This window comes from Beta vulgaris, chromosome 8 (assembly GCF_026745355.1).
Source record: "Beta vulgaris subsp. vulgaris cultivar EL10 chromosome 8, EL10.2, whole genome shotgun sequence".
Lineage (NCBI taxonomy): Eukaryota > Viridiplantae > Streptophyta > Magnoliopsida > Caryophyllales > Amaranthaceae > Beta > Beta vulgaris.
The window spans coordinates 5,211,991-5,331,049 of NC_079209.1; the positions used below are offsets into that span (position 1 = coordinate 5,211,991).

General features: G+C 34.7%; 4 protein-coding genes across 4 annotated transcripts; 2 read left to right on the forward strand and 2 right to left on the reverse strand.

Moving 5' to 3' along the window:
- The first annotated feature begins 9,577 nt into the window (after positions 1–9,577).
- Positions 9,578–11,119, forward strand: LOC104900768 (NAC transcription factor 25). Its single transcript, XM_010688273.4, has 3 exons — positions 9,578–9,822; positions 9,944–10,257; positions 10,446–11,119. Exons 1-3 carry the CDS (start codon positions 9,639–9,641, stop codon positions 10,971–10,973), a joined length of 1,026 nt encoding a protein of 341 aa, XP_010686575.1. The 5' UTR covers positions 9,578–9,638; the 3' UTR covers positions 10,974–11,119.
- Positions 11,120–26,677: 15,558 nt separating this feature from the next.
- On the forward strand, positions 26,678–45,719 carry LOC104900852 (S-linalool synthase). The gene is made up of 12 exons (XM_057391395.1): positions 26,678–27,068; positions 29,351–29,549; positions 30,726–30,946; positions 32,202–32,331; positions 33,101–33,213; positions 34,122–34,354; positions 35,060–35,178; positions 35,269–35,367; positions 35,926–36,144; positions 43,968–44,097; positions 44,306–44,551; positions 45,228–45,719. Exons 1-12 carry the CDS (start codon positions 26,747–26,749, stop codon positions 45,717–45,719), a joined length of 2,523 nt encoding a protein of 840 aa, XP_057247378.1. The 5' UTR covers positions 26,678–26,746.
- A 3,785-nt stretch (positions 45,720–49,504) lies between these two features.
- LOC104900853 (S-linalool synthase-like) lies at positions 49,505–78,835 on the reverse strand. Its single transcript, XM_010688381.3, has 10 exons — positions 78,641–78,835; positions 67,126–67,249; positions 66,875–66,987; positions 66,541–66,773; positions 60,686–60,804; positions 60,501–60,599; positions 60,062–60,280; positions 59,635–59,764; positions 58,888–59,133; positions 49,505–50,101 (listed from the first exon to the last, which is right to left on the reverse strand). The coding sequence occupies exons 1-10, from the start codon at positions 78,690–78,692 to the stop codon at positions 49,604–49,606; spliced, it is 1,833 nt and encodes a 610-aa protein (XP_010686683.3). The 5' UTR covers positions 78,693–78,835; the 3' UTR covers positions 49,505–49,603.
- A 7,950-nt stretch (positions 78,836–86,785) lies between these two features.
- Positions 86,786–90,890, reverse strand: LOC130589808 (S-linalool synthase-like). Its single transcript, XM_057391396.1, has 2 exons — positions 90,495–90,890; positions 86,786–86,988 (listed from the first exon to the last, which is right to left on the reverse strand). The coding sequence occupies exons 1-2, from the start codon at positions 90,835–90,837 to the stop codon at positions 86,786–86,788; spliced, it is 546 nt and encodes a 181-aa protein (XP_057247379.1). The 5' UTR covers positions 90,838–90,890.
- Between the last annotated feature and the right edge of the window lie 28,169 nt (positions 90,891–119,059).

Genomic DNA, 119,059 nt, shown 5'->3' on the forward strand with positions numbered 1-119,059 from the left:
TTGCTTTCCGGCAAAACATTAAGGAATTGAACTAAAATATCCCATGTGTGCGGTGACTATTTCCTTCCCGTCAACTTTAAACAAATGTATATAAAAAAAATCCTACAACTGTGGGAGAAAGAGCTTTTTGAAGCAGCACTTGGAGTAAGAAATACGTTACACTACTAACTCCAACATGAAATAGTTTGGTCCAACGTACAATCTACTTGTGAACTTGTCATATTATGTTTTGGAGAATTGAGGTAAAGAAAAAATATTGGTGAATGAAGTTAATGCTAATATAATAGTGACGAAGGACATGAAAGACAATTAATGTGTCCTTATGCTCGAGCTATCTTATAATTTCAAGTTTTATTTGAGTTAACGTATTCTATTTTTCAGGGAAAAAGACATAAAGTAAAGAGAACAGGCATGTCTTTTAAATTTGTTTCTTGGAAAAAAAAAAATAGTGGCACTTTTCCTATTCTCCCTTCTCGATAATTTTGGTTGAATTTTTTGACCGCATAAAAACATTTTATATTGTCTCCATATATAGTTTGAAAATACGCATTAGATGGAAAATCAACATTGATGTTCTTCAAGCAGCTTTTCAAAGAGTTCTTCGAGGAGAGAGAAAATGGATAGCCAATTCTACTCAATATTGGTGCTCTCCAGCTGCTCTACATTCGCTCTTTATGGAGAGAATTTGGAGAAATACTCTCTCTCAATAGCATTGAGAGAACATGCTTTTGGCATAATATGATGACACATGTTATTACTAGCAATTTACGCACGCGATGCGTGCCTCAGTTTTTTAAAAAACAAATTCTACCTTTTTCGGAATTAGCAAGGGTAAAATTTGATCCATGATCACAAAATTGTAACTGAAAAGTATAAACTAATTTCAGTTTTTTTCCTTGTCTAACTTCTAAGTTCTGTTTTCACACATTGATATTTAAAATTTTCATCATTTTAAATCTTGTCCTTTTCTAAATTTTAACACTTTGAGCTTCAATTATATTTAAATGAAATTTTAAATTTTTCATACACAATTTGATATTGTAATGTTTTTTAGAAAAACAAAAATCGTTACTTTTCGCAAATTAATGTAGTTTTTTTTTTCTAGAAAATGGATTTTTGCAAAAGTTGTTCGCAAAAAGTTTGATATTGTTTTTTTTTTCAAAATTTATTTCTGAACATGGATTTTTTGCAAAAGTATTGGGCAAAAATTTTAATGTAGGCATTTTTTAAGAAAAAAATAAATTTATTTTATATGAAAATGAGTTAAATTTAAGTCTGATTGTATAAAAAGCCCTTTTGAACTCATTGCTATCATCTCCATTTTTTTATCTACATAACAGTCGACTAAGTTGCTATTGTTTATTTCACAAATGTGAAATAATTTTGAAGGTTAAAAGAATTATGTACCTTTTTGGAAGTTCGCAAATTGCCGATGGATGAATGTGTGAAATTACCGTCAAAATCTTATGTTTTTCTCAGATTTTTGTTTATAGGTAACTTTTGTGAGTATGTAATTGTGAATGGTTCTTGAGAATAGTGATTTGTAAGCAAATTTTTGTAAATTTTTTTGTATGTATTGACGTTATAGGTTAGTAGTTTTAGTTTATATGTTAATTATAAGTTTTAATAAAGTTTCCTGATTATTTGAGTGATTTGCGCGATTTTTATAACGTGATTTTCTCAATTGTATGAGTGATTTGTAAAGTTTTTTTTTAAGTGATTTATGAGTGAATGTTGTAAATTAATTTTTGTTAGTTTTCTTTGAGTGTCGATTTTGATTTTGACATTCCTTTTGTAATTTAGTAAGGGGGGGGGGGCAAAATAGGCATTTCAAAAGAGGACACCATTGCTCCTCCCTTCCCTTATATAATAGAGATTGAAAATATTTAAAAAAACAGGAACTAAAAACAATAATAAATTGGAGAGCAGATTAGAGAGTAATCTCATTATTAGCAATTTTTGAAAAGGTGATCTTAAAAAGAGAGAAAATTTAAAATAAGTTGCAGAATTATCTTAAAGAGCTATATTAATGTTGGTGCTCTTACAATATCATATATTCATACGAGTTCAGAAATTATAACCCAAGAGAATGTGGGTCTAACAGTCTAATTTGTAAAAATACATATGTTTGGTGCATGTGCATAGCTGAGATTAGACTTAGGTTGATAGTCAATACTAAAAACAACGATTATATAGGTTTATGTTCAAATAATTTATGCACATGCTAGTTTGAACCACTAAATTTTGTAGCCATTTTGGATAGCACACGGATTAATAAGATTTAAGTTTCTAAAACATACACCCTTTTTTTCATTTTGATCTACACACTTACACTTTTCACGCATGTCAATGTAAAACTTTAAAGACATATATCCTTAGTTTTGTATTTGTAAAAATTATAAAAAGTACATATTAATAAAATACATACTAAGACGAATCTAACAAGATCCCACATGACTATGTTTTTATTCACGTGTAAATCACAAACGAGAGTCAAAGTATAATTTGTGAATAGTGTAAAATGTTAAAGTGTGCAGATTATTATGAAACGGAGGGAGTAGAAGAGAGATAGGATTGGAAAGGGAAATACATTGAGAATATAACATATTAGGGAGTGGAATTGGTCTTTGTATTATCAGTTTTGGGCTTTGTTTTAATTTATTGTAGGTTCTTGTTAGAGTATGTAATACTAGAATTTTTTGCACGCGATGCGTGCTTGAATTTTTTTCGAAATAGAAATTCGATTTTTTTCGGCATAAAAGTCAAAATTTGAACATTAGACATATGAAATATAATTGTTTTTAGTTGCAAAATTTGATTGGTTTAGTTTCTGTCACTTAAGTCTCTTACCATTATTTTTGTCTTTTTTTTTTACTTTTCAAAGTTAAATTCTATGAACAAAATAAATTTTTTATTGAATTCATTTATGATTTCTAATATTATAATTTTTTAGTTGATTTTTGAATTAAATACAATACTAAATTCTAAATTCTAAACACTATAAAAAAGTAAATAATTTTTTTCCTTGTCTAATTTCTAAATTCTAATTTCACTACAAATACACTTTTATTTTTATCATAACCCACCATTAATTGTGAATGGTTCTTGAGAATCGTGATTTATAAGTAAATTTTTGTATGTATTGACATTCTAGGTTATTAGTTTTAGTTTGTATGTTAATTTTAAGTTTTAATAAAGTTTCCCGATCATTTGAGTGATTTACGTGATTTTTATAACGTGATTTTCTCAATTGTATGAGTGATTTGTAAAGTTTCTTCTTTTGAGTGATTTGTGAGGGAGTGTTGTAAATTAATTTTCAGTAGTTTTCTTTGAATGCTGATTTTGATTTTGACATTCCTTTTGTAATTTAGAAAGGGAAGGGGGACAAAATAGGCATTTCAAAAAAGGACATCATTGCTCCCCCTTCCCTTATATAATAGAGATTTGTGTAGATATTAGCATCTCAGTATATTAGTCAAGTGTATATTATTTTTCCTAATTATAGCCTATTTGATTGGTTAGTTATTGTTGTATATAAACCCTTGAATTAAAGAAAACTAGCCTTCTTTGCACGCGACTCGTGCATGGATTATTTTGGCGATTATTATTAAATTTCATCTAAATGTAATTTTGAAGAATGTAATTTATAATCATCATTAGTTCTAATTAAATATCATGTGGTGTAAATACAAAATATAAAAATTACTTGATGAAGAAGTTGTTTTCTTGGTATTTTTATTACTTGTTAATGGATGTTGGTATTGTTATTGCGTTTCAAAGTTTAGGTAAAATTAAAATTTATGTCTTTGGTTTTGTAATTGATTTGAAAACTGCTTTTGTAATGTTAATTTGTTTTTCAATCATAGACCTTTTTCTTTCACTACATATATTTTTATGAAAGTTTAATTTAACTATTTTGAACTTGTTTTGATATATATTTTTTAAATTAGGAATGACTATGATTGACGAAAATTTCAAAATCTAATTTAATAGGTAAGTATTTTATTGAGTGAATGGTTAAAAAGTATTTTCAAAGGAGAACACCATAGCTTATCTCTTGGCTTATATAATAGATATAATCGATTATCTTCTTTTATGGTATCATCAGCCAAACCCAAAGAGCCTCTCTCTCTCCTTCTCCTTCTCATCTCTTCCGCCTCATACCTCTGTGCCCAGTCCTTCTTTGCCGTTAGCCCTCCGACCATGGTTGGCACTAAGAGCTCTTCTTTCCACCCCGCTCACGCCATCTCCATTCTCAAAAATAACATCCCTATCATCCTTGAAATGGAGAACGTACAATACAGGATTTGGGCCGAAATTTTTAAGTTCATGCACGTTCGATCTCATCGCATCCTTCATCACGTCATCCCTCCCATTGATGATTTGGTGAAGCCACCCTCCACAACCGATAAGAAAGAATTATGGGCTACGCTCGACGCCACAATTCTACAGTAGATATATTCCACGATATCCATCGATCTCTTGCACACAATCGTTGAGCCTGATGCTACTGCCATGTCTACGTGGAATCATCTCAGGGATATGTTTCAAGACAACAAAAATTCCCGCTCGGTGGCGCTTGAACAAGAATTCTCCCATCTCTACATTGGCGACTTCTCTAATGCTTCCGCCTACTGCTAGCGCCTAAAAGAGTTGTCGGATCAACTCAAGAACGTCGGAACACTGGTCTCCAACTTGTGCTTAAACTTGTTTCGGGTCTCACTCCTGCATATAATACGGTTGGTACTTTCATCCGTCAAACTACTCCTCTTCCTCCATTTTATCATGCTAGATTGATGCTTACACATGATCGAGGAGGTCGGCCTTGCCAAGTAAGCCGCCTCGGCCATGGAGGCCACATCTCTTAATGACTCTGATTATTCTCTTCTGGAGTCATCATCTCATCCTTCGACTCATGGAGGGAAAAAGAATTATCGCAATAACAATCGTAAAGGCGGTAAACGTGGTGCTATAAAGAGCGGTGGTCGTGGGGGAGGTGGACACCGCGGTGGCGAACAACAGCAGCAAACCAGCCAGCAACAGAAGAGCTAAACTGGCAGCGGGTTTCCTTGGCCTTGGCAGTGTCCTTGGACCCATCCCCCATGTCCATATCCAGCAGTCCCTAGCTACTGGGCTTGGCCCAATTATGCTCCTCGCACTCATGTAACAGCCCTCTCTAGTTAGCAGCTTATTTAAGACTAACTCTAATTAATTAAAAGATTAAGCTACTTATTAGAGATGCTGTTAATACAAATTCCTAACCACCCTGCCCTTGGAAGGTTAAGAATCTGCATATATCTGAGCTTAGTTTATGAAATCCACTTAAGATACTTAATTATTACATCGTAGTCTAAGTATTTAAAGGTTTGAGTTTTAAAATATAAGTTACATCACATCATTAATTTATACAATAACATAACGCAACAGCAGAACATATATATCACGAACTCTCCAGTTTAAGCTAATCTTTGACCTTCAGTTCACTCCTGCAAAATAGCTGAATCTGCCCCCACCAGGACAGGTTCAAAAGAACAAAACAGTCAGCTTACGCTGGTACACAAGTCCCACCAGTTTACAAATATTAAGGTGACGGAAAATAGATTTTCATTTTTAAATAGTATCATAATCAATGAATCTCAACATTTCTTTTCTATAAAATATCATAATACTCCTCCTTCGTAATTAAAGTAGTATAATGGCATCCACACAACATAACAAATAACTTTTCATGAACAACACTTATACTTTTCCAATACTCTCTTAAATACTTTAATACAAAATTCAAAATACTTTTACTTTGGGAAGGAACAGGAATGGAGGGAAAAGCCCAAATCTCCAAACTTTTTGAGGGACGTCTCCCTACTTTTCTTAACTTCTACTTGCAAGACTTCCTAGGTCATGACCCTATATAACAGAGCAATACCCGCTCTAAGGACTCAAAGAGCAAACGCGCTCTACAAATGTTGTTCATCACTGCTAATGCAGCTACTTCCCCTTTTAAAAATAGTCTTTAACTTATACTTAATTATATCCAAAACTTTATTTTCCAATACTTGATCAACCAACTTAATTATCAAAACAAGTTTTGAAAATACACTTGCTATGTCAAGTTCCACTATGTTTGGAAAGGTGACTTAACAACAATGTTTCGAAAGGGTGTGATAAGTAATAAAGGTGATTAAAGGATGGTTTAACAAGATATGGCAGTAGGTAAAAGGTTCATAAAGTGAACTTAACATATGGAAGATTACTTCACACAAAGAGAGCATAGGTCAATTTAGATGATTCTCGGTTTGGTGTTAATAACAATGGTTCTATGCAATGAATTACTAGGACTTCTTGAATTTAGCCAAAGTTTAGGGTTCAAACTTCATATATATATATATAAAATACAGTAGGTATTCATCAAGAGAAAAACATTAAAAGGATCAAAGGCACAAAGGTTTACAAGTTCAAAAGTGATTAAGCGAAAAGTCGAGTTTTTAGGTGTTGTTTGCTTCTCGATAAAGGTTATATTCAATCTAAGAGGAAGATGTGATACAAGGTTGATGAACAACAATATAAATAATTTTACAGTAGGTTATCATAGGAGGGCAGCAACAATGAAGGCACTCAATACCAAAACACAACCGAAATAGAAGCATGGTTTAATCGGTTTTAGAGTAACTTGACATGCAACGATTTTTGATTCGAAAATCATCAACCACGAATTATAATTAACACATTGAAATCACATACTTATAACTTATTATCAAAACAGTAAGTTTCCCACACAAAACATATTCGTAGCTCCATAATTTCCATAACAAGTGTTATGACAAAAATTGAGAAAGTAAAGCTTCAAAAGTGGTTCTTGTGTACCTTAACTTGGTGTTTAGGAAATCAAATCTTGCTTAGTAACTTTTACCACTTCTCCAGCAACCTCCTAAGACATTTAATAGAAACATTCATCACCTTAAAGTTAATAATGAACCCAAATAAATCAAGTTTAAACTAATATACCTCATGCATGCTGAAATTCAGCCATAACTCACCTTCCTTAGTTTTTCTTAGGTTTACAGGGATGGAACCTCAAAACTAACGCTTGCGCAGTATGGAGGACACCTTGATGAACCTAGGGAAGTGTTTGCATGCAAGAATCAGAGCAAGGAACAAAGAGAAGCAAGCTGCCAAACTCCCTCCTGCAACTCGCCAGTTCTGGCGTGAGAAAGAGGATGATGATGAATGTGTGTTTCTTGTGTTTGTTTGTGAAATAATTCTGATGATACTGAATGAGGACCTTCCTCTCACAAATATGATGAATGGGTAAGGACAAAATCGTAATTTTTGGTTTAGTATTGGGGGTATAATCGTCATTTCCTCTGTTTATGTACTAACCAGAATTTTCTAAGGCTTCAACTTGGATTTTCTTCTCAATTTCTTCCTAATCCTTAATTATTCTTAACTAAATCTCTCCAAAGTATACCATATAACTTAATGAAGGTATCTTAACCTAATCAATCCCTTAATCTCACTTCCTCGAATAACAAATCGATATCAAATACTAATACAATTCTCATAACTCTGAGACGATACTCAATGTTCTTAGCATAAATCATGAATTACTCAATTATCTCATAGCTCATGTTATTAGTTAGCTAATAACACATAATATCCACATTAGCAACAATTTCACTTAACATACATTTACACTTTAAGATTTCGGAGGATATTGATCACAATTTAAATTAATCGTCATTAGCTTAATTGATTGTGGATTATAAATTCTAATCTTAGCTTAATAAGTCAGGCTATTACAACTCAGCACTCAAGTCAGCAACCCTCTAGGCCTGGTGTGTTGGGCCCATGTCCACAAGCCTATGTAGTTTCTAGTCCAGCTCCAACTCTAACCAACATTGAGGCAACAATGTATATACTTTGGGTACTACTCCTCCGGATCCTAATTGGTACATGGACACCGGTGCGACTTCACATATGACTTCAAGGCAAGGTAATATTTCGTCGTCTTATATTAATTTGAGTAATAATCGTGGCATTCTAGTCGGTAATGGTCATTCTATTCCTATTTGTGGTTATGGTCACACAACATTGCCCCCTTCCAACCCACCTTTCATGTTAGAAAATATCCTCGATGATCCCAAATTGATTAAAAACTTAGTGTATGTTCGCAAATTTACTATTGTAATATAAGATACTTGTAAAGAAGCTTTATCTTAATAATAAGTACAGAAGACCTCAATTGCAGTTGTCTTATTAGTATTATGGATCTTATGGACACCTCTCGTCTACTATCTTAGATAAGTTGAAAAAATAGCACTAGATTCAATTACTCAAAATTAAGTTCCGGACAATTTTATAGACGTTTTTTGAATAAAATTATGTAATAATGATATTTATAACACACAATCTCAAAACAAATATTAACATGATTCCAACATATAAATAATCTTAAATTCAAAACATAAAATCCCACCAATTATTGCACCAATCATCCATTAGTAGCCACTGGCCACCTCGATTAATAATGGACTATGATCTCTATATCATATGTCATACAATATATGTCAAAAAAATTACCAATAAAATAAATTAGCCCAAAACAATCGAATTTTTTCCTTGGATAATGCAAAATTGGGTTTTAATTCCCAAAATATGCCCAAAAAAACTAAAATTCCCTGCGTACCGTCCACGTAGGACGGCACGCGAGAATTTTTTTTTTTAGTAAAACCGCTACTTGCAGTAGCGGTTTACAAGTGCCGAGAATTTTTTTTTTTTCAACTTAGGTAAAACCGCTACTCGGAGTAGCGGTTTATAAAAATAAAAATAAAAAAAAAAAAAAATTTTTTTTTTTTTTTTTTTTTTGTAAACCGCTACTCCGAGTAGCGGTTTATTATGAAAACTGCTATCTGCTTACATATTTTGCCCAGGGTAAACCGCTACTCGGAGTAGCGGTTTATATTTATAAACCGCTACTCCGAGTAGCGGTTCATATTTATAAACCGCTACTCCGAGTAGCGGTTTATATTTATAAACCGCTACTCAGAGTAGCGGTTTATTTTAAAATTAAACCGCTACTTTGAGTAGCGGTTTTCGTGGGTTAAAACAAAAAAAAATAATTTTCTCGCGTGCCGTCCTACGTGGACGGTACGCAGGGAATTGTAATTTTTTTGGGCATATTTTGGGAATCAAAACTCACTTTTGCATTATCTAAGGAAAAAATTCCAAAACAATCACAAAAAAAATAGTTTCTTAGCTAAGAGGTTGAGGCGGCGCCAATAGTGGGCCATGTCTTCAGCATAAGAAAAGTGTGACATTAACATTCATCAAAGCAGTTTTATTTTATACTTCTACTTGAGAAAACTCCCCTCCCATATTTCCCACACCTTTGTTTTGTCCCTAGTTTGTTACATTACATATGTAGGTCCCACACAACACGTGTAACCTTCTGAATGGTATAGTTTGGTACTTCAGTGGCAACCCCACCATCCAATCCCCTTTCACTTTTTCCTACCCCACATAGGTATTATATTTGCCAAACAAGGCACTAAAAAACCAACTTTATTTATAAATGGCATGACCAAATTATCATAATAAAGTTTTAACACACAATCAAACTCATAAAAAATATTACAAAAGCTATGGAAAGCACAGACTCATCTTCCACCCAACCTTACCCTCAGCTTCCTCCTGGATTTCGCTTCCATCCTACTGATGAAGAACTTATTGTTCATTACCTTAAAAGGAAGGCCTCTTCTTCCCCTCTTCCTGTTTCGATTATCGCCGAGGTCGATTTGTACAAGTTTGATCCATGGGAGCTTCCAAGTAATTTAATTAATTTCATACTCTAATTCTAATTCATAACTCTTTTTTTTTATATAATTATATGATTAGATCATGATTAATATTTATTTAATTTGTACGACTTCTTTTTTTTATAATATAGGTAAGGCAATCTTTGGAGAACAGGAGTGGTACTTTTTTAGTCCTAGAGACCGAAAGTACCCAAATGGGGCCCGGCCTAATAGAGCTGCAACTTCAGGTTATTGGAAAGCTACTGGAACTGATAAGCCAATATTGACATCTAATGGAAATCAAAAAGTTGGTGTTAAGAAAGCTCTTGTTTTCTATGGTGGTAAACCTCCTAGAGGAATCAAAACTGATTGGATTATGCACGAATATCGCATTATTGACGCCAATTCTACCTCCAAATTGCCTCATCCTCTCGTCGATCATCCTTCAAAGAAAGCATCTCTTCGGGTATGTATATATATATCGAACTGAACTTATTAGAACTTATTTATAGCGAGATTATTATTGAAACTGTTTTTTATTTGATAAAGAGAATAGGGCCTTAGTTACAATTTAACATATGTCAAAATAAATCAATTGGTACGTTTATTATGTGTACTAAAGCGTAACTTCGCTTGGATATGATCAATCACTAGCTCGATGATTGGGTTTTATGCCGGATTTACAAGAAGAACAACACTCAGAGAACGATGGACCACGAAAGAGATGATCTAATTGAGGAGATGATAAAGCATCAAAAGTTGATGAGAACAATTTGTCCAAAAAATACAACTTCTATGATGGATCATAACAATAATGATCAAAATTTATTTGATCTTTCACAATTAGGCACTTCAACTTCAAGGCATGATTTGTATGACATGCAAGGAAATGATCACAAGCGCGAATTACCAGTTTCTCTGTATTGGGATGATCAAATGGGTTCCATTGGATCATCATCTGGAAGGCGATTTCATCATCCACAATCGGATCAGACAACTGGGAGTACTGGTACTGATGGAAATAGTTCATCATTTGTTTCCATGTTAAGTCAACTTCCTCAGGGGATCAATAATACTACTACTGTCCCTTTTAGCATGGGGAGTCCCTTGTTAGTTGGGAACATTGGGGATGGAGTTTTAAGGCCACCCTTTCAGCTTTCTGGTGGGACATGGAATTCATAGTTTCTTCGATCATCAAATTCATCATCATGATATATATATATATATACTTTAATTTTATGTATACATATTGAAGCAAATACAGTGAAAAGAAACTATATACATTTGTTAAGTGAATACCAAGTGAACTTTATAGTATATTGTGAGCATTTTTCATGGAAAGCTAGACTATTTTGTGGTAAGTTCAGTTCTCATCCCCTTAAGTACTCTTATAATCATGGTATATTGAGATTGTTATCATACACAAAAAAGACTTTCTATTGCTTTTGGATGTCAAAAATGATAATTATGCATGTTTGGCAATCTAAATTTCTTGAATTTGTAATTACAGAAAACATTGTCAATGCAAAGAATGGAAACCCGTGATTTTTAGATATGAATGAAAGAATTATCCACCATTTTTGTTACAATCTTATAATTGCTTAATTAACTTCTAACAAAATTAAAGTAATAGTACTATTGACCTTTAATTTATAACATTTGAATGCATAATATGAATAAATATGACTCATTCCCTCTTTTTTTTACTAATATTTTTTGACTTTCACTCAAAATTAGCGATACAATAAGAGTTTGATTAACTGTTCTAAGTTTTAACAATCGTCGGACGTAGACATACAACAGCACAAGATGTCTTCCGAAGCACTCACTAGTGAATAATGGAAACAATCTTTAAAATTTTAAGACACTATAAACAAATTGAATAATTGAAAGTTATACGAATATTATATGATGGTCCAAAGAACGAAATCAAATAGACTTGTTTTAATTAGTTTGTTTTTCTTAAAATTTTCTTAATAGTGCACCCTTACCTCAACCTTTTTCTTTGGATTGATCTTTATAAGTTGGAAGCACTGTAATTCATGATCTTAACTATCTCTTGGAGTATCTTTAATTTACATTCCTAATCAACCAAAAGTTAGGTGCATGCCATGAAGTTTTAAAAAAATCAACTTATGTGGGTAGTTAGGATATCTATCTATAAATTTGAGTAAAACAAAAGAAGAGAATACGATTAGTAGAGGTATAAAAGCAACCTTGATTCCAAAAAATAGAGAATTAAACAAGAGGATATCTGAAGCCAATGAGATAGTCTATTTGAACTTGGTTAAGTTGTTATCCATGCACAACACTCAGAAATTACATCACCGTACTTGTAAAGGCAATTTTGAGTAATGTTCCTTTGTGAGCAACTTGCTATTAAGTGTGTTTCTAATATCTACCATCCTTAGAAGTTTTGGATGGTTATGATGGTTTAGGTCCGTGAACTTTACAATCCTTAGATGTGCACTTACACTTTTTGTCACTTGGAATTGAGAAGAGGAGGAGATACATTACATCTAGGCTATGAAAGAGTCTTCTATAGTTCTACCTAGCACAATTTAGCATGTTTAGTACATAGAAGTATAACTTAATTTAGCAAGTAGTTGTTTGATTCATTGTTTATGTTTTACTAATCAGTAATTTATAGATATTTTGTCGTGAATTAATTACTATTATTATTGTTGTTGTTGTTGTTTCCGTCACCATCGACGTTATAGGGAGAGATTATTAAATTAAAATTAGCATTTAGCTTCCATATTAAACTTATTAATGACAAACCTAAACATACCCAACTCAACATGAACCAAATTGAAGCAAATGATTCATATTGAGCAAGTACAACGGGAAGTCCCAAAACCAAATCCGTGTTTGCCACCTGCCCACCTTTACCCCTCATCTACTGACTACTAATACTTGAACATCTAATTTCTAATATTCTAAAGTGTTTTGACAACTAGAGGAATATACATATCGGGAAGCCTCAAGTGCATATGTTGGACCATGGCTTACTTTATTAAGGGGAATCAAATATTTAATCTCCTCCAATCCTGCTTCCATATACTATTTCCATTCTTGTGAAAGTGTACAAAACGCCTTTTCAGATTTGATGTCATTAAGATCATATTTAGTGTATGGATGGATATTAACATTAGCTAATGAAAATAATTTTTTTTTACCCCTCTCCAAAACTCATAGTAAGACGAAAATTCTTTGGGTTGTTCTCGTATAGAGTCACTCACTCAAAAATCGAACAAGTCTCTGATATTGAATTTTTTTTGGTTCCACCAAGATTTAAATATTGGTCACCCAAATAAAAAATAAGAAGTCATACCATTAAACCCAATGTGTTGGTTACTAATGAAAAGAACATGAATCCATGAGCTTCACTTCTTGGTGGACAACCGACGTGGCATACCAGCTTCCCCAATCACATCTTGCCACATAAGGAAGAGAAATCAAAACAAGATATCTATATTGATATTTTATCTTTGCAACTTGTAGTAGAAGTGATATATGTCACTTCCAAATTATGTTCCCATCAATAAGAGATTCCAGGTTTTAGATTAGATTATTATGATATTATCTTTAATTAATCATCTTGTAATATATTCTAGAATGTTTGAGTGCATCCTCATAACATTTATGCGAATATAGAAAGAAAGATGCATGTACGGATCAGTGAGGCTACTCAGATGTATTGACTTATGGGTGGTGTTATCTCATTCATTGCTTGTTATTTTCAAATTATTTTTACTTATAATATTTTGATTAATTTTAAATGGTTAGATAAATTAGAAAAAGATCAGATAAATTCAGAAGAAGTCCAAGAAAGTTTTTTAAAAAAGAAGTTATTTTATTTTTATTCTTTTTGTAAGTTGGGTGTGTAATAATATAAGTTTGGAAGATTTGTCGTGCAAAGTCGCATAGTTGAATGTTGGTTGTAGATTTTAAGAAAACCAACTTGAAAATTTATTGATTTGGAGGCCAACCATCAAATTTTATCACCTTAGCGACTATACATATATTAATGGAGCTTCATCAAAAACGATGAACAAATATACTTCCTCCTTTTTTTTACTTTCAGCATTAAAAAATGACACAAGAATTTAGAAGAGGAAAGAGGTAGAGAGAAATTAGAGAAAATGGATCATTTCTCAAAATACAACTTCTATATACCATCTTTTTGCGAGAAACAACCTTTACAATTTTTCTCATAACTTTAGACCTTAAAATTAAATTATTTTTGTAAGACAAACCTTTACTCTATCTTCAAATATTAATCCACCGACTTCGGGCTTTGACCTATCGATTTTCGGGTTTTTGTATACCACTTTACTAATGAAGACATATGTGTGTCGAGTTTTTCCTTTTTTCACCATCTCCCCTTCGTTTTCTCCTTAAAAGAGTGTAAAAGTCAGACGCACTTGTAGAGCACATTAGTGATTGAAGTGCGTCAACACCAGAAAGAGTCTGGTCGACGCCGAAAAATACGATACAGTTGTTTCTCCAAAAAAAAAAAAAGGTGTTAAGTTGTCAGAAAATCATAAACAGCTATTTCTCGCAAAAGCGATATAAAATATAGGTTTGTTCAGACAAATTTTAAATAAAAATTATATTTTCTATTAGAGAGAAAGAGAGAATGTATTGCCAACAATGTCAATATTACAAGCAATATATGTACAACTTTCTAAAATAGAAAATATTACAGGTACAAAGGCTCTGTTTGGGGAGGCATTTTAGGTGCTTAGAATGATAAGTTGCTAAAAGTTTTAGGTGCTAAAATGCATTAGGTGTGTTTGGAAATTATCTAATATAAAAAAAAATTCAGTTCCTAAAATGACTAATATTGGCAAGGTAAAAAATATAATGTTTGAAAATCAAGTACCTAAAATCAGGTACCTAAACGTTGACTAAACTTTACAAAATAAACAGAAGAGAGGGAAGGGAGGTATAATTCATACCTTCTGCTCAGGTTCATCACGCAGGACAGAGGAGAAGGACGGTTGGGCACGGGCAGTAGGCAAGGCCATGGCGGAGATCCGGTTAGACTCGGCGACACGTCGCAACACCGGCGACCATACTGCAGAGGAGGACGTGCAATGAGAGAGAGGGGCACGAGGGACAGAAGAATAGAGAGAGAAGATGAATTGTTGCTCGCTCTATTCTTCCAATTTGCTCCTCCAATTTCTTTTCTTCGTTATTTGCTTCTTTTTCTATTTTTCCTTTTCTTCTTTTCTTAGCTTTTAACTTTTTTTTTTTTTTTTTGAAAGGGTTGGTTTTTAACTTTTTCAGTTTAGGCTGAAATTTCTTGGTTGTATAAATTCATAAGGGGTGGAATATATATGTATTTTAGTTTATTTAGGGTGTTAGTATGAAAAAATAGGACGGTATCTAGCAATCAAGAATATATTTAGAGAAATTCATTTCACAATTGCTAATCGAAATGTAGCAAAATATTTTTGTTCAAGTGAGTTATAATTTCAAATATTTATATTGTTATTTTACTATTTAAATACATTGAAATAAATTAGTGTTGCAATATATAAAATAAAAATTACAAAATTTAAATAATTTATCAACTTATGTAACTAGTTTTGCCAAACAGTTAAATTAATCACGCACCTTATCAGTTTCAGTCATATATACCTTATCAGTTTCAGCTACATTTCAGGTAGTATTGCCAAATAGAGCCAAGAACGAAGGAAAGCCTAAACTCAATTTCACATGAGAAGCAATGCCATTAGTTAGGGTTGTTTAGTACTTGTTTTGCTATTTTAGATTCTTTAAATCAAGGATGATTGCAAAAGTCGAATGACTTCCATTTATTGACATGAATCACCCCTCCATATCTTTTTCAAAAGATGATATTGCTAAAAGGTCGGATGTATAAACAGGTTGAAAAAGATTAAGAAAAACTCATAAAAATTAGGATTAATTTCGAAAATTCAGTATATAAAATTGAGAAAAGTTCATCAATAATCCAAATAGTTCAAAAAAAAGTACAAGGAGAAATAAGTTAAATAGGATTGACTCCAAGTGTACATTCTCTAAGAGCCAAGAGATACTTGTCTCACCTTACAAGAAAAAGTAAACAAATCCACTCTCAATAGTAGCAACTATTGCTGGAAAATGCTACATAATATGTACTCATCTATTATATATATCACTAACTATCGACATATTTTGACATATTTGTACTAAATAGTACACGAGTAGCCTAAAATAATATTGATTATTGCTACTTTATTGAGGCGCCCTTTTTAAAAGTGGGAGAGCTTAACTTGTCCAAATCCATTTCCAATAAAATAAATATGTTTTGAAAATAATAGTAATTGTATATTAGTTCTGATAACCATATTAAGTGGTTCTCATACACTTCGATTATTACAATTAATGAAAAGGTGGTACATCAATCTGAAAATTTTGCTATATATATAGAGTTACAAGTTATGTAATACGAAAGTTGCAATATTGAGAACAAAATTAAAACCTAATATAAGATGCCTAAAATGATCACTGTAAATTGTTCAACAAAGTATTTTACCATCAATATGTGACAAGATAGTTAAAGAAAGCCCTTTGAGTAAATGAGTTGGCGCACTAGTGATTTTTCTAAGCAAAATCGACCCAAAGTTTGGGTTATGTAATGGTAAGATTTGACAGTCAAGTATCTCGGGAATGATATTATTGAAGCTATAGTGAATTTTTTTTTGTTAGATGAAACCTCAGGAAATTTTTCCGGTGTTGACCACTTATTTTCGATGATGACTTCTTATTTCTTCTAATTGCACTCTATTTTATTGCTAACTAGTAACCACACTCTTCTACCCATTTTTCCTCTCTTTTTTACCAGAAGATGTATCATTTTCCTCCATTTCCTCCCTTATATAAACCCTAGTCACCTTCAAAGTAGATATAATTTCCTCCAAAAAAAATCCCTCATAGCAAAAAAATTTCCAATTAGGTAAATTAGGGTTCTTCTTCTTCTTCTTTTGAATTAGTCTTGTGCCATATCAGTTGCTTCACTTCCTTATGTTTTTTTTTCAATCTCTTAGCCTGATTTTTTTTGTTTCAGATTATGGTGAAATGTGGCTGTGGATTTGTAGTAGCAACAAGGATATCTTGGACCCACGAAAACCTAGGGAGGAAGTTAAGAGCTTGCAAGTTTTTCAATCATGAAACTAGGAAAATGGGGTGCAAAACCTTTGAGTGGTGGATGAGGGATCTACTGATTGGCAAAGAGATGTGATTAATGTTCTTGTTGCAGAAAAGCATAGGCTTGCCACTGATAACCACATCATAAAGTCAACATTGGTTTGTATAGAGCATGAAAAGAATAGGTTGAGTGTTGGAGAAGCAGAGGAAGAAGCCAATAATGAAGAATAAAGAAGCGTTTGTTAGGAGTGAAAGTGTAGGATGCAAAATGATCTTGATTTGTGTCTTTTTGTCTAGAATCGTCAGTTTCATATCTGTGAAATTATGGGCATAAATATGATGCAAAATTAGTTTGTTTGGGAATTGGGTGTAGTATGTAGTATCTAAAATTATGGGCATGAATATGATGCAAAATTAGTTTGTTTGGGAATTGAATTGGGTGTAGTATGTAGTATCCACCAATATGTAAAATTGTCATCAACATTTTGGATCTGCAGAAGAGGAGAAGCAGGACAACAGCGAGGATGATGGCGGCAAAAGGGTGGTGCGTCGGGTTTTTGGGCTAACGAAAATAGATGAGAGAGAGAGAAGATGAGGGTTTTTGAGAGGGGGGGTTCTTTTGACGAATAAGATCAACAAGAATTTAGAGGAAGAATGTGATCAACGAAAACAGTGAAAGATTGAGAAGGAGTAGCGAAGGAGTTATGGAGGAAGAGGAAGGGTGAACGAAGGAGTGGAGAGAAAGATCGTGTGAACTGATGAGCGAAAAAAACGGCGCCTAAGACCCAATTAAAAAAGATTCGGAAAACCCTAATAAACCTATTGCTGTTTTTTCTCTTGGAAACCGCAGCAATAGATTAAAATAACACGCGTTTTGTCCTTTCACACGTAGTCTGTTACTACAGGTAAAAAAATCTAATTTTCTACTGGTAGATATTGTTGCGATTTCCGACAAGAACCACATTAATATATTAAAATATTATTTTTTAAAATATATTGATGCAGTTCTTGCTAAAAATCAGAGCAATATGTTGATTTTATATTTTACCTTTTCTTTTAACGTCATATATTGCGACGTATGAATAAAACTGCAACAATACCACCGCAGCAATAAGCAATTATTCTACTAGTGTAAGATATTAAAATACTTTTGATGTATTCTTCAATGATATATAGATGAATAGAAGTTAGAATTTTGGAACTGCCCTTTTGGATGCAATGGAGGATCATTTAATATGTCTCTTTTTTATACTCCATCCGATTTTATTAGTTTGCCTCTATTCGTTTTTGGGATGTCCCTTATTAATTAGTTTATCCATTTCTTTTGTTTTTATTTTTGGAATGGGACCACTAACTTTCCATCACACACACATTTAACTTTGATATAAATTCATCTTTTCTCTTTCTTTCTATGTCCCATAACATCATTTCTCCTAAAACTCTGTGCAAAAGAAATGGGTAAACTAACAAAGACCGGAGGGAGTATAATAAATGAATGTGAATTACACTGAGTTTGATCATATGAATCACGCAGTCAATTGGAATTGAGTCTTGTTCCTTGCACTTCTTGCATCGTTAATAAGGTGAGCACAATTTGAGGTTGGGTACCCTTCCATACGCCTCACGAGCCGAAAACAACTTGCTTGCTACTTTATATTACAATAGTATATAAAATTCATATGTCAACTGCCATGGTTCTTTCAGGGGCGGATTTACAGGGGGTACAGTGGGTAGTACAGCTGTATCCCCATTTTCAAATTTTTTTTGAAGGAAATAAAAGCAAAAAAAAAAAAAAAAAAACGCTGCCCAAAGTCCAAGACTGACAAAAAAGGACGCTTCTTTCTCTTAATCACACGTCCCTACTCCGCTTCTTTCACTCTCCTCTGGTCAGTAACGTTTCTTTTTTCTTTTCTCTCTCTTTCTTTCTTTTTCGCCTCTCCCGGTCTGCCGCTGCCGGAGTTCTTGTTTTCTTGCGCCGCTTTGCAGCTGGAGCCCACAACTCTTAATTTGTTGTCGGACTTCAGGACTTGTCGCCATTTTGCAGCCGGAGCCCGCACTTATCGCCACTTTACCCATTTGCCGGAGTTCTTCTTGTCACCACGAGACGCCACCGCCGCCCGCCCACCGTCCACACTCGCCATCGCCAGAACTCAGATTCGGCAGTAAGAACCAGTTCAGAATGGCCGTAAGAAGCAGAACTTTGTAAGGTCGCCACTTTTTTTTAAAAAAAATTTCTGCTAATTTGTAAATTATAGATTTCTCATTTTGATGTGAATTGATATTTTAAATGGAAATAGGAAATTATGAAAATGAAATTTAATTGTTGTGCAATTGTGAATTATGGAATTGAGATTACTTGAATTGAACTTAGATATTTCAATCTTGAATTGAAAGTGAGATTACTTGAATTAAAATTAGAGATTACTTGAATTGAAATTGAAATTACTTGAATTGACATTAGAGATTACTTGAATTGAAAATAGAGATTACTTGAAAGATCTTGGTGAGCTTTCTATGATGCTTGTTGAAATCGAGAAGCATACTACATATAAGCTAGTCTACTTGCTATTAAGACTAGTATTGATTCTTCGTGTGGCAACTGCAAGTGTGGAAAGAGTATTTTCTTCGATGAATACCGTGAAAAGCAAATTGCGAAATAGTATGGGGGATCCTTTTAATGATTGTTTAGTCACTTATATTGAGAGAGATCTTTTTTTTGCAAGTTAGTGATGATGATGTAATTAAGCGCTTCCAATCTATGAAAGGTCGTCGGATGCACTTGTAATTTTTATTTATTTGAAACTTATGTATTTTTGTCGTTTTAAATTAGCTGTAATTTGAATCATTAATTGATATTGGCAATGTATTTTAATTTAAATTTTTAGTAGTAACTTAACTCAAGTATTGTATTTTGTTTTATTTGATTTTTTCTCATCCGTACCCCATCCCGTAATTCATGGATACGCCACTATGTGATGTAAGCAATCTATTCATGCAAGTGTGATGTTACAATTTGGTTCTTAAATCAAAATAAATGTAGATTTGCAGCGCTATGTTATAAGATATTAGGGCATAAAACTTCCATTTATGTGAATTGATCATATACTTTCTAATTTTTTTAAATATAGAAATACTAGCTTGTCTTTAGATATTAGGGCTCAAACCCATCATCTCTTATTTGAAATAAAAATGTGCTAACTAATTAATCTACAATCTTATATTGCTATTAGTGGAAAAAAGAGATTTTTTTTTTTACTGTCAAAAAATATCTTTTTTTCACTAATAGCAATATAAGATTGTAGATTAATTAGTTAGTACATTTTTATTTCAAATAAGAGATGATGGGTTTGAGCCATAACAAACACATATTTATGGGTCAACAAGGATATCATGAAATATCTCAACACTAAGCTCCTACATTTTTGTGTTTGGCCCGTATCGTGTTGTTAGTTGTTTCATCTCAATTTTGATATACTCTACATTTTCTATATCAATCCGACTTGCGTGGACCCGGTTCACACTAAAAATAGTGTGGACCAGGCCCAGGCACGTGACCCTATATCACTTTAACATACACTATATCATTGTAACATACACTATATCATTTTAACACACACTAAATAACTTTAACATACACTATATCACTTTAACATACACTATATCATTGTAACATACACTATATCACTTTAACATACACTATATCATTTTAACATACACTATATCATTATAACATACACTATATCACTTTAACATACACTATATCACTGTAACATACACTATATCATTTTAATATACACTATATCATTTTAACATACACTATATCATTTTAACATATACACTATATCATTTTAACATACACTATATCATTTTAACATACACTATATCATATCAATATACACTATCATAAACTCACGTGATATGGATCGGGTGCACACTAATTAGTGTGCACCGGGTTCATATTAATTTTTTTATTTCTTTTTTATGATAGTGAAAGTTGTTTTGATCCATATGAAGAATAACTACTGTAAATACTAGTTAGTTTTACTTCCTAGAGTTAGTTTTCTACTGTAGTAAAGAATAACAAATTCAGTTAGTTGTTGTAACTAACTTTTCTTTGCTGTAAGCTACTATAAGTAGCATCCTTCTCTTCTTTTCCTGATTATTCTCATGGTATCAGAGCGGAATACTTAAAATTCTCGCTGAAAATTTCAAAATCTTCTTGATTCTTTGATCAGTATTCTTGAGATATACTGGTAATTTGTAAAAATGGTGGAAATTAGTACAAGTGGAGGAGATAAGGAAGATCAGAATGATCAGAATGCTGAAAACTCGAATTCATTTTCTGGAAGCATCTTTAATAATGTAAGTGCATCCTATAATGATCCTTTCTTCATCTCAAATTCTGATCAAACTATGAGTAAACTAGTTGTTGTTAATCTGAATGGCAACAATTACATTAGTTGGAAGCGTAATATTCGTAGAGCTTTAATAGCTAAGAATAAAATAGGTTTTGTTGAAGGAAGTGTTGCAAAACCTGAGGAAAATGGCAAGAATTATAATCAATGGATGCGTTGTGATTACTTGATAATATGCTGGTTGATGAATTCTATGAATGAAGATATAGGAGAGAATTTAACATTTGTAGAAAGTTCTGCACAATTATGGAATGAAATTGCAGAATGTTATGGTCAGTCTAATGGACCGCAAATTTATCAGTTGAAACGTGAATTGGATAATTTGCGTCAAGAAAATCAGACTATAATGGTCTATTATGGCAAATTGAAGAAATGTTGGGATGAATTACAAAATCTAAGAAGTATGCCATCATGTACTTGTGGAATATTTTCTAGATGCAGTTGTAATTTCTTGAAAAGACTATCTGAGTTTGAATCTGAAGAAAAATTGATGCAATTCTTATTAGGCCTTAACAGTGGGTTTGATAATGCTATTAGCAATATCTTAGCTATGGATCCACTACCACCTATTAGCAGAGCTTATTACTTAGCTCAGCAAGTTGAGAAGCAAAAAGAAGTTAGTGGTCTAAACCATAGAAATGAAGTTAGTGCTCTTCTTGCACATAAACAACCTTTTCATGCTAAACCTTCTTACAAGAAAGACTGGAGGAAAGAGAAGAATGACAGAATATGTGAGTATTGCAAGAAACAAGGACATACTAAAGATACTTGTTTCAAATTGAATGGTTTTCTTGATTGGTTCAATAAAAAACATGGAAACAATAGTTCCTATGGAGGCAATTCTTATGGAGGTTCTTCAAAGCTTGTTGCTAATGCTGCTATTGAAGATTATAGTCTGGAAAATGATCCTCTGGAGTTTAATATGGCTGGCCCGGCTAACTGTGCTAATGATAATGTTGCTGGTGATAAGAATGGGAATATAGATCCTATAATGTTTCAGAACATTATGCAAGAAGTTATGAAAGCTATGAAAGGGAAACAAGGTTCTGGTGATTCTACTCATACTGGACATTCCTTTGCTAACTATGCAGGTAAAAATTCTTCTGTTTTACATTGTAATACATGGATTATTGATTCTGGTGCCACGGATCACATGATCTTTGATGATCAAATGTTGATTAACAAGAGAAAATTGGTTAAATTGATTGAAGTTGGTTTGCCTGATGGAAGTAAAAATCATGTTTCTGTAATTGGAGATGTCATGATTACTGCTGATTTGATGCTTAGAGATGTATTATTTGTGCCTTGCTTTCAGCATAATTTGATTTCCATTGGTAAATTGGCTTTGGAGTCTTGTATTGAAGTAGTTTTCAAACACAATATTTGCACTTTCTGTTCTAAAAATCAAACCAAGATTCTAGCTATAGGGAAATTATTCAAAGGTTTATACCTTCTTAATCACACAGATGTTTTTAATCCTGATTTAGCTGCTGTCTCTTACTCTTCTTCTCAAATCACTACTACAAATGTAGTTGTTAATCATTCTAATTCTAATAAACACTTCTCTGCTAAACACTCCTCTGCTGAACCATCATTTCCTATTCTTCATGCCAAATTGGGACATCCATCTTTATTTACTATGAAACATCTTCCTCAATGTAATTGTAGTCCTGATAATGACTTCTTTTGTGAGGTTTGTGTGTTAGCTAAGCATCATAAACTCCCCTTTCCAAGAAGTGTCAGTAGAGTTGCACACTTATTTGATCTCATACATCTTGATCTCTGGGTACCATATACAACCAAGTCTCTCACAGGAGCATCTTATTTCCTAACCATCTTAGATGATTATAGTAGATGTACATGGACTTTCATGTTACACAATAAACTACAAGTTTACAGAACTATATCTTCTTTTCTTCTTCAAATTGAAACACAATTCCAAACAAAAATTAAGATTGTTAGGTCTGACAATGGAACTGAATTTATTCAAGAGCAATGCTTAGCCATGTTCATGAATAAAGGGTTTATTCATCAAACTAGTGTTGTTGGGAGGCCTCAACAAAATGGGCGTGTAGAGAGAAAACATAGGCATCTCTTAGAGGTTGCTAGATCTCTCAAATTTCATGCCAATCTTCCTTCCAAATTCTGGGGTGAATGTCTTCTTACAGCCACCTTTCTTATTAACCTCATGCCTTCTTCTGTCATGAATTGGAAAACTCCCTATGAACTTTTTTATCAAAAATCTCCTGACTATTCTTTACTTAAAGTGTTTGGTTGCCTTTGCTATGCCTATAATAATGATAGGAACAAAGACAAATTCACCTCAAGGGCTAAAAAATGTCTTTTCTTAGGATATCCTTTTGCTCAAAAAGGTTACAAGGTTTATGATTTGGAAACTCACAAAACTTTTGTATCCAGAGATGTTGTGTTTAAAGAGAGTATGTTTCCATTTCAAGCTTCTTCTGTTACATCATCTTCTAATATACCTTCTACTACCCATTCTAATACACCTTCTAATACATCTTCTGTTCCTATAATTACTTTTGATAATCCCTTGTATTCACAATCTACTTCTTCTTTGCCTAACTCTCTCACTTCTTCTCATATTAATGTTCATCATGATACACAATCTTCTCCTACCTCTTCTCATAATTCTACTAATGATTCTGTTATCTCACCATCTGTTACTCATGCTGATACTACTGCTGATTATGATATACCTGTTAATCATGTTCCTTTTACATCTTCTTCTTCTCAATCTCCTTCTATATCTTCACCTAACCATCATGTTGTCACTAATTCTCATATTTCTTCTCCTAAACATCTTAGACTTCCATCTACTAGAAATACTAAGCCTCCAGTTAAGTTCAAAGACTTCCTATGTCCTACTCTACCTCTTTCTTCTACTTCTCATTCCTTTGTTGTTCAATCTCATAATAGCAATGTTGTTTATGATCCTACATCATACAAAAAAGCAAGCCAATTTTCTGAATGGAGGTCTGCTATGCAGAAAGAGTTACAAGCTCTTGAAACAAATAATACTTGGGTTCTCACTCAATTACCTGCTGGGAAGAAGGCTATTGGATCTAAATGGGTGTTTAAGACTAAATTTAATCCTGATGGCACAGTTGAACGATTTAAAGCCAGATTAGTGGCTACTGGGTATCATCAGGTTGAAGGGGAAGATTTCACTCATACATTTTCCCCAGTTGCTAAGCTTGCAACTGTTAGAGTGATAATCTCTTTAGCTACTGCCAAACAGTGGCCCTTATGTCAATTAGACATAAACAATGCATTTTTGCATGGTTTCTTAGAAGAAGAGGTATACATGAAACCTCCTCTTGGATATGATAAAGCTAAGACAGGGGAAGTTTGTCATCTCAAGAGGTCCTTGTATGGTTTGAAACAAGCCTCTAGGCAATGGAATAAAGAACTCAGTAAATTCCTTGCTTCTCTTGGTTTTGTTCAATCTAAACAAGACTACTATTCTCTATTTACCAGAGATCTTGATGGGGAATTTATTGTGATTCTTGTATATGTGGATGATATGGTGCTCACTGGTACTTCACAAGCTCAGATTGATGTTATTAAACAAGCTTTGGATGCAGCCTTTACAATCAAAGATTTAGGTGCTCTTAAGTATTTTCTGGGGATTGAAGTGCTTAGAAATTCTCCAGGGACTTTCATGAATCAAAGAAAATACATTCTTGATATTATTCAAGACTTCAAGCTTGATAACACTAGACCTGTTTCCACTCCTCTCCCTAAAGGCTTGAGTTTATCTACTGATGAAGGGGAAATACTGACTTCACCTGACCAATACAGGAAGCTTATTGGTAGATTGTTATATCTCAACATCACCAGACCAGATTTGTCATATGCTACTCAGCACTTAAGTCAGTTTGTTAGTTGTCATAGAAAGCCTCACTTCCAAGTTGCTATTCACATTGTTAAATATTTAACAAACACTCTCAACTTGGGATTGTTTTATTCAGTTACTAGTGATATGCAGCTTTGTGCCTACAGTGATGCAGACTGGAGCACTTGTGCTTTCACAAGTAGATCTCTTAGTGCTTACTGTATCTTTATGGGTCCTCATCTGGTGTCTTGGAAGACTAAAAAGCAGAAGACAGTCAGCAAATCTTCTGCTGAGGCTGAATACAGAAGCATGTCCAGTACAGCTTCTGAAATTGTTTGGATAGAGGGTTTATTGCAAGATTTACATGTTTCCGTTTCATTACCTATTACTTTGCTTTGTGATAATCAAGCTGCTGCACATATTGCTCAGAATTCAGTATTTCACGAGCGCACTAAACACTTGAAGAGGGATTGCCATTATGTCAGAGAGCAGATTGAAGCAGGGTTCCTACAAACAGCTCATGTTTCTACTCATCATCAGTTGGCTGACCTACTCACTAAGGCTCTTTCTGGACCACAGCATCAATATCTTGCTTCCAAGCTTGGACTTGTGGATTTGTCACATGTCCAGCTTGAAGGGGGGATATGAAGAATAACTACTGTAAATACTAGTTAGTTTTACTTCCTAGAGTTAGTTTTCTACTGTAGTAAAGAATAACAAATTCAGTTAGTTGTTGTAACTAACTTTTCTTTGCTGTAAGCTACTATAAGTAGCATCCTTCTCTTCTTTTCCTGATTAAGTCAATACAAACTAAAATAGAGATTTCTTCTCTCTACGTTACTTCTCTTTCCTTACTTCATATCTGTAATAATTCTCAATCCATAAAAGTCATACAACACTAATAATAATGAAAATCAATCGTAAAACAATATAGATATAAAAAAACTAATTTTATTGAACAAATTCATGATGTAAACAACTTGAAAGCAACATGTACGTTGTCTTTCCAAAACATTAACTTCGACAGGGAACATTTCCGATAAAATTTACAACCATAAATCACAATCCAACTGACGGGAAAAATGAATCTCAATGTTGGGTCATAATCACAAAACGGCCGAAGAAATAATTGAAGACATAAAACATGTAAAAGATGTTCCGGAGATTTCCTAGCAATTCATGAATGCACCAATTTTCTACGATCTCAGCAAATATTCAGTGTGGACATAACTCATATCAAAGCTGCGAAGTTAACGTAATGAATATTGTCCAATTTAGAAATTATTGGCATCAAAACGTCACTTTCGAGAAATTAAGGTTTATGCGTTCAGTCTCATATATTGACATTCGCCGAAATGAAGTGAATTAGTTTAGGAGTTAAACTAGTTTTTGTCACCTCCAGGAGAGATCTATAAATAGTAACTATTCTAGGGTTCTAAGTTGCTCACCCGAGAAAGAATTAATTAATAATCCAAAATTGTTCTTGAGAAGAATATTGATCTTTCCACATTAAGTTCTGAAAAATGCACATCTCCTCTGATGATGCTCTAGTGAAGAAGATAATAGAAATGATGCTCGTACGAGCTATCGATAATCCTTGCTCCATTATCTCTCCTTCTGCTTATGATACTGCATGGGTAGCCATGATAGGCTATCCAAAAGATAAATATGAGCAACCAATGTTTAGGCGTTGTTTACAGTGGATTCTGAACAACCAAAACTCTGAAGGGTTTTGGGGAGAGAGAGATTGCAATGGAAATCCTACCATTGATTCTCTTCCTGCAACCTTGGCTTGCATGGTTGCATTAAAGACGTGGAGTTTGGGCCATGAGCACATTGAGAAAGGTTACTTTCACTAACTTGTTTTTTTAAACTCCTTTTTTAATATTAACGGTTAGATATCTAGTAGGTAACACACGACAAAACTACTAGGAGAAGAAATTGTAGCATATAGGCAAAGAGAAAATGAAAACGTCTGTTTTAATGAAATTATAAAATATTAGATGAATTGTCCTATTCACAGTACTTGACTATTAATATCTCCAATAAGCAATAGTAAATTTTATTTAAAAATTTATATTTGGAAAATACATATTTGAGAGTCACCCAACATCTTAGCTGATAAAAAATCATCTTAGCTGATAGTATTTTTATTCTATAATAGTGAAAAAGCAAACTGTTATGAGTATTAAGAATGAAGGAAGTGTCTTACAATTTGTTGGTTAAGATAGTAATCGTCTTTATTAGTTTTCGGTTATGTGGAGGCATATAGGTTTGTAGATTAACACCAAACCACAGGGTATTGACCACCAAAAGTATTGTCATTATTGCTTAAATAGTTAGCATCGAGCTAAAACTTAATTATAGTCACTAGGGTTATCATTTCTTTAATTTGGAAGTAGAACTTTTATTTTTACTTGAAAGACAAAGTAATTAAGTATTCCTTAACTAGCAACACTCCCTTCATTTCGTTTGAAACTAGAAACGTTATACATGGACATTATTCACATATTTCACTTTGACCATTATCTGTGGTCTATACATAAAAAAAGGTCATGTCGAATTTCATTAGATTGTCTCTAAATTCATAACAATTATTAGAAGTGTGAGGGGCGTTTTAATCTCACGTGTCACCTCATATTTATATTGTTGAGATGGCGCCACATAAGTTATGATGTGATTTTCATCTTTCTAATGTCTCAAAAAGTTGTGTAAGAGGTTTTGATCTCCTGAAACTTCTACTCTTAATGTACATGCTCAAACCTAAGAAAGGACAATCTATTGATGAGATGGAGAGTATTTTTTATTACTACTAGCCTTATATGCACATCATGTGTACGAAAGCATATAAAGTTCTGAATAAAAATACAATAGGTAACATTTATTGAAAAGGAGAAGAGAAATGATGAATAATTTCTTGTTTAGGGTGTTTTGTATTTTTAAAAACTAAAAATAAAACTGTAAAGGTGTGTGTAAGTGGGTAACAGACTAATAGATACTTCCTCCGTTTTTTTATAGATGCTACATTTCCCTTAAATGGAAATGTCATAATAGATGCTACATACCATAAATGGATTCCTTTCACCATAAAAATCTTTAAATACTATTAAAAAGTTGGTGGTCCCCCACTTTCTCTTTTAAAATACTCATACTTTTTCCTTAATAAATGTTTTTTTATTCAAAAAGTGGTGGTCCCCTACTTTCTCTCTCTACCTTTCTTAAAAACCCCCCACTTTCTCTATGTAGCAAGAATAAAAACACGGAGGAAGTAGAAAAAAATAAAAGTTGAATTTTGGAAGTTAATGTTTCAGTAAAGTAGCAAGTTTTTATTTTATTATATTATAATTATTTTAAATAAAGTTTAAATATTTTTTTTTTTTGCGGGGGATTGTGTCAATTCCCTCAGTTTTGGTAGCTATTGTATGTTGGTCTTCCAACAATCGCGACAACTATAGTTGTCAGGTAATAATACTGATAATATTCCGTGCAAATAAGTAATATTTGTTAAGTGTAAAGGGCTAAAAAATTACAATTTGAAGATATAATGATATGAAAAAGCTACTGAAATAGTTTTAGTATACAACAAATCAACAATTAATAACTAAACTAGTTTTTCTGATGCAATCAAGCGAACTAATTAATATGATTCTTAATATGAACTGAACTATCTATGCATCTATATTAAAAGGCGTACATAAACAAGAAACTGTGCCATGTGACGCTTTTTCTAGGGAGTTTTAGTTCATGTAATTCATGTACAATAAAAAAATTTAGAAATTGCATAGTATAGAGGTTTGATCCCGAGACCTCAACTACATATACTAAAGTTTTAACCACTAAACTAAGTTGCATTTAATGTTCTAAAAATTTTATATTCATAAATGAAATTTTTTCTTACCCGAGGTATAATCCGAGTCTAATAACTAGTTTTGTTTCAAAAGTAGTTTTCAATAAGTAACCTAAACGAAGCCAAACTGAACATAGTATAACTGCATAAGAGAGTATAATCATCTTCTTTATATCTCTGATTCAGCTTAGAATTCTTTTTCTTAAATTTTTACATGTATGTAATATTTTTGTGTGCACGTGGAGTGTACTTAAGAGCATCATTTTATTTATCTTTGCAGGAATGACATTTATAACTGCAAATTCAATGAAGCTTCTTGAGCGCAAAGACGCACAAAAGAAGTACCCTCGTTGGTTTGCTATAGTTTTTCCAGGAATGGTTGAACTTGCACGACGTACAGGCCTGGATGTCACGTTTGACGACAATGTAGAAGAAGCTGTTGCCCATGTCATTCACCAACGCCAGGATATACTGAAAACGTAAATGATCTTTCTTTCTTTCGAGAATAAAATATGCATAATGTTGTTAATTATGGAGTTCATCTTTTATGCATCGCCTATCGTATATAGTAAGCTTATTAGTTAAGCCTATATATAAATATATATATATATATATATATATATATATATATATATATATGAAAGTCAACTTCCTTTGGAGGTGATTGTTTCTATAATTGGTGGTGCTTGACTCCTGTTATATGAGATGAATTCGTTGTTTGAAAGCCCTATTACCATATACTCCCTCCGTCCTCTATTAGTTTACCCCTTTCTTTGGAGCACATTTGCCGAAATACTAATTTGAGCCTTAGTATCTCTAATTTTCGATAAACAAAATTTACAAAAAGTTGATATTTGGATAATACACATTGAGACGAATCCAACAAGATCTCACATGACTATATTTTTCCTTAAATACAAATCACAAGAGATAGTCAAAGTCATGTATGTGAATAGTGTCAAAAGTCAAAAGGAGTAAACTAATAAAAGACGGAGGGAGTACAAGGTAATAAGAATTACATTTTAAAATTAATTTGGTAATGGGTAGAGAGCGAAGGCTAAAATAAATCACTAATCTATTTTTTTTTTCAAAAGAAAAATAAAACACCAATCTACCTGTATATTAGTTATTTTGACATTTTATAATCTATTTTTTCAATTTGGGACAACTGATTCCAACTCACATGTGAATTATATTATAATTTTTTTTTAAACCTCATTTCAAAATAAATTGTGTCTATAATTAAGTTATGAACATTTCATTTCGAGTTTGGACAAAGTTGTTACAATGCAATACAAAAATCAAGCAAAAATCAATTGCATCATGTCAACTTAGTTACTTTTTTTCCGCCTCGTGCATAATCAAGCCCAGATATTTTATGAATTTCTATAAGGTCTTGGTCGGTTATGGACAAATTTATGTGCGTGAAGTGACATATATATATGTATGTAATGTGGCCTATACCGGTCTTCACCATTTTGATTTTAGAATCTGTACTATCATTATTAACGTTTCTTTGAACGTTAATATCTCTTATTGGGTGTATAATACATCTCATTTATAGCTCCTAACTAATACATCTGTATTACATGAGAAATTGAACGAGCAATTTACTATTGATATATAATGATAGATGATATTTTTCATTTAATCAGGGAAGAATTGGTGGAGAAGTATCGTTATCCTCCATTGCTATCATGTTTGGAAGCACTGCCTCCCAATCTAATGGTTAATAATGAAGCTACACTCAGTAATTTGAGTGGTAATGGTTCCTTGTTCCGGTCACCCTCAGCCACTGCTGCCGCATTTATGGCCACCCGAAACAATAAAATGTTGGCCTACCTGTGTTCTCTCGTGCGGAGTGGTAATGGCGGAGGTACATAAATTACACTAATACAACAAAAAAGACAGGCTGGTGTACTTGGATTATAGTTTTATAGTAGTTCTCATATCATTTCATAGTACTATTCTTTTTTTTTTTGTTGGGAAAGATAATTAGTTTGAATATCAATCCCTATTATGATACTACTTCTTCTGTCTTTTTTTATTTGCTACAAGCACTTTTTTACAAAGACCAAGGAGGGAGTGGGGACCATTGACATAAATGGAATTAACAAAAAAATAAATAGGTAAATTGTGGAACCTATGTATTATATATGGAAACATTTACAAAATCAAGAAGGGAGTGATGACAAATTTGTAAATAAAGTGTGGGACCTATGTACTATATATGGAAATATTTGCAAATGTAGCAAATAAATTGAAACACTCCTAAATGGCAAAATGTAGCAAATAAAAAAAGACGAAGGGAGTAGTATGCAAGGCACATTAATTCAGAAGCTAGTTACAAGGCGAAATAGCCCAGAAGTAAATGTCTAACATATTATTGAGATAATAAGGATTCGAACCCTGGACAATGCCCTCTAATTTAGAGTGGTACTCCACTGAGCTATCACCTCTCCCTTCATTTCATAGTAGTATAACAAAGGTGATTTAATATTTCAAACAAGACCGAATACCCTTTGGTCATCATCTATCCTTATACTTTCTCTTTCTCTTTTTTACTTGCTACGATTTACATTTTAGTTTGGCACAAGATTTTAGAAAACGCATGTACGGATATTGGAGTTCACAATTATTATAGCAGATACGGAAAAAAGAAAAGGCAAAGTAAGTAAGAATAGATAGGTAAATGACAAACGAAGGGTAAAATAGGTAGAAATAATAAAGGGATCACATGCAAAAAAAAAGCATATAACATGTAATTTGAGACATTATTTAAGTAAAATATAGCAAATGAAAAAGTTTGAGGAGGTAATACAAAGAGTTGTTACTATTGGTCGTAAAATTAATTTTTTGATCACATACACATCTAGTATTGAGAAAAAGAATCAGTGTCAAGTGCATTATTCTTAATTTGATATCAATGTGTAATCTTATAATATCAATATTTCAAATATCGTCTTCTATATATTTTTCTTGGTATTTGACAATTTGGTGCTACAATAAATATACAGAATATTAAGAAATAAATGGAATGTATTTAATGTGTATCTATATTATTATGCCATCTCTAGAATTGTGAACAGAAGTCACCCTAATAATTATGACATATAAATTGTTTTGCTCAGCCGTTCCTCCAATGTATCCCATCGATCAGAACTACATGAACATGCATATGGTCAATCAACTGCAAAGACTGGGGATGTCAAAGCATCTCCCTAATCAGGTTATTAGTGAAATATTAGAACACATCCACAGGTAATTCATACTTTTATTTAGTTAGTCCTTATTGATTCCTTATTACTCCCTCCGTTTCATATTAATCTACACACTTTGACATTTTACACTATTCACAAATTGCACTTTAACTCTCGTTTGTGATTTATACGTGAATACAAACATAGTCATGTGGGATCTTGTTAGATTTATATTAGTATGTATTTTATTAATATGTACTTTTTATAATTTTTACAAATACAAAACTAAAGATATATGTCCTCAAAGTTTTACATTGGCATGTGTGAAAAGTGTAAGTGTGTAGATTAAAATGAAACGGAGGGAGTATATGAGAACAACTTTTGATGTTGAAGAATGAATTAGATTATCGGGAATACTGGTTGACAAATACTCCCTCTATTTTTTTATCATTCACACTTTTTTTTACGCGTCTCCCAATGTACCTCTTTCAACTTAAATATTTTTCATCATATATTAATAAAAATTATAACGATTGAATATTAATAATGTATTAATTAAGACGAATCAAACAAGACCCCACATGACTATATATTTACTTATAAATTGAAAAAAATTGAGAAGATTCTCTCTAAGTATGAATAATGTCAAAATTCTAAGTGAAAAAAAAAAAAAAAAACAGAGGGAGTACTTTTTAAATGACAAAGTCTTATGGTTAGTATCATAATCAAAAATCTGGAATCAAACTACGTCTACCTCACTTTTCTTTGTTGCTCATTATACAAAAATTAATGTTACATTATCTCAACTAAGACTTACCATTATCTGTCAGGGAATATAATGTAGAAGATCCATCACAAACATGCAACTTAATACCAGAAATTATTTACAAGAGCTCCTTAGCTTTTCAACTTCTTCGGCTACAAGGATATAAAGTTTCTCCAAGTAAGCTTCCTCTTTTTTGAGTAAATCTTGCATACACGTTTAGCCTAACATAGTCACATTTTAAGTCAAAATGGATCATTTTTACTCAAAGGCTAACTTTTTAGCTCAATAAAGTTAATTTTTGTGAGCCATTATGACAAAAAGATATCACTGCACTGTTGTCTTACATAATTTATTGTGCGTCTATCTAATTCTAGGATTTGTACTTTTTTTTCAGTTCCAATGGTTAATGTATGAATTTTTTCCTTGGATAATGTAAAAGTGGATCTTAATTCCAAAATATGCCTAAAAAAATAAAAATTCCTTACGTACCGTCCACGTAGGACGGCACGTGATAATTTTTTTTTTTTTCTAACTTATGTAAAACCGCTACTTGAAGTAGCGGTTTACAAGTGCCGAGAATTTTTTTTTTTTTTCAACTTAAGTAAAACCGCTACTTGAAGTAGCGGTTCAAAAAAAAAAAAAAAAAAATTAATTTTTTATTTTTTATAATGTTGTGTAAACCGCTACTTCAAGTAGCGGTTCATTAATCAAGTTGAGTTTGATATGTGCTTATTTTGCCCAAGTAAACCGCTACTCAGAGTAGCGGTTTATATTTATAAACCGCTACTTTGAGTAGCGGTTAATACACATAAACCGCTACTCAGAGTAGCGGTTTATAAATAAAAAAAACCACTACTCTGAGTAGCGGGTTACCTGGGATAAAATATAAAAAAAACAGTTTCTCGCGTGCCGTCCTACGTGGACGGTACGCAAGGAATTTTTATTTTTTTAGGCATATTTTGGGAATTAAAACCCACTTTTACATTATTCAAGGAAAAAATTCGTTAATGTATGGATTAATTTTTTTTTTTGAGGAAAAATGTATGGATTTTACATGCTAACAATTTGAGGAACGAAATGTACAGGGAGCTTTTGTTGGTTTCTTAGTGATGAATATGCTCTTAAACATATTGAAGAAAACTATGAGAAGTTTGCAAGCACGCTTTACAATCTTTATGGAGCGACAAATCTTATGTTCAAATCAGAGGTAGAGCTGCAAAAATTGCGATCATTTACAAGAACATTGCTTGCAAAATCAACTCTGAGTCAAGATATAGATGAAGATTGTATAATGTTGTCGCCACATCTTCAAGAGAAGGTAATCTAATTTGCTTTTGATTATATACCAAAGCAGCAACGTCCTGTTAATTCCATGAATACCAATACGCTTAAAGCTATGTTTGACAACACTGACTAAAATGGAGTTGAAACTAATAATGTGGCTGAAACTGATTAGGTAGCAACTGAAACTGTTAAGGTGTTGAAACTGATAAGCTAGCTAATTGCATAACCTGTTTCGTAAAATTATTTATGACTGTAGCTGAAATATCATTTTAAACTTTAAAAAATAAAAAGAACTTTTTTTTAGGCTTAAAAAGATAAAAAGAAAATAAAAAAATTTCAACACCTGATCTCAAACGCTATATTTTACTCGAACTCAATTTCAGTCAAATTTTGGACTTAAATATTATTTAAGTTCCTCTGCTAAACACCACTAATTATATAAGGTGACTTAAAATTATAGCACCTTATCATTTAAGTCACCTGAACTGCTTCCCCAAACAGAGTCTAATTGGTAATTGTTTTAGGTGATACCATGGAAGTTCAAAATAACTTGGAATCGAATTTCATTTATATTATTGCTTTTTGTGGCTGCTTATGCTTATGAATCGAAAAAAAAACTTCGAGTTGAATCGAATTTTGTACTCAAATGATCACTAGTTGAGAAGTTTCATGTTAAATAAGACTGTATTAGGATGTGTCTTTATTGATTTGCTACCTTTCATTTTTCTTTTTTGTGTAGATTAAGTATGAACTTGCTATTCCTTGGCTGGCCAGAATGGATCATTTGGAGCACCGAAATCAGATTGAAGCTGCAACCAAAGAGAGCCCTCTTTGGTTAGGAAAATGCTCATACTTTAGGTATCAGCTAAGACAACCATATTATGTTTCTAATCGAAGTAGTTAATTTTATTACAAAAAACTTTAACATAAGAGTTTCTCAATGAACAGAATCTCATGTCTAGATGATGAGGATTTGATTCAACTTGCAAAAGAAAACTATGAGCTTCGACAAAAGGTTTACGAGAAAGAATTGGAGGAGCTCACAAGGTAATAATTTAGAGTCTCCTATTATGATAAATCTTCTGTTAATGTTACTCTCTCACGTCACCCAAAAGTATAAGAAAAGAAGGTTTTGAAAGAAAAAGAAACGAGAAGTGGACATCCTTCTATTAGTTGATTTTTATCCCAGATTTAACACCAAATCAGCACTAATATTGTAAGATGAATAATATCTAGTTTTTGAATGGGGTGAATTTGTAATTTGGCGCTTGGAGTAACCCAACACATTCAGGGGTTTGCTCCCCATTTTTCTATGTTTGAGCCTTTTTTTAGCTAATTATACTTAGGCTAATTCGAAAGTACCATATAAACCTTCTAATTAATTACCGTCTCTATAATTTGTTTTATGTACTCTCTCGCCTTAAATATAATGAAAACGGTTTCTTATCTGCCTCTAAACGTAGGGACAACATCGTTATGAAACCACACTAAATCCTTGTATCGATTCTCTTTTAATTCTTTGTTACTTTATTGCTCTCATTATAGCAAACTGGTATCAGAATACCAAATAATATATTGCATTAACCCTTGTCCTTTTTCATTTAGGTGGGCTAAGATATGTGGTCTTATGGACATGGGGTTTGCTCGAGAGAAAACTACATATTGCTACTTTGCCATTGCAGCCTCAACAACATCGATTCCTTGTGACTCTGATGTTCGATTAATTGTCGCGAAAAGTGCTGTGCTTATAACCATTTTCGATGACTATTTTGACATGGAGGGCTCACTTGATGAACTAAAAATGCTTGCAGAAGCCGTACAAAGGTATACATTGCCATAGATATATTGGGTTGGTAAATGACACTCTAGATTTTTCTAGTAACGCCCTAAATACATATACTATTCAGATTTTCTCCCCTTTTTCATTTACTTTCCCTATCCATCTTCCACATCACCATAGGGCACCGGTGCCAACACACCACCACCGCCGCACCACCCCTGCCACACTGCTACTGTCGTGGCACCACCACTGACACACCACCACCGTCGTACTCCCACCGCATTATTACCTACACCCTTCTTTTGTCTTCTGTTTTCTTCATTTACAGTAAAAAGACTTAAAAAAAAGGAAGGCGTCTACCATGGACGCCCCACCACTGGTGGAGGCGTCCATGGAAGGCGCTCCAGGATATGGTGAGGCGCCTTTCATGGACGCCTCCCTTTTCTTAAAAAAATTCAGAAAAAAAGAGGCGTCCACCATTTTTGTTTTGAAAAAACAGTCTCCTTATCTGTGGCTTGTTTTATTTGGATTCGAGTCTCATGATTGTGTTCAGGGGAATAGGAAGATTTTGTTTGGTTTGAATGTAGAGTTTTTGAAATTGGAGAAGAAGATGGTGGTGGTGGTGTGGCGGGTAGGGGTAAAAGTTTTGTGTACGGTTTGGATTAGAGCGTAATCCAATCCAATCCGAACAAAATTTGGATTTTAATTTTCCAATCCGAATGCGAACCAATTAGAGTTTGAATATGATCCAATCCAATCCGAATTTTCATATTCTAGATTGGATCCGAACCGAAAATCCGATTTTTTAAAACTCTAGTTTTTCGATAAAGTAAATTAAGCACAACAGAAGTCTAGTAGATTTAGGAAATGAGGAATTAATTAAATATTGTTAGGGTTTTAGGGAATTAGAAGGGTTGAAGTGATACGCCTATTAGGGTATGGACTAGGCTTTTCTAAAAAAAAATCAGTTAAGTACTTAAGCCCAATCTAGATACATAATACAAGGCATATTGCTATTCGGTTATATTGGATTTTTGGATCCTATTACTCTCAATCCAATCGGATCCGAAAATCCAATTTTTGAAAATATCTCAACCCGAATCCAATCCAACATAGTTCGAATCCGATTCAAATTACTAATTTGGATTTGATTGAATTTTGGATTTTATCCGAATAACTTTCATCCCTAGTGGCGGGGAAGTGAGTTTTTGAAATTGGAGAAGAAGATGGTGGTGGTGGTGGTGTGGCGGGGAGTGAGTTTTTGAAATTGGAGGGGGATGAGGGGTTAGGGAAAAGAGTCAAGGGGAGGAAAGAGACAATAAATGCAATTATGCAAGTATACAAATACAATATAAAAATACTGTATTTGGAGCATTACTAGTAAATTCTAGGATGTCATTTAGCAAAGCCCTATATATATTTTATTTTATTTTATTTTTTTTTAGCCAGAAAGAAAGAAACTAGGGAGGAACCCAATTAACAGGCCACCCTAAAGCATCCTTACGGATGATTTTGGAAAAAGCAATATCAGGAGATTCAAACCAATAACAGAGATTAGTAGTGGAGTGGCCATAATGTGCCATCCAGTCGGCAGCAAAATTAGATTCTCTAAAAACATGCTGAATATTAAATTATCAAATTTTCTCAAATCTTCCGCTGCATCATTAATAGAGCATTAATAGACCAGGAATTTTCCAGATTCTTTTGATAGCTTGAATAACCGAGAGATTATCACCCTCAATTGTAATATTATTAGCCCCCAGATAGAGAGCTCCCCTTATACCTTCTCTTAGACCCCAGGCCTCGGCAACTAAAATAGAATTATTATCTGCTATGGCGTTAGCACCACTAAGCAAAAGATTCCCACGAATCTCTAATAACAAAGCCATAAGCTGTACTTCCATTCAGTAACTTGGAACCATCAAAATTAAGTTTAACAAAATCAAGAGGAGGGGGGACCAAATAATATTAGGCCTAGGCTTTTTAGCTGCTTTAACAACTGTGACTATAATCTAAATTGGAACAATTAAACAAGGAACAATCTAGATTATGCATATAAGCTTTAATCATTGCCCCTAGTTTGGCTGGAGAAAAGCTTTCCTGACGAAAAGTGATACTATTTCTAGCATACCAAATGAACCACCACACAATAGCATAGAAATTGAGGTTCTTAAGACTCAAACAAGACTTAAGATTGCACAAATACTCAATAAAAGAAAGATCACTATTATCAATAGGAAGGGGAGAAAAAAACCCATTGACATTAACTATTTCTAAAACATCATGTACAAAAGGACAATCAAGAAATAAGTGATGGTCATCTTCTGAGTGGTAGTTACAAAAAACACACTCTAAAGGAAGAAAAATATGACTCATTTCTAACCTCTTTTTAGTGGAGAGACCATTCTGACAAATTTTCCACAGAAAGAATTTAATCTTGGGGGAATGGAAAACCCCAAATCCAAGCAAAGCTAACCTGATTGGGCGGATCTAAGCCATACCCTTGAAGCAGAGAACACCCGACTTAACCGAATATTCTCCATCTGCAGTAAGCCCCAAAAAATCCTATCTGCCACTTTATTATAAGGGATAAAGATTTTTAAAATATCTTCCACTACATTAAACGGAACATAGTTTAAGAGAAGTTCTTTATTCCATTGAGCAGCATCTGTAATGAAAAAATTAACCATCAAATCCTCTGACCCAATTATAGGGGAGTACTTCTTTATAATAGGGTAATTAAACACCCAATTGTCATTCCAAAAGAGATAGACTCCCCATTCCCCATCATCCATCTAAAACCTTGCTGAAAAGGCGTACGAAGCGACATTAGTTTACGCCATTGCCAAGATACATTAGCTTTAGTTTTATAAGTGAATAAGGTGTCTTGTTTTAAGTATTTCTGCTTAACGAGTTTGACCCATAAATTGTTAGGCATCCTAAGTATTTTCCAAAGAAGTTTAAACTGAAGAGCTAAGTTATTAACTTTAGCTTTTCTCAACCCCAATCCTCCAAATTTTTTTGGTGTACAAATCTTATCCCAACCTATCAAGTTAGGAGCTTTAGAGTTCTGATCTTTATTCCAAAGAAAATTCCTATATTTTTATCTAGAAGAGAGGATAGAAGGAGGGAGAACAAAACTTTGCATTTGAAAGCTAGCTTTAGAAGCCAGATTTGACTGGATTAAAATAGCTCTACCTGCTTGAGAGAAGAGAATTGGCTCTCCACTTGGTAAGCTGAGAGGAGAGTTTTTCTTGAATAGAACTAAAAGTTGCATTTGTAACCTTGCTACTAATGATTGGGCAACCCAAATAGTTACCTAGTGATAGTGAATCATCCATCTGGAGAATATTCTGAAAAACACTTAATAGTTCTACTGGGGTATTGGTAGTACATTGGAAGCAGACTTATGAAAATTGACAAGTTGGCCTGACATTGAGCAATACTTGTTAAGAATATTTTATAGCATGACAACTTTCTACTTTAGCTTTTGCAAAAATCATTGTATCATCCGCAAAAGTTAAAAAAGGAATGTTAATTCTAGAATGACCAAGAGTGACCCCTATCAAGCGAGAATCTATAGTACTAGCTTGAAACAATTGACGAGCTAAAATTTCTGCACATAGAATAAAAATATACGGGAAAGAGGATCTCCTTGACGAATACCTCTAGAGGGAAGAACATATCTCCAGGAATACCATTTACCAGAACGGAAAATGACACAGTTGTAATGCATTGATGGAGCCAATTAATCCATTTCTCACAAAACCCAATTTTTTAAATGTTGCAAGATAAAGCTCCATTCTAGTCTATCATAAGCTTTTTCCATATCTAATTTAATAGCTAACCACCCTTCTCTTCCTTTTTTATTCTTAAAAGAATGGAACACTTCATGAGCTAATAAAATATTATCTTGAATTTGTCTTCAGGGACAAAAGCTCTTGTAAAGGATGAATAATCCGACCCAACACGACTTTCAATCTATTAGCCATAATTTTTGAAATAATTTATAAATAGTTGAGCAAAGACTTATAGGTCGAAAATGATTTGGGTTAGATGGAGCTTCTATTTTAGGAATAGAGTTATAAAAGTATGATTAATTTCTTTTAAGTTTTCCTGAGTGAAAAAAAGCTTTAATAGCCCTATACACTGAGTTTCCCACAAGAGTCCAATACTTTTGATAGAAGAAAGGAGTAAAACCATCTGGACCCGGAGATTTATCCGGTGCTAGATCAAATAGAGCAGATTTAACTTATCTATCGATATATCAGCGCATAGGTCTATGTTATCATTTTCAGAAATTATACATTCTAATAAAGATAGATCGGAGTTATAATCAAAATAACAATCCATATTCTTAGAAAACTCTTTTTAAACGCATTAGTAAAACATTCTTCTACTAATTTTGGTTGAGTAACTAAACGGTCTGACGGATCTTTAATAGAAGTAATTAAATTACGATTTCGTCTAATCGAGGCACATGCATGATAATACTTTGTGTTTGCATCCCCAAATTTTAAATTATTAGACTTAGCCTTGATTTTCCAATAGGAGTCTTGAAAATCTAACAATTTTGTTTGCTTAGCTAAAAGCAAGTTTTGCTGTCTAATAAGTGAGGGCAATCATTTTGTTCAATAAGTTGATTTTGAATTCTACCCAATTTCCTTCAACACTACTTAGTTGTCTAGATATATTGCCAAATCTGGTAGTGACCCAAGTTTTAGCTTTCTCCTTTAAAAGTTTGCACTTTTTTGTTAAGCAATACATATTCGAACCTTGAAACCTTTGACACCAAGTTTTCTTGATTAAAACATCAAAATCCTTTCGAGTTGTCCATACTTTATCAAATTTAAAAGGAGGAGCTTTTAGATTACTATGGGTTTGATTTCCAAGGATAAGGACAGTGATCTGAAGAAGAAAAAAGATGATGAATAATTTTTGCATTTGGGAAAGCATTTAACCAACTTATACTCGCAACCCCCTTATCTAACCTTTCCAAAATATTATTTGGACCACTTCTTGATTTCGCCAAGTATACGGGTTCCCTTCAAAGGGAGTTCTATGCAGTCGATAGCAGAGTAAAAATAATTCATAATAGCTAATCTGGAAAATCTAAATTCAGCCCCACCTAGTTTATCTAAATGAGAACTTAGCTCATTGAAATCCCCTACTATAATGAAAGGGCTTTCGAGCCGTCTAATAAAGTCAATTAGTTCATCCCAAAATTCATACTTCAAATTATAATTGGGAGGAGCATAGATGAAAATAGCAATAAAGCTAAAATTAATGGCTAATAGCTCAATTTTACAAGCCCAAAAACGAGAAGATTTACTAATGGATGATAAAACAAACGGATTACAATTATCATTCTTCCACATGATCCACATACCCCCTGCTAATCCCATTGACGGAAGGAAGTCAAAATGAGTGAAGCCACAGTACCTAACACATCCCTCAGAAGGAGGAGTTGGCACTTTAGTCTCACATAGCATCATGATTTTAACTTTCTTGGATTTACAAAAAACTTTTACTTCTTCCATAGCTAAATGCCTCCTCGAACCTCTTATATTCCAACTACTTATAATCATAAAACATATACTTTTGAAAGGCAAGACTTACCTAAGTCTTGCCCCTCGACAAACCTCATAACCATTATTTTCTCCGCACAAACACTACATGAGCAAAAATTCAGATTAGCAAGATCTCTGGCATTGAAAACCAATGTCAATGCAGTGACCGAAACTGGATGAGCACTATTAGAAAAAAGATTTGATTTTGCTAATTTCATGTACGAGACAACAACTTTAAAGCCCAAAGATGGAAAAAAACCAACTAATTCAATCTCCCATTAGCAATAGAGATTGACATTAAAAAGGAGACTATCTTTGCAAGCATTACTGAAAATTGAAATATTAGGCCATACGAGAAGATGCTAAAGACTAAATCAGGCCAACAATTCTTATCAATTAGAATTCTAATCCCCAAATAGGAATGACAGAGCCTAAAATAAAGATTTCGTAAAGCAAACTTGCCCAACTTCATAAACATCCACAAAAACTTCTGAGAGAGAGAGCAATAATAATAATTAGACAACTGAAAAACATATAATGCCACTTTAATAACAAGAAGCACTTGCTCAATGACATTTTTCTTGACAGAGATTTGGCATAAGCAATAACCACAACCTTCTAAATCAAAGGAAAAGAAGAACAATCTTCGCCATCCCAATAGCCCAAATAGGTACTACCACCCTTAAAAGAACGAGTTCTGGATAGAAATTGACAAATAAAATTACAACCAATGTTGCACCAACCCTTCAGATTACGGATAATCAACATATAGAGAAATTCTATAATAACAACCAATAGGCAGAACAGAGATATGGCCTTGAAATTAACAAACTTACTGAAGATGGAAATCTGCCACATAATATTATGAGCCAGTGAGTGATTATCTATATCAAACAAGCTAAGATTAAGTAACCACAGTTCTGTCAGGTTCATAACTAGATGAAAGGCTATCCTATATATTTTTTTAAACAAACGTAAGTTCGTACACAAGCTTCTAATTTTGAGATATCTGACATTAACAAACATCCTTAAGATCTTAAATGATAGCATTACATATTGAATGACAAACAATCTATATACTTTCATCGAAACATGACTAATAGCTTGCAAAAAAACATTGCATTTTTCTTTACTAGCTTTCTGATGAACAAAATAGTCAAGGCCCTCTTTTGGCACACGATAACAAAACCAATTTTCTCCATTCCAATAGCTTCTAGGGCCTAGAATGGAGTGAAAAAATCCAATCCAATAGCTTCGGTAGCCTAAATCGGAGTTTTTAGAAAATAACAAGTTCTTACAATGCAGACATAATGAATTTCTGCATATTTTTCCTAACAATTGATAAGTCTTCAACAAGTTCCTAATGTTATTGAATAACATAACTATAGCATCAAATAAATAATAACTTATACTAGAAAGTAATAGGAATAAATAGAGCCATACCATAGCAACTAATTCAAGCTTCCATTGTAAGATAACAATGGAGACAAGTAACTGCAACTTCCCACTCACTTTGACCCCAAAAAAGGGAAGTTTGGGTGCTGAAAGAACAACGAAGTCACAATACAGTGACTTCCAACTCACCAAAACCCCGAAATCCTTTGAGAAAAAAACACCATCACCCACACGAGCACCATTGATGAGCAGCAACAACAAAGCAGAAAAGGACCAAAACCAGGCAACCACCGCAGCGAAACCCGAAGCCCTTAAAACCCTAGCTAAGAAACCCACTTTAAACTTGAAGGGAAGAAAAAAGAATTCTTTAATATCATCAACTACATGAAGCGAAATCTGAACTGAAGAAGAAGATGAAATTATTTGGCGAATTTCAGAGAGAGAACAATTCTTTCTCTTAGAACTCAAACTTTTCTTTTGAGAGTTGATACCCCCAAATTGAGGAAATTTTCTGGTATAATTTATGGGAATTTTGGATAAATGGATGCCATTGCATCCTACAAATACTAGTATAATGGAGATGATGATGATTAAACTTAGTAAAGAATTCGCAAATTGGGTGACTAGGAATTTCTTGAAATCGATTTGGGGAAAATGCAAGGGGCTAGGTTTTCTATTTTTTCTGGTTTTCGAAGACTTTAGTCTAGAGCCTCTCTCTCTAACTTTCTCTCTCATGACACCTGTTTTTTCTTTTTCGTACTTAATCATATTATATTAGCAAAGCCCTATATATATGTTAGAAAAATTGAGATTTTTTGTGTTCATATTTGTACCGCCTTCGTGGCTCATATGGATAAAAAAAAAAAAATATTTGCTAATGTTTTTTTTTTCCTACCATGTAGTTGGAATAACAAAGGCTTGAAGAATCCTAGCAAGATCCTTTTCGATGCACTGGATAATTTTGTGAGGGAGATCGCGCAAAAGTACTTTGATCAAAATGGAATCGACATAACTCAATATATTCGGAATATAGTAAGATCTTTTGTACCACATTTTAGTGCACAATTCATTTTTATTGAATGATATTAGTAAAGAATGTCCAAAACAAGTTATATCTACATGATTTATAGAAAGTGAGATCGAGAGTTTAGATTAATATATTTGCTATAGGTACCGATGATTCCATGAAAGCATATGCAAATGACACATCTATTCCTTTTTGCATGTTTTATCTTTGAAGTGGAAGGAAGTGATTGCTTCGTGGCTAACGGAAGCAAGATGGAGCAAAACAGGGGAAATTCCTTCAATTGCTTCTTACATGGAAACTGGATCGATATCGATAGCTGCACATTTAATCGTTCTTCAAGCTTCATGCTTTCTAACACCGAGCTTACCTCCTCACAAACTTAATCCTTCTAATTATGAAGATATCACTCAACTTCTCATGATTTCTTGTCGTTTATTGAATGACCTACAAAGCTATGAGGTAAAGCTTTCCATGATTAAATTTTTGGTAAAATTTTGTTGAATGCTCTTGTTAGGTATTGGCAAGAATGGCAACATGCATTCTAAGTTCAAATATATATTAGAAAAGGGATGACATGGGTGGGAAAATAAGATAAAGTAGCTAGATAGGACATGCTATCAAAAATGAAACATAAATAATACATATTACCAAGAATAGAAAAAGTAAAATTATGTAGTTCGAAAACAAACGGACTAAAAAGGAAAATGTGTAGATTAAAAAGAAATATAAAGATCACTATTTAATCTCTAATGCATAGTTAATTACCAGAAAAGAAGTAATATACAATTTCCAATCCATGTTTTTGTCCATGATGTCTTTGATAAATTATTTGGTCTAGTTAATTGTGATATTTTAAATTTTGCATAACCTTGAAAACTGCAAAGTGAAACTATGCATTAATACTAATATCTAATTAGTACTTTATACATGTTGATAAACTTCTTGGGCCTGATATATGCCTACATCAAAAGGAGAGTTTGACCATAATAAAGTTGGCAAGATTTCATTTTTAAAACCAATTGGTAATAGCTCGAGCAACACACCACTATATATATGATTATTCTGTCTCTTGTACAACTAGTTCCAACTCACATTAAGTTATACCCTTTACATGATTTGATGACTTATTTTGCAGAAAGAGGTTAAGGATGGCAAGATCAACTCAATATATCTGTACATGAGAGAAAATCCATCTGCTAAAATAGAAGATGCAATCGGTTACGTCGAAAATTTACTTCAAGAAACCAAGATGAAGCTACTTGAGCATGCATTGATGGATGACTATGATGCTGAATTACCGAAGCCCTGCAAAATGCTCCATCTAACCGCACTGAAAGTGTTCCAAATGTTCTTTAACTCGGGAAACCATTTCGACTCGAAGGATTCGCTACTTGATGACATCAACAAGGCTATATTTCTTCCATTAGAACCTCTTAAGTCCCCATCACCGAACTCTCACCCAAAGAAAATTCTTAAAGTGAACAATTTACTTGACAAAATTAGCATGAAATACCATTGGAGGAGGCTACAGTTAAGGATCCATTGTGTACCTTTTGTCACCGGATCATTAGGAGGTCTTCAAGTTCAGATGAAAGTTTCACCAAATTTGAAATCATTAGCAAACTGAGCATATTGTTGTATGTATTTTTTTTATACCACAATATATGTCAGTATTAAGACAAATATAAATGTGTGTGTTAGTGTTAATATTGTTATTATACTTGAAAATCGGGGAGTAAGTTATACGAATTAGAACCAAAATCCAATCCAATACAAATCAAATTATTAACTTTGGAATTGACTCGAACTAGTTTTGGATCGGATCGAGATTAATTTTAATTTGTTTAAAAATTGGATTTTTGGATTGGTCTGAACTTAGGGTGTTTGGATCCAAAAATTCAAAATAACCGTATAGAAAATAAGCCTTATAATTATGTATTTGTATATTTGGTATTCGATTTACGTGTTTTCAATAAAATTTATGGGTTCTAATGAATTATTAGTCTGAATTTTTATGGGATTGTGTGATTACCTTTGTTATTGAACACTTTATTTTGTTGCATGTGTTTTAATTATTTCATCAAAATAATATAGTTCAAAATTTTGGACATCTCGGATTAGATCCAATCTCATGTTTGAAAATTTAGATTAGATTGGTTTGGATTGAAACTCTAAGTGGTTTAGATTTGGTTTGAAAAAATTGAAAACCAAATTTTACAAGGATTGGATTGGATTATGCCTAAATTCACCATACACCAAATTTTCACCCCTACTTAACAATGTAGAATTTTTAGAGGAGGAAAGAGAGAAACTTGGAGAGATCATAAAGACTGCATTTATATATATTTCTCAGACTAGTAGAAAAAGGATGATTTGCGTCCCCGAATTTGTGTCGCACAGACACGGAAGTGACGCAAATTACCTTTGTGCGTCGCATGACAAAGAACACTCGACGCAAAACATCAATATTCATATCAGCATACGAGCAATATGCGTCGCACCGTATGTAAGTGCGACGCAAATTACCTTTGTGCGTCGCACCTAGCTCCGCGTGCGACGCATACTAAGCTTGTCAAGTGGGGGATTGAGCCTAATGTGCGTCGCACCCAGTCCACCATCCGACGCACATTGGCCCAAATCCTAAAAACGCGTCCCTCTCCCTCACTTAACCTAATTAGTCATTTCATTTTCATCTCCAGCCGTTTCATCTCCTTCCTTCTCTCTCCTCCTCCTCTCCCTCTCCCTCACTCAACTGTAATTCTCCTCCGTAATATGCATCGAAGATCTTCTCTCTCTCTCTCTTTCATTCGTCGAACTTCATCATCTCAGATGAAATCGGTCGAAGTTGGTTCGTTTCACTTCTAGAAGTTCGTTTCTTTGGCACCGATCATCTCAGCATTTCATTGTTTGTTTGGCACCGATCTCAGAACTTAGATCTCAGAATTTAGATCTCAGCATTTCATTTTTTTCTTTGGCACCGATAAAATCGATCAGGTATTTCGTGTTTCGTTTGTTTAATCGTTTTCTCGTTTTCAGATCTTTAATCGATCAGGTATTTCATTTTTTTTCTCGTTGTAGAAGTTCGTTCGTTTAATCGTTTTTTCGTTTAATCGTTTTCTCGTTTTCAGATCTCAAATAGATCTCAGCATTTCACTTCTAGAAGTTCGTTTCTTTGGCGCCTCTAGGGTTTATTTTTCAGATCTAGGATTTTCTTTCAAATTTTTAGTTATGAAATTCCTTTTCTCGTTTTCAGATCTTAAATTTTTGTTTATTCGTTTTCAGGCTTGTCCGATGAAGGTTTTCCGGTCATGAACGATCTCCTTTGCACCGCCATCTGAAATATCGACAATATTATTGGTTTTTTTGAGTTTTTTTCAGTTCACTCCCATATTTTGTATATCGATTTTATTGTTGTGGAGTTGTATATCTGTAATTTTATTTAATTGATTTTCTGTAATTTATGTATTCTTTTTTCCGTAATTTTATTTTATTGTTGTGGAGTTGTATTCGGTTTTTTGTATATCATTTTATCTGGTTATTATTGCGTTTGCAACAGAACATATCCTTCATTGATTTCCAGTCATGAACGTTTCTGTAATTAATTTTCTTTTCCCTCTCAAAAAAAAACATCAATTTGCATCGCACGTATCCCAAGGTACGACGCAAATCAGTCATCTGCGTCGCACCCTAGGAGATGTGCGACGCACATTACAGCTCTATGTTGGCTGGGCAGCCTCATCTGCGTCGCACCGTATATAACGTGCGACGCAAATAACTACTTAATCTGCGTGGTTTCCACATACGACGCAGATTGTTTCTTAGTCATTTGCGTCGAGGGCTTTGGCGTCGTACAAGGGTCCGACACAAATAGGCGCCTCACATCCGACGCAAATTGCCTTTTCTGTACGGCACACAAATGAATAAACAAAGTAGCCTAGGCATACAAAACACTACGAATAATATGAACCACTACTTACCCACTACTTGCTATCCCACTAAATATACCATTACATAGGCCACTACTTGTTAGCCCACTAACTAACTATTACCATCTCCAAATTTGTTGATGCACTTCTCATCAACCTTCCATGAATGAATAGAGCACTTCTCAACATAAACTCTCTTCGACGTAGTCTTATAAATTTGACCACATCCGCTACTAAAATTTCGGAAATCGTGTCTGCATTGACTACGTATTTCCACCATTATCAGATTGTCAATTATCTGATTTTCTTGTGAAGGTTGCCCCATCACCCTTAATATTTACTCCCTCTTTTTTATAGTAACCGAAAATAATCCGTGGGTTAAAAGGAAACCCATCCACACATCTAAGAAAACCATTACTTGTCATGGTTAAACAAATAAAAAACTCATAACTTTTCTCCCACTGTTTTTTTTTTAAAAATATATATTTTTTACAACACTCTTTCACTCCACTTTTTTTTCTTCTTCCTTTTCTTCTTCATTTCTCTCTACTCTTTTTTTTAAGGATCTTATCTGATGCTCTTTATACCATATAGAATCTTTAGAGGAGGAAAGAGAGAAACTTGGAGAGATTATAAAGACTACATTTTTATATATTTGTCACATACAAATGAATAAACAAAGTAGCTTAGATATACAAAGTACTACTAATAATATGAACCACTACATAACCCACTACTTGCTATCCCACTAAATAGACCATTATATATGCCACTACTTGTTTGCCCATTATAATTACTAACAACTAGTCCTAACTATTCGGAAAATTGTTTGACTAATTTTGGAGCATAATCCAACAAAAAATTAGTACTTGTGCTTCAAAATTTAAAAAGCCTTTAGGTATTATATACTACCTCCGATTCTTAAAAGTGCAACATTTTTCTTATTTGGAATAGTCACAATAAGTGCAACCAAGCTCAAAATGGTAAAAAAAGTTCAATATTATTACAAATATGCCACCAAAAAGCAAGAGGGGACCACAACTTTTTTGTTTCATCACTTGAATTACTCTACTTTATTGTGGTCCCAACTTTCTCTCTCTACATTCCTTGGTATTCCCCCACTTTCTCTATGTTGCACTTATTAAGAAACAGATGAAGTATAAAGCATTAGAAGCAAACATGGCTAATCTCATATAAGAGTTATTACAGAGGAACAAAATATAGAGGAAAATTCCAACATTTTCAATTCAGTTCAACCCAATTAAGTCATATCATATTCATCCATCAATTCATGTTCAAGTAGCTTCATCTTTCTTTCTTCGAGTAAATTTTTGACGTAATTAATTGCATCTTCCATTTTAGCATCAAGGTATTCTTTGAAGTATAATAATATTGAAAAATATGATAAGTATACATCATATCTTTATAAAACGAAACCTAAATGCTTCTCAAAATACAAGAAGTTTTATTTTTAATCATCAAAACATTATAACAAAATTATATTGCTGACATAAATTTCAGCATGACAGACAGATACATCCGATCCATCCCTTATTTTATTACTCATCTCTCGGCTTGATCGCGACTAGAAGTTTAGGATTGGTGAAACTTTCATCCGAACATGATGTCTTGCTAACGATAGGGGCAAAGCTACATGACAAATCCCAATTGGTCTTCGTTTCCCAAGGCATTTCAAGCTAATTTTGTGACGATAATGGTTCACTAAAAGCGAATTTTTTGGGCGAGAATTAGATGATGGTGACTTTGGAGATTGAAAAGAAGAATGTGGTTCCAATGGAAGAAAAATAGCCTTGTTGATATCATTAAGCAGGGAATCCTTCGAGTCGAAATGGTTGGCCGAGTTGTAGAACATTTGAAACACTTTTAGTGCTGTTAAATGAAGCATTTTGCAAGGCTTTGGTAATTCAGCATCATATTCATCCATCAATGCATGTTCAAGTAGCTTCATCTTGCTTTCTTCGAGTAGATTTTTGACGTAATTAATTGCATCTTCCATTTTAGCATCAGGGTATTCTTTCAAGTATAATAATATTGAGTTGATTTTGCCATCTCTAACCTCTCTCTGCAACATCAGATATAGATGTATTAGTTTTGTGATATTCTATGGACTATAACTGAGTAATCATGTTAAAAAGTAGATACCATATGTTTTAAGGCCTTATTCTTTACTTGATTGGTACAAAGATCTTTAAGGTAAACAAGAATGGCAGAAAACTTGTGAGATACCTAGATCATGTGATCTTTATCACTAAAAGAGTGATTTCAAAAATACAGAGAAATATTTTGGTAGAGTATTTCTTTCTCTATTAATTCTTTGAAACTTATTGAATTAATTAGGATTAAAATTAACTTCTATTGTACAAAAGTGCTAATTTATATATGCCGATGAAGACTAATTTTGTTTGTTATGAGTATGAGAAGTATATTAATCATCATCATAGAATATTGAGCATTCTAATATATTGCCTAGTCAGCTTTATACAACTGTTTTATGGTCCTTAGGTTGATTTGTATAGGTGTCCCTTATTTTGTTAGTTTGTACACATGATCCTAAGATATTTCATGTGTCCTAGGATATATATACAATGATGTAATAGTGCAGTGCCGCATCAAGGGAGAATGGGAGATAGGTTGATAAACCTTGTAAACACATACATAGAAATAGAGAGAAAGAGTGACAATGATTAGTGTTCACATAAAACCAAGTTTGCGTCTTTGAGAAATTTTTTATGGTATCAGATCAAGTTTAGTGATATCATTTGCCATTTTTGTTTCTTCAAATTTCCAGAGGCTCAAAACACATTATTAAAAGGTTGAGACTTTATTCTTCTCAAATTAATAGAAAAATCAACTAAAAAATCAATAGAAAGTAACACCAACTAAAACCTTTATAAAGATCTGCACTTTGTTACTGTCAATGAGAATGCAACAACACCTTTTGGAGGAATTTTGTTTAATGGTGCAAACTTTCTCAATTGGAACAGAAGCATTAGGATTGCTCTTGGAGCAAAGAATAAACTGAGTTTCTTTGAAGATAAACACCCTACGCCTTCATCTGGAGCAGATGAAATTCAGAAATGGACAAGATGTGACTATATGGTCAGATCTTGGATCCTGGCTACTATGAAGGCTGAAATTGCAAGCACTCTTGTAGCAATCCAATCTACCACGCGGCCAACAAGCCGTGGAATGAAATAGTTGAGAGATGTGGTCAAACTAACCCCCCTCAACTATATCAAGTAAAAAAGGAGTTGCGGGATCTCAAGCAAAACAACTTGAGTGTGAGTGAATACTACTGCAAATTGAAAGATTTACCTGATCTGAGTGTGGATGTGGTGCTATGGAGAAATGCAAAAGTGACTTGGCTAAATAAATATCTAAGAGAGAGTCAGACAACAAACTTATGAAGTTCTTAAATTGGCTTAATGATGGATATGAACAGATGAAGACTAACTTCCTTGGTATGGACCCTCTACAGTCCGTAAACAAGGTTTATAATCTTGAAATGCAGGTTGAAAACCAGAAGCAAGTTCCCATGGAAATCAGTATTAGGCTTAGATGAGTGCCCTAGCTGTCAACAGACATTCACAAAGCTTGGCTTCTCTTCAATATTTTCAGAAGAAGGATTACAAAAGGATGAAGGTGGAGGAATATAAGAAGATGAAGAACGAAAAAGATATGAAGAAATGTGAGTATTGTGGTACGAAGGGGCACATTAAAGCTGAATGTTTTTAGATAGTGGTATACCGTGAATAGTACAAGGGATCGAAAAGAAAAATCACATTCAAGGAGCAGCAAACTTGTCAAGACACATGAATTTGAATTTTATGGCAATAATCCTTTGGATTTTGCTTCACAGGGAGAGAACATTACTGGTAACACTGATGGCAATTTAAGTTCATCTCTTGTTCAGGAACTAATCAAGGCTATAGGAGACAAGCAAGGAGGAGACACTGCTAGTTCTAACAATTTTCCAGGTAAAGAGGTTGTATTTAATGCTGCAAACCAACATCATAACTCTTGTTGTAAGACTTGGCTCATTGATTCTGGAGCAAGTGACCATATAATAGAGAAAAAACATATTCTAGGTAACTTAAAAACTCTAAGTAAAGAGATTAGGAAAGGGTTACCAGGTGGAAAAGTGAAGGTAGTAACAGAAGTGGGCAATGTGAGGTTAAATGATGATATTGTTCTGAGAAATGTGTTATACATTGATGATTTCAAATACAACTTACTATTTGTATCTAAAATGTTGAAAGAAAATGATTTGAAAATGAACTTTGACAAGCATGAGTGCTTTTTGCAGGGCCTTTCCATTGATGAAACTATGGAGTTCGGTAGAAATAACTTGTTTAGCTGCTGAATTGGAGAAGAAAGAATTGAATAGCTGTAATAAATTTCATAAACTCAGTTTGATTCACAATAGATTAGGTCATGTGTCTGTTTCAAAGATGAAACATTTGTATTTTTGTAAATGTGAAAACCTAAGTGAACATTTTTATAATACTTGTGGTGTAGCTAAACATCGCGAGCTTCCTTTTATGCATAGTAAATCAATTGCAGTGAATATATTTGAACTGATTCATGTTGATCTTTGGGGTCCATATAGGTGAAAAACCATTGCAGGTGGAAGCTACTTTCTCATATTGTGGATGACCATAGTATAGTAACCTAGACACATTTGCTCTCAAATAAAGAGTAAGTGAAAGGTGTCTCTTGGTGAGTTTCTTTCTCATGTTGAAAATCACTTCAGCACCAAGGTAATGACCTTGAGAAGTGACAATTGAAGTGAACATTTTCAAGCAAATTATTGTGAGGTTTTTTTGCTAAGGTATAAGTCATCAAAGAAGAATTGTAGGTGTTCCATAACATAATCCAAGAGTGGAAAGAAAACACATATTCTTGTTTGAAAAAGCAAGATGCATAAAATTTCATGCAGGGATGCCAAGTTATCTCTGGGGTGAGTGCATCTTAGTTGCAACTCATCCCATCAACCTTCTACCCAGTGCTATAATCAACTGAGAAACTCCCTATAAAATTTTGTTGAACAAAGATCTTAGTTATGACCATCTGAGGGTCATAATAACCTTATTTTATGCAATTCCTCAAAAACCTTCAGATAAGTTTGCTCCTAAAGGGCTCAGATAAGTAAAATCTTCTCTCCAATTAGCTTGCTATAGTGACACCTAACCAACAGATGATCCTGAGCTTCCACTACCAAACCACAACTTTGGCACAAACCAGACTCATTGATGCCATATTTGTGAAACCTCTCTGTTGTCTATAATATGTTTTTCATTATCAAGCAACCAAAAATCGATGCTTTGGAACAACAAGCCTAATCCAAATATACTTGTCCCAATGGAATTTTATTTGCTCACCATCAAAAACTTATACATCTCTGTAATAGAGTAAGAATCCCTATTATGGAGTTGATATAAACTAATCACACTCTTCCAATTTTCCTTCACTTCACAAATTTTCCTCCAATACCAACTTGAATCTATTGGAGGAGTATACTGCCATCAATCATCTCCCTTAATATATAGTTTATTGACCCATTTGAGCCATAAACTATCCTTCTTTGCACTTATAGGGCAAATGTACCTTCCCAAAGCAGCACATTTCCAAGTCTGAATATTTCTTATTCCTAAGCCACCAACATACCTTGAAATGCACACCTGGTCCCAAGCAACTTTCGCAACAGACTTGCTTAATTGATCACCACCCCCATAAATAGGCTTTGCAAACTCTTTCAACCTCTTGAAGAATAGATTAAGGAATTAGGAAGATCTAAGCCCAATAGATATGCACAATCATAAGAATAGAATTATCTAAGACTAATCTACCTTGATAAGATATATTACTGCTCTTCCACACCCTAATTCTAGAAGTCATTTTATCAATTAGGCCAAGACATTCCATAGCAGCAATTTTCTTATGACAAATAGGAACACCTAAGTATCTGAAGGGAATTTGATCCTTCTTGAAACTAGTTACATCCAACACCCTCTGAATCTCATCATGACCCATACCAACTATGTAAATTCAGTTTTACTCTTATTAGCCTCCAAACCATACACTTCTAAAAAGTTTTGAAAACCACTAAGCATCATATAAATAGACAGAAAATCCCCATTTATAAGATCACATCATCTAGTAAAACACAAATGATTAAGTTTCAAACCCACACATCTAGGATGCAACTTAAACTGCTCCTAAACACCTACAACCTTTAGCACTCTAGTGAGGTGTTCCATACAAATAACAAACAAAAGAGGGGACATAGGATCCCCTTGTCTTAGGCCCCCTTTCCTTCAAAGAAACCAAACATCTCACCATTCAATATCAAGAAGAATCTAGGAGAACTCATACACTCCATAACGAGATGAACAAACCTATCACGGAATTTCCGAGCATGAAGCATCTCCTCAAAGAACTCCCAATGGATAAAGTCATAGGATTTCTTCATATCCATTTTAATAATACAACCAGGTTTTGCATTTTTTTCTCCCATAATGTTTCATAATATCCTGACATATAAGGATATTATGAGCAATAAAACACCCCTGAATAAAAGCTCCTTGATTACCAGCAAGAATATATATCAAGCAAAACGAACTTAATTCTCTTACAAATGATCTTTGTAATACATTTGTAAATAGAATTACAACAGGCTATTGTTCTATATTCAGTCACATTGCTTGGACATTTGACTTTAAAAATCAAAGTTAAGATAGTTTTGTTAACCTCTTTTAACAATTTTTCTGAATTTAAGAAATCCAAAACTGCAGCAGTAACATCATTGCCAAGTATTACCCAAGAGTCTTTGTAGAAGAAGAAACCAAAATAATCTGGAATAGGACAAAGAGCCTCCTTTGCCTCCTCTTCTATCACAGGCTGAAGGACAGTAGCAATTTGCATCTCACTGAGAATTGGACCCTCACTAATCACTTATTCTTGAATTCTATCCTTTCTCATCTTAGCAGTACCCATAAACATTGGTAGTGTTCAAGTAAAGCAGCTTGGACACCATTAATATTATGCACCCACTGCCATTCATGTCATGAATGCAGTAAACATTATTTTGCATCCTTATTGCTTTTATAGATTGATGAATTTTTTTGACTATTTTCATCATCACCTATATTCCAAGTAATCTTTGCCTTCTGTTGAAGAAAATAAATATACATATCATGAATCTTCCTTTAATCCTTGACATCATTCCTCTCTTAATCACAGACTTCACTATCCCCTGGGTTCATATGCATCTTCATTTGGCAATCTTGAAGTTATCTGAAAGCCTGCTCATCAGCAACTTAGATGTTATTGAATTCATTTCTATTCAAGCCTTTCGAAACCTGCTTCACATTCTTCAATCTCTGCACTACTTTGCCAGTCAAAGACCCATGAATATCAGTTTGCCAGCTTTCTATTACCAGTCTTTCAATATCAAGAGCCTCTCTCCACATCTTATAATATCTAAAAGGAGTTTTTCCCCTGTAACACCATGACATCTTACCAGAACAGGTTTGTGATCAAAATATCCCTCATTCATGAAAAAGCTTCAGTTCATGTAGGAAATTGATCAAGCAATTTATGATTTTTCAACACCTGTCAAATATGCTAAAAACCCTATCCCCCATTACTATTTGTTGTTCCAAGTGAAGAAACAACCCATAAAGATGTGATCTGAACTACATTCAGCAACACATCTTTGGAAAGCTTTCATTTCATATTCCTTCACCATTGTTCCAATCCTCTCCTCTCTATACAGAACACAATTAAAATAACCCTTCACAAGCCAGGCTTTGTCTATCTTATCAGACAACATCTTCAGATCCTTCCATAACTCCTCGCTAAGGCTAGCACTATTAAAAACATACACTATGGTGAAGAAGAAACCCGCCCCACCGCTAACAGGAATAATGCAACAATGCATCAATTGAGCTGTCATAAGCATAATTATAACATGAAACCTTACTGAGTTCCAAGCAATCACAATCCTTCCTCTAGGATGGCAGGATGAATTAGAGGTAAAACATCAGCCTGAGAAAACATTTTTATATAGAATCCCCATTTTATTCACCTTCATGTTAGTCTCTAAGAGACTAAAAAATCCAAGGGACTTATACTAGTGGAAAAAAACGGAAGGGTTGAAGTCAAAAAAGCCCTAAGGGCTGCGTCTTTGGCTAGCAGCCCTTTCTATAGCTGCCCTTCACTTTTAGTGAAGGGCTGCGGTTAAGGCCCAAAATCGCAGCCCTTCCAATATGGAAGGGCTGCGGTTTTGGGCCTCAAACGCAGCCTTTCTTTGTATAAAGGGTTGCGGTTTTGACCATAACCGCAGCCCTTTTGACCCAAAAAAAATAAAAAATATTTTTTTTTCTTTGCATTTTTTCACTAAACAGAATTGTAAGGCTTATGCTAAACAGAAAATGTCTTGAAGTATATAGAACACAATATTGGAACACACATTGTCCCGCTATGAAAAGCTTATGCTAAATAGCATGATTAACTTTAATCCATACATGAAAATCATAAATCTGAGCCATTGAAACGCAAACCCTCCCAACCGAAAGTCCCAATATCAAAACGAAAATGAAAAAAAAAGGAACGAAAATAAAAAAGAACGAACGGAAATGAAAAAAAAGGGAACGAAAATTAAAAAAAAATGAACGAAAATGAAAAAAAAAATGAACAAAAATGAAAAAAAAAACGAACGAAAATACAAAACAGAAAAACTATAGATCTGAAATTACATGAACATTAGTCAAAACAAAGATCAAGAAATTTTTAGATCTTGAAAACGAAAAATCATCACTTGTTGCTGTTGTTGCTTAAGCGGAGTTCGACGACGACGAAGAGATGGTCGGAGCTCGACCGAAAGAGAAAAGGACGAACGACGAGGAACAATACGGTGCGGCAAGGCGGCGCAGGTCAACAAACGACGAACCCTCATTGAGAGGTAAAGGAACGAATATTCGCTACCGTCGGAGGGTGAGAGAGAATGAATATTTGTTGTTGTGGAAGGAGCGTGAGAGATAAGGGAGAAGGAAGGACGTGAGAGAGGAGAGAGAATGAGGGAGAAGAGAAGGAAGGAGAATGAGCCCGCTTAATATGTTAAGTGCGCGATTAATTCCTTTCAATATTGTTTTTTAAAAAAAGCCCATAAAGGGCTGCGTTTTTTAGAAAACGAAGCACTTCACTAAAAGGGCTGCGGTTTTTGCATTGACCGCAAGCCTTCTTAAGTGAAGGGCTGCGGTTTTTGGGCTAATTAACCGTAGCCCTTCACTAAGAAAAGGGCTGCGTTTTAAAAAAAACGCAACCCTTGCAGTGCAGCCCTTCCGTTTTTTTCCACTAGTGTATATATATTATAATTAAAACCAAGCAATTTGCTAACATCTTTCTGTTTCTCTGTGCAATTAATCCCTCGAACGTTCCACAATAGCATACTATCCATGTTCACCCAGGAACTCCCCTCCTCTGTCAATCATTACACTTACTTTCTCACATAACACATGTCCCACCATCACCTCCTCAAGTACAATATCATCCAACACAGCAAATGAATCATATGTAGTTGTAGGCTTTGGTGTAGTAGCAGATCTCCTTGCTGAATTATTCACTAATTAAAATCCATTTGACTTGTCAAGAGTATGCTCCCCACCTTGAAAGTTCTGTACAGTCACCGCCTCCTTAGGGGTCTTCTTGGCTCTCCATTCTTGTCGAACCACACTCTTTTTACATTCATCTTTCCTATGTCCCAATCGTTTGCAAATAGAGCATAGGACCAACTTCCATTCATAGATCACATCAAAAACAGTCTAAGTTCCTTTCTCATTGATGAAATCCAACTAATCTGGAAACTCCTGATCCAGTTTCTCCTCAATGAGAACCCTGGCATATTGCAACTTCTCACACTTACCAGTAGCTTGTTCGACTTTCACAAACTTGCCAATCCTAGCCACTAACTTCTTCAAGCAATTTTCATTCCAATATTTAAAATCTAACCTAAATTGAACCCAAGTAGGCAACACATCAAATGATTCTTTCATCACATCCATTTCAGGATCCCACGCTTTCAAAATCAAGCGTTTGCTATCAAAAAAATAGTTAGTTCCCGCCAAAATCTCATCTATCTTATTATCCATTATGCAAAAATGAACAATAAACACCCCCTTTCTTCAAAACAACAAACTTATTGACCCCATATTCCTCCAAATCCTTCTAATAAATAAATCCCTCCATCACATATGAAGACTAATAGTTGGCTTTTTAAAATTTTGATAAATATTTTTGTTGATATTTTAGTGTCAGTGTCATATGCAATTAGAGTAGATAATATTTTACTTGGATAAAATGAATTTTGTAATATGATTATAATTAAACTAGACCAAATCGATTATTACTAACTTTTGTAAGTTTAAAATAACATAACCTATAAAACTTTTACCAATAGAGTATATCATAAACGAGTTAGTTTAATGGCACATCATTTCATGTGCTTTGAGGTCAGGGTTAAAAAATAATTTTCATAAATGATTTAATGTATATCGAAGTACTATCATGTAATCTTGTTAACTTTTATCTCAGATAAAAAAAAATTTCAATTTTTTCTAATGTATTCTTATAACTTCTATAGCGCCATAATAGTCTTTGCATTTTTTTTTTCATTATTCATCGGGAATTAGTCTTCAAAATTATATTCTCGAAAAGCTTTACTAATACGTATCAGTCTTCTCCACTTTGATCCACCATTAAGAAAATTTAACATATTAAAAATAAATTACCTTATAATTTTCAAAACTCGTGCTAATAGTAATACGGTCCAAGGGAGTAAAACTTTACCTCATACCCTTGTAGGTCATTCAATAAACGACAGCATATCATGAGAAGTTTTGTGATATCTTCATATTTAGAAGGATTAAGTTTGTGAGGGGATAAGCTCGGTGTCAGAAAGCATGAAGCTTGAAGAACCATTAAGTGTGCAGCAACAGATATCGACCCAGTTTCCAAGTAAGATGCCATCGACGGAATTTGCCCTGTTTTACTCCATCTTGCTTCCGTTAGCCATGTAGAAATTACTTCATTCCACTTCAAAATGAACACGCAAAGAGGAGTAAGTGTGACAATTTAATATGTTCATTTGTATTCATAGAGAATATAGAAATCAAAGTCGTTGGTGTCATGCATGTTTTACATATATGTTTATAAATACTTTATATGTTCTTTTTCTAGTTATATCATTTTACTTTTTAGGAACAAACTTTCAAAACCATGATTACCATGTATAACAATTAATTCATGTATGAAATATATAATATGTATCATATGTGAATTTGTCAAAGTCATTTGGAGCCGTATATTGAAGATAAAAAAAAAATTACAATACGCCATTAAGCATATGAATGTTTTCCCCCGAAAAAAAAAGCATATGAATGTTAAAAAATGTGCTTTAAACGGTTTAAAAGCAAATAGTTGCAGCGTAAGGAACCGAGCATAGAGTATGAACTAATAAATATGAACAATACACAAGAAAGTAGCGCAATGGATTTAGATGTGAAGAATACTAAACCATCTTTTGAAAGAACTTACTATTTTTCGAATATTGTGAGTTATGTCGATTCCATTTTGATCAAAGTACTCTTGTGCTACCTCCCTAACAAAATTATCCAGCGCATCAAAAAGGATCCAGCTAGGACCTTTTAAGCCTTTGTTATTCCATCTACATAGTAAAAACAGACATTTAGATATATACACCCATAAATTAAAAAGGAAACTTTTTCACGATAGCCCCCAATTTTTAGGTTTTCTACGTGGTAGCATTTTAGGTAAATTCTGTTAAGTTATCGTTACTTTTGACATTTATTAATCTGGCACGTGAAATCGATAATTTTTCGACACCCAAAACAAGTATTTCTGATATTTTTTGACAATGAAAGAGCAGGGCCCATTTCGTCCTTAAAGACTCGATTATTGGTCGGAATTGTGATTATGCTATTATATCAATCGCAATATATACCTTTCCACTGCCTTTGCAAGGATTTGCAGCTCATCAAGTGATCCTTCCATGTCGAAATAGTCATCCAAAACAGTTATAAGCACCGCATTTTTTGCGATGATTACTCGAACATTGGACTCACAAGGAAGTGAAGTGGACGCGGTGGCAATAGCAAAGTAGCAATAAGTTGTTTTCTCTCGAGCAAATCCCATGTCCATAAGACCACGCACCTTAGACCACCTAAATGGGATGGTAATCATAAATATATAACCGAATAAAAGAAGCAAATAAGAATAAAGGTTAATTTAATGCTTTTGTATTATGCATTTTACTACATAATATTTTCCTATGTAAAATAACATTGTTGATGGGGTGTTACATTTCGGAATTGATCAACTAATCAAAGGTGGCTCATTCTACTCGAATAGAATTTATATGAAATATTGAGCAAGCTCATTACCTTATGATTTCTTTCAGTTCTTGCTGGTAAACCTCTTGTCTAAGCTCATAATTGTGTTTTGCTAGTTGAAGCAGATCCTTATCATCGAGACATGATATTCTGTTCGATAAGAAAATATTGTGTTGAAGTTTTGTGTAAGATTAATTACATTGACTAGAAAGAAGATATAGTTGTGTTCATGATACCTATAATATGAGGATTTCCCTAACCAAATAGGGCTCTCTTTGTTGGCACTTTCAATCCACTCTCTCTGCTCCAAGTGGTCCATTCTGGCCAGCCAAGGGATAGCAAGTTCACACTTAATCTACAATGTAAATGAACAAATTTAAGTCAATTCGTAAAACACAACAATAATTATTAACAAAAACTCTGTCGAAAAAAGAATTATCTCCATCTAATTCGACAAGAGATCCAGCCTTGTTTTGTTGTCGAGAAATTACCAAAAAATTAAAGTCTACTATATATGTTGAGAATAATATTAGGGTTAAACTCCCGTTTCTCTGTATTCATCTCTTGGTATATATAGGTTACAATATATGGAAACTATGCATACAAAGATAACATTACATATGGCAATATACTATATCCTATAGTTTCCTAACACTCCCCTCAAGTGGGGCATGGGATGGATCAAGAATGCCCAACTTGGACAGCAATACATCAAATTGTGTCTTGCCAAGAGCTTTCGTGATAATATCTGCAAGCTGAGTCGTGGTAGGAACATAAGAGGGAAGAATAAGACCATCATTGATGGCATCACGCACAAAGTGACAATCAACTTCAATGTGCTTTGTACGCTCATGAAAGACAGGATTCTTGGCAATGTGAACTGCAGACTGACTGTCACAAAACAAAGGAATGGCCTTTGGATGATGGACACCCAGGCTCAATAACAAAGCCTTCAACCACTTTAACTCACAAGTGATAGAAGCCATAGAACGATACTTTGCCTCAGCAGAGAGCGAGAGACAGTATGTTGTTTCTTGGTCTTCCAAGAGATAGGAGAATGACCCAAGTAAACAAGCCAACCTGACAAGGAGCGCGACGAGTAATGGGACAAGCTGCCCAATCAGAATCACACCAACCCTGTAAAGAGAGATCACTATCAGAGCGTAAAAGGATACCCTGGCCGGGAGTACCCTTCAAATAGCGAACCACACGCAAGGCCGCATCCCAATGCTCAACACGAGGCTCCTGCATAAACTGAGAAAGAACATGTACCGAATAGGCCAGATCCGGCCGAGTGACGGCCAAATAAATCAGGCGGCCCACAAGACGACGATAAGCTGCTGGATAAGATAACAAAGGACCAGAAGCGAGAGCAAGACGATGATTCTGCTCAATAGGAAAACCACTGGGCTTGGAGCCCAACAAACCAGCCTCAGAAATGATGTCAAAAGTGTACTTCCTTTGACAAAGGAAAATACCAGATGCACTGCGAGCAACCTCGATGCCAAGAAAATACTTCAAAGAACCCAAATCTTTCATTTTAAAACAATCACTCAAATAAGCTTTGAAAGAAGATAGCGCAGCGGAATCATTACCAGAAATAATAATGTCATCAACATACACCAGAACATTAATCTGAACAGAGTGCTGAGTGAAGGTAAAAAGAGAGTAATCAGAGTAAGACTGTAGAAAACCATACTCTTTCAAAGCAGTGACTAACTTGGCAAACCAACAACGAGGAGCCTGTTTCAAGCCATATAAAGATTTGCGCAACCGGCAAACAAGATTAGGATTGGAGCACTCGAACCCTGGAGGAAGTTTCATATACACCTCTTCTTCTAAATCACCATGAAGAAATGCATTATGAACATCCATCTGATGAAGCTCCCAATTCTTGGAAGCAGCAATAGCAAGGAAAGTACGAACAGTGGTCATCTTAGCAACAGTAGCAAAAGTTTCTGAATAATCAATACCTGCCTCCTGATGATTGCCTAAAACAACCAAGCGAGATTTGAGACGCTCAACATCACCATTAGACAAATATTTGGTGCGATACACCCACTGACTACCAAGAGCACGCTTCCCGGGAGGTAACTCCTCCAAGGTCCAGGTGCCATTATCCTCCAAAGCCTGAATCTCAGCCTGCATAGAAGCCTTCCACCCATCGGACCTCATAACCTCTTTAAAAGATTTCGGTTCAGTAGTAGAAACAACTGCTGCAACAAACTTCAAATAATTTGCAGAAAAATTTGTACAATTAATATAGTGAGCTATGGGGTAAGGAGTACCTGAGGAAGAAGACGGAGAGGCAGTAGAATGAGATGGACTTTCCGAAACAACGTTAGTAACAAAATCCTTGAGCAAAACGGAGGGATTTTTGGCCCTCAGACCACGGCCCAATGCAACCGGGGGCGTGGAAGATGAAGCAGGCCCAGCTGGCGGCCTAGACTCGCCTAACAGAGGATCAGCTAAGGAGGGCGCGGGTGATGAAGCGCTGGGTGGGTCAAGGCCCAGATACGGTGGACTGGGCGAGTCCAAAGCTAAAGGAGGGGAACAAGGGCGCTGGGCAGGAGAGATTTGAAGAGTTGGGCCTGACGATGTGGGCTGATGAGGAGGCATAGGAGAATTATTTAATGTAGGCTGGGCAGTGGAGGGAATATTTGTGGAGGTAGGTGATTTTGTGGAGGGAGATGGAGAAGGTGGAGGGGAAATATTGTGAGTTGTGGAATTAGAAGAAGATGAGGGAGAGTAGAGAGGAGTGTCATACACAAAATCGTCCGCAAAATCCGGATAAGTGGACTCATCAGAAAGAACCAAGGAAGGGTCAATATTAACATCCTCCGGAGACATAAAAGGAAATACATCCTCAAAGAATTTTACATCGCGGGAGACAAAAAACTCTTTTGTATCTAAATCAAACAATTTCCAACCCTTCTTACCAAAAGGATAACCCACAAACACACATTTGCGACTACGACTAGCAAACTTATCCCCTTTAGTCTTGTGATTATGAGCAAAACACAGACAACCAAAAGTGCGGATGGCATCATAGGCAGGAGAAAATCCAAAGAGAATATCAAAAGGAGATTTATTTTGCAAGAGAGGAGAGGGAGTACGATTAATCAAATGAGTAGCAGCTAATATGCTTTCCCCCCAAAAATAGATAGGAAGATGTGCTTGAAATCTCAAAGCACGACCTACATTCAAAATATGACGATGTTTTCTTTCTACCCTGCCATTTTGATGAGGAGTAGCAACACAAGAGGTTTGAAAAATAATCCCACAAGCAGAGAAATAATCAAGCAAACAATTGAATTCAGTACCATTGTCACTTTGAACGATTTTTATAGTTTGCGAGAATTGTCTATCAACCATGGCTATGAAATTCATGAACATGCTAAAAACCTCAGTTTTGTCCTCCATCAAATAAATCCAAACCGCCCGAGAAAAATCATCAACAATAGTTAAAAAATAACGAGCCCCACAGGAGGAAACATGTCTGTAGGGGCCCCACAAATCACAATGAATTTTCTCAAAAATCCGACTAGCCTTATTATCACTCATGGGAAATTTGTCTCTAGAATGTTTAGCACGAAAACAAATTTTACAAGCAGGATTCAAAGTACCCTGATGACCACAAAGAGGAGGAAGTAACTTCACCACTTTCTCCGAAGGATGACCCATACGACGATGCCATAAATCAAAATCTGTAGAAGCAGCATGCACAGAAACCAACGCCACATTGTCACCTCCGTTGAAGTAGTAAAGTCCATCCATTCTACGACCTGTTCCAATCAGCTCCCTCATGTGGTCCTGTATAGCACACATAGAATCATTAAATTGTACAAAACAATGCAAATCATTAGTCAGTAAACTACAACTGAACTGAGGAACTAAAAGCACATTGGTGAGAGTGATAGTATCAGATAATCTTACAGACCCCGTTTGAGTTGCAACAACAGTTTGCCCATTAGGAAGGCCAACAGAACAAGGTGAAATAGGAACCAAATCAAACATCAAAGAAATCTCACCAGTGACATGATGAGTGGCACCACTGTCAATGATCCACGAGGTGGAAGAAAACTTACCACTCAACCGGTCATCCGATAACTTTTGAGAACCAAAGAGCCCAGCAAGAGCTTTCCATTGATCAAGAGTGAACAAGGTAGAAGAAGCTACAGAGGATGACGATGACGAGGCAGCAGCACCCACCACGGCAGTGGCGTGGGCTTTGACTGAGCCACGGCCAGTGCTGGCAGGGGGCGCGAAGAGCTCATTCGGGCCTTGGATTCGAACCCATCCGGGTAACCCACTAATTCATAACACTTACTAACTTCATGTCCAGACCTTTTACAATGTGAACAAACCAATAAAGACCAACATTTGGAGGCCTCATGACCAACTTTATTGCAATGAGTACAAGTGGGACGATCAGTGGAACCACGGCCACGGCCCATAGGTGCGCGAACAGCAAACCCAAGCACCTCCGTGGGTTTATCATCGTGAGGCGATTTAACCGTACGTACCCTTTCTTCCTGAACCACAAGCTGATACGCACGATCCAAGGAGGGCAAAGGTTCAGTAGAAAGAATTTGGGTACGTAATCTGCCATAATAATCCGAATAGAGACCCATGAGAAAGTCATGGAGTTTTTGCGTTTCTCGGCGAGTTTCATGAAGTAAACCAGCATTACATTGAACACAACAAGAACATGTAATCAAAGGTTCATGCTTAGATAATTCTTCCCACAAAACATTTAACTTGCCATAATACGTTGAAACACTCATAGTTTTAAGTTGTTCACATCTAGCTATGGCTGATTTTATTTGATGAATACGGGGGCCATTAACGGTGGCCAAACGAGTCTTTAAGTGTTCCCATAATTTATGTGCAACACGAAACTTAGTTAACGTACCTTTGACTTCGGGATCTATCGTGTTCATGATCCAAGATACTACCATTGCATTAACTGTGAGCCAGTCGGTTTCGGTGTAGGGAGACATAGGCCCGGTGATAGAACCGTCAAGGAAGCCCACTTTGCGTCGAGCTTGAAGAGCCAGTAGAAGATCACCAGCCCAATCTTCATAATTATTAGTGCGAAGACGAGTTGGAGTGATGTAATCTCCAGGACGGTCGCCGGTGCCGAGAAAGAAAGGATGAGTTATATCATGTTTAAGATGTTGATGTGGAAGAGATTGCTCCGGTGGTGGTGTGGAATCACCAGCCATGGTAACCGGTTATGAGAGAGAGAATTTTTTTATTTTTTTATTTATTTTTTATTACGGCTCCGATACCATGTTGAGAATAATATTAGGGTTAAACTCCCGTTTCTCTGTATTCATCTCTTGGTATATATAGGTTACAATATATGGAAACTATGCATACAAAGATAACATTACATATGGCAATATATTATATCCTATAGTTTCCTAACAATATATCATTCAAATAAAACCATTTTCAATTAAATCGGAGAATTTATTTTTTGTATTGTTCACAAATTAAACTTGCTTTACACCATGTTTAACAAATATGCAAACATACAAACACACCAATGTATGTAGAATAAAGTTTAGGTAAGAAAAACTCTTACATAAGAAGTAAGAAACTGGAATAACAATAGATTTTAGTAAAATATAATATGTTGTAAGATATTACATGGTAATTATATTTGCTAAAAATATAATCCTTTTAGAATTGTCCACGTAATGGAAAAAACAATTATAATTTAGCTGAAATAGATTACATATTGGTTAAAAGGAATACTACAAAGAGCTCTCACGTTTTCATATAAGGATTTTTCTCACGGGAATATATATATATATTATATGTAAACAAAAGAAATTTTAAATGGTTTTCCCCATAAAAACTCTATTTTAATTGGTCCTTCCTCACAAAAAATCCTATAATAAAAGAAAAACTCTCAAACTTCAAATCATCTTGAATATTTCTCCAAGTGTTACTCTATGAAGTATAGAATGCTAGGTTCCATTAAAACTTTCTTTTTCTTTTTTGCTTCATGAGGTGTAATTAAGGGCTTCAATCAATAGGGATTCTCTTTTGTTGTTTAGGCAAAAATAAAAAAGATTACCTGTTCTTGAAGATGGGACCAAAACATGACACCATCATCATCAATAGTATGCCTGAAGGTACATTTTGCAAGCAATCTTCTTGTAAATGATCTCAATTTTTTTAGCTCTACCTCTGATTTAAACATAAGATTTGTTGCTCCATAAAGATTGTAAAGCGTGCTTGCAAACTTCTCATAGTTTTCTTCAATATGTTCAAGAGCATATTCATCACTAAGGAACCAACAAAACCTCCCTGCCCATTTCATCCCTCAAAGTATTAGCATGAAATTCAGCAATTATTCAGTGCATTAATCATTATAATTACATCAAGGAAAATAATAGGATGAAACTTACTTGCAGAAACTTTATACCCTCGCAACCGAAGAAGTTGAAAAGCTAAGGAGCTCTTGTGGATGTCTGCTGCTATTAAACTGTATCGATGTGATGGTTCTTGTGCATTATATTCCCTTATGAAAAACGTGAATCTTAGATGAGTCTATCTAACCATCAGTTTTACTTAATAATCATATTTGGAATTATATAGCCTATTACGCACACAAAAGACAAAAGTAAAAAATGACTAGCTAAAGATAAGTATGAATTACCTGTAGATGTGTTCTAACATGTCATCAACCTGATTAGCAAAATGTTTCGACAACCCTGATCTTTGCAGTTGATTGACCATATACACGTTCATGTCATCCCAATGTATAGGATACAATGATGGAACTACTCAACAAAACAAATCATCTCAAAGTTAATCAATTAAAATCTTTTTTCCCATAGTTTATATATCACTTTATGTCTTTATCTAATTACTTGTTGCTATTTCTATGGACCATCTTTTTTTTCTTTATGATTTTAAAACGCAATATGTAAAACTATTAAGAGAATATGGAATACAAGCGGTATAAAGAGTGCAAGATAAGAAGAATTGAGCTCATATTATTATCTTGAAATCTTATTGAAGAAAACATTTTTTTCCCGAAATTTCTCCCATTATTTTCCTCCTTTTCCCATCCTTTAATCATCATCCCACCTTTCTTCTCTTTTCCTCAATCTTCATTTTTCCCAAAGCTTCAAGAGTCTCAATTCTTCATCTTCTGTCTGTGTGTGCCTCATAAAGGGGAAATAATTGTTGCACAGCAGGATTGGGTTGTGAGCGTTCAATTAAAGGTAAGTTTAAAGTATCTTTTTATATGGAATTCTCCTTTTCGCAAATTAGGGTTTTTTTACCATTATGTAAATGGTTACGATTGTTGTATATTGTTGCAGGGATAATGACTCCAATCACTGAGATGAGATATCATTGTGGAAAAATGAAGATTGAGGATAAGAGAAGAAAGGTAATATGAAGATTAAAGGGGGGAAAAGGAGGGAAATGGAAGAAATTTTGGGTTTAATGAAATTATGTGAGGGCACGTGATTCATTAAGTGAAGTCAACACTGGAAATGTGGTCAAGGTTGTTTTTTGAAAAAAAAAATCATTAAGGTTTGAAGTTAGTCCAAAAAAATTTCAAAACGTATCTTTCGCAAATCTTGTATTCAAAAGGTTGTCTCGAACAAAAAACTCATAAAATTATAAGGGGAACACTATAGCTCCCTTTCCCTTATATAATAGAGATCAAACTCCTAATTTACAGATATTTTACTTTACAATATTTTCTATATATTTGTTAATTATAAAATTTTATAAAAGGTAATAGAATTTGACCTAAAAACATTACTGCAACGATATTTTCTTTATATTCGTTAATTGTAACAAAAAAATTGTTATCAAAATAATAAAATTGCACGATGTTAATTGGAAATTTACTATGCCTTTGTAAGTGATATAATATTATCAAAGGATTTTCCATTACATAATATCAAAGGTTCTACATCTATTATTAAATGACCCTAATACTCTGTTGTGCATGTACATGTTATGTTTTATGCACATGTTATGTTTTGATGATGAAAATTAATATAATATGTTATAGCATGAAAGTATGTAACAGTTGCAACAGATGCATGAAGAAAGAAATTTATAAACGAAGACTTTGAAGAAAAGAAGAATCAAGAATGAAGTTCAGTTTATAATTTCTTAGAATGTAACTTTAGATTAAAATGTAATAGCTAGTAATATGCAATGTGCTCAATATAGAAATATAAAGTTAATATAATTATTATCTTCTTTGAGTTAAGAAGTAAATAATTATATTAAAATTATATTTCTATATAAAAAGGAAATAATTTTCAAAATCAGAAATCAAAAGGGATTAGGAAAACAAGTTTTTAAAGAAAAAGATTTTTAAAAATTGCGTGTATAAAAGATTTTAATAAAACAAGTTTTATAAAAGATTTTGATAAAACGTGTATTGAAAAGATTTTGATAAAACAAGTTTTGATAAAAGATTTTATAAACGTGTTTTTATATAAAACGATTTTTGAAAAAGATTTTGATAAAAATCGTTTTGAATAAAAACGTGTTTTAATAAAAAGATTTTTATAAAACTGAGTTTTTTAAAACATGTTTTCTGATTTTCTAAAAAGGATTTGGAAAAATATTTTTAGATATAAACAGACTTTGAGTTGAAAAAGAAAATCTAGATGGAAAACTTATCTTTGTTTGTTTAAAAGATAAAGATAGAAAAAGATAAAGTTTATCCCTTAAATCAAGGATTAAAAGATAAAGATATTTTTAAGTGATTTTCGTCCTAAACAAGTCTTATAAAAGGGAATCAGAATTCACTTTTAAATCTCACGTTTTCAGAGAGAAAAAATCGAGTCTAATTAAAAAGCTGAAAACTATTTCCTTGGCACTGAGCATAGCACTGAGCGTTAGGTTTAAGTTACTATTTCATAATTGTAATTGTCCTCTATTTGCTTGACTAAGAAGCACATCTTTGAGGATCGTTCTTTTTGTAACTTTTACATTATAGAGAGTGTCAACACTTAGAGTTAAGTGTTGGGAGTCATTACTAGGGTTAGTAGTGAGGGGAATCGTATTGTATCAAGAGTTTGATATTTAGGATTCAAAGAAATAAAAGAGTTTTTGTTTCTTGTGGACGTAGATCTCAGAGGTGAGATTGAACCACGTTATATCTTGTGTCAAATCTAATATCTTTTAAGTTTATTATTCGCAAAAACGCAAATTAGAATTTTCGAGTGTTCAGCTCAGAGCCTGGCACTGAGCTGTGAAAGGATTTTTGCGAAAATCGATTAGATTTCACCACTCAATTCAACCCCCCCCCCTTCTTGAGTGTTCCCTTAGGTTCCAACAAGTGGTATCAGAGCAGGCTATTCTCGTAAGACTCACATCTAGAGAATAGAAATCATGAACACACAAGACGACTTTCGCGACAAGTATTCCAAGTGTCCAATTTTCAACGGGAAAGATTATGGATGGTGGAAGACAGGATGAGGATATACATTCAAGGTTCTGACTTTCAATGCTGGAGAATCATAAAGACTGGACCTCTTCCTATTCAAAACAAAGATGATGAAGGTAACCTGTTGACAAAGGGAAGAGGAGTACAATTCTGTTGACTATGGAAAGGCAGAAAAGAATTTCAAAGCTATGAGTATTCTCCAATCTGGAATTGGACCTGATGAATATTCAAGAATCTCTGCGTGCACCACTGCAAAGGAAATTTGGGACACATTGGAATTGGCCATGAAGGTACAAACGAGGTAAAACATCTAGGATAGATTTACTAGTCCAACAATATGAACTGTTCACAATGATAAGGATGAATCTATTAAAGATATGTTTACCAGATTTACACTAATAACTAATGAACTAAGATCTTTAGGAAAAATCTATTCTTCTGAAGATTTAGTTAGAAAAGTGTTAAGAAGTTTGACTAATAAATGGCTTCCAAAATAACTGCTATTCAAGAGGCTAAGGATTTATCAAAACTCTCACTAGAACAACTCATTGGTTCCTTAATGACTCACGAACTTGTTTTAGACTCTAAATCAAGTGAACCAAAGAATAAAGGGTTGGCCTTAAAAACTGAAGTAGAAACGATGATAGTGATAGTGATGAAGAACTAGCTTTTCTAACTAGGAAATTTCAAAACTTTCTGAAAAAGAATAGGAATAACAACTTCAGGAGAGGTGGAAACTCCAAAGGTAAAGGCACTACTTTTAACCCTAAGAAAAGTGCTACTAACTCTGGTTGTTTCAAGTGTGGTGAGTATGATCACAGGATTAAAGAATGCCCTCTGTGGGATGAAGAAAAGCCTAGAGAAAAACGAGAGCAGTCTAAGAAGGAGTACAAGAAAGCCATGATCGCAGCAGTCTGGGGAGACTCGGATTCTGACGAAGATCAGTGCCACGCTCAGAGCCACGAAGAAATTATGTCTGAATGCTGTACAGACCACTCTGAAGACGGCACTGAGCCATGACGACTCACATCTATGCTTGATGGCTAAAAGTTCGAACCCTCTTGAAGAGGAAGAAGACAGTGAGGTAAGTCTAACTTCTTTAAAACCTTCAATTCATCTTCTTTCCAAAAGTAAGCTTGTCATATTGCTTGAAAACGTAATTGATGATTGTCAAAACATGAATGATAATTTTGATAACATGAAAAAGGAAATAAAAAATTTGACCAGGCTAAAAATTGGATTAGAAACAGAATATAAGGAATTGCTGAAAGAAAAAAAACTCTAATAAAAAGGATTGACGAGAAAGACTTAGAGATAAACACACTAAAAAAGAAAAGACTCTAGTTGATAATCTCGTAAACAACTCAGTGCCAGTCACTGAGTTCCAAGCTGAAAAGTCTAGTCTTGAGGAACAAATTGAAAATTTAAATCACGAGTTGAATGAACTTAAAAATTCAAGACAACAATCTGAAATTGTCCCACTTACGCTACCTAGTGATGAGAAAATAAAAGAAGAACTGGATAAGGTTAAAAAGGACTTAGAGATTTCCCGAAAAAGAAGTAGTGATTTGAACACCTCAGTTGAATATTTGGAATCACAACTTTCTATTGCTCGAAAGATGCACGAAAAATGGACCAATGGGAAGAATGCTCTAAATTACCTAACTTGCACCACAAACAACACGAACAAAACAGGATTAGGATATTCTGACCAGCGACTCAGTGCCAGGCTCAGTGCCAGACCCTTCGAAAGAGACTTTCGAAAAAGAAAATATGTTGGCCTTCCTGAATATCTTATTTGCAATTTTTGTGGAAATAATGGACACCTAATTGAGGACTGTAACAAAAAGAAAAATCGAATTGCAAAGAACATTAAACATGTCACTCAAATCTGGGTTAGAAAAGACATTCTAGATGCTCAACGTAAGAAAAAGGGACCCAAACAAGTATGGGTTCCTAAAACTAACAAGTGATTCTTGTGCAGGTAAACGTGAGAGGAAGCAACCTATGGTATCTCGACAGTGGTTGCTCAAGACATATGACTGGTGACAAAACACAATTCCTCTCACTAGTAGCCCACAATGGAGGGTGTGTTACATTTGGCGACAACAAAAAGGGAGAGATCATTGGAATAGGCAATGTCGGCAAGTCTCTAACACACTCCATCGAGAATGTTATGTTGGTAAATGGACTGAAACACAACTTGTTAAGTATATCACAACTGTGTGATAAAGGTAATGTTGTTGAATTTCAGGCAAATTTGTGCCAAATCTTGAATATGAAAACTAGGGAAGTAATTTTGGAAGGTAAAAGATTAAACAATGTCTATATAATCTGTCTAGATACCTTACCTAATGAGAAAATTTCATGCATGAGTGCCCTACAAGATAATCCACTACTTTGGCATAAAAGACTTGGACATGTTAGCTCTAGACTGCTTAACAAATTGAGAAAAATGGATTTAGTAGATGGTTTACCATCCATAAACTTTGATTGGGAAACAATTTGTAATGCATGTGCTAGATGCAAACATGTTCGATCATCTTTTAAGTCAAAGACATTTGTTAGCACCTCTAAACCCTTGGAACTAATTCACATGGATCTTTGTGGCCCAATGCGTGTAAGGAGTAGAGGTGGTAGCAAATATGTGTTGGTACTTGTTGATGATTTCTCTAGATTTGTTTGGACATTATTCATTGGTGGGAAAGATGAAACATTTGATGTTTTTCTTGTTCATATTCGAAAAGTTCAAAATCAAACAAATTGTAAATTGCTGTCTGTCCGTACTGATCATGGCACTGAGTTTGAAAATACAGATTTCGAAAAATTCTGCAATGACAATGGAATTGATCATAATTTCTCTGCACCAAGAACACCACAACAGAATGGAGTTGTAGAAAGGATGAATCGTACTTTAGAAGACATGTCTCGAACCATGCTTCTACAAAGTGGCTTACCTAGAATTTTTGGGCGAGGCAGTAAGTACTGCATGCTATATATATAACAGAACTAAAGTACGATCCATCTTGAATAAAACTCCATATGAACTATCAAAGGTAGGAAACCAAATATCTCTCACTTAAGATGTTTTGGATGTACTTGTTATGTTCACAACAATGGCAAGGATAATTTGGGTAAGTTTGATCCAAGAAGTGATGAAGCAGTGTTCATTGGTTACTCTCCTCATAGCAAAGCATATAAAGTATACAACAAAAGAACAATGCGTATGGAGGAGAGTGTCCATGTCATATTTGATGAATCTGATAAAAGCTTACAAGATGTGCAGGTAGATGATGACGAAGACTTCTCTATTGGACTGATTAGAGAGTCACGAGACAAACAGCATGATGAGAATCAACCTGAAACAAGTTCTGAGGCTCAGAGCATGGCACAGTCTGAAGAACAAATCAACAACTGCGACGAGAATGAAAAAGATGCAGAAGAGAACTGAAACTGTCGAAGAAGAAGTGTCGGCAGAACCAACAGAAGCTGAAGAAAGCGAAAACAACAGTGAACGCTCAGAGCATGGCACTGAGCCACAGAACGAAATTTTCACTCCGAAGAAGTGGAAACACCAAGGATCACATCCTACTGACCTAATACTCACAGACATATCAAAGGGAGTCCAAACTCGTTCATCTCTTCATAATTTTGTGATTTCAATGCTTTTATATCTGAAATTGAACCATCTAATTATAAAATTGCATTGACTGACCCTGATTGGATTTTGGCTATGCAGGATGAGTTAAATCAATTCAAAAGAAAGAAGTTTGGCATCTAGAACCTCGTCCCACTCATCAACACAGTAATTGGAACAAAATGGGTTTTTAGAAACAAACTGGATGATAGTGGGATGATTGTTCGAAATAAAGCCAGACTAGTGTGCCAAGGCTTTAACCAACAAGAGGGAATTGATTATGATGAGACCTTTGCCCCTGTAGCCCGTTTAGAAGCTATTCGAATTTTGATATCCTTTGCAGCTTTTAAAAATTAAACTTTTTCAAATGGATGTCAAAACTGCATTCTTAAACGGGTACTTAAAAGAAACAGTGTATGTTGAACAACCTCCTGGCTTTATTGATCAAAATTTTCCTAAACATGTTTATAAACTAGATAAGGCCTTTATGGTTTAAAGCAAGCTCCTAGAGCTTGGTATGAACGCCTATCTATCTTTTTAATGGAAAATGGCTTTAAACGAGGTTCAGTAGATAGGACATTGTTTCTGAAAAGTAAGGGGGAAGAATTGCTAGTTGTTCAAATTTATGTTGATGATATTATTTTTGGAGCAACTACAGAATTATTATGTCATTATTTTGCTGAACTAATGAAGAGTGAATTTGAAATGTCTATGATGGGAGAATTAAGTTTCTTCCTAGGTTTACAAATCAAGCAACTGGATAATGGCATCATGATACATCAACAGAAATATGTGAAGGAACTATTGAAGAAGTATGGTATGGAAGATTCAAAGACTTATCCTACACCTGTACCTACTGCACTTAATTAGATCTGGACGAAAATGGTAAGAAAGTAGATGAAACAATCTACCGAGGTATGATAGGTTCTCTTCTTTATTTAACTTCCAGTCGACCAGATATTCTTCACAGTGTATGTCTCTGCGCCAGATTTCAATCATGTCCAAAGGAGTCTCACTTCAAAGCTGTCAAACGAATCCTTAGATACTTAAGAGGCACTACTAACTTATATCTATGGTATCCTAAAGGAGGCAACTTTGACTTGATTGGTTTTTCTGACGCAGATTATGCAGGATTTTTGTAGATAGAAAAAGTACCTCTGGAACAGCCACCTTCTTAGGTCCTTGCTTAATCTCATGGGCTTCCAAAAAGCAAAATTCCGTGGCTCTTTCCACTGCAGAAGCTGAATATGTTGCAGCCGCATCTTGTTGTGCACAGGTATTATGGGTAAGACAACAACTTAGAGATTTTGGTGTTTTATTGATAATGTGCCCATTATGTGTGATAATACAAGTGCCATAAACATCTCTAAAAATCCTGTTCAGCATTCACGTACAAAGCATATAGAAATAAGATATCATTTTTTACGTGATCATGTAGAAAAAGGTAACATAGCCCTTGAATTTATTTGTACTGAAGACCAAATAGCTGATATTTTCACTAAACCACTTGCTCGTGAAAGATTTGAAAAGTTAGATTAGCCTTGGGATTGATTTCTAGTGCCTAGTTGATTTATGTGCTTATTTGATCCCTTTGCAAACTTAAGAGTTCAAAAGATTATACCTACACTAAGTCAGATGTTTGATTTAATTCAAGACTCCTGAAAAGGCTATTGATGTTGTCCTGATAACTGACACCTAAGTTGCTTTAGAAAAGTTCCATGAAAAATTCCAACACAAGTATCACAAATTTCGAAAATTTCCATTGATGTTGCTTTGATAAAACCATAAAACTAATTTCAAAAACTTTGTTTTACAACCTTTTCGAAAAAAAAATTATGCAAGGCCTTCAAAACATAACATAAGTGGACTATCACCTACCCTCATAAACACAATCCACCTAACCCTAAACACTTCCCAATACCCGCTCTTTTTTTTTACACAAACAAAACCTACTCCTTTCACCTTCCTTTTCCCATAAACCGGTTCCTCTCAAAACAAAACCCTACCCAACCTTTTCCCTTTTCTCTCTCCAATGGGTCGAAAAATGGTGGCTAGGCGGCGCTCTCTCCGTAAAAACGCTCCTCCCCCTACTCCCTCACCGACCCCCACACCACCGTCTTCTCCTCCGCGAAATCCGACACCCCCGCCATCACCACCGCACCTGTCTCCTCCTCCTACTCAGCCTCCACCGTCCCAACCACCTCCAAAGTCCACAAAAAATCCACAACCCTCGCCCTCTGGTCGTCGTCCTACCACTCGCCAAAAAGCTGCACCAAAATCCTCCAACCGCAAACGCAAAACTTCCGCTGCCACTGCATCCCCGGCGTTTTAACCCTCATCTTCAACGCATCGAAATCCGGTCACAAACACCGGCGCAAAGGTTGGTCTAATTTACTTTCCTTTACTGATGCTGTTTATGAAAAGGAAGTTAAAGAATTTTATCAGACTTTGAAAATTTCACATGTGCTTGAATTAAAGGCCCAAGTAAATGGAAAATGGATTCATATGGGTGTTGATAGACTAGCCGAAATTCTTGGGGTTCCTGATGTTGGATTTTCTGAGTATAAAACACAATCTTGGCCGTTTATTTATGGGGTTGATAATGCTGAAATTAGCCGCACCATTTCTGACCATCCTCTTCCACATGCTCAGATCTTTCCTACCTCCTATCTCTCGGCCAAAAATAAACTACTTCGTAGTTTGATAACTAAAACCATTTTGCCTAGGGTCGAAAGTCGTGGTGAGGTCTTGATTATGGACCAAATTCTGTTGTGGTTGTTGCTTCATGGTCATCCAATTAACCTGCCCATCCTTATGATGCTACACATGCAACATGTTTCTCAGTCTCCTCATTTTTATCCGTATGGTTTGTGGTTGACTCGGTTTTTCCGCGAGTTTGATGTGCTTTTACCTACTTCTGTTGGGGTTACTGTCAAAGATGTTATGAGTGATGGGGTTTTGAGCCGAATGGAATTATGTGTTCTAAAGGAAGAGTTGTTGAAGAAAGACTTTCTGGGTTTTCAACCAAGGGAGGCTGTGCAGGATGCTTGAAAATGATGGAGGATATGAGAGTAATGAAGGCTCAGATGCAGCAGCTCTTGGCTAGACAACGGGCCAGTGATACTCTAGCTGCCCAACGTCACCGTCAACTTATGTCCAAACCTTGATTACCATCTTTTTCTCCTAGTTCCACTTTAAACTTATGATGATGGCTTGTAGTTTTTTGTTAAACTTGTCGTTTTGTTAAACTGTTTTGGTACTTTTGGATGTTTTCTTTGGAACTTTCTGTTGATTGTGAATTGGTGTTGGTTGTAGCACCAGCATCCCTAGCCCACTTGGTTGAGCTATTGGATTATTTTGGATCTATTCTGCCTATATGTGTGTTTTTTTTTGTCTTTTTGATGCTTTTTGAGAATGACAAAAGGGGGAAAAGAAAGCATATAATATTGACTAGAATCTTGATGATATCCTAGGTTAGATAATGTGAATAAAATATAAATGAGCATGTAGGGACAAGTGAATGATTGAATGCTATATTAATCTAAGGTACGGATAGATTCTAAAAGGGTAAATAATCTAAACATGCATTGTTTGAGGGGGAACAAAAGTCAATATGCATACTTTAAGGGGAACAAATGTTTATTTAACAATATTATATTCATGAGTTTGTCATCATCAAAAAGGGGGGATTTGTTGTGCATGTACATGTTATGTTTTATGCACATGTTATGTTTTGATGATGAAAATTAATATAATATGTTATAGCATGAAAGTATGTAACAGTTGCAACAGATGCATGAAGAAAGAAATTTATAAACGAAGACTTTGAAGAAAAGAAGAATCAAGAATGAAGTTCAAGTTTATAATTTCTTAGAATGGTAACTTTAGATTAAAATGTAATAAGCTCAGTAATATGCAATGTGCTCAATATAGAAATATAAAGTTAATATAATTATTATCTTCTTTGAGTTAAGATAGTAAATAATTATATTAAAATTATATTTCTATATAAAAAGGAAATCAGTTTTCAAAATCATAAATCAAAAGGGATTAGGAAAACAAGTTTTTAAAGAAAAAGATTTTCTAAAAAATTGCGTGTATAAAAGATTTTAATAAAAACAAGTTTTATAAAAGATTTTGATAAAAAGTGTATTGAAAAGATTTTGATAAAAACAAGTTTTGATAAAAGATTTTATAAACCGTGTTTTTATATAAAACGATTTTTTGAAAAAGATTTTGATAAAAAATCGTTTTGAATAAAAACCGTGTTTTTAATAAAAAGATTTTTATTAAACTGAGTTTTGTTAAAACATGTTTTCTGATTTTCAAAAAAGGATTTGGAAAAATAATTTTTAGATATAAACAGACTTTGAGTTGAAAAAGAAAATCTAGATGGAAAACTTATCTTTGTTTGTTTAAAAGATAAAGATAGAAAAAGATAAAGTTTATCCCTTAAATCGAGGATTAAAAGATAAAGATATTTTTAAGTGATTTTCGTCCTAAACAAGTCTTATAAAAGGGAATTAGAATTCACTTTTAAATCTCACGTTTTCAGAGAGATAAATCGAGTCTAATTAAAAAGCTGAAAACTATTTCCTTGGCACTGAGCATAGCACTGAGCGGTTAGGTTTAAGTTATATTTCATAATTGTAATTGTCCTCTATTTGCTTGACTAAGAAGCACATCTTTGAGGATCGTTCTTTTCTGTAACTTTTACATTATAGAGAGTGTCAACACTTAGAGTTAAGTGTTGGAGAGTCATTACTAGGGTTAGTAGTGAGGGGAATCATATTGTATCAAGAGTTTGATATTCTAGGATTCAAAGAAATAAAAGAGTTTTTGTTTCTTGTGGACGTAGATCTCAGAGGTGAGATTGAACCACGTTATATATTGTGTCAAATCTAATATCTTTTAAGTTTGTTATTCGCAAAAACGCAAATTAGTAATTTTTCGAGTGTTCAGCTCAGAGCCTGGCACTGAGCTGTGAAAGGATTTTTGCGAAAATCGATTAGATTTCACCACTCAATTCAACCCCCCCTTCTTGAGTATTCCCTTAGGTTCCAACATACTCCTATCTTTTTGTATGACTAAAAATCTAAATTCCTTTACCTTCGCCATTACCACTCCGTAAGAGGTGACATAAGTAGGACAACGACTGCATATTTTGCGTCGCCAAAAATGCGGCAGCGGTGGCCGAGGGCGATCTGAACAAGGAACCATCACCACTCAAATTACTGAGTATAGTTTCATGGTTAACTGTAAAATTCAGAGGCAATACTTCCAAATATGATAGCAGTGGAGGAAAACGATACTGGTCCACCAATTTTTCCCTGATAATAAAATTGAACTTCGGATTAAATATCTTACAACAATAATAAATTGCTAGCTTTTCATGTACGTACGACTTAGAACCAGTACTATGATGCATGCACACACAATACGTACACCAAATTAACATCAACAAGGAAACATACGGATTCAAAATGTTGAAACTAACATGTGCGGTATTATTTGATTTTAGTAACTTGATTTGAATTGAAATTACAAAGTATAAAACAATCTGATAATTGACAAGACCTAATCAAGATCGATCCTCCCTCGAGGAAAGGTTGCCTTAAAAAGTATAAACTAAAATTTTTAGTATTTCATTTTTGTTATTATTTCTCAAAAATTATTTTTATTCTATTTTTTTTTTTGGCAACTAGTACAGTATAACAACCTCATGGCCCTTTCCTTGCTACGATAGCTAAGTCATGAACCTGCTGCACTTGGTTTCTACTATCTTTAGACACCTGGCAGGTGTCAAAACTATTACACTACTTGTTTATATCTTCAAGATTACTCTCAATATCTACCAGCGTTATTGCGTGAACGAGTTTGGCAGAGTCTGACACAATCTTCACTCCATTTATTCGCCTCTTCTTTGCTTCGAGTTATCCTTTGAGCATCGTATATGCTTCATCTTGAGGTGCCGACGCTGCCATTACTCGCTCACTTCCCTCAAACGTCACCTTACCTCCCCTAGTAGCTCTTCATCCTATCTCTGATGCATTGCGTCTCTGATGCTTGTAGACCAAGTCATGAGCCGGGTTGTTAACTTCGTGCTTCTTGTTTTGATTGTTGTCTCTGAGCCGTTCCTCAGACAATGTTCTTTATACCTCATGGAAGACTCTCATAGGACTTGCTCAGGCTCACCTAAATGTTATCCTATTCCTGCACAACCAAATGGACCAAAGTACTGCAATGAACATCTTGCTCATGAAATGATCCTTACCTTTATTCTTCCACATATACCTGAGGTAGTTTTTTTTAGTCTAAGGCCTTGTTTGGTTGTATATAGGAAGTCATACTTCCTAGGAAGTTATTTTTTCCATGTATTTGAAATTCCTATGAAGTGTAAAATTGTGTTTGGTTGATAATGGGAAGTAGAACTTCCTATGGGAAGCTGTACTTACCTAGGGGGACCTAGGTAAGTAACTTCCTCCATTTTGGAGGAAGTAGAACTTCCTAAAAAGTGCAAATTCCCATGATTTTGCCAACCAAACAACTTCATATACTTCTACTTCCTAGGAATTTGTACTTCCCATGATTTATTTTGTCAACCAAACAAGGCCTAAGTGTGGATAGGAATACATGAGCCGTTTTCCACTTGTATGTATACCCAGTGAGGAACAACTCCACACCTTTTTGATAACTTCATAGTCTTTGAAAAGATGACTCTCTACTTCATTCTCTCTAGCACACCAATAGCATTCAGGCTTGACTATGATCTTCCTAGTTAATAATAAAATTGGTATTCGTTGCCAGGGCTTTATGCATCAATCTCCAAATAAAATGTTTTCCATTTAGGTTAGATATTCATAGCTTTCTCCAGAACTTAACCTCGCTCTCGATCGCCTTAGGGTATCCCTTCTTTTCCATGAGGATCGAATGCATAAGCTTCTTTGATAGTAAATTCAATTCGGCCTTTCGCCTCCATGCCTAAATGTACTCATCTTCCCATATCACTTTACGGTATATATGTCAATAATATTCTGAACGCTTTTTTGGGTGCAATCTTGCCCCAAATAAGCCTTTGAGTCCAAACTCTTTCTCCAGGATGCACAAGATGATTAATTGTAGATATCCCTTCTCTTTCCAAGTCGACCCCTTCTTTAAGCTTTATAGAATCTCTCGTGATCCATCTTTAACTCATAATCTTCGTGCTATACCCATTGCCAATGAGTTGTATAAAACCCTTCATGCATTCTCTGACAGCAATATACATTCCTCCGAATCCCCAAGATGAAGCCTTTTAATTCATATCCCTCAACGCCAGTGATACTGGGGATCCCTTATGTTTAGCTTTCATAACTCTGGCAGCCAACATATCTAAGTTATTGTGGATCCTCACTGCCTACTTCACAAGTAATTATTAAGTAAACATGTGAACATTTCTTATGGTTAAAGTGCCTCCAATCTTTTGGATCTTAGTTAGTTCTTTTTTCCTGCACTGTGTGCTCCTCCAAAGGAATGCTGAGAAGATTATATTAATCTCGTTGGAAATCATCTTTGTTAATAGAAAAACTAACAAAACATGATGACACATGGATGCTAGAACTCTATTTAAAAGAAGGATTTTACTGCACTAGTGGAAAAATAAGGAAGGGCTGCGCTAAAAAAGGCCCCTATGGCTGCGTATTTTGACAACAGTCCTTTCCATAGCAGCCGTTCACTTTTTAAGTAGGGCTGCGCTTTTCAAACGCAGCCCTTCACAACGAAGGGCTTCTCTTTTTACCTAAAAAAGGAGCCCTTCTACAAGTGAAGGGCCGCACTTTTTACCTAAAAACGCAGCCCTTCTACAAGTGAAAATGGTTACGTTTTTCGGTAAAAGGCGCAGCCCTTTTAAACCAAAAAAAAAAAATGAAATAATATAGTTTGATAAAGCAGCAGCAACAACCAAAGGCATGTAAATCCAAATCCATGATTGAAATTAAAATTTAGATTTTTATTGATTCTGATGAATATCATACAACCAAAATAATGTAATATACAACTGAAATTAAATAACAGATATAACAAAACAATGATTATTCCAGAAATCTTAGTGCTGAAATGAAAAAAAAGGAACGGAAATAGAAAAAAAAAGGAACAAAAATAAAAACAGAAGTTAACAAAAATTAACTAAAAATGGAAAAAATAACCCCAAAATTATGGATCTGAAAATGAACTAATCTTGAATAAATCTGAATATTAACAAAAATGAAAAAAATAAACCCTAAAAAAATAAACTAATCTGAAAATGAACAAAAAATGAAAAAAATAAACGAAAATAAATAAAAAAACCCTAAAACTATAGATCGGAAGTTGAAATCAAAACACTAACAAGCGAAGTTCACGAGGAAATCTTTAGCAAGACCACCACCAAACTCGTCGGAGGCGATGAACAAAGGCCGAAATAATGACGGCGACCTTCGTGAAAGTCGAATATTGCGTTTCTTCGTGCTCTTTCTCTTTCCTCACAGCTTCATCAAACGGCAAAGGCTCACCGAAAATACACCTTAGACGCTCATTCATCTCTCGTGTGTCCCCACTCTCTCTTCGAAGTTCGAATTTCGTTACTGTTTGCTACCGTTTCAGCGGGCTTTTCAGAGGAGAGAGAGAATGAGATTGTGAGAGACGAGAGACATTGAGAGAATGAGGGAGGGAGGGTTGGAGAAATAAACCCTAGCGCGCTTCTTTTAAGCCCAATGCGCTTCTTTTCAAAATAAAATTAAAAAGAAGCCCATGAAGGGCTGCGCTTGCCCCAAAAAACGCAACCTTTCATTTAAAAGCGTTGCGTTTGACTAAAAAACGTAGCCCTTCTCTTTACAGTAGGGCTGCATTTTTTAGTCAAGTGCAACCCTTTTTGTAAAGGGCAGCGCTTTCTATAAAAACGCAACCCTACAAGAAAGAAGGGTTGCGTTTTATTTAAAAGCGCAGCCCTACTGTATAGAAGGGCTGCGTAATGAAGAAAGCGCAGCCCTTCCAGCGCAGCCCTTCCTTTTTTTTCCCCTAGTGCTGGCTTGAGACAAAGCTAGATGTTTCCAGTAGCCTACCTTTTTTGTTTTCTTATCCACAGGTAGCTTAAATTTGGTTAAATTTCTACCATCAATCTCGTTGTTACACCTCAGGTATTTACCTAGACTTTTAGTAGATAGAGTTCTGATAATACTTCGCATAAATCGTTTGAATCTTGAGGGGGTATTGGGACTGAACATAATTAAGGACTTATTGTAGATTAATAAGCTCACATGACAAACAACTGAATCTGTGTAGAATCTTCTTGATTAAAGAGCATGCCTCTCAAGAAGCCCTAAAGAAAATTAGAGAATCATTAGTAAAAAAATAAGTGTGATATGGATGGAGCTGCCTTGCAATATGCAACCCTTAATCTGTGCTTCCTTTTCTACTTTTCGTATCATACGTGATAGAACTTCCATAACAAGAATGAACAGATATGGTGATAGATGATCTCCTTGTCTCAAACCACAAGAGGGATGAAATTTCTTCGATGGTGCTCCATTGATTAGGGACGAATAAGAAACTGTTGTGACACATTACATAATCCAGTGGATGACCTTGGTTGGGGATCCCATTGTACGTAACAACCATTCAAGGAACTCCCAGTGGTTTTTGTCATATGCCTTAAACATTTCGATCTTCAAGGCTATCAAATAATCAACTCCCCTTGATTTTTGTCTTAGTTTCATATATAATGAGCTCATGAGTGATCAAGAAATTATCCGCCAATAGTCATTTTATTACTCTACTACCTTTTGTATAGGGTATATGCTTTTGAGATGGATCACGTCAAAAACCTATTTTTGTATAGGTTGCAAAGGATATTAAGTGGGTACTTGATACGAGGAACTAAGAACCAAAATCTTAACCAATTACAATTAAATTCGACATTTTAGACATAATCGGTGTCAATAGTACCATTTTTCATTTTAAATGCAGGGGACAATGACTGGTTAAATCATAAACTTGATGATTTTGTCAACCCTATATATGAGCTAGGCAACAAAAAAGGGAACAAGCTCAAGAGACAATACTAACTCACATAGTTACAATAAATCATATTCAATATTTGTAGATGTCAACTAGCTTAGTTTGTTCAAGTCTTGGGAGGTGGTGCTCAAGACATGAGATCAAATAACGTGTACATAATTTTTACTTGTGGTTCTGTATACATCAAAAAAAAAGGATTCAACATTTGGAAACAAAAACGTCTAATCAGATGTATTTTCATTGCTCTACACAATCCTTAGCTCTATAGAGAAAACGTTTAGAATATATCTTATAGGAACTTTTTATATTCTTTTTCTGAAAAAAAGTTAATAAGATAAGAGTGAAACTTTTATACTTTTTTCTCGATTTACCATACCCCTAAAGAATGTGAGATAAAATTCCAATAAAATTTTGATTCTTTTAGTTGTAATTTTCCAGATTTGAGGGTTATTAGGTTTGTGCTTTACTTCCTCCTTTACAAATTGCGATTTCTCTGGTAATGTAGGCTAGTTATGTTATTTCTTAAGTTGAGTTAGTTATGACTAAGTTATTTTTCTTCTTAATATATTGGGTACTTTGCTAATTGATGGATAATCTTATACAATTGTGTATGTTATTCTTTGTGGTTGGTTGTGGATATTAGGAAGTGAGCATTTATTGGTAAGCGGATGGTTGATTAATTTGGGAATAGTAGAATGGGTAGGTTTCTTACAGTGTATGGTGAAGTATGAATAACCTTCTGTTAGGTATAGTCAATTTCCCATACACTTCTCTAGAATTAGATCTTCAGTAAAAAAATTCACCATCTTGAGGGTGAATAGGGAAAAGGGTTCTAATGTGGATTGACGAAAATCACGGTAATACATTAGTGCTTATAAAATTGGAAGTTGAAAGTGCGTGGGGAACCAAATATTAGGATTCCTCGGGTGGATGTAACACTTGACCCATCTAGAGTCGAGTCTATCATCACTAATGCACATCCACGACCAACAATTGTCCTCAATAGCTAACACAAGTTCTCCTGCGCATTTTGTTGTCACTCATGCGCACCCGAGAAACTTCCAAAGTTCACCATCCTTGGACTAATCTCATCCAACCACGTTTAACTGTGGAGTAACTAAGGAAATGAGTTGTCTAAAAGAAAGATGCATCTTGTTGGAATGAGTAGCCTGTTAAATCCCTTTAAATTGGAAGTTGAAAGCGGGGAACCAAATATTAGGATTCCCCGGGTGGATTATTCAAAAGAATATGAGTGTGGATGTAACACCCGACCCATCTGAAGTCGAGTCTATCATCACCAATGCACATCCAAAGCCAACAACTGTCCTCAATAAGTAACATAAGTTCTTCCAGCACATTTTGTCCTCACTCATGCGCATCCTGAGAAACTTCCCAGAAGGTCACCCATCCCCGGACTGCTACTCCCAGCCAAGCACGTTTAACTGTGGAGTAACTAACAAAATGAGCTCTTATAAGAAAGATGCATCTTGTTGGAATAAGTAGCCTGCTAAATCTCTTTAAAGCAATCATGACGGGTATTACATACACCCCACTTGAGAACAACAACGTCTTCGTTGCGCCTGAGGACTCCACATTTTCGGCATACGACATGTGGATCGCCCCAGCCTGAAGACTAATTGCTGGAGACTCTAGATATTCGGTTTGACGACCTTTGGGTCGGTCCTTATCACAATGCATCCCTTGAATCCTCCCTCAGTAGGCGTATGAGGACTCCTAATATTCGGTCTTACGGCCGTAGGGTCTCCCCAACACGCGGTCGAATGGTTGCTCAGATACAATTTGTAACACTTGACCCATCTGAAGTTGATTCTATCATCACCACCGCTCATCCAAGACCAACAATTGTCTTCAATAATCAACACAAGTTCTTCCGGCGCATTTTATCCTCACTACTCCCAACCAAGCACGCTTAACTGTGGAGTAACTAAGAAAATGAGTTTTCTAAAAGAAAGATACATCTAGTTGGAATGAGTAACTTGTTAAATCCCTTTAAAGCAATTATGAGGAGTATTACAGTGGATGAGGAGGCGAAAGGTTCTTCGATCGATTTTGGAAATCGAAGGTGGTATCGAGATCTACTAATGATTAGATCTCATTTGTAGCTCGGCAAGGATCTTAAAGATCTTTTCTGTGAAAATTTTAAATTTGAAGGTGGCATGCACTAGTAGAAAAAGGTCAATTTGCGTCGCCCGATTTGCGTCGCACAAACACGGAAACGACGCAGCATTACTATTTGCGTCGCACCCAATGAAGAGTGCGACGCACAACATGGGTCCAGATCATAAAAAGAAAATTTGTGTCAGACTCAAAATAACCATGGAGGTTTTGCAACTTGACAGAAATTACCTTACTATCACCTCTATACTCCATTTTTAAAATTTCCCAAGCTTCCTTTGCCATCTTAGCGGTTGAAATTCGAGGAAATATATCATCATCCACTGCAGATTGGATGATAAATAAAGCTTTCGCATTTAATTTGCGATTGTCACATAACTTTTTATCGGGTACCTCCGGTGGCTCCTCCGGTTCCTCATACCCGCTCTCAACAATATCCCATAACTCCTGGGATTGAAACATGGTTTGCATTTTAATACCCCATAAATGATACTTCTCACCCTTAAAAATTGGAATGAAGGGTTGAGATGATACATTAACACCATTGTTTGCCATCACTTACACGCACTGTATGTGTTTACAGACTCAAATCTCACTCGACCCACAACAATTTTTGAAACACACGACTCACGACTTTTAAAGGTTTAGGATCGAACCCGGATTAGCTCTGATACCATGTTGAAGTAAAAAGGAATATAATAGAAAGCAGAAGATAGACTTTATAAAGAACAACAAAGACTAATATATTGAATCTGCTTATCTCAAAGTACGTACAATGAGCCATATATATGATAAAGCAAAATATCCAACATTCCTAAAGATAAGCACATAACAAAACACACGTTCAACCACATCTTTGACTAATAACCCACTAAGGCACTAACAACTAGTTCCTAATATTATGCCACTTCTTAAACCCGACCCACTAACTAATAATTTAACTAAGCAACAATTAACTAAACTCCTTAACTTAGAAACTCACGTACAATCTAACTACTTTGAAGCATGCAACACAAACAACAAGACATACGCTAGAACATAATCAATTAAACATGCGTAATAACTAAGAAGAAGAAAAAAAGAACGTTACGTTTTGAATATCTCCTGCTGTTGGCGAAATACAAGGGAAACAGTTTCTTTTATCTCGTCATCAAATGTGATTCTTAGGCCCTTACGTCGAGCAAGTTCAACCATTCCTGCAAAAACTATAACAAACCAACGAGGGTACTTCTGAAGTTTGCCTTTGCGCTCAATAAACTTCGTTGAATTAGCCATTATGAATGTCAATCCTGTAAAATTAAATCAAAAAAGCGCACAATAGATGGTTTATATACATAATACAACACATGTAGAAATTATTTTAAAAATTAAAAGCTTAAACAAAACTAGACGTAGGCGGTAGGGATGGCAATATCCAGTGGATATCCAGTAACCCGCTCCACACTGTTTAAATAAAAGGGTGAAAAACCGTAATAAACGGATGAAGACCGGGTGACGGATGAATCGGGTGACGGATCCGGGTGACCATTTCTCACCCATCACCCGATCCACCACCCGGTTAAGCACCCGACCCATTATCCATCCGTTTAATTTTTTTGTTCAAACTCGTATTTTCGAAACTCGTATTTTTGAAGTATTGTTGTCGAGACTTTATTATTGTGAAAATGACTTCCTAAACCTTGTATGGTGCGACGTCACCTTTTCTTTATGCTTAAAACATCGACATATTTATTTATGATTTTGGAAAGTTTAGGTGGAAATTGGGTACATTATTTTTTTAATAGCTATAATCTAAATTTGATATTTAGATTTTTCACCCGTTAATCACCCGACCCACCCGAATCACCCGGTTGTGATGGATGGATGGATTTCGGGTGATAGGTAAAGCGGGTGACGGATGGATGGATGAGAGTCAATCTAACCGGGTGATGGATGCGGGTGATGGCTCACCCGATCCAAATCCCACCCGTTGCCATCTCTAGTAGGCGGTAGGTCAGTGGCTATCAATCTTTTGTTTGTTGTCTGCTCAAATAACACAAGAATTTTCTCATCAAATGTATGATAAAAAGACGAATCTAATTGTAAATTTATTTACTCAGGCTCGTTTTTTTATACCGAGAAATCTGAACTGAAATGAACCAAAGCAAATTGTACAGAATTGAAGGGAACAATAACATTCTAAGATAAACTGAACTGAACTGAACTAAATTGAGCTGAAATAAATTGAATTGACCTCAAAATCAGTCCAAAAGAATAGGGTGTTGAATTTCGAGAATGAGCCAAATTGCCATTTTTAGTCGTTTGAATCCTGACTTTTTTTTTCTAATTATTTTATTTGTTTGGTAATGTTAGCTTTGTTTTTCATTTTATTGTATATATATGACTTTGAATAATGAAAGTTAGTATCCTTGGGAATTTATTCAAAAATAATGTCCAACTAAGTCGATTTAGTTCTTATGCTGCGTTCAATCTAGCTATTTGAGGTTAGTTGCTGCCGATTATGTATGAAAAAGGGTAAAAAAAACTTGATTGCTGAATGATGTACTAAAATTTTCTATTTACGCCAAAATACATATATGTCCTCACCCCCCATATCATTATACCTTAAATTTATTCGCCCACACACTCTCACTCTCTCACTCTCATACTTCCTAAACACTCTCACACTCTCTCATCACTCAAGAACTTCTTTGGCCACTCGCTTTAATCACACATAGAAGGATGTTGAACAACATCATCACCCAACCACTTTTTCGGCAACTTTTATGATCACATCAAGTGCGACGTTTCCGGCCACAATAATATTAATGATATTTATACTTGATTTAATTAAAGAAATAGACTAGAATGACTAGGATTTGCAAAAAAAGGTACCCGCATGCATCCATCATAAACGCCTGTGATCAAGCGCCTATCATAGGCGCCCAACCACAGGTATAGGCGCCTATGATAGGTGCTTGTACCTGTGGTTGGGACCTATCATACGTGCCTATATATGTGGTTTGACGCCTATCTTTAGCGTCTAACTTAGAGATGGCAGTGATAATGGACCCTACCCAGATCCGTAGATCCAGATCCATTTTTTACGCATCTGGCTCCTCAAATTTTGGACCCTATGGATCCGGGTAGGATATGGATCCTCCTTGGAAAAAACGGATTTTGACTGGGTCCTAAATTATTACCTAGATCCAGATCTATTTAAGCATTTTTATAATATATTATTATTTAATATTGTAATATTAGTTATTACATGTAATAGTGAATTTTTGCTTAAATTTCGAATTATTGTTTTAATTAATATGCAAATTTACTAGATTATTGAGTTCAAAAATGGATTGATAATTGTTAATCTTCCAAAAATAGTTTAATTTACAGTTTGATAATTAAGTAGTTGTAAATTATTGCAATGGTTACTTTTTCAGAAATTAAATGTAATTTTTGACTGAAATTAGATGACTTTATTGTTTAAAATCTTTAGTTATAATGAAAATTAGGGTACTTTGAACAAAATGGGCAATGACCTGTTTTGGATTTGTTTTGGACCCCAATCCATAAGATCCATGCGGATCTGGATCTGGATCGTCCTCATTCTTATTACCTAATGGATCCGGGTAGGATCTGGATCCTTGCTTTAAAAACGGATCCGGATCTGGATCCTAAAGGACCTTGTCCATATCCTACCCATTGTCATCTCTAGTCAGACCATAAGTTCATGACATGAAATAATTGACATGATGACATGAGATCTATGTCATTATTTGTATAATTCATATCATTTTTGTTGGAGTATATGTTATTATGCAAGTTGCACAATAAGTTGTGGTGTAACATATTACACCTAAAATGCACTCATAAATATGACCACGAAAAATCTAGTGGTCTAGTATGATATATGATTGAAAATGTAAGTATGGAATTATTGTGAACCACTAAATTAGTATTTACCTTAAAGAGGAAAATTTGACACTGACCAATCTAACTCACACTCTCTTTGTTCTTTAAACAATCTCAACGTAATTAAATATAATAAAAGCGTGTCTAAGGAAGTTCATGTGCCACGTGGCACTCCACTCAAACATCTAATGCAAATGCCTTATGTCCTTATATACTCCTTGATAAAAAAAATTAAGTAATTGCAAGGTCTCGAACATGTGACATTTGAAATGAAAAGTAAGAGATTAACCATCAATACACAGTGACTTTAATGTCTAATGTTTGAAATAAAATATGATCAAGCCTATAATGAATATACTTGACTAAAAGCACTTTAACAAGTATATACATATCTAATACTCTTATTACGTAACTAACAAGAGACTATTAATGTCATATTCTCTTACCACAATTCCTTTTAAGGTATTATTTTGATACTTAAACCTTTACTTATCACGCCATGATGTAAACTTCTCAATTTCTTAATGTGAAAAGAATACGAAAAGTGGCAAAATTAGTTATGAAATTTAAGAATAATAACATATTTGTTTATTGAAACTGACCAAATACATTACCCGGACCAAAATACTAGTTAATTAACTAATGAAGCGACTCTCTTCTCAAAATTGTCCCTTCTTATCGCTCATAACAGTCTGTATACATTTTGTTTCTTAACCTGTTAATCAAGTGTTTAGGAGATAAATTTAAGTGTTTATAATGTTGAAAAGGACCTATAATATGTTGGTCAATTAATCCATGCATGTGATGCAAGTGAACATGTAGAGATGCTAGTATACAGTATAGAGAAAAAGAGAGCTCGTGCGTGCGAGTAACTATAAGCTATCAAGCTAGTAGAATTAACCTTTATCAATGTGCTGATGGCCTAAACTCCACGTCTTTAGTGCAACCATGCAAGCCAAAGTTGCAGGAAGAGAATCAATGGTCGGATTTCCATTACAATCTCTCTCTCCCCAAAACCCTTCTGAGTTTTGGTTGTTTAGAATCCACTCTAAACAACTCCCAAACATGGGTTTCTCATATTTATGTTTTGGATGACCAATCATGGCTACCCATGCAGTGTCATAAGCAGAATGAGAAATAATGGAGCATGGATTATCGACAGCTCGTACGAGCATCGTTTCGTTTATCTTATTTACTAAAGCTTGAGTAGCATCATTATGAAAGATTGCCATTTTTGAGGACATAATGTAGAAAGCACAAGATGCTACTCAAGAGCGAGTTGGATTATTAATTTTTGCTTAAGGGTGTACTACTTGAAACCCTGGAACAAATACTACTTATAGACCTCTCCTTGAGGAGAGGTGTGTACAGTACAAACTAAACTTGATTTCGAAGAAAATGACTATTTGAACCCATACTAGTCAACAAAGGTGGCTGATTGAAGCAAAAACATTTTATATTTCCAAAAAACATATATATGGTCACATCCAAGTCCTAACCTGAATTCCAATCATATTACAAAAAACAATAAAAACAAGCATACACGCACACCAAAAATATGATTTGTTTTTTAAAGGACAAATATCATAAATAAATGAAAGCGAAACAACATCTACAAAAAACAACATCAACAAATATCATAAATAATTATTTATGAGGAAGCCTTTCATTCTGAAATAGTTTAGGAAAGAGCATTCTTGATCGAGACATGTTAACTGCATCGGAGTTTTCAATACCTTCATGTTTATAGTCTTGAACTGCAACTAATGAGAATACTTTTCCATACGACCTAAAGACAAAAAAAACTAGACTTACAACTCCCATGGGGGAGAAGGAGTTCTCCATAATAGAGACTAAAATCCCCATAACAAAGCTCGATAAACATTCATAAAAAGAGACTAATTTATTCAACAAAACAAGAAAATAAACTGAAAACATGAGGAAAAAGAAGCTTACCATGGATGATTTCATCCATGACAACCCCTAATTGATGAAGAAGAAGAGGAGAAGAAGGGGGCGGCTACACCAAAAATATGATAGTTATCGGTAATACAAAGAAATTAATTAGCTAATAATAACTTTTACATAAAAGAAAAACATTTTCGAAAAATATTTTAAATGAAAACCATCGTAATCAAATAAGATGTGATCAGAATCTAATCGCCTAAAAGAGGAAAGATTTTGGAAGATAATATCTTGTTTGATAAATAGATTATTTCTATTGTTAAGAGATGTGATTTTTTTTCCCAAGTAAGAAAGAAATATCTAGAACTTCAACCAGTTACAACCTAAACATATGAAGGAAGAGGCAAACCAATTAAGTTGAACTCCCTCAAAACGAAGGCATGTAAACATAAAACACCAAACTTAGTTACAAATTGACAGTAAGCTCTCTTAGCCATTCTCTATCTCCTCTAGTAATCTTTTTAGGTATAACAATGTAGACTCTATCTATACATGTTTTGTATCCTATTCACATGATTATCCACTCTATTCACTTAATTTACAATTTCAAAGCACATCATCCCTTGCGAGCCAAATTTGATACACAGCAGCACTTAGAACAACAAACTAAACCTGAGCTCCTCCCTCTTTTTATCTTCTACATACAGTCTTCAACATTTTCTCCAAAGATATTCAGCTTCATCCATCTTGTAATTTGAGTGATAATGATAAGTGACATTTATGTCACTTCTAGGGGTAGTTTTTAGAGTATTTTTGTAGTTTATTTTCATTTATTTTAACTTTTTAAACCTTTTAATTCTTATTTTTCCATTTTATGGCTTAATTAGATATTTAATTTTATTTGTTTTTTTTATTTTTACTAGTTTTTAGTTTTGATTTTTTTTTATTTTTATATCTCGTATCTCCTCTCGTGTTTTGATGTTGCTTGTAGGTGAGCATTTTGAAGCTATGGTGTGTAGGGGTGAAAGTTATTCGGATAAAATCCAAAATCCAATCCAATCCAATCCAAATTAGTAATTCGGATCGGATTTGAACTGTGTTCGGATTGGATTCGGATTGAGATTTCTTGAAAATTTGGATTTTCGGATCGGATTGGATTGAGGGTAATCGGATCCAAAAATCCAATATAACCAAATAGTAATATGCCTTGTATTATGTATCTGGATTGGGCTTAAGTGCTTATCTTTTTTTATAAAAAAACTACTCCATATATACATAGCACTTCAACCCTTCCCCTAAAACACTAAGTACACTGAATTCCTCATTTACTAAATCTGCTAAGTTGTTGTTGTGCTTAATTCATTTCATCGAAAAACTAGAGTTTTAAAAAAATCGGATTTTCGGATCGGATCCAATTTAGAGTATGAAAATTCGGATTGGATTGGATCGGATTCAAACCCTAATTGGTTTGGATTCGGATTGAAAAATTGAAATCCAAATTTTGTTCGGATCGGATTGGATTAGGCCCTAATCCAACCGCACACCGAACTTTCACCCCTAATGGTGTGAGATTAAAATTACAATACAAGGCTTATCCTCCACCACACTATTTCATATCATACACCACACTAAACCTTTCTATATCACAATACAACACCACCATCTTCCTAACCCATAACACCAATCCACCACCATCTTCTCTACCCCAAACACCACAGCACCACCATCATTATGTCCTGTAGCACCGCAAACTCCACCTGTACAATCTGTCCAAGCCAAAATGAAGCGGGCGCTCCTCTGTACAACGGAGCGGACGCTCCGTTCAAACTCAATGAAAACAGAAAAGTTCCAGAATGTTATGAGCGACCATGGAGCAACCTTAAATACATCAATGGCTGTGATTGATCGAAGCTAAATCTATGGTTGAGAGGAGATTTTACAGCAGAACAAATTGATTTCGAAAAATAATCAGATGCGGAGATGAATGATGATGATGGCGTTGATGAAGATCCACAATGGCTGTGATTGATTTTCATTTCATTTATTTTCTTTTTTTTTTCTTTTTCTTTCTCCCTTTCTTTTCTCACTACTTGCTGTAGCTCACGTTTTTCTTGCTTTTCATTTTTTTCTCCTTTTTCATTCCTTCTCTATTATTTCCCTTCTCTTTTATTCTTTTACTTTTTAGCTTCTTTCTCTTTTAATTTTAGGACTAGTTTGAATAGAGGTTGTTTTTCTTTTTAAAAGGAGTTTTTCTTTTTAGCCTAGTTTTATTATATTCACCACTCTTAGTTTTAGAGTTTTTAGGGTTTTAAAAGAGGTTTAACCTCCATAGTTTAGTTTAGGGAGAAAAGGGAGAAAACTCAAAGAAATATGGAAGATTGTAGATTCAAGGGTGACACTTGTATTGGAACTTTCAACCATTAATCAATGCGCATTTCTTACTCTATCTCCTCTTTTATTGTTTTAATTTAATTGTTTTTCTTAGATTAGTTGTTCATGATTAGTTTAATTATTTATGATTTATTTTATTTAGTTTAATGTTAGATTAATAATTATTAGCATGTTATTAAAGTTTAATTTCTTTAAAGTCCTCGTTTTTGTATTTATGGAGTAGTTTGTTGGTTAGGGTTTGGGTGAAAACCCAACCATGATTGAATTGGGCATTTGAGATTGGATTTAGAGATTTGTGTGATTAAATTATTGCTTGTTTAGCTCTTCTAATCTATGTTGCATTCTCTTTGATCACTTGAATGTCGTATTAGATGGAGTTAATTGATTTAGGTCGGTATGAGAGTGTGACCTATTGATTTCTATTATTGATTTGGGTTACTTTGAACCTCGGGATATGTTAGTAATGGATGAGAGTCCTTATTTGATGTCTTTGAGAATTTATCCGCCTATGAGAGTAGGATGGGAGTTGTGTGTTGGGTCAATAGCTAATTCAAGTTGTGTTCATGTATTATCTCTATGTTTGATATTCTTGTGCCTATTTCATGATTAGTTGGTGTTTAATCCCATCTCCTAACTTTAGTTATCTTTGATATTTAGCTTTTTCGTAGTTCTTAGTTGGTTATTGACAATTTCCCACTTGATTCCGGCCTAGCTTATTGTTTTATCAATACATTTTGGTGTTCCTTAGTCCCTGTGGATTTCGACCCTTACTTATCACTTTACCTAGTTTAGTGATTTAGTTAGGTTTTGTTTGATTTTAGGAGGCTAGTAACGACCTAGTTTTTCCTATGTCAGATAACAGCCTTGCTTAAAGCAAGAAAAAAAATAAGTGATGATGTGTCTCCTCATAAGAACCACATAGCATATACATTGGGTCATTAGCCTTCCCAATCTTATACATTCTTTTTGTAGTGTGCATTGTGCAGTGACATAGAGAAAAGTAGATCGTTACTAGTCTCCTAAAGTCAAACAAAATCTAACTAGACTACTAAACTAAGTAAAGTGACAAGCAAGGGTCATTCTTCCACAAGGACTAAGGAGCACCAATATGTGTTATTTTAACAATAAGCTAGGCCGAAGAAATCGTCAAGTTTTGATTAAACTAAGGGTATAAACTATTGAAATCAAATTATGCAAAGCATTAGTGATGGGAAAACACTACAATCATAGTTCACATCCAACAATCAAGTAGATATATAGGGATTGACACGTATTGGACATATGCAAAGGGAATAAATAAACCTAAACACCTCTAAAATCGTTGTTAGAGAGTTTAGAGTCCTAATTATGACAACAAACCTATATTTCGAGGTGTTATCACCTAACTAGGCCAAGTTAGGAATTGAAATCAAGCATAAGTTGATGCCAATCAACAAGTAATGTGTAGCAACTAATCAATAATCAATCATGAAGGTTAACTAAATAAAAGTAAACCATTAAATGGGCAACAAAAGGATAGAAAGAGGATGGTACTTACATCAACTAAGTCACTAATCAACATGAAAGATTGAAATTGCACAAATCCCAAGCATAACCAACCCAATAAACTCTACTCATGAAAATAAGATGCAAACAATGATTGGGCTACTCTCAATCCTAGTTAATGAACTACTCACTACCCATTATACTACCAAACATCCTAAACATGAAAAAACTAGCAATGAATCACCAATTCAAAATAGCAAAAAACCAAAAATCTAGACTTTAAAGCAAAAACAAAACAGAATCTAACAAACAAACAAGAAGAAACTAGAAAAAGATGAAAACTATAATCGAGATTAACTATTAAACATGAAAATTAATAATGAAAACAATTAAAATAAAGAAATAAAAGAAGAGAGAGAGAGTAAGAAATGCTCATAGATAAATTTTTGAATATTTAAATACAAGTTGTCACCCTTGAATCTCCAAATCTTGAATCTCTCTTTGAGTTTTCTCTATTTTCCCCTAAACTAAGTTATGGAGGCTAATGCCCCTAAAACCCTAAAAGTATGGAATAAAATAAAACTTTGTTCCTCAAAGTAGTTTAAGGGGGTATTTATACCCTCCCTCAATTACATTGTTCTAAACAAAATGGACCGAAGAAAAACGTGTGAATAACAATAGCCTAGGCCGGCTGACCAAGGCACCTCGGGGGGGCTGGGTCATGGCCTTGATAATACAGGGTCGTCGAGGAAGAAGCTCCACTCTTCAGCAACCCGGGCGGGCAAGATAATCGCTCGGGGGGGCTGAGGAGCCCGGGCAGGCTGGTCACAGCTCGAGCGGGCCAGCAGACGCGCCTGACTTCAAAGAGCCATATCTCTTTCATTAAGTAAGTGTTATCTATATTAAAGTCAAACAAAATTCTTCTCTACCCCCACTGTTATGTTCTCGAATATAACTGATTTTATGTATATCTTTGCCTTTGTCTTTATAAAAATAAAATGAAAATTTTATATTTTGTTTGCATCAATGCCTGCCAGACCCCAATTAATATTTACAGGTAGATAATATGTTGTACTCCGATAATCCAAGCAATATTCATCAGAATAGCCATGTTCCAAATGAAATAGATTAGTGGCAAGTTAATTACATCAAAATTTGAAGAAATAAAAAGATCTAAGAGTAGATAAAAATCATTATGATTACAACTTACAAGTTTATGACTTACATTAAAATACACGACAATACAAAAGAACAAAACCAATGCAACTAAAAGCATATCTTATTCATATTTCTCAAGTTCTATTGCAATTCTTCTGTAAGTCTTCTCAGTTTTCATGGTTATGCCAACTGGAATTAGCATATCCAGAGTGATCTTCATATAGTCGAAGATGGTGCACCTTCATATCGGTTTATCACCTTCTATCTCCTCCAAACAAATTTCTTCATCTCACTTCATAAATCACCTGAAAACCTAGAATAAAACACCCGAAAAACAAAAAAGGGAGAAATTCAAATTTCAAAAGGCACAAGTAACACATGGTAGCTTTTAGTTGGTATACTATAGTCGTTTTTGAGATAGTTTAGGCTAGTTTGTTAGATGTTTTCTTAATTTGTACGATTTTCCTCCTTGTATGCATTTTCTATGGGTGCTTTATTTTGTTTCAGGGCTTAGGAGCATGCTTGGATGACACTTTCACAACCTCAAATATCAATATCAAAGAGGAAGGTCAAGAAAGCATCAAGGAAGCATAATCGAGCATAAACGAGTTCATGGGTCTAAATACAAAAAGTTTTGGAAGGGTTTGCGCACAAGGGTCAAGTTTGAACGACCATAGCTTCCATAGAACACATCATTTTGCACTAATTCAGTTTGGAGATTAAAATTTGGCTCATTATCTTTCCAACGATAGGTCACATGCTTGATTTGGATTAAAAATAAGAAAGTTACACTACTACAAAAGGAGTGTTATCGCGACGCTTATTGCTCGACGCCACAGTATAGGCGTTGGGTGGGTTTCAAAATTTCCGCCCCACCTCAACGCTTAAAAGCGTGGAGAAATTTTACAACGAATTTTCGCGTCCAAAAATCACGTGCCTAACACACGTGCCTGTATGGGCTTCAATTTTCATCTAACACACGTCCAAGAATGCAAATTAAACTCGCGCTAAAAAACCGCTGCTAATAACTCCCCCACTCCCCAGTAATACGCTAGTACTCGATCCACTTCTAACATCAAATTCTATCACGCTGGCCGGATTCTTCTCAATTCCTCACCGGCGTGTGAATTCTCAGGTAATCTCGTCGTCTCTCTGTAATCCTTGTCCTTTGTTGGTTCTGCATCTTCGACTTATATATTCCATTGAATTCTTTATCTCTTAATTACCTCTCATCAGTCTTGAGCAACTGCTGCGCGAAAACAATCAATTTGCAACTGAAATCTATGAGATTTCAATAATCGTCTTCAGTAGGCCAAGGATTGTTGCGAATAATCGTCTTCAGTAGGCTGAGGATTGTTGCGAATCAACCAAAATCAGGTTTGTTGCGAATTCACTCTGAATTTGTTGCGAATAATTCTTTTTTTCTTGAATTTGTAAGATTCCAATCTGAATTCACTCAATTGTCTCTGAATTCTTCATCCTCAACCTTCCATCAATTAGGGCTGACGGAATTGAACACTTGATTAAAGAAATTCAGGTTCATTTAATGAAATTCAGGGCTTTTTAAATAATTAAGCTTAGTACTTTTAGATAATTAAGGGTATGCGTTGTGGTTATAGCTGTTTATTTTTCATTTTTTTGAAACTTCTCCCTTCTGTCCTCTCTTTATGTTTTCTAGAGGGCCGGGTGAGTTGGGGCATAACTTCGACAGACCCTAATAACCCAGTAGCAGCCTTACACTTCTATAGAAACAACAAGGATAAGATAATTTGATAAAATGAAGGGGGGAAAACTGCTTAATTCACATATCAGCTTCACTGTCATTTTTTATCCTTGTACAGAAATCAGTTGGTCCATATTACGAATTGGATGAAATTTTCTTTAATACAAATCTAGTGGGCCAGTGCTTGGACAATTTGACTTGATTCGGTTTAAGTAGGGTTTGATGGAGAACCGACAGGCGACAGTTATTGACAATTAGGTGACAGAGAAAATAATTTGCTCTACTATTTAAACTATTTAGAATTTCCAGTCTACTTTGGGGGATCCGAAACACTTTACACACCTTATTAGATGGCCCTGTTATCTAATCATCCTAGTTCTCACAATGATGGGCGGATAGCCAATGTTGTGAGATGTTGTACCTTATATAGGTGTTGCCACGCTGATTTGATGACAGCCCGGGGAGTGAGGAGATTATGAATTGGTCATCTTTAAAAAAAATTGCTTGGACAAGCTATTATCATTCCATGTAAATTATGCACAGATTAATAGTAATTACTTCAAGATATAATGCTATACCAAACACATTGTTAGAGTTATGAATAGATAGGCTAAGGTCATTAGGAAACAAGTAATACATTTTAAACTATACCTAGCATACTGACCATAGATATAAAAACAGGTCTGTGTAATTTCATAGGGGTGGTCTGGTGGGGTTATGATATAAGATGTGTTTTTGTAGTATTTTTTTTTTTATAAAGTGTGTTTTTGTACTAGTTTTGATAAATATTCCATGCATTATGATGATGCACATCAGATATAAGATGTTTTGTGCATAGTGTATACTGTATACTAAGACAGTAAACAGAACCAGGTAGGAGCTGTAACTAGTTGGTGTTTGGGTCAGTCTTCTTGCTTAGTTTAATATATCTAGAGTCTACTATGTACTATCACTTGTTAGAAGAGCTTAATACAAGTTTCAGTAGAACTTCATTGTGAGTTGTGAAGTTCTATCAGAAGGCTTTCTTTAGTTTATACCCTTTTCTGATAAAATTAGAGTCTAGTGTCTATGTCGGGATACCATCAGTGTCGTGATTGGTGGAGGAGCTAGGAAACTAAAGGATCGGTGTAAGATGAACTAGAAAGGGAAACTAAATTCTGGGAGGTTTCTTTTCCTTTGTTTTGAATTTAGATGCGTTATTATCTGACCATGTAACACCCAAATTACAATGTCTTTCTCAAGTGAACATCAGATTGTACAATCTGGTGAGTAGTTAGGATTTATTTTGAAGACCACGTCTTTCAGACTAAATCCTCACTTTTGTTATCGCTAAGTGCAGTAGCATTAGTGACTAAATATTCCAAGATCTCGGATCGAATCAGTATTTCCTCACTATTGTTAGCGCTAAGCACACAATAGTGAGGATTTATAAGTATTTACAAGACTGCTACTTTTATCTGGTGAGAATGTAGTAATGTACCAATGTGTCTGTGTAGATGTCTACAACGTTATTTAAGTCTCTAAATTGAATATTTGGAAACAATAAAGAATAAAAAAGCTAGCATAGGCCAGAAAATTATGTCAGATTGTCAGATTCAAGGACAAGCATACTAGACCAACCACTAAATCCAAGTAGATAGCCACCACATTGCCATGCTGCAGTCCTGCACAATTTTGATTTTCCTACAACCATTTCCCTAAGCACACCAAGTTCCAAAATCAATATTAAGTGCTACTAGAATGTGTTTATCCACAAAAAGCCCATAGCACTGCTAGGTGCTACTTTCACACCTTAAGAGTTAAGTCTCATCCATCAATCTAAAACTGAAGATCGAAAACTATCACAAAGTACAAAATGCAGTTAGAAGCTGCCAAATCCTAGGAAGATGAAGTACAGAAACTTATCGGCTATCAGAAAGCTCTAATGGCACAGTAATATCCTCTGATAAAAAAAAAACTCATCCTATTTCAACTAATTGTTAAGTTCACTGGGGTACTAGAAATGCACTTGATCCAATCTCAAAAGCTTAGAAGCAGTTAGGAAAATTGAAAGTCGTAGAATCCTTTGGGAAATTTGGTTATTGTTATTATTGTTTTGACACGTATAAAATGTTTCAATAGATGATGTATTGGAGTTGAATAAAACTTTATAGTATATCCTAATCTTGTTTTTTAACTATCATGTAATTACTTCTTCCATTCTCTGTTAATCGTCGTCTAAGGTTATGCACAAGATTTTGAAAGATATTATGTACAACTCTGTAATTTAGACAAGTAATGTTGCTTTGGTGATTTACACGAACATATTATAGGGCATTGATTTTATATGAAAGGAACGAGAAGAGTTAGTGAAGTGTCGGAGATTGTTCATACTTTATAAATCATTTGATATGCAGTTACACTTTCGTTTATTTTTTGTTTTTCAATTGAATTGGCAGGCATACTGCAGCCTTACTGCAGGCATGAGTTATGAACTTATAACAATGATTGTAAATTGTCTATGAACAAATCTTTTATTGATTGCAAAAAACTCGTTGGTCAATTATTATAAGCTTGTTTTTTATATCATTTTCTTGTACCACGTGTAAATATAAAAGTTTCTCATTCCCTCAAAGATTACACTAAGAACAGGGTGGGATGGGGTTGGGTTGGGTTGGCGTCTTGGGGGGAACAAACTCTAATAGTAATCTTTCTCAATATGTGTGTCAATTTCGGTGGCCGCATACGACATAGCCAGATGTGAATGGGTTGGTATGCCACGAGGTATAGTCTGAAAAGTCATATTTACAGTTGCTAAAGAATCAATCTGTGATTCTGATTTCTGACCACACAGATCAGCATCAGCTGAGATCTGGAGCATTCTGAAACACAAAAGTTAAAAGTTAATTAGAGAGAGATTAGAAGGGAGGAGAGAGAGAGATAAATTGGGGATCTAAAACGAGAAGAAAGGATACACAATCCAACTGATGGTCCTTCAACTAATTGCTAAGTTCACTGGGGTACTAGAAATGCCTTCATAATAGTTTTGTTGCTGCCTTCAGAACAACAGTACTTTTTTTATTCTCTTTCTTTGGATCTGCTTGTAAACGCCTAGGCTCACCCACAATATTATTTTCTTAAAGGAACGCTTTGTAATTCCTGATGGTCCTGAATACGAGACACAAATCCTCAAGCGTGCTAACAGAAGTTGGAGGCATTTTAAACACCAGCTCAAGTCACATTACTAGTAATCAATGGATAAAGTTGGTTAAGCATTGGCATTCAGAGCTAGGGAAAGTAAGTTACTTAATAATGATTGACATTTGATAAATCCTGTTCTGTTTTTTTGATAATCTCATGGTTCGGGAACTTTCATGTAAATGTCGAGTTTAGTGTACACGTTCTTTTGGAGTTGTATGTATCACTCGCAAATTCAGTTTGGCATCATGGAATTGGTGGTTCAGTGCATCAGTGGAAAGGTTTACTCTTGTTGTTTAATTATACTGATCAAGAGGATTGAGAATTATTGGCTGCAAATCTATGAACACGCACCCATCTATCTGTTTTAATTTTATCTTTAGTTTGTAGTATTACATGATAGTATTGTTGCTTTATAACATGACAGTATTGTTGCTTTATAAATCTGTGACAGTATTGTTCGAGTTTACTTTTCCGCTCCTATTGTCCTCATGAATTGGTTTATTGAAGAAAAACATTGGTCTATTGAAGAAAGATGACGCCAGTACTCTACTAAGCACCAGTGTCTTAGCTGTAATGCGAAAACTATAGATCATGATATATGCATGGACTGACAGTGATAAGTAGCCTGCATGATGAACTTATATTATTGGTTTAGTTATAACCGTATTGGTGATGCAATAACTTAAGTGGCTACCATAGAACTATTCTGAAGCCACCTTAGAGTGCACCTATTGTTGCTTTATAATTCGTTACTGGGTGATATAAGTCAGTTGACAACTATGGAAGAAGTTCCTCCTAAATTTCATTTACTTTACTCTTGTTGTTCATACTGAAAAAGGGGATTGAGAAGGGTGTTTCTAGTTTGTTATTTTCATTTTCATCTTGTGGCTGTTGATTTGAGCAACTCTATTTTTCACCATGGAGACCATGCCCTCTACTGATTATATTTTTTGTCTTTTTTATCTCCTTTTGAAGGTACTCGAAAATAAGGTGCAACAGAACATTTATTGGATATTTTTATTAATTAGACTTAACTACGACATACAATTGCAATTATGTTTATAGAAAAATACATATATGGCTAGGATTTTGGTGAATATGCAATATTTGTAGGGATTTTACTTATCTTAGTATATATACATTTATAATATATTGATCAAAGTATTTTTTTTTTTACCTTTACTCCAGAATAAAAACAAACATTGAAACTTGATTTATATATATATATATACATTTGTTAATTCGGAAAAATAGCAAAACGGACTACAAAAACGAAAATACATTTTATAGTCATGAAATTTTGCCAAATAAATATTAATTTTTGAATCCAACTTCTCTTTTAACGACGCCTAAAAGCGTCCAGATTTGAGGCAACAAGGTGCTGCAAGTCATCGCGAACGGCGACGCTTTTACGCGACGAGACAATTGGGGACTATGTTAGGCGTCGAGAATGGCGACGCTTTTACGTGTCGTAAATTACCTACTCAATTGACGCGACGCTTTTAGACAGCGTCGCAAGCAAATTTAGCGACGCTTTTTGGCATCGCCAAATGGGTTAAAAAGCGTCGCGATAACACTCCTTTTGTAGTAGTATTATCGCCATTTGAAGTTGAAATATTGGCCCAGTTTTCTTAGGAGCACCCGCTCCTTGTTAAATGGAGAACTTGAGAAAATTTGTTGTAAATTTCAAATTTCAATATGTTGTTAAAACATGTAATACTGGTCACAATCTCACAACCAGCTTTCTTCTGGTGGTGGCACGTTTCTTACTAAAAGTGTCTTCCAAGCTGAAGTTTAAACGATTCTTTTGTGTCTTCAATGGATCATTTAAAATGATGTTGGCTCTATTAAGATCTTAACAGATTCTACTGGTCGCATCCAACTATTACAAAAAAAAAAAAGTTCGACTTATGTGGCGCTTCGATGGAAAATCCAACATATACTCAGCTTGGCAAACATTCTTCCTTTCAGCTTGGTTTGTAAGATTTCCAGAGACCAAGTTAAACATGCTCACGACTTAGCTAGCTACAACTTTTTGTTCTTCTAATTGATGTTGTATAATGTAGTGTAGTGTAGTTTAGTTTTAGCTCTTGTCAAAATAAAGAAATAAATAAAATATGTTGAGGTCTCCATTCAGAAGCAAAAGTGTAAGGGAGTGAGAAACCTTCTGCTGGTTGCTTCAACTAAAGTTACATTTGCTTCGAGTGGAATTGAGACCACCAGCCCTTACAACCACCAATCCTCATCAGAACCACCAACCCGCATCATCAGCCCGCACACCCATCAACCTGCATCACCCCCCCGAACCACCGACGCACATCAAACAATAACCACAACCACCACAACTCCAAAAAAAAGCAAATTTGTATCCCCGTTTTTGACCCACAACCAACTCACTCCACATCCATTAAGACATCAACCAATAACGACTTAATAAATTTTGGGAAGGAAAAAATTTAAGAGAGAAATAGATAGAAGAGAATGAAAAATAGGGATGAAGTTCGAGGCGAATGAAAGTGCAGAAACATGGGCTGATGAAAGTAATGGGATGGTTAGGGTTTGCATTAGAAAACCAAACCGCAATAAAAATTGTATTTATTAAGAGGATAAAAGTTAACGATGGGGCTATTGTTCGTTATCTTTCCTATCTTTGATGTTTTATAAATTTGATATATATATAGAAAAGATAACAGTTGGGTTCTTTTCAATTGAGAAAACGCTCATTTAAGTTAATAGTTATCTTTTAGTAAGATAACAGATATTTAATTTAGATGTTATCTTATTTGTGTAATCTTTGCTAATATTTGTAGTAGTGTTCTTCCAATACCAGCTATTGTCCTAACTCCTATCGTGGCACATAGTTCCACCAACTCTCATCTTGAATATCAACTGCATTTATCCATCTTAGCAAAAGACTCTCTTTTTTGACACTGCCCAAACATATATATATATACAAAGTAACATTATTCCATTAAATAATGTTTCTCACACCCAAACCACCAACTTCTTTAGGAGTACACACCTGATCCCAATCAATATTACAAGGCTTTTGGTTGTAGTATTCACCACTCTAAAGACAGGCCATGCAATGTTATTTATCTCCTCCATAACCTATTTTGGAATCATAAGCAATTGATCCCAATAAACATGAAGACTCAGAAGAACTGAGTTAATTAAATTTAATCTACCCTTGTATGATAAGTGTCTGCTGCTCCAACATCTAATTATGATTCATGCTGGTTTTTTTTTCCAGTTAGATTAGCAAACTCTTTAGCTGAAATTCTCTTGTAGCAGATTGGAACGCCGAGGTATTTGAATGGAAGAGTACCCATGCTAAAACCTGATATATGAAGGATTCTCCTCACCTCCTTATTACACATCCATGCAGTATATATCTCTAATTTTTGTCTATTAGCTTCTAGCCCTGAAACTTATGAAAAATGCTGAAACCCTGCTATAAGCACAACACAAAAACTTAATCTCCTTTACTGCAAATGATTATCACAACAAGAATGTTAGCTTTTAGCATCCGCACAAATCGGACGCTAGAAATGCGGGCGCGGACGCAAAAAAATTTAGCGTCCGCAAACGGACGCAAAATGCCTGATGCAAAGTACCTGGTCGCTAATAGCTGAATTAGCGTCCGAAAAGCGGACGCAAAATTTATCCGTCTTTGAAGAAACTAAAAAGAGTTTCTCTCAACCACTTGTTTCATTATTTTGGAGAAGTATTCCATACATATGACAAAAGGTAAAAAGACACAGGGGATCTCCCTACTTAAGACCTTTTTTTACCTTTGAAGAAACCAACCAAGGACCCATTTATCATAAAAGAAAAGCTACAAGATGTTACCCATTCCATAATCATCTGAATAAACACATCAGAGAACTTCAAAGCCTTAAGCAATTCCTCCAAAAAAAAACCTAGTCAATGGAATCATATGCTTTCTTGATATCCATCTTTATCATACACCCAGGCTTAACATTCTTCCTAGTATAATGTCTAACTATATCCTGAAAAATTAGGATATTATGAGCTAAACCTCCCCTGAATGGATGCATCCTGATTAGGTGTTATACGGTCAGGAAGAATATTCTTCAACCTAACATAACAACTTAGGGATGGACCTGTAAATAACATTACAACAAGTTATTGGCCTTAATTCTGAAACATTGCTTGGACATTTAACTTTAGAATTAAAGCTAGAATAGTTTGATTAATTTCTTTCAACAATTTCCTACACTAATAACAATCCAACACAACATCCACACTAGACATGAGGGAAAGGCATTAACAACAATCTTCCTTTGTTATTTTTGTGTTTATCCAGAAGATTTGTTTAGAGAGAGAATAGAGATTCAGAGAAAATTTTATTGAAAGAAAGAAATGTAATACACTCACTTACAAGTTGTTAGGATATAACAACTATTTATACAACAGGTTGTTAGAAGCTAAAATATCTTTTAACTACTTTCTATATTTATAAATTAATCTCCAATACCCCCCCTCAAGTTGGGAGGTGGATAAGAGAGCATTCCCAACTTGCTGCGAAGAAAATTGAACTGAGGAGAAGGAATGGGCTTGGTGAAAATGTCAGCAAGCTGTTGTTGTGTAGGAAGATATGTCAACTGGATCAACCCTTCAAGTACTTTTTCACGAGTGAAATGGCAGTCGATCTCTATGTGCTTGGTCCTCTCATGGAAGACCGGATTTTTTGCTATATGTATAGCTGACTGGTTGTCACAATGAAGCACAACTGGCTGTAGTTTGGTGATTCCCAGTTCTTCTAAGAGTCTGACAACCCAAGTAACCTCTGAAGCAGCTGCTGCCATGGCCCTATACTCAGCCTCAGAAGATGATTTAGACACTGTGCTTTGTTTTTTTGATTTCCATGTGATTGGAGAACCCCCAAGAAGAAGGATGTAACCTGTAATAGACTTCCTTGAATCTGGGCATGATGCCCAATCTGAATCTGAGAAGGCTTGTAAGCATAATTCATCATTAGCCTTTAAGAGAATCCCTTGGCCTGCAGTATGAGCCACATATCTCAATGTATGTTGGAGTGCAGCTTGATGAGAGAGTCTAGGTGAGTGCATAAACTGACTAAGACTTTGTACTGCATAAGCTAAGTCAGGTCTTGTTGTAGTTAAGAAATTGAGTTTGCCTACCAAAGACCTGTAGGATTCAGGATCACATAGTAGCTCACCATCATTAGCTTGTAGTTTAAGATTCAGAGGAAGGGGAGTGGCAGCCTTCTTGGACAGATCAAAAGAGCAGATGGAGAGTAAATCCTTAGTGAATTTTCCTTGGCTAAGAATAATACCATCATCAGTGTATCCAACTTCTAGACCCAGGAAGTAATTAAGCTTGCCTAGATCCTTGATACTAAACTCTTTGTGGAGATGAACTTTGAGAGCTTCAATATCTGCATCATTGTTGCCAGTGACAATTATGTCATCTACATATACTGCAGCAATGCATATGAAACCATGTTGCTTCTTGATAAAGAGGCTGTGATCATGATGAGACTTGATGAAACCTTGAATAAGCAAAGAATGTGCAAGTTTTTCATGCCACTGTCGGGAAGCCTGTTTAAGGCCATAAAGTGATTTTCTAAGCTTGCACACAAGATTAGAAGAATTGGGCAGCCCCTCAGGAACCTTCATGTAAACTTCTTCTTTTAAATCGCCATGTAAGAATGCATTATTCACATCCAACTGGAATAATGACCATTTCTTACATGCAGCTACAGCAATTAAACTCCTCACAGTACTCATCTTCACTACAGGACTAAATGTTTCTTCATAGTCCACCCCATACTTCTGATTGAAACCTTTAGCTACTAAACGAGCCTTGTACCGCTCTATTTCACCATTAGCTCTAAGTTTCACTTTAAAGACCCACTTGGAACCAATTGGTTTTTTTCCTTTGGGAAGGGAAACCAAATCCCAAGTATGATTGTCTTGAAGAGCTTTAATTTCTGCAGACATAGCATCAATCCACTTAGGGTCAGTAGCAGCTTCAGTATAGGTTTGTGGTTCTGTGAGGTCACAGGTTTGAGAAATTAAGGCTGTGTAAGTTGAAGAAAAAGAGGCAGAAGATACAAGGTTACACCAATGTGGTGTGGGAATAGCACTGGTAGCAGCATTGCACTTATAATCTTGAAGATAAACAGGTGGTTTGACTATTCTGGAAGACTTCCTAACTTGAGGAGTTGAAGGTACAGCAGGTGAAACAAGAGAAGACAAATCAAGAAGAGAAGAAGATGATGGAGTAATGGGAGTATCTGCAGAAGAGGGAGAAGAAGAAGTTTCAGAGAGGGGAAAGAGGGATGAATCATGTGAGGGAAAAATGTTAGAAGAAGAGGAGAGATCTGGATCATCATAATAAGTGGGAGCAGAGGAAGAGGGTAAGAAAATGGCATTGGTATAAGTGGAAGAGGGATGAGTGTGGTTCATCAATAAATGGTATGGAAAGTGATGTTCATGGAAATGAACATCCCTAGTTACTGCTACTTTATTGGTGTCAATATCCAAGATTCTATACCCTTTCTGAGTATCTGAATAACCAAGAAACACACATGGTTTGGCTCGTTCTTGAAGCTTGGATCTTTTCAGCTTAGGAGTGGAAACATAGCAGAGACACCCAAAGGTTCTCAGGTGAGAAATGTCAGCAGTTGTTCCATGTAACCTGAAGTAAGGTGTATCAAATTGAATAGCCTTCAAAGGCATCCTGTTGATAAGATAAGTAGCACAAAGAACAGAATAGCCCCAAAATCTATCAGGAATCATTGATTGAATGAATAAGGCTCTGGCGGTTTCTAGAAGATGCTTATGCTTTCTCTCAACAACCCCATTCTGTTGGGGTGTGTTGCTGCAACTAGTCTGTATAAGAATACCTAGTTGGTTATACAATAGTTTCATCTCTCCTTCACATAGTTCTCCTGCATTATCTGATCTAACACATTTCACAGTAACATCAAACTGTGTTTTCACCATTTGCAAAAAATTCTTCATAACAGTAATAGAATCATTTTTTGTGTTTAAGAAAATGAACCCAAGTATATCGGCTAAAATCATCAACTATTGTAAGAAATTGATTACAACCAGTTGTAGTATTTACAGAATGAGGCCCCCATACATCAATGTGGAGCAACTCAAAAGGCTGTTTGGTTTTTATTGAACTCTTAGGAAATGACACTCTAGGTTGTTTGGCTTTGGGACAAACTTGGCATATAAAATCATGTACACAAGATGTAAGATCACATGATATAGGAAGTAACTTCAGTTGACTAAAAGGCAAATGACCAAGTCTAAGGTGCTAAAGTTTAGCATCTGTAACAGCAGCAAGACACAAAGAATCACTTGTGTGTGAAGTACTAGTAGAGCAAACCTTCTTGTCTTCAACATTATAGAGACCAGCCTGAAGTTTACCAAGAGGAATCAACCTCCTGTTCTGAGTGCAAATAAAACAAGTGTCATGAGTAAAACGCATCTCACACTTCATATCTTTGCAAAGTTTATGGACAGAGATCAAATTGAATTTGAACTGAGGAACATGAAGCACATTATGTAATATAATGTCATCATTCAATTTGATAGTTCCAATGTGTTTCACAGAAACCTTACTACCATCAGGAATGGTAATAAAATGGCCAGAATCATGTATTTTAGTATAGTCAGAGAAATATGTTAAATCTGAGCAAATATGGTCTGTAGCCCCACTGTCTAACAGCCATTTAGAATTAGAAGAAGAGAGAAAACATAGACTAGTACCTGCCATCATAGCATGACTAGTAGAAGAGGTAGATTTCAGCATGTTGATGAGTTGGTTGTACTGTTCCATGGATAATGAAGGTGCTGATTCAGGTGTATCAACATCCATAGCATCAGATGTAGAAACAGCAGCAAACTTTTTATCCTTGAATCCCTTGAAATTTGCAGGATAACCATGGATTTTAAAACATCTATCAATGCTGTGGCCTGGTATCTCACAGTGAGTACAATAATATTTAGACCCTGGCTTGTCAGTTTTAACTCCTCCTGAGTTCTTTGAAAAGGTAGCTGATCTTTTGAAGGTTTGTTTTACAGAGTTACCAGAGAGCTTCGAATCATTATATTTTCTTTTATCTGCCATCATTGCCATAGGATCAGAATGAGAGTTGTCAGAAATCTCCCTATGTTTTTCCTCTTGTGAAAACATTCTGTAAGCTTCAGTCACTTTAGGAAGGGCTTGCATCATGAGCATATTCCCCCTAATGGTAGCATATTTATCAGACAACTTCATCATGAACTGCAGTACCATCTTCTCTTGGTGTCTCTCATAGATTTTCTTAGTTAAATTGCAAGAACAATTGTTACAAGTGCAATATGGAAGTGGATGAGCTTCATCTATTGCATCCCAAACTGATTTCATCTCAGTAAAAAATTCTGAAATAGACTGATTTCCTTCTTGATGAAGTTCAGACAATTTCTGCTCTAACGTATAAATCTGAGCTAATGAAGTGTAGCCAAAGCGATCTTCAAGATCTAACCAAATATCCCTAGCAGATTGTCTAAACATAACACTACCAGCTATAGTTTCATCAAGATTAAACAACAACCATGAGCACACTAGATCATTGCATCTAGACCATGCCTTGTGTTCAGCAGAACTCTCATCAATAGGAGTTTTGTAAAGACCATTAACAAAACCTGCTTTGTTCTTAGCTGATAGAGTCAATAACATTGCTCTTTTCCAGCTAGTATAACCTTCACCTTTGAATTTAAATGATACTAACTGTGCAGAATTTGCATCAGCAGGATGGATATAGTATATGCTACTAGGATCTTGATTTAGAGGTAGTGAGTGTGTTCTGTTATCATTATTGCTATTATTTTCTGTTTCAGTAGGCATTTTTTGTGAAATGAAAGAAGGATTTCAAGAATTGAAGAATTCAGAATCAATTGAACAAAAGAAACAGTTCAAGAAAACAGAAGAAATTGAAGGCGAAGAAAGAATGCAATTCACTATTCAGATTTCGAATCAATCTTTACAAGAAACAGTGGATTTCAGTTTAACATTCATGAATTGCAACAATTATCAGCGATTGCAAGAAATTTTTGGTTTAATCAAACCTGATTTGATGAATTTCAACTGCAAAAATGCTGAGATCAGTGAAGAACAGCACGAGGAATAGAGATTTCCAAATGATTCAGAAATAATGCGGAATTTTCCGAGAAATTGTTAGCAAGAATTGCCCTAGAATATGTGAACTTGCTCTGATACCATGTTATCTTTGTGTTTATCCAGAAGATTTGTTTAGAGAGAGAATAGAGATTCAGAGAAAATTTTATTGAAAGAAAGAAATGTAATACACTCACTTACAAGTTGTTAGGATATAACAACTATTTATACAACAGGTTGTTAGAAGCTAAAATATCTTTTAACTACTTTCTATATTTATAAATTAATCTCCAATATCCTTGCTCTTCATTAAGCACATCCATGGATCAATCACAGTAGTCTGAATTCTTGATCTCCTCTTTCTCTCTAGTCCCTAGCAACTGATACAAAATTGCAAGAAAGCTTCATTCACCAACTCAGGAGTATCAACCCAAACTCCATTTACATCTGCAATCCCATAAACTGTATTATGTGATCTCGTGGCTCTAATAGCTTGACGTAACATTCTAATATTTTCATCACCAACTTGAAGCCAGACCAATTTAGCCTTTTGTTTCAAGATTGAATTATATCTTTCATGTACTTATTATCCTCATTTACCTTCATCTCTTTTTCTCGCGTAAAAACATCAGTAGGATTTTGATGTAGAGCCTCCTGAACCACTTTCAGTTCTTGCAAAGCTTTGGCCTCACTAACATGGATCTGAGTGAAACCCTCACTATTCAACTTCTTCAGGATATTCTTCATTAACTGGAGTTTTCTCACCACCTCAAACATTGCACATCCATGAATATCTACACTCCAAGCACTTCTCACCCTCTAATAAAATTCATCTGCCACACTCCACATATATATATGAAAGTATTGGAAAGGGGCTTTGCATACATTTATCTTACTATGAACTCTGTTTAAAACTGGAGAATGATAAAGAACTCCTTTTGTCATTAACAAAGCCTCTGCAATTGGAAACTTCTACCTCCAGATTTCATTCCCGAAAACACGATCCAACTTCGAAAACACTCTATCTAACCCATGGTGCTTATTATTCCAGCTGAAAACAACCTGGAAAATTGTTATCCTCCACATTGCACTACATCACACATCTTCTTAAAGGATCCATCTCTTTCTCCCTAACTGGGAATCCCAATACTCTCATCTCTATCAACACACAGGTAAAGACACCACCCACAATCCAAGGATAATTCATATTTCAGCAATCATTATATCCTCCCATAAACACTCCCTCTCCACTGCATTATTATTTAATGCACACACAGAGTACATAAAAAATCATCATCTCTGCTAGAGGGCTTCACATAGCAATGAATTAATTGAGCACTAATCCATCTTATGTCTACTTGAAAACTCAAAGGATTCAAAACTAAAATAATTCTTCCACCAGGATGGTAAGAGGAATTTGAGCTTAAGCACCACCCAACAAATAATTTTTGATACATCTTACCCATGTTTTTGGCTTTCACTTTAGTCTCTATACTAATCAATCCAAGGGATCTTTGATTGAAAATTTTCTTTTCTTCAAGTTGCTTAGCTAGGCCATTGATCCCCTGAACATTTCATACTAGCATAGTATCCATCCTTGTCAGGAGAGTCCCCTATCTTGGTTCCTGACCTAACTCCTTGAACACATGGAACGATACCCACCATAACTTGTTCATCAACCATTTTCAGGCCAGTAAAAGAGTTTGTAACTTTAATTGGAGCAGTAACTCATCTATTCAGTCCTCTTTGCAGTTTGTGTCACCTTTTTAAAATCTTATGATTTCTTATTGACCACAACCACCATCTCCTTGATAGGTTGTTGAATAACCTGCTTTGCTCTCCACTCTTGCCTTCATACACTCTTTTTATAAGCTTTAGTTAAGTGTCCTATTTTCTTACACATATCATAGACAACAGGTGTCCATTCATAAGAAACATCAATTACATGAACTTCTATTCCTTATATATAAAACTAAGTTGTTCAAGGAAATCTTGATCAATTTTAACTTCAATTAAAACTCTAGCATACTGTAACTTCTTTCTTTTTGGTTGTCGCACCATCAACCTTCATGTACCTTCCTATAGGAGAAACCAATTTTGCAAAACACCTTTTACTCCAATATTTGAAATCAAGACAAAGTTGAATCCAAGTAGGAACAACATCAAATTGATCCTTAGTTATATCCATATCTTGTTCCCAAGATCTAACAATAATAGATTATTATCAAAAAATGGAACAAACTCTACTAGAACGAAATCCTTCTTCTCTATTGTTAGAAATCTAACAATATAACCACTATTCTTCCATATTGCAACCTTATTAACTCCATAGTCCTCCAAATTTCCACCTTTCATAACATAGGGTGGAGGATTAGCTTTAACCACATAGCAAATTACAGAGGAATTACAAAATTCTCCTTCCGATTGAACACCATCCAGTTTAATTTTCAAATTGTTTCTCATTCTATTACTATCAATTTCATGATAAGATGATTCAAACATTAGTTGTTTGTCATACATTTGTAGAATTCGAACAAGATCAATCCCACGAACCCTACGTTCCACCATACCACTTTTGCTTCATTGCTATACCTTTTCAGCTAACGAATGGATTGGAGAGAGCCATTCTGAGAAGAATTTATGACTCTACAAACAATTCAGAACAGCTCACACCTCCTTTTCCTCTGATAATTAATCAATTTGAAAATCCATAGTTAAAATTGCAAGTAATTCATCCATAGACTTTATCTTCTTTAAGCTCTAAACAACATAATACAAACTAAGGTTGGCTGCAACAGCACAACCCATCAAAATTCACAAGCTCTCATCCATTGAGTATCAATCTTTGTAGATTTAATAGGGAGCCTACCTTTCACCCTATACCTCACTATATCTTTAATATCTTTAACAACCCCATCAACAGTATGAATTTGCTGATTCCACAGCACATTATTTCTTTCTTGCCACATCTTATAAACAGTAGCAATGATGCCGGAGATGTAGACTTGTTTCCTGAATTTGCTGTTATTGCATCTTCTTTTCATCCATCCAATAAGCTGAGCTAAATTCTGAGTCACAACATTTATTCCAAGCCAATTCTTTATCTTCCTTAAACATTGTTGGCTGAACTGACATTTAAAGAATAGATGATTATCATCTTCAGTACTATTTTCCCACATTGGCTAATCTTGCTCGAGTCTTTAGTATATTCAAAATTGCTAATCATGCTACAAAGCTAAACTTTGGAACATTATACTGCTTCCAGATATCTTTCCACCAATCAGACCGCTCACCAGGGTCTAATAACCTCTTGTACATTTCAACAGTATTATATTTAGGCTTAGTGAGCCATTTTGAACCACATGCTCTTATAAGCAGTATTATATTTAAGGTTGATGGCTTTCGATTGCTAGCATTTGATGTCTTCTGCACTTTTGAATTCCTCGCAATTGTAGAGAGAATTTTAGAGCGAGAAACTCTCTAGCATCCCGTAACCCGTCTTGATTAAAGTTTATCATTCAAATTCATGGCCGGCAGAGATATATGATATGATTTTAATTGAGTATAACATATATGCAAACAACGAAGATTGAGTCAAGGAAATTTTGCAACTCTATATAACGTCATCTCTCTAGAGATTAAGAGATATGGTTTTCATATTTTAGATTTGAGCTATTACAAGAAAAATAAAAAATTAGTGGCACAAAGCATATCATAGTCTTACATACATCGCCAAGGAAATTCGTGAGGATATCTTGAGACCTCCATCAGCTTAATTAAGAAGCGTTATTTATTAAGCAATCATAATTTGTGATTTTCATATAGAGAGTGTTGGGTTGTGTACATAAGTGTACAAGATTCAACATAACAACTAACACTTATAGTTAAGTGTTGGGAGCATTACTAGAATTACTAGTGGGGACTTATACATGGAGTGAGGTATTATTGAATTTATTATACTGAATCTGGTGAATGTAGATCTCTAAGTAGAGATTAAACCACGTTGATATTATTTTGTATTTCCATCTCAAAATCTTTGTTTCATCTAAAACATAATGCATGTTACGATGTCGTAGCTTTTGAAAATATTCGATTTTTTGCAAGTTATTTTTAATAATTGATTCCATCCCATTGTGATCAGTTTCTTACAATTTAATAATGAAGAAAAGAAAAACTAAAAAGAGCTTAGATAAAATTAATCTAGCAAATAACATCCATAAAGAACAACTTGCATTATGGAAAAAAAAGCCTAGCTTACCTAGTTAATATAGGCTTAGCTGTTTCAAAAATTAACCAAATCAGCTAAACGCGAAGGGACTAAGGAAAATTAATTGGTTTGGTTCACCACTGGATCAAATAATACCCAGTTGATACGATGAAGGGTGAAAATTGGATCAGTTATGTCATTAACTGATTTGGTTTTTGCCCATTTACCGGAACAACTGAGTACAAATGTATTTTGAAAAAAAAACAGTGACCAGCAACAACATACAAGGAGTGCATCAACAACAATTACAACCCAATGATTGCAACTATGAAAGGGGTTACTAATTACCAAATGAATTACGAACTAATTATAAAAGGAATTATAAGGCGCAATCAAACATAAAAAAAAGAAGGAAAAGAATATGAGTAATTCAAAACAAAGGAAATATCAAATTAGTTTAAAAAAGAACACTAAGTACATCAAAAGCCATGTCACATCCGAACAACTAAGTAAAATTAGTATAATGAAGGTGGACTGAACTTATTTTGTCCTCCCGTATCATATGAGATTGTGATTGTGTATACAAATACATGAAAAGGCTTTCTAAGAAAATTTATATGTCACCTGAAACTCTGATCTACTTAAATTTCTAAAACAAGTGATTTAATGTCCATTTGAACTCCACAAATAAGAAAAATATGACTACCGTGTAACTGTAAGGTATCGATACATGACCTTTGAATGAAAAGTATTGAAAGTTTAGCCATCAACACACACTATAATTTTATCGCCTAATGTTTCGAATCAAATATGATAGTCTTATAATATTTATACATAACTAATTAAAAAGATGGAAAAATTGCCAAAAAAACCTTTTACAAGTTGATTTTTGCGGAAAAAAAAACCATATAAAACATTTTTTGCGAAAACAAATCAAAAACTTATTTTATTTTTTTTTGCAAGATGAAACCTTACACCATTTTTCGGCGTTGACCCCTTTATATCCGGCGTTAACCTTGGCAATCTAATAATTGCACACTATCCACTCCAAATTTCCCTCCTTTTTTCACGTTTTCCATCTCTTCTCCACCTTATATAACTATACCCTAATTCCCAATTTCTGGAAAATTATTTTCTTTCCTCCTTCTTCCCCAACATTAATCCAATAATTTTTATTCTTGCCCTAATTTTCAATTCTGTCAATTTCCATAATTTACTCCGCTTCCTTTTTTAAAGCTCCAAATGGTAAAGTGTGCATGTGGGTTCCAATGTGCAAGAAGAACGTATTGGACTCAGAATAATCCAGGAAGGAGGTTCTTGGCTTGCAAGTTTTAAAATCATGAAACAGGGCAATGAGGTTGCAAGACATACATTCGAGTGGGTGGATGAGGATCCTACTAATTGGCAAAGAGATGTGATTAATGTGGTAGTGGCTGAGAAGCATAGAATTGCAACTGACTTCAACATACCCAGATTAAGGTTTGAGTGCAATGAACATGAGAAGAAAAGATTGTTTGAGGAGTTTCAAAAATTAAAGAAGCATGCTTTGAAGAGAAATGGAATTGAGATGCATAAGGGTGGTGGAAATAGGGGGTTAATTAAAGGGTGTTGCATTTTGTGTTTTTGTTTCTGTAATATTCAGTTTCATAATTGTGAAACTGTTGAGGTAGGATGTTTGAGAATTGTTTAAGGTGTTGGGTTGTTCAAGGTTAATGTGGTTAAATTTGGTATTGTAAGTTATGACCTTTTAGGTCTATCAATGGGAATGAAAAAATTTCTTGAAAAATGGTTCATAAAATTCTTTGTTGCAAGTACATATGCGACAAAATCAAAGGAACATAATGTATAGATTAAACAATTACATCCTCCTCTAAAATAATTTATCCAATTAAACACCTTAAACTGAGCACAAATAACAGTGCAAATTGATTCTAATGCAAAATACCACTAATTGGTCCTAACGCAAGATATCACCAACATAAGTTCCTAATGCAAAATACATAACTTTAAGTTTGTTCCAAAAAACTATAAGAGCTAACAAACTTAACCTTTTTCGCTCATGTCTGTGAAGCTATTGTATATGCTGGTCCAGAAGTAGTTAAAGAGTGTTGTGAAGATTGACTTAGCACCTCTGTCAGTAACCTTGACTTATTCCCTCTCTAAGAAGTAGTTGTTGCAGATGTAGTAGCTTCTGTAGGTGTGGTTGTTGTGGATGGAGTTAATGTGGTTGGAGTTGTATTCTTCTTTGGTCATCGTGGCTTTCTTTTTTCTTACTGGGTTGGAGGAGTAGGACACTTGTTAGCATAGTGTCCTAATCCTCAACAATTACTATACCTATTTTGCTTTTGGCCCTTTGCACATTCTTCTTCTCCTCGTCCTCGTCAAGCTCCTTTTTTCTTTTATTTTTTGAGGCCTTTTAGGCATATTTCTATTTGGAGGGGAAAGTGGCCTAGGATATGGAGTCACTTCCCACTACTGAGAACCAGGCATTGCTGTCATTGAAGGAGCATATGACTTGGCATATGTTTCCACATGATATGCATGGTGGATAAATGCTTCATAATCCAGTATTTTCTTCTAGATGCAAGCTAGTGCATGTCAGCATGGAATTCCCATTAAAGACCACCTGTTGCAGCTACAAAATTTGGTGTTAAGGTTGACAACATATGTGTCACCTTCTTCATCTACCTCAAACTCATGGAGGTCAGCCTGGATGAGTCTCTTTTTTGTCACTTGCTGCAGTCAATTGTTTATGACCTTCATAACAGTTGGCATAATCACACCAGTGAAAGCCTTCAACCCTTCCTTCTTTGCAAGAAACCTTGACATCACATACCTTCTTGCCCATTCTATCAATTGCAAAATAGGCATACTCCTTGCATCATTCAAAATATTATTGGAACTTACCTGATTTTGAGGTTGAGTTAAATGCATGTCTTAACCAGTAAACTGTTGGAATAGCTTGCGAATAGTTATATGTTTCTTCATCCAGTTTTCTTATTTCCTGCATATGGCTCTTGAAATGATGTTTTTTAAGACAGAGTAAAAAACAAATAAGTGTACTGACTTCCTAAAAAATATGCACACAACAAGTAAAAAACAAATGTAGAAAGTCATACCTCTGTGGTTGATCTTGCAGCCTTCCAAATCTCTCCTACATCACCATAGCCTAAATATGTTTTTATCCAATAAGCAAACTCAAAGAAACAGACCTCTTCTACATTCAAACGCAAAGCAACTCCAAACTTAGACTTGTCACTATTTGGCTTCCTCTCATTAGTTGTTTTGTTTTTCTTACGAAATACCCTCCATAATACAACCTAATATTAATTGCCTCCATGAAAAAATACCAAGGTTCACTAACTACTATTCTACCATTAAACTTAATAATTCATCACCAAACACAAGAAAGACATGTATAAATGAGCAAATCACCATGGCAACGAGATAAAGTTTTTCAATAAAAAACAGAAATAATTCCAAAACAAAACATGAACATAAACCCCACTACAATTACCATTAAAAATCCTAACTCAGATTACTCAATTGATGATCATAATATGCAAAAAAAAGCTCAAAAATGAAAGAATTACCTTTGCTTCAACACAATTTCGTAATTTTTGTGTCTCTTTTTCCCTTGTGGTTCACCCTTTCTTCTTCCTTGACCCATTGAAGCAAAGAAATAGGTTTGTCAGTAATTATTTTTTTAAAAAAAAACTAACAATTAAAGATTACAATGCAAAGTGGATTAATTACCTTTCTTCAATAATCTACTTCGATTGGTTGATTTGATGGATGTAGGTGCAACAACAATTAATGGTGAGAAGATAAAGAAAGAAGGGAGTATAGAACGTATTATAAAAGTTAATGAAGAGAAGAGAGGGAAAACGTGAAAAAAAAGGAGGAAAAATTGGAGTCGATAGTGTGCAATTACTAGATTGCCAAGGCGAACGTTGAAAACAAAGGAGTCAACACCGAAAAATGGCGTAAGGTTTCATCTTGAAAAATAAAGTTTTTGGTTTGTTTTCGCGAAAATTGCTTTATAAGGTTTTTTTTTCACAAAAATCAACTCGTAAAAGGTTTTTTTTTGGCAATTTTAAACAAGTATTTACATTTCTAACACCCTTATTACGGTACTAACAAGAGACTATTGATGATATATTCTCTTACTGCAATTACTTTTAAGCTATTATTTTCAAACTCAAAACTTTAGTTTTTGTTGGTTATCATGTCCATTTCTCACTGGAAAAAA

Excerpts from the sequence above, each read along its gene's own strand:
- LOC104900852 (XM_057391395.1), top strand. The coding sequence starts at position 26,747 with ATGCACATCTCCTCTGATGATGCTCTAGTGAAGAAGATAATAGAAATG. Across the intron at positions 35,179-35,268 it reads GGAAAATGCTCATACTTTAG|AATCTCATGTCTAGATGATG; the intron begins GTATCAGCTAAG and ends CTCAATGAACAG. Across the intron at positions 44,552-45,227 it reads ATGACCTACAAAGCTATGAG|AAAGAGGTTAAGGATGGCAA; the intron begins GTAAAGCTTTCC and ends CTTATTTTGCAG.
- LOC130589808 (XM_057391396.1), bottom strand. The coding sequence starts at position 90,837 with ATGTCCTCAAAAATGGCAATCTTTCATAATGATGCTACTCAAGCTTTA. Across the intron at positions 86,989-90,494 it reads CCATCAGCACATTGATAAAG|GATTGACATTCATAATGGCT; the intron begins GTTAATTCTACT and ends TTAATTTTACAG.
- LOC104900768 (XM_010688273.4), top strand. The coding sequence starts at position 9,639 with ATGGAAAGCACAGACTCATCTTCCACCCAACCTTACCCTCAGCTTCCT. Across the intron at positions 9,823-9,943 it reads TGATCCATGGGAGCTTCCAA|GTAAGGCAATCTTTGGAGAA; the intron begins GTAATTTAATTA and ends TTTATAATATAG. Across the intron at positions 10,258-10,445 it reads CAAAGAAAGCATCTCTTCGG|CTCGATGATTGGGTTTTATG; the intron begins GTATGTATATAT and ends ATCAATCACTAG.
- LOC104900853 (XM_010688381.3), bottom strand. The coding sequence starts at position 78,692 with ATGCAGTCGTTGTCCTACTTATGTCACCTCTTACGGAGTGGTAATGGC. Across the intron at positions 67,250-78,640 it reads ACGGAGTGGTAATGGCGAAG|TTCCATCATTGTATCCTATA; the intron begins GTAAAGGAATTT and ends TTTGTTGAGTAG. Across the intron at positions 66,774-66,874 it reads AGGGTATAAAGTTTCTGCAA|GGAGGTTTTGTTGGTTCCTT; the intron begins GTAAGTTTCATC and ends TGAAATGGGCAG.